This window comes from Triturus cristatus, chromosome 4_1, assembly GCF_964204655.1.
Source record: "Triturus cristatus chromosome 4_1, aTriCri1.1, whole genome shotgun sequence".
NCBI classification, from domain to species: Eukaryota; Metazoa; Chordata; class Amphibia; order Caudata; family Salamandridae; genus Triturus; species Triturus cristatus.
This window is the reverse complement of record NC_140585.1, coordinates 263,955,786-264,099,964: the sequence shown is the minus strand read 5'-3', so window position 1 is coordinate 264,099,964 and position 144,179 is coordinate 263,955,786. Positions and strand designations below refer to the sequence as shown.

The 144,179-nt window shown below is 46.0% G+C and overlaps 1 long non-coding RNA gene across 1 annotated transcript; it reads left to right on the top strand.

The window, feature by feature from the left end:
* Positions 1-81,100: 81,100 nt before the first annotated feature.
* LOC146854232 (uncharacterized) lies at positions 81,101-122,422 on the top strand. The gene is made up of 2 exons (XR_014981173.1): positions 81,101-81,353; positions 122,187-122,422. It is a non-coding gene; the product is annotated as an uncharacterized LOC146854232 (long non-coding RNA).
* Positions 122,423-144,179: the final 21,757 nt, after the last annotated feature.

Genomic DNA, 144,179 nt, shown 5'->3' with positions numbered 1-144,179 from the left:
GTCTCGCCTGAGCCAGCGCTTTAGCGCTGCTCTGGCGAGAGCTTTAGTAAATGGGGGATTTGGAAGTGCAATCTAGTGCTTGCAGGCCTCCAAATACAGTGCATGTGCGCCGGGCGCGCGCACCATTTGGCAGCCTGCGTGATCATTTCGCGGCCGCTTTGATGTTCTCAGTGAGCCGCGCGGCCACTGAGAACATCAAAGTGGCCGCGAAAGTGCTCACCATTTGCCAGCCTGCGTGCCTCTCTCCCCTACCCCCTCCCTTATCCCACTTCCTGCTTGTTTCACTCTGCTGACTGCACCGCATCGCTGCTCCCCCCCCCACTACCCGGGCGCCTCCCTAAACTTTCAGCATTAACAACAACACGGACGCCACGCTTAATATTTTGCAGGTGCACACTTTAAAAAAAAAAATTCAATTACTATTAATGTGCATTTTATTTTTTACAGTACGTAACGCCGCATGTAATCACGGCTGACCGGGAAACTAAGCCAACTATGGCGGCCGCACGGGTCGTCCAACTCTATTTCAACATCTCTGCTTCTCGAGAATTCCCTTGTTTTCGTAAATAGCTCCTCGAGTCCCCACAGTTACATCCGGAAATTGTACTACCTTCAGCGAATCGGCAGCAGGGTTGGACGGTAACACCAAATACACACTGCCCTCTACGGCGCTGGGGCACAGAGGCTGTACACACAGCATCCTTATATCACCCCCAAGTGTAATGTGCTCGTTCATACTATGCCACTTCTCCTCAGCAAGTGACGGCAGGAAGTCTTCCCGACTGGAAAGAGCTCGGACATTCACTTCATTGCCTGCATATTAGCACATCTACAAACGAAAGTGTAAATCGCCCCCATATTTAAACACAAACGTCAACCACACAACACCCTAAAATCAAACCCCCTTCTTCCATTTCACTTTCGGTGCGCAACGACGCACAAGTCCAATTGAGACTTACCCTGCCTGTGTGGAGGCGGAGCGGGGGTGTTAACAGTCACGCTGCAGCTGCATGTGGACTACGTCTGCAGAGGAAGCGAGCATCTGCACCCTTTGATGCGAAGTAAGATTGCCTACTGTCGCTTCCTGTGACTCGCCGGATGCGCTGCAGCAGGTATGAAAGCGTTGCTTGCACTCTGAAACGGGTGCCGTCATCGGTATGCAGGCTGCGTGCTTGTACAGCTGCCACCTCTTGCATGCTGGCTTTATTGGTGAAGGATGCTTGCAGGCTTTCCGGAGTGTTGCGGTGGAAGCTTGCACACTGCCGCTAGGGTGCGCAGGAAGGTATAAGACACCAAGAAAAGCCAGTTTACGGAAGTTTTAGTGAGTCGCCTCATTATCCCAACAAGCATTGGCATAGCAAATAGGTCTCGCCTTTGGGACCTTATAAGTGTTTAGCGACGCAACAGTTGCGTAACTAAATACTTATAAGGTCCCAAAAGCGAGACCTATTGGCTATGCCAATGCTTGTTACAACTAGGTCCTGGGGTAACTTCTGCTATGCAGCTTTTATTTTTTTCCTTCTTATTCTGAGGTTCTTTTAACTCTTCTCCCCTTTCTGCGGAACTGTTTTCGATTTTCCATGGCTATTTTGCCCCTTCCGTGATTTGGATTTCCCGGGCGCCATATCTTCTTTTTTCCCCTTATTTGATTTGTCCGTCTCTCTTGTACGCTGGCTTATATATATCTACTGGTGGTATTTGCTTACATCCTTTATTCTTTCTTCAATCTTTCCCTTCTGCAACCACTAGTAGTATTAACTTACGTCCTTTGTTCTTACTCCAATCTTTCCCTTTTGTAAGTCCTCCACTCCGTCTTTGGTGCTGGTGCTTCACCCTTTTACTTACGCGTGTTTTAACCTCATCTCGATGCATCACTCGGCCTCCTGTGTTCAGCTGTGCATGAGGAATGCAGTGACTGGCCATGCAGTGTGGGTGGGATGAGAATGAGCTCGCCTGGGCCTTAACTATGCTTGTCTGCGTTAACTTCTGAATCTCTACATCCTTATCAAGAGGATTTCATTTTCTGCTAAGCACAAAAACAGATCCAGGAAGGAAAAAAACGAGCGGAATTTACCTTCCTAAAGGCATCGCTGAGTTGCCCCCTTCTGTCTCCTATGGCCCCTGAAGAGCTTCCTGTTTGCTACGAGTTAAACAAGGCGGTGGTCACAACTGGGCATGAGAGACCCTCCTGCAGTAACAAAAATTCATTAATAGTGCTTACAGACTACAGAAGACGTACCGTGTAACAACCGAAGTAAAAGGGCCAGTCCTCATGGGAGGTTACAAATGAAGACAAGTCTGTACCAAGGAGAGACTAACAAGCTTAGTAATGAATCATAAGTCAGCATTTACGAAGGACAATGACACAAGCCAATGACAAATGTGGGCGGGGCTTCAAGTACATACTCCAATACTGCGTGGCTCGCAGCGCATGCGCTGCCCAGGCTCGACCTAAAAATGGAGGACCTTAGCTGGAATATGGCCCTATCTTGAAGATAAGGTAAATATAAATTGTTGTTAAATGTATGTTGTATCCATGCTTGCAGGTGAGAGTGTGTTTATGTGCACAAGAGTGTGTGAATGTGTTACTATGTGTAAGCATGTATGTGTGGGTCAAAGTAAAGGTCTAATGGCTGTGATGTCACTTCCACTACCCCAGGCATTTTGCTAAATTGATGTCTATCAGAGATACGTATGCATCACATAGCACATGGAACTTGTGTTTTCATAGAACAGAACATCATCATGCGACAGGGAAACGTGTTATCAAGACAAGCTGATAATCCCATTCCATAAGGGTAACATTGCAAGGTACAGGAAAATGTTATTGCATGAAACAGAAATATGCCATTAATGGCATCATACGTGTCAATCCGCCCACATTTGGCTGGAATTACCCTCTTTTTCTTCTGTTAACCTGTCTGACAAAAAGGCTTCTATAGGCTTCATTCGCTTGATATTTAGTTTATAAAGCGCGGTGTATGCCGGAAGGCATCTTGGCATGAGTAACTTTATACAAGGAATATCAACTGCAATTGATAAATTGCATTTCCAGGGAGAGTGGAAGCAGCCAAGTTTTGAGCTGTTTTCGAAATATCATCAGGTTGGCCTGGTTTCTCAAGTGCCCGGCCAGCGGGTTCCACAGCTTGCATGTTGAATATACAAAATGTCTGCCACCCTACGAAGCAGTGTAAATTCTCGTTAACTTGATGTTTTTGGCAGTTCCTTAACAGGATCACCATCTAAGATGGCTATAAGTGAAGAGGTTGACAGATGTGTGGCTTGGAACAGATGAACACATTCAACAGGTACAGCATGCACTCTTGCAACATTGGGAAACGTATCAGGGCAGAATGCCCTCATTTTCAAAACAAAAAACTGGGTCTGGTATCGGACAAAGAAGCACTTAGTAGGACTGTAAGTTAGCAACACCTATGTACATAGACCAGATGACAGCGCGTTCCGGTGCAGGACTATAATAATATGAATCAGCAGCAATGAGTTATCCATTGACAAAAAAACAAATATTAGACTAGCATTTTGTGCTAACCAAACAAAGAAAATGAGATGCAAATTTTGTGCCAGAGACAAGGTTGGGGTGTTAACTTATGTCTTGGGACCCTTCTGACCTGGCGTTCTCATATGACCAGCTACGTGCCGGCTCACTCTATTGCTCTGCTTTCTCTATAATTGGTCCATGGTTCACAAACTAAACCTTTTTGAAATTTTACTGTGCGCGTGCAACATTGCCATGCAGTGAGACATGTCCGATTATATATTTGGCTGTTACCTCTTCTCTCCCAGTAGCTATGCAGCAGAGAAACCATGTCTGTTATTTTTAGGTCTCATCTTGGCAGCATTTTCGCTGTCTCTTCGAGACCTGCTATATTCAGGATATGGGAATAAAGTTCCGCCCATCTTTTTAATTCGCTCCTGTCTCTGTCCTTTGTAAATTGTGGCTTTTCATTGGACAATAGGTTTCGTAGTCCCTCCTTAGCACCACCTTCTCTCTTCTTGTAACCTCTCATGAGGACACCACTGTTATATGTGTCGTTACTCCCTAGGTTTCAATTACCGCCTCAGAGCACTATTTTGTTAAAGAGCTTCAGGCAGGACACATGCTTGCTCCTAAGCAAGGCTGGCAGTGGTTACTAGCACATCCCACATTTATAAGGGACCTTCTATAAATTTCCCTTCATCAGCTCCACACAGAGTATAACCTAATCCAGAATTAATATAATAATTATTTTTTCACATTTCAAAGCTATTAATTGTATATATGGACATAGCTATTTGAATGTACTCATGGTACTGTCTTGCATGCAATGCATTATGGGTAGGGTGGATTTACCATACCTTGAACTCTGCAGGGTGCAGTAGGTTGGCAGCTAAAGTTAAATCCGGGTCCCCTGCAGACCCGCTCAGACCCGCGCAGTTCGGAGATTCGGCTGCCCTATGTTTCCCCCCTGTGCGCCAACTCATTAATCTTTCATTGTGTTCAGGGACTGTACCTACTAAGTGGAAACAAGACTATGTCACCCCTATTCTGAAGAAACCCGCCTTGGATCCCCTTAAATTTGAGAACTATCGTCCAATCTCTCTTCTCCCTTGGGCTGCCAAGGTTGCGGAGGCTTATGTTAATGGAATCCTAACTCAACATCTTCAGACCGCTAATATCTTGGATCCCTCCCAGAACGGTTTTCGAGCAGGTCACAGCACGGAGACTGCTCTCCTTGCGATGACGGAACATCTACGCACCATGCTTGATTCCGGTCAAACTACGGCACTGGTGTTACTTGACCTCAGTGCCGTGTTTGACATGGTCTCACATGTGATACTTCTGCAGCGTCTGGGTGAGGCAGGTATCTCTGGCCCGGCACTTGACTGGTTTCGGTCTTTTTTAGCTGGCCGTTCATTTAGGGTCGCCACACCTCCTTTTGAATCCAAACCCTATTTCATCGAGCAGGGAGTTCCTCAGGGGTCGGCACTCAGCCCCACGCTGTTTAACCTGTATGTGCAACCGCTGGCTGCGGTCGCCAAGCAGTGGGGCCTGACTATGGTTTCCTATGCTGACGACACGCAGTTGGCGGTTGCACTCAATGGGGACTCCGACTCTGAGGCCCCTAGGTTCAGGGAGAGCTTAACAGCAGTGGCAGGCTGGATGACGGCCAACTGCCTACAACTTAATGCCAAAAAGACGGAAGTCCTCATCATTGGGAAACAATGCAATCTCTGGGGTGATCAGTGGTGGCCCCCCGAGTTGGGCCCAGCCCCTATTCCGGTCCCCGAGGTCAAAAACCTGGGTGTCTGGTTAGATTCTGCCCTTAGTTTTTCCTGGCTGATGACGGCTGATAGCCAGAAACCGGTCCTAGGATGCTTGATTCCGATCCAGGGAAGACATGGCTTGGCAGTTCGGGCTGGACTGTTCCCATGAGGCACAGGGTCAAGACTGATTTGCATATGGCCATGTCTGAACTGGGGTGGCGTAGTGGGCAAAAGAACGATGGATTTAACCCAGATCTCTTGACTGGGGGAGAATGTCTGCATTGTCAGCATTCCGTCCATCATTTGTTTGTTGTAGCGCCTTTCGCCCTAAGTGGGATGGGTATTCCCAGACGTGGGACCCGTGCTCACTACGCCACTGGAGTCAAGCTATCCTGGCTGATGACGGCTGATAGCCAGAAACCGGTCCTAGGATGCTTGATTCCGATCCAGGGAAGACATGGCTTGGCAGTTCGGGCTGGACTGTTCCCATGAGGCACAGGGTCAAGACTGATTTGCATATGGCCATGTCTGAACTGGGGTGGCGTAGTGGGCAAAAGAACGATGGATTTAACCCAGATCTCTTGACTGGGGGAGAATGTCTGCATTGTCAGCATTCCGTCCATCATTTGTTTGTTGTAGCGCCTTAGTTTTTGCGGACACACAAAAAAAGTGGCTGCTGCTTGCTTTGGGGTCTTGCGGGGACTTAGGCCAACCCTGCAGTTTTTTGACTCCCCCACTAGGCAGTTGATTATTCAGGCTACCATACTCTCACGGCTCGATTACGCGAGTTCGCTCTTGGTGGGGGCCAATCAGGCGGAAGTTATCCGGATGCAGCGAGTTCAGAATGCGGCGGCCAGAGCCTTGGTGGGTCTACCTAGGTTCTGCTCTGCGAAGGAAACTATCCAGAAACTTCACTGGCTGCCCATGGCTCAAAGGATTGAGTTTAAGACTTTATGTCTCTCCTTCAAGATCCTTAAGCTATCCACCCCCCCGATCCTGGCGCATCTTCTTACCCTTATGTTCCCTCTCGCTGTCTGAGGTCATTGGGCCAAAATCTTGCAGTAGTTCCACGGTTCAAACGCTGCAGAGCGGGAGGGCGTTCCTTCCGCTTTTTGGCGGCTAGGCTGTGGAACTCATTACCTGCTCCTATTCGTGCCCTTGATGACCTGCTTATGTTCAGGAGGGCTATTAAAACGTATCTTTTTCCCCCTGGCTTTAATTTGACTGCATAGGTCATCATTCTCCTACCCTGCCTCTCTCTTTCTCTGTCTGCCTCTCTGTTCTATGTATTTTTTTTTTTCTTTCATTCTGCCTGTCAGAGCGCCAGGACGCCCCTTTGCTGGGGCAGCTGTGCGCTATACAAGAACGGATAACATAACATAACATAAGTGACCAAAAGAGGTCACATGTGATCTCTTTTGGCCACATATGGTACAGCATCATGCAACATGGCTCGGTATAAAACATTGGCATTTATAATGCCAATAACTCCAACTTTGCAGAGTGCAGTACAACATGGCTAGGTAAAAAAACATTTCCATTTATAATGTCAATAACTCCAATTTTGCATGGTGTGGTACTATATGTGGCCAAAAGAGGTCCCATGGGACCTCTTTTGACCACATATGGTACTGCACCGGGCAACATGGCTAGGTATAAAACATTGGCATTTGTAATGCTAATAACTCCAACAAATGCGAGACCGATTGCATTTGCAATGCAATCGATCTCGCATTTGTTTAAGTTAGAGCTGTTGTCATTGAAAATTACAATGTTTTTTACTTTTGCTTTTTATACTGTTGGCAATAGTGCTGTGCAAATATAATAACTTGACTGCAAATTTAAAAAAAAGTAAAAAACATTGTTATTTTCAACGCCAACAGCTCTAACTTTAACAAATGCGAGACTTGTTGCATTGCAAATGCGTGTTTCTGTATTATCACAAGACGAGGATTGTTGAAACTGTCACATTTTTATTTCGTTGCTCAGTTTTACCTACTACCATTGACTCAAACAGATTATCATTGGAACTATGCTGACCGCGTGGCACCTTGTGACCCGCACATACAACGTTCCCTGTGACAGAGAGATATATGCTACAGTCATGCCATGCTGCTGGATTTGAGGTTGTCAGGGGTGCTGGGCTGCCTCTTTGCTCACAGAAGAGCTCTCCTCTGGTGTCTGCTTGTGATCTGGGGGACAGAGCAGTTCTGAGCTGTCCTAACACTAGGTTAGTCTGCGCCCTGGCTGGTGGGTCAGGTGTCAATCAATCAGTCGATTTGTATAGTGCGACTAATCACCCGAGAGGGTATCCAGGCACTTGCAGGGTGAGATGGGCTTAATCGAATATCCAGGTCTTAAGTGTTCTATGGAATTCCAGTAGAGATGGGGGGTACGGAGTTGCATGGGGGGGTTGTTCGAAGCTTTCGCTGTGAGGTAGGAGAAGGAGCGTCCTCTGCTCAAGCTTCTGTTGATGTGGGGAGTGTGGGCGAGCGATAGGGAGGCGAAGCGTAGTTGATGGAAGTTCAGGCTGTGGTTGATGTAGGCCAGTCCTAGGTTGTGAAGGGCATTTTTGTTGTTGTGGGTAATAGTGGCAGCGTGTGTCAAGCTGTTTGACTACTGTATAGGTTCTTTTATAGTTGTGTGGACATGGCCATTTTAACGTTTCAAGAGCCATGCAGAGCCAGCCTTTTGGACATCAAAATCAATAAAATGTCCATGACTCCCTACAATACCGGATGGTCCAAACACATGGATTTGAGTGCGATGTGAGGCATGAAATGCGTTGGTGTAACCCACAATGCGTGGCACTTGGCAGGGCTGGAACACGATAGAGTTCTTGAAGAGCAACAGACACAAAAAACATAATTGGCACGTAATCAAGATCTCATTCAAAAGAATGAGAACTTCCCGGAGAGTAGGCGTTGAACAATCAAGATGCTCTGACTGGAAACCTACCGGATACACTGCCAGGATCCAGCATTGCACCAGCCACATGGAAAGAGAGACCCGGTATAAAACACAAGGAAAAATATATATATCTGAGAACAAAATCTGATCCGCAAGCAGATGCCTCGGACCCCATCGGACAAGTGATGGAAAGAGTCCAACTTTATTGTAAAATGCTTTTTCTCACCTGAAATTATGGCATGCAAGAATCTAAAAAGATACACAAACTAGGACGCTAGCAGACACCGCATCACTGCGTCCACGTCATGCTGACCATACCCTTTACAGCAACTGATTCTGTGAATGAGGGGGACTGGGAACATGAAGAAAACTCTGAGTGTAAAGAAAGAGCATTGTGTGGATTACTCTGATGAACAAGCCTTGGTCAAAGAGTCATCTTCAGGTGAAAAGTTTACTTATCTCTCAGTCACACAAAGGCAGTGTCCATCGTGGGGTAACCATGCGGGTAGTAGTGGTCAGAGAAGATATCTTCAGTGAAACGCTGCCCATAACTGAAAACGAAATATTATCTTTGCAAGCAAAAGCCTGTGGTAAAAAACGTTGATCTAAATATTTTAAAAAGCCAATGTGAACCAGATCACCTTTACCGAGGGAAGAGAGAAAGTAACATACGATTCCACTGGGATGAACCTACATTCAGTGGCATTTACTTCCGGTTCATGCAGTTGTACACAGCCAGGACTAGATCATTGTTGCGTAATTGGCCACTGGAAGAAAATAAATGACTAGATGCTGTTGTGAAAGAGTTGCAGCGGAGGCAGATGGTGGATTGGCGGATTGCAAATCCAGAAGTTTTGCTACGTAGATAGGATGGACTACCATGGGACAGATTGAACGATATACCACAGAATATATACCAGAACCCTATAAAAAGACGACACAAGAAATTAATAAGCAGGTAAAGCTATTGCAAGGAATTTGGCGCACCCTAGATGTCCCCGACACAGCATGTAGGCAAAGTAATACAAATATATTTGCTGAGAAGTTCTGCATGCCAGAGCATATCAGGTTTAGCACGAGGAGCTGCAACAATTGTTAAATATGTTGTTTAACTCTGAACCTTCCATTGGCTTAAAAATGATCACAAGTGACACGTAGAAAACATGGAGAAAGAAACAAACAGCAAAATCCACAGGAGTGTCCAACAACACAGACCATTTACAGACTTACACAGGGAAGACGCAACAGACGCGTGGCAGCCCTATCAGTTGCATCAGACAGAGTATTGCAACAGCCTTTTCACAGCAACACCAAAGGGGTAATTGTGTTACAAGGTCGGATTAAAGGCACCAGGATCTCAGGGAAAGGTTCCATTCCCTCAAAACAGTGACACTTCCCCTTCCACTGGATCATACCATTCCAGTGGGGGCGTTAGTGGGGAGGGAGGGAGGTTCACGGATTTCCCACTGAGGTGGGGAATGATCCCTATAGACATATGGGCTCTATCCACAAACCAGCAAAGTTATTGCATAGAAATGTAATAGGTATCTTTAGCCCATCTAACAAGAATCATAAACCAAACAGACCTTCTGCCCTTACATTGGAAGAGGTGGCATTCTTAATAGCCAAAAATGCAATTTAAGGATAAAAAGTAAAAGAGTATTTTTAATATGTAAATCAATCTTCCAAGCAAAAGACGGGTCTCTCAGACCAATTATGAACTTTCGCCTCCTAAAGTGATATGTGCAGACTGGAAGACTGGACGATGACTGCACCACAGAAGTTCATTCAGTGCTACATCGGGGAGAATCCATGACATCTTTACATCTGAAAGATGCACATTCCCATATGCCCTTAGTTTCACATTACTTGAGCTTTCCGTAAATGCAATACATTGCCAATGCAAAGTACTATCATTCGGCATAAAGTCCGCACCATGAGTGTTTCTAAAATGTTTCTGCTATGTCTTGATGTCGGCATTGCCAGACTGTTCATATTTCCTTACCAGGTGACTGGTTGGTAATCTGGGAGTCAGTTCAGAAATGCAAGCTGCATACACAACACAATATCGTTGTTGCACAGCCTAGAGTTTCCCTTTGTGTCAAAAATTTGACACCGCAGAACATACATGATTTTCTGGGATTGAGTCTCAAATTAGTGAAGACGAAAGTTTAACTGGCAGCAGAAAGGATTTGTTGCTTCAGAAATTAATTCCTCTGTACCAGACGTCACAACTTCTGAAGACGGTGATGAAATTGATGGGAAAGATATCATTTTGCATTTCATTCGTTCCAAATGTATGATTACAAATGTGACCTATACTTGAATGTTTGACTAATCAAAGTTTCAAGCAAGCAGCAGACCGATTGTTAGAAGTAAGATGGTATTAGTAAATTGTTTTATTTTATCAAAGCCAATAGAAGTGAAGCTGACCTATGTCGGATTGAGGTAATCCGTCGTCATCAGAGTCAGTAATCCCAGTAGTTTTTAATGACAAGTTCATTGATAGAGCTAACAAGGACTAAAAAAACTAAAACCAATAGTGATGTTGTTAGCAACCTATAAGATTACTACACAACTCTCATTGAGACCCTCATCCAAACAGCCTCACTAGAAGCTGAATTGATAACTAAAAAAACTTTAAACCTTGGTACAGAGACGCCTTTAGAGAAGAAAATACATCTTTGAAAAAACTTGAAAGAATATGGGGCAACGCCTATAACTATTAGGACGAATTGAGTCATATCGGAGAGATGCGTGAACTTCTATCTTGTCAGAAAAGCCAAGAAAAATGTCTATTCCAGTAAAATTCTTCAAGCCAAACACCATTCCTAGGATGTATTTAAAGTTAATCTGCCCCACTCTTTCCATGACAAAAAAACTAAGAGAAAACCTTAACATCGATTCTTCTTCCAGAATCAACAAGGTGATCAAACCGTTAGGACCTTTAGACAAAGAGATTGCCCTCCTCAGCTGCTCTCATATCTCTGCGGAGGAATGCCTAAAATTCTTTACAGCTAGCAAACCATCTTGATCTCTTCCCTTCCTCTTTCCTTAAAATCTTCTGCTCTCCTGTTGCTTGTCTGGTTTGCCAAATTATCAGTACCCGTCTTGCAGAAGGAAGAGCCTACCCTCTAAAAGGGCATTATTAGACCCAAAAACTGTACACCAATTTCCCTCCTCCTGTACATTGCTAGACTCCTACAGAGATTCCACAACACAACTCCAATCTTATGTTGAACAGGATAACATGCTGGTTACAGAACAGGTTGGATTTTGTACTGGATTTGGAACCAAATCTGTCATAACCTCCACTATCAATGATCTAAGGATGATTGCAGATAACTGATGTTCAGGAGTAGCGAGACTGATAGACTTTTGACATCACTGCTTTTAACACTATTGATAATTTGATACTCTTCCAAATTCAAGTGCTCCCACATAACAGAGAAGGTCTTTTCATAGTTAGAATCCTTCAATGCCAACAGAGCTCAAAAAGTTCAATTGATTCCTGTGCCTATGGCCTACTCAACTTGAAGACTAAACATGTCCAGTACCCATTGTGTGAAACTTGGGAGTCATGCTGGATTCAGACCTGAATCTGGAGAAACACATCTGTAACATCACCAAAACCTTTTTCCACCAGACCCATGCTCATGCCATTCTCTCCTTTGCCCACAAGATCACGGTTGCTAATACCTTTGTACGGTCATGTTTAGACTATGGCAACTCTGCCTATTTAGGCCTTCCCAAGAAACCCATAAATTGCCTATAAAAATGTAAAATGAGTTTGTAAGATCCACATTGAACCTTAAAAAATGTGACGTAATCTCCAGCCATATTCAACTACATTGGCTGCCAATTATTTTCTTCAAAAAATCCTGCATGATGTGTAGAATGTTTCACTGTACATCTTCCAAGTTGCTCATGGACAAATTTAAGACATACGTCCCTGTGAGAAATCTTAGATGGAGTATTCAAAAATAAATAAAATAAAATAAGTCATGATTTTTCCTTGCACACTTTGTAGTTATGTTTGATTCATGAGTTATGTACTTTGCAATTTTTTTAATGCCACCTCCCTCTGGCTAACATACTGGTCAGGTGTACCAAGTATGGGGTGGGCCTCGGCTATTCGGTCCATTTACTGTTGAGCGTCAATGTTGTAGTAGGAAGTGGACAATTGTGGTTGATCAAAGTATGGCCTTATGCTGGTCCCTATAGTCTTCCAGATTGAGGTGGGAGCCCCTCACAGTCAACAATATGTAGCCAGAGCAGTGGGCAATTCACACCTCTAATATTCAAACCCTTTTGGCTATGTTGAAATAGAATTTTCATGTTGGATCCCCTCAACATCTGTATGTAGTGTCTAGAGCCAGATAGATACTTCACACTGCAGATTACTCACTTTTAGAATATTTACCCGGTGCCAGTATGGGTCTGGAAGCTTTTTCAGCAATCCTCCCATGTGCCACTAGGTGGCGCCTTGTTGCTGTGTACTCACTTCGCACCGCTATGTGCAAACTTCAGTTTCTTTCTGCGACTTCCGAAGCTCAGCAGGAGCTTCGCTACCATTTTTAATTTGGGCATTACTCTAAGCCGAGCAACAAGTGCTCCCTCATGCACCTGAAGGTGATTTGGAACCAGAAGCGTAACTGTATGTCACTGTCCACAAGAAGAAGTTGCAGGCCTCATACAAGTCTTACTTCAAGTTGAGGGCGCGGACCCGCTCCAGCAAGATATTTGAGGAGTGTCTCAAGGTTTATCGATCAGACCCACCCTCTTCAATGGATACATGATCTCTCTGTTGATCATCATCCGCATACACAACATCAACATCCTCTCTTACACTGACGACATTCAACTCCTACTTTCCCACTCGAACAAGATCCCAACACAAGAAACAAGTTCACTGCCTGCATGACCAAAGTCGATAAGGCTGAAAGCCAAATGTCTTAATCTCAACACAGAAAAGAGAGAATTAATTATCTTTGTCAAGAACACCTCACCATGAGACTCCAACTGGTGGCCGGCTGAACTCGGACCCGCACCCATCACCCACACCAGGAACCTTGGAACAATCATCAACAGCAAACTAGACATGACCTCACAAGTCAACGGTTTCACTGCATCCTGCTTTCAGACCCTGAAGATGCTGAAGGAGATCTTCAAATGGCTAACAAGCAAATAAAGAACAAGTCAAGACTCAACAGATAAAGACATCTTCAAATCAGCCCTAAGATGCTCCTGCCAGCAGATATGGAACACCAAGAAAACAGCTCTTGCTGATCACATGGACTCCGGCCCTACCACAGCAAGGACATCTTTACCATCATCAAAGATTTCACCTTAACTCCTGCTGCCTCCAGCAGTATCACCCCCTTGCAACAAGGTCTCAGAATTCTGTAAAAATATCACCTCCATATATGGCAACTTTGACCCTCAAACGGACCCCTCACTGTCACAACTGAACTTCCCTTCATGGCAGAAAACTGAATCTTGACCTTGTGGCCCACCGTCACCACTACTACCATGACCATCATCCACTCAGGGGTCCCAACTGAACCATCCCTCCAAGATGCCTTCACCAAAGGACTCCTACAGAACAGCGAACGACTGACAACTGTTCTCCATCAACTCAGCAACATTCCCGGACACATTGAAACATGCCACCATCACGCACATGCTCAAGAAACAATTTACTGTCCATGACCCCAACGCAAGAAACAAGTTCACTGCCTGCATGACTGAAGTCGATAAGGATGAAAGCCAACTGTCTTAGGCTCAACACAGACAAGAGAGAAGTAATGGTCTTGGAGATACAACGTACTAGATAGTGTTATATTATAAATACATATTTTTTATAACTACATCCGCATCTCGACCAACTCCGACAAAACCTTCATCGCCGCCGAACACCTCCACTTCCAGATACACACCGACCCCAAGACCACCCTCAGAGGCACCCTCATCTACAGACCCCTGGGACCACGCACACAATTCAGCGAAGACATCGCAGACTTCATCAGCCAGCACGCCCTTCCCTCCGTTGACTACATCCTCCTAGGGGACCTCAACTTCCACCTGGAGAACAACAATGACAAACACCACCACCCTGCTGGACAACCTCGCCAACCTCGGACTCAAGCAACTGGTGAACACCCCCACCCACTACGCCGGCCACACGCTTGACCCCGTATTCTCATCCAGCGAGCACATCTCCGTCAGCCACTCCACCGGACTCCACTGGACCGACCACAGCTGCATCCACTTCAGCTTCAGAAGAACCACGACCCACCACCACCCGCAACAGGTTCCTCGCCGGAGCTGGAGCAAGATCACCGCCGAGCAGCTCACCGCCTCCCTCAGCCAGAACCCTCCCACCAGCACAACGGACCCCAACGAAGCAGCCAGCAACCTCACCAAGTGGCTGACCGCCTGCGCCGATGACCTCGCACCACTAAAGAACCCTCCCAACAGACCCGGCAGCAAGAAAACCCCCTGGTTCACTGACTAACTCAAGGACTCCAAGAAGAACTGCCGCACCCTCGAGAAAGCCTGGCGGCTCGACCAGACCACAGACAACAGGACCGCCCTCAAGCACGCCACCCGCAAACACCATCAGCTGATCCGCGCCACCAAGAAGACAGCACTCAAAGAAAGACTGGACAACAACGCCCACGACAGCAAGGAACTCTTCAGCATCGGCAAAGAGTTCTCCAACCCCAGCACCTGAAACAACGACATCACTCCCTCGCAAGACCTCTGCGACTCACTCGCCTCGTTCTTCCACCGCAAGATCGCCGACATACACAACAGCTTCGACGCACAGACCACGCACCCTACCACCGAACCAACGCCTGCCACCACCACCCTTTGCAACTGGACACCGATCAGCACCGAAGACACCACCCGCACGATGAACACCATCCACTCCGGATCCCCCCACCGACCACTGCCCCCACCACGTCTTCAACTAGGCAGACGCCATCATCGCACCCCACCTCCAGGACATCATCAACACCTCCTTCCCCACCGCCACCTTCCCGGAGAGCTGGAAGCACGCCGAGCTTAGCGCCCTCCTGAAGAAACCGATGGCAGACCCCACCGACCTCAAGAACTACCGTCCCATCTCGCTCCTTCCTTTTCCTGCCAAAGTCATTGAGAAGACCGTCAACAGACAGCTCGCCGCCTTCCTCGAGACGAACGGATCCCTCGACCCCTCGCAGTCCAGGTTTCGGGCCAACCACAGCACCGAGACCGCCCTGATCGCAGCCACCGACGACATCAGATCCCTGATCGACAACGGGGAAACAGCGGCCCTCATCCTCCTGGACCTCTCTGCTGCGTTCAACACTGTCTGCCACCGCACCCTAGTGCAGCGCCTCAGCAACATCGGAATCCAAGAGAAGGCACTGGAGTGGATCATCTCGTTCCTCGCCGGAAGAACCCAGAGAGTCTGCCTCCCCCCGTTCAGATCCGAGGCCACCGAAGTCATCTGCGGCGTACCACAAGGATCATCACTCAGCCCAACCCTCTTCAACGTCTACATGAGCCCCCTCGCAGCCATCGCACGCCAACACAACCTCAACATCATCTCCTACGCCGACGACACCCAACTGATCCTCTCCCTCACCAACGACCCCGCCACCGCCAGAGCCAGCCTACACGAAGGGATGAAAGACGTCACCGAGTGGATGAAGAACAGCCGCCTGAAACTGAACTCAGACAAGACAGAAGTCCTCATCCTGGGATCATCCCCCTCCGCCTGGGACGACTCCTGGTGGCCCCCTGCCCTGGGCACCACTCCCAAACCAACGGACCACGCGCGCAACCTGGGCTTCATCCTGGACTCCTCCCTCTCGATGACCAGACAAGTCAACGCCATCTCCTCATCATGCTTCAACACCCTGCGCATGCTCCGCAAGATCTTCAGATGGATCCCCACAGAAACTAGGAAGACCGTTACCCAGGCACTCGTCACCAGCCGACTGGACTACAGGAACACCCTCTACGCCGGAACCACAGCCAAACTTCAAAAAAGACTCCAACGCATCCAGAACGCCTCCGCACGACTCATCCTGGACATCCCCCGACAAAGCCACATCACCGGACACCTGAGACCTGCACTGGCTCCCCGTCAACAAGAGAATCACGTTCAGACTCCTCACCCACGCACACAAGGCTCTCCACGACCTGGGCCCCAAGTACCTCAACGACTGCATGACCTTCTACACGCCCACCCGCCAGCTACGATCGACCAGCCACGCCCTCGCCACCATACCACGCATCCGCAGAGCCACCGCCGGAGGAAGATCCTTCTCCTACCTGGCAGGCAAGACTTGGAACTCCCTCCCCATCCACCTTCGGCTAACCCAAGACCATCTCTCCTTCAGGAAGCAGCTCAAGACCTGGCTGTTCGAGCAGTAACGCACCCCTCCCTCCCAGCGCCTTGAGACCCTTCCGGGTGTGTAGCGCGCTATACAAATGTCGTGATTGATTGATTGATTGATTGATTGATTGACTTTGTGGTTCTCTTTTCATTTAATCTATGCTATAAGATTGCATTCTGGCAAAACAAGCTGTTTTACACTCTTTCAAGACTAAGCCTGAAGGCTGCTCTCCACAGCTACCACTTGGATAGGTTTCTAAGGTTGTTTGAAACCTCTTAAATCACCATAAGGGTTGTCTGGACTGGTGTAAGGTGCCCACTTACATTAGTGGAAAGCCTATACCAGGCCAGCCTCTTACAGTCTGGAAATCAGGCTTCAACCAGCAAGGTGAGCCCCAATTAATTCCCCGTGACTCCCCGGTTGGGGAGTCTATGAAGATGGAGGCTTTTGAAAACAAGCCTAGCACTGAGATCACTCAATGGTGCAGTTTGTTTATTGGGCCAATAAATCCATGTTCTCTGGGGCGTGGTCAGCACTCCCAGAAGAACTGTGGGCCTCAATCGCCCAAACCATTCAGGATGGTCAAGATGAGGCGAGATATGTGGTTGCCTTGATAGTACAGATTGTCTGGGAAGAGTGCTTGGTACCAGTGCAATACTCTGGCTCCATGCATGGATACACTCCACAGGATTCTTTAGCGATGTACAGGCCTCTCTCATGGATATGGCTGTCGATGGTCCAAGTGTGTTCTGCAAAAATGCCTCAACCTAGCAATTTACTCACCAGTTTAGGAAATTTCGGGGCTACTCTAGCAGGCTGGCATATAGGCAACACCATGCTCCCCAGCCTCTGCTACAATCACCCCAGTTCTTCCAAGGCTGGGGATGTGGATCTGGCAGGCAATTCACAGGCCACTAGGGGCACCAGTCTGCCCAGTCCCCTTCCCTTGTGGCAACAGCAAACATGAGCTTACAGTTGCCATTAGTGCCGCACAACCACCATATTAGAGGCATCGTCTAGCACTTTGTCCCAGGGTAGCAATCCCATCATGTACGACAGATAGGTCCTCTAAATCATTCAGCATGGCTATGCCTGACCCCTTCTTTCTACTCCATTGAACCTCTCCCCTCCTCCCTTTAGGCCCATGTTAGATCTTTGCCATCTATGGGCCTTCAATTAAACAATGCTCATTAGTCCAGATTCTGTTGGTCCTTAACCCGAGCTACTGGATGGTGCTCTTGGACCTAAAGGGTGCATATTTTCATATACCCAATCTGCATTCCTACATTACCTGCAGCAAGGCAGGAGTATTTTCAGTTTACTGTAATCCCTTTTGGCCTCTTCAATGCCCCTTTAGTGTTCCTGAAAGAGATGGCGATGGTCACTGTGCATCTTTGAAGGTCCGGGGTAGTAGTTTTCCCCTACATCAACGACTAGCTGTTGAAGGAAGGTTCACCGCAGTCAGATGTAGACCACCTACAGATGACGGCGAACCTCCTGACATTGTTGGGGTTCAATACCAATTGGCCAGAGATGCACCAGCCTTCCTTCACAGAGGCTTCCTTTCATTGGAGCTGTCTCGGATATGACTCAGTTCAGGGCCTTTTCTCCTTTGCAATCAGTCCAGAACATTCAGGCTATGATCCCAATGTTTCAGCCATGATCCTGGATCTCAGTGAGTGTATCTTTGAGGCTTCTTGGCATGTTAGCTTCCTGCTTCCTCCTTGTCAACTATGCTAGCTAGCACGTTTTGGCTCTACAATGGAATCTGTAGTTACAATGGAGCTAACACCATTCAAACCTGTCACAGGCCATTAACATATCAGAGAAACTGCACATGATCTGCAGTGGTTGCTGCTCGGCCACAGTTGGGCAATAGGCAGGCCCCTTTACCTTCCCCAACCACTGATGATGATGGTAATGGTGTGGAAATGTACCTTTTTAGGGGTACACTGGTGCAGGGTCACCCTTTTGTCCACGGGTCAAAAGACCAACAAAATAGAGATCGGCACTGGAGCTGGAATAAATAACAAGTTTATTAATCACTCATGAGTGGGACCACATCCACACAACACTCTCAAGTGCGGAGGGAGGTAGTATATTGAATTCACAAATCGTTGTCCCTTTTATACCGGTTTTCTGCACTGTAAGCATGTGAGCAGAAATAGGAAGAACAAGTTTTAGAAATAGTTATCAGCAAAGAAGGACAAATGAATAACTATGTGGTCAGCAAAGTGGGAGGGGGAGCAGGAATGCTTTTTGCAGCAGTAAATCAGTTAACATCTGAGACCAGGTGCACTGGCAGCTACAAACCCTCAGCACGTACATTGCTTTTAGCTGAGTCAGGAAGTCAACTAAAATGGATAACACAAGCAGAGTGAAAAGATGAGCAGCAGAGGATGGGAGAATTACGAAGGAAACTAAATGGACACCACAGCCAAAATGACTGTCGCTTATGCTAAGTAAAATATTACACATTTCCACAGACGACCCTTTTAGCATATGCTAAGACATTTTCTTATGCTTTAAAAGGGGTACTATAAACATGTATATCAATTAGCATCATATCGCTGACTTCTCGGTCTATTGCTAAACGGGCATTTACATTTTGGACATTCGTTTTAGATGGTAAACAAGTAGTACAAGTGGAAATACAGAGGGAACAAAGCATTGGCCCGCATTGGCTACATAAATAACAAGAGAAGAGAATTGCAATAATTATGAACAAGGCCAATAATATTTTCAAACCCCATATAGAAAATATGGTCCAGAACCATCCAGCCCAAGTCCATGTTCCTGAATCTTGATGTATCTTAGTGGCTATTTTATGCATTTTGGAAATGGCATCATAAACGGAAGGGGCGTGGTCAGGGATAAATACACAACAACTACTACCGATAATGCGACATGCTCCACCACGATCAGCTAGAATAATATTAGCAATTTCAGAGGCCCACAACAGTGCAAACCAGGCTCTACAGGAGCCATTATGCGAGAATGGCAAGGGAATGAAAGGCGTTCCTCCCTTCTTCTGATGAGCTGGCATCATTCCACATACCCAGGAGTTGGTAGTGTTCGTAGCATTATGAGTATGATGCAACATTTGTATGCAAGTGTTATTGAGATACGACATTCGGTGCTTCTTCTCATGATAGGGAAGAGTGAAATAATAATGTTCACTGGGGACAGGAGTAGTAGCAGTCAGTATGTTTCGAGCTGGAGTTACTTCCTCCGCAACTCACATTATTACAGCAATGATGACAACAGTCAAAGTTAGTCCAATAGCGAACATCATATTTTTACTACAGACTTTTGCAGCATTCGATTTCTTCTCCTCCGGCATGTTCATTTCGTCGGTTAACAACAAAACAGATGGTGCCCTAAAGGTTCTGGGCAGGCGCTGGTTTCTTCACTAACATTGAGACGAGTAGTCACTAATAGGCCACCCCCCTTTGTTGTCAGTCTTCAACCACCCAGGACAGTGGCTCAAACAGTCTCTTTCTGCAATGAAATGTCTTTCTTCCTGGATCGAAGAAGATATCTAGATGCACCAGGGATCGTGTGGTCCGAGAAGACTTCCTCAGTACTATCAGGTGACACAGCTCGTCTTTTCTTGGTGACCAGGATGTCACGGTGATCTGTTAACGCACCTGGGCTCACAAGGGCATGTGGGACTTTTCGACAAAGGGTGGCATGCACGTAATTCTTCCGGTTGGTCACTCACACTGCAGTTCTGGTAGCTAGGAGGACTTGTTCCGGTCCGTGCCAACGAGGTGCCAAGGAACTGGTCCGCTGGAAGGACTTCGTCAAGACAAAATCTCCATGCCGCAGATCATGGCCATCACCCTGCGACCTGTCTGGAAAGGCTTCCCGTACCTGCTGATAAATAGAAGACAAGCTATCAGTTAACTGGGACAAATAGTCACTCATCAACACATGGTGTACATCATGTATAGGGCGAGGCTTATGGGTTCCCCAAATATTCATGGGCCTGCCAAACACACCCTCATATGGCGTAAGGCCAGATCGTGTATGTGGTATTGATCTGATAGAAAGTAGAGCTAGGGGCAGGGCATCAGGCCATTTCAAAGACGTGGAGGCCTGTATTTTAGCCGATTTTAATTTCAGGGTGGAGTTGTAATGCTCCACCAAGCCTGCTGATTGTGAGTGAAAAGTGGCATGAAATTTCTGCTTAATCCCTAACCCTTTCGTGACATATTCGACAACTTGCCCAATTAAATGAGGTCCGTTGTCACTCTATAAGACCCGACAAATGCCGAATCGAGGAAAGACCTCTTTTAGGAGAAGTTTCGCTGTTGTGAGAGCTGTATTATCATTTGTAGCATACGCCTCCACCCATTTACTGAAGGCACAAACCACTACCAAGACATATTTTAAGTTATTGCAGCGCTCAAACTGAATGTAGTCCATTTGCAGGACTTCAAAAGGTTCAGTTGGTGTCGCAAACTCTCCTGTTGGAGTTAGCGTTCCCTTTCCAGGGTTATACTGAAGACAGACCAAACAAGACTGGACCATCTTTTTAGCAGTGCCGGCAATATCAGGATGATCCCAAACTTGCATAAGTTGTATTGCCATTGAGGATGCACCAACATGTACCGGCCCATGTACCATATGAATCATGGGGTATAAGTAGGCTGTGGGTAACTTCCATTTGGTCATATCTTTATTCCTCCAGCAGCCCTCATCATCCAGTGCTCCCTCCTTAGACCATTGGTCTAGTTCGTCAGTGGAGGCAGATTGTTGCATGTCCAGCACCTCTTGCCTAGCATCATGCCAACGTTCAGCTTGTGACTTCACTACATACATAGATGTGGTACTTCGCTGCATTGCGGTTTCACGGGCTGTGTGATCTGCAAAGGCATTACCTGCTCCTATTTTATCAGTCACTTTCTTGTGTGCACTACACTTAACAATTGCCACTTTCTTAGGATAGGTTAGAGCAGTAAGGAGATTATGTACTAATTCTCTATGCTCTATCTGTGTCCCATGTGAGGTGAGAAAGCCCCTTTCTTTCCACAAACGACCAAAATTGTGTGCCACCCCGAAAGCATACTGGCTGTCGGTAAAAATGTTAACAAGCAAATCTGTACTAAGCTCACATGCTCTCGTTAGTGCAATCAATTTGGCCGCTTGGGCCGACTTCTGTGGGATGCGAGCTGTTTCAATTACTGTCTGAAGTGTTGTAATCGCATAGGCAGCAGATGTAGTGCCATCAGGCAATTTTAGACACGAGCCGTCAACCCATAGCTCCCCATCAACACTAGGGTGAGGTGTATCTTGTAGGTCAACGCAGCCCTTTGTTTGCTCTTCAGTAAGGAATATACAATCATTTAACTCTTGTGACTGAGACTGAGTAGCTGGAAATGGCAATAGTGTAGCAGGGTTTAGGGTCAGACATCTTTTCAGCATAATATGAGAAGCCAAAAGTGTCAATTTATATCCTGTCAAGCGAGCACTGGTCAAATGCTGTGTTTTCATTTGATTTAGCAAAGCATCAACAGGATGGAGTATTAACACAAGCAGTTTATGTGACAAAACGACTCCTTCACACTGACGTATTGATACAGCTGTTGCTGCCACTGCTCGGAAACATCCAGGCAGTGCACGCGCGACTGGGTCAAGGAGAGCTGAGAAATATGCACAAGGACGTTGCTTATCACTGTGTGTCTGTGTTTAAAACTGAGAGGGCACAACCTTCCCTCTCGTGTATATAGAGTGTGAAAGTCTTAGTGTAGTGTGGAGTTCCTAATACTGTGCAGAGCGAAGAGCTTGGTGTAAGTTTTGGAAGGCATTCTGACATTCAGTAGTCCATGGGAGGGGCATCGGAGTGTCTTTTGTCAAAAGGGCCAATGAAGGTTTAATAATGTGCAGAAAACTGAGGATCCACTGCCTAAGAAAAGAAGTGAGGCCAATCAGTGCACGGACATCCTTCTGAGTACGGGGCACAGGAGTATGTAAATAGTCTGAATGCGGTCTGATGTAAGTGCACGTCCCTCCTTAGACAGGAGGTGACCTAAATAGGTAACCTGCTGTCTCCAAAATTGCAATTTCTTTGGCGAGACTTTGTGATTGTGAGAGGCAAGAAATGATAACAATAACAGTGTTCCTTCTTCACACTGCTCAGGGGTATCTGCAGCCAACAAGATATTGTCGACATATTGGATAAGGGCCACCCCTTTAGGTACAGGAAAAGAATCAAGCTGCCTTTTTAATGCCTGACTGTAAATGCTAGGACTCTCTGTATAGCCCTGTGGAGCTCTACAGAACTGAAATGATCTATTTTTCAGGGTGAACCCGAACAAATAACGGCTGTCGGGGTGAATGGGTATAAAGAAGAAAGCATTCTTCAAATCGATCACCGAAAATATAGTGGCAGTAGGAGGGAGAATAGTGAGAAGTGTAGTAATATCAGAAACTACTGGATATTAGGGCGCTACAAGTTTATTAACTTCTCGCAAATCAATAATGAATCTGTAGATTTTAGTGTCAGTGTCTTTTTTCAAAATAGGAAGGATAGGGCTATTGGAAGTATTATAGGGTACTTCTTCCACTACCCCCACTTTAATCAAATCTTGAACAATGTGTGCTAATGCTTCTTCCCCTTCCCGGGATATTTTGTATTGGGGCAGTCGAGGCAATGAAACACCCTCCTTTACTTGAATATGTACAGGTGGAATGACCATTTGACCCACATCAGTATCTGATTTTGCCCACAAAGTACTGGGTAAGGATGCCAGAGCGACATCCTCAATAATAAGACAAGTTCTCTCAACCATTGGATAATTGTCATTCAAAATAACACGTACAACTTCAGGAGAACTACGTATTGTGGCACGAAAATATTTAAGCATATCGATACCCACAATGTTGTCCAGTGTGGTAGGGGAAAGCAAAAATTGACATGCTGCAGTGAATTTATCAAGTCTGAATTCATGTGGCTGTGAAAGTGGGCTAGGTGTAGGTGTCCCATCGAATCCTATCGATGTTATCATTGTGCCGGACAGGGGAGCCCTAGGAACCAATTTTTTAAACAGAGCACTACGGGTAGCCCCTGTATCAACCAGTAACCGATCAGTAGAGCCCAAGATGTTTGCGTCAACATAGGGACCCATTTGATCTTCTGACACCTCAACCGGTTCCTTAGCCCATCCTAGGCATCCCTATGCATAATCAGAATCTGAAAGGGCATCAGCAGAATAATCAGACATTTGATATTGATTTCGTCTATCAAAAGTATTAGATTAATTTGGTCCTTGTTCAACTGCTTCAAATCTGGGGCGAGCTCCTGTACTGCCCATGCTTCCTAAATTCCCTGGGCATCCTCTCATACTTTCCCTTCCCCGCTGGTACTGCTGACCTCGCAAAAGAGGGCACTCAGAATGCCAATGCCCAGTCTCTTTACAAAAAGCACACTGATCAGGGGACAAATTTGCTCGAGGGAGAGGGGGCACCCCAGGTGTATACATTGCACGTCTGCCTCTTCCACCTCCTCTAAATGATGGACCATATACTTGAGCCAACATAACTTTTGTCTTTAATTATTTAACCTTCTTATCCTCCCTGCCTTTCGCTTCCTGTTCCTGTCGTTCATAATATTGGGCCATAGTCAAAAGGGAAGCTGGGGAAGACGTGGTCCAAGAACTCTCGCTGGCCTTTAAGCGACTAGCTATTCCCGGTGACATATTAGCGACAAATCTATCGACAAACAAATGCTTACCTGTATCATCGGCCAATGACTGACCACTAAAATCATGTAATGTTTCCTCAAACCTTGAAAAGAAATCTGATACTAACTCATCCTTTTTCTGTTTACAGGACGCTAACGTAGTCCAATCTATTTTCTTAGGGGCTATGAGAGTCTCTAACTTAGTCACAATAGCTTTAGGAAGGTCTTATATCTCCTTCTGAGGTTTCTGCGCTGGCTCCCTTTCCGCATCTATTTGTTCCAAATGTTCCCAGGTATCACCATATGCTACATTGTCATCTATTTTACGTATCGTTCTCCACATATCAGGAGGCAAAAAAAGCCCAAAGAACATATCAATATCTGGCAAGGTCATAGTGCAGGAGCTAATGGCTCCTTCCACCTCCTCATAGAAGGCGGCAGGATTTATCCAGGGGTCGGGCAAAGCAGCTTCAAGAGCCATCATGTCAACTCTACTCCAAGGAGTGTAAATCCAATTATATATAAAATATCCCTTTGCATCATCCGAAGTTTTATCATCATTGGTTCCCGCACCCTTCGGAGGAACATACAGGGGTGCAGCTTCACGCATAGGTTTCACAGTAACTATAATACTACTGGGTGCAACCTCTTCCACCGGAGCATCTACGTCCTGTGCTTGAGTTTGAACTGCTTCTATACCTCTCTGTTTTCTAGCTAATTCTTGCTCCTTTCGTAAACGTAATGTTACGTCTCGTATTTTAACCACTCGTCTAATCATATCAGATAGGTCAGAAAAAGGAAAAGTCCCCTCTGTTAATCGTTTATAATCAGTATTTATATCAGTTGGCTCTAATTCCTGAGAAATGTGTCTATAATCAAATATTACCTCACAAGCAAATTTTTCTACAAAATAAAATTGCTCTGTATTTTTCCACTGTTGAACCATAGTTACAATGAGCGATGCAGCGTGAGGCCGACGAGCCTCCTCCCTAGCAGCGGTTTTTAATGTATCTTTTTCTGCTCTAGTCGAAGTAGAGCGAGTCTGTCGCCCATCTTGCTTATCTTGTTCTTTGTCGTCTGAAGACAAGTGCTCGTCGTCAGACACCTCATCAGGGACACTTGGAGTGGGAAGTTTATACGGGGGTGGGGGGCGTTCTAATAAGATGCAATCATCCTTAGATGTATCAAGTAGGGAATAGAGAGGGTGCCTAATAGAATACTGGCCATTTACCTCTAATCGACTTTCCCTATCTTCTTTCTCTATTTTTTCCTTTTTTTTTTCTTTTTTAAACAGACTTTATTGGTATTTTCAGTTCTGTCTAGACATTCACAATACAAATCTTATTCTCATGTCCCCGGTAATAGCATTCTAGTCAAAGGTTGCTTAGCTAGGTTACATCTGTTCTATCTGCTTGTTTTATACCTTGACATCTATTTTTTCCTTCTTTTCTTTATTTTTTAATTCTAGCGCTTTTTGATATATCGTTTTTCGTTGTTCTTTTTCTGCTATAGTTTCTGCTCTCTTTGCTCTCTCTCGTACTTCTTTCTACCACATACGCACACAATCAAACATATCCTGTCTACTTTTTCTTTTAAATAAACACTGCTCTTCATATTGAACCTTTTTAGAATCAAATTACCCATTTACTGGCCATCGTAGATTGGAATCTTTCTTTGTGTATTTGTTCTATAGTGGACCGTACATTATGGAAGAAATACCATATTTGACATAGGTGTCCCTTCTGGGGGAGCTGGCTGACTTTGTTCCAAGCTTACTTTGGTACCACCAGAGCAGCAACACCACCTACGAAGTGTGCTGAGAACAGGCATGTTTTATAAATATATGTAAAATATTACTACTCCAAACAAATATTCCAAAAGGAAAAAATCTCCACATTAACTGCCTTCAAACTTTGAAAAGATTGAATAACATATCCAAACAAAAAGGCCTGGCAAAACAAATCAAGAGTGCTGCTTCAGAGACCTTACCAAACAGAAGTCTCCAACTCCCACCTGCTGATCTCCGGTCGACCTCATGGTCACTACAGAATTACTACAAAGAAAACCCCAGTGAAGACCGGCCACCACCTGGAGGGTCAAATCGGGAAAACCGGAAAAATCACGTTGTCTGCAAAGACAAAGGTCTCCTTGTGCAGTGCGCTTCCTCCGCAATATTTCGATCCTCCGTCGAGACCACACCTTCGGACGGCTGCGTCTCTGATGGGGCCCCACGTATCGGGCGCCGACTGTGGAAATGTACCTTTTTAGGGGTACACTGGTGCAGGGTCACCCTTTTGTCCATGGGTCAAAAGACCAACAAAATAGAGATCGGCACTGGAGCTGGAATAAATAACAAGTTTATTGATCACTAATGAGTGGGACCACATCCACACAACACTCTGAAGTGCTGCAGCAGGAATTCTCAAACCGTTGTCCCTTTTATACCGGTTTTCTGCAATGTAAGCATGTGAGCAGAAATAGGAAGAATTAGGAAGGAAACTAAATGGACACCACAGCCAAAATGGCTGTCGCTTATGCTAAGTAAAATATTACATATTTCCACAATGGATGTATCAATTCCTGGTTGGAAAGGTCATAGGGGAGGTGGAGATCAGCGGACTCTAGTTCCCTGCAAAAATCTAGCTTCATATCAATCTATTGGAGATTTGGGGCATGGGTCTGGCTCTGAAAGCCTTCCTGCCATCCATCAAGGGGAATCTCGTGCAGGTTCTCACAGACAGAACAACTGCCATGTGGTACTGCAACAACCAGGGCAGAGTGAGGTCCTGGGTCCTGTGCCAAGAGGTTCTGCGGCTTTGGAGTTGGCTGTAGTGTCAGATGCCCTTTCATGAAATCAATTTGCACAGGGACAGATTTTTGGCCTGTCATGGAGTCCTTTACAAGCTAGACTGTTAGATGTTTTATTGTTTATTTTGTTTTTGGCCTAGAAAGGTCTTGCAGTCGGCACTATAAAAGGTTATTTGTTGGGCCTTTCATCCTTATTTAGTTTACCAACCATCCTAGTTTAAATCATCTGTTATGATGTGGTTTGATAAAGGTTTGATACATATGTTCTCTCCTAAACAGTTTGTGATGCCACAGTGGCAACTTAACGTGGTCTTGCCGTTTCTCGTGTGTACTACCTTTGAGCTGATGTACAGCTGCTCATTGAGTCTTCTGAACTTAAAGACTGTTTTCCTCCTTGCGATCGCTTCACCTCGCTGCATGAGTCAACTTCACACTTTTGGTGCAACCGCCTCCACCACCTTTTTTCCAAACAAACTGGTGCTTCGGACGCGGGCATTCTTGCCAAAAGTTGATACTCCTTTCTATGTTGTAAACCCATCACCCTCCCAGCATTCTCTACCCAGCCTCATCCCTCGAAAGAGGCGAAGAGACTCCATTGGTTGGACAGCAAAAGTGCTTTAAGTTTTTACTTCAGTTGTACCAAGGTCCAGCAGGTGGACGATTCGTTTTTTTTTGTGGGGTTCATCCGGATGTAGAAAGGATATGCAGAAGAGAACTCTGTCGAGATGGATAGTCCTGTACAATAAGATCTGCCATAAACTAGCTAAAAAGCAGTCTCTGGAAAGATGAAAGTCTATTCCACCAGTGCTAAGGCTGCTACCATTATGTTAGCATGGGGAGTGTCTATCCTTGACATGTGCCAGGCTCCAATGTGGAAGTCTATACTAATGTTCACAACGTTCTACTGCTTTTACAACTAGGTCCAGTGGAAAAGGGATTTGGGCATTTTACCCTGTAAGGCCTTTTTGGTATGTGTCAACTGCACAGATCCTCCAGGAATCTGCAGTTAGAAGTATCTATCAGATGAACAAGTTACTTACTTCCGTAATGCTCTTTCTGGTAACTACTCTGTCTAACTGGAAATTTTTTACTGACCTCCCCATTCTGTAGAGTGGCCTCTATTTAACATCCCACGTTAGAGAACTGATGCCAACAATGGGTTAATGATCCATGTCTGAGGGTGCGAAAAGAGTCCAGCAAGAAACTGATGTCGGAGTACAGGGGTGGCGCTTACATTCGGCTCTGCTCTATCCTTTTCAGTGTGGTATGGAGCCAGTTCGGAGCCCACTGCAGCACCAAGAATATTGCTGAAAAAGCTTCTGCATCCAGTCTGGCACTTGGGGAATATTCTAAAGGTGAAGAATCTGGGGTTCGCTAGAGTATCCACCACAAAGGGCATTGCAGAAGGGAAGTAACTTGTTGTTCTGTTTTTCCATACACCAAAGGCCAGTGGAGAGGGGGAGCCAAGCTGTTTCTAGCCAGGCATAAGAGCACTCACACTAATAAATGGTCTTGGTGCCTTCCTTCAGCTATGCATCCTGACAGGGAACAGTCCCCCAAGAGTTCACCTGCAGAAAATGCAAAAAGCCCCATAAAGTCTTATTCTGGGACTGTTAGAAGACTTTGTGATGCCATTCCCTGATGCTGGCCTCTCCATTTTCTTCGGAGCTGGTCCCAGTTCTTAAGAGTCTAGATCCAGTGTTCTTGACTCCATCTGCTGTTGATGCTTCAGGCTAGGTGATTTTGGTGGCTCTGACACTGTTCCCACTTGACTCCTCACTCGAACAGGCTCAGGCCTCCGCGCCAATCCCAAGGAAGCCACTGCCTTTGAAAACAACAGCCTGATTATTCTTGCTGCTGATTCAGATGTCATTACTGATGATGGAGCAGTTTTCAGTACCAACTTGGCTCTGGAAGTCTTTAGAAATTATTTGTGTGGTTGTGAAAAAGGTAAAAGCTTCCTTTGATTACCACCCTTTTGCTGAGCCTTTCTCCAGAGCTCAGAGATTTTCTTGAATGGAAGAAATGTCCTGCTTAGATAAAGATGCACTGGATATGTCTCACCTAGAATTTAGGCACATGAAAGAAGATGATTCAAAGTATGTTAATTATCTCCCTCCTTATCAACCAGATGCTGGCTGGGAGGAAATGTGGTTTATTAAATGGTGTGGTTGTGAGACCTCAGTGTAATTAACTCACAACTCTGTCTTTGTTTGTCAAACTTTAGCTCAACCCTGGGTAGCTGTGGTTTCAAGCAGTCAGTCTTCAACAAAGAAACAAGTGTTAAAGCATTTAAATGGTGGCAAAACAATTGAAAAAGAAAGAACTAAACTCCAAAAGTCTGAGACCAGTTTATAAAAATAGACTATATTTTTATGAATGTATGGACACCAAAATGAAAAAGATCCACCAGACGATTCCGGAGATACAAACACTTGAAGAAACTGTAAATCACAACTTTTGATTTAACCACGAACAAACATTGGCAAATTGAACAAATTTGACACAGAATGTTTTGAAGAAAACTTTTGTCAACATTTAATGCTGCCACTTCAAGTTGCTATTGGCAACCAACTCCAATAGGGAGCAGGTCAGTGGGACTAAAAAAGTCCCAAAGATTAGTTACCTCCAAGAAGAAGCAGTCAATCAAGTAGTATTTGTATAGCACAACTCATCACCTCAGGGGGTGCCCAGGCTCTCTGCTGCAGGTATCAGTTGAAGAGCCAGGTCTTGAGTCACTTCCTGAAATGGTTCAGCAAGGGTGAAGTGTGGAGGTGGAGGGGAGAGTGTCCCAGGTTTTGGTGGCGAGGTGAGAGAACGAGCATCCTCCGTTGCGACTGTGGCAGATAAGTGGTGTCTGAGCGAGGGCGAGGTCTGCGAAGTGGAGGTTTCTGGTTGGTTGGTGGAAGGTCAGGTGGTGGTTCATGTAGTGTGGTCATTGGTTGAGGAGGGCTATATAGGCGTGGGTCAGGAGCTTGTAGTGGTATCTCTTCTGGAAGGGGAGCAAATAAAGGTCTTTCAGGTGCTGGCTGATGTGTGTCCTCTTGGGCAGGTTCAGGCTCAGTCTGGCTGCTGTGTTCTGGATTGTCTGAAGTCTTTGCATGAGTTTCCCAGGATCCACCTTCACATCCCAGCTACAAACCCCAACACAGTTCGCGGGGTGTAAAGATAACAGAGCTCCTTGCTACAGTACATTACTGTCTATAGTTTCCCGGGCAGCATTGCTGGCCATTTCTGGGACGCTGACTGGCGCAGACGGGCTTACCTTAAACGCGCCTTCATTACGTCAGCGGCGCACCAGCTGCGCATCCGCGCAGAATGTGTTTGTATGCCCTTACCCCCCTTGATTACTAGAGCCCGCATGAACTAAAGATGGCGTCTCTAGTCGTCCCAACCAGGAAGAATGTCTGTGGCCCAGGCAGGGCTTGCTCGCTCCATGTACACCCCAAGCGCAGCACGTTCAAATTCAAACTTATTCATAGAGCAAATTTCGGAGGCAGTGAAAAAGAAGGAGGGCAGCGAAAGTATAAAAACACCCACTGCAGCACTACCCGTATACAAAGATAAGCAGGTGAGACAACAATGAAACTACGAACAACAGGCGTTAATTAAAACAGTAAGTAAAAGGCAGAATTAAAAGAAGGCATTAAAAGCAGTTTGTCAAACCACGCAAGGCGAGCGCGCCGCGCAGCGTGTGATTTTATGCCCATACCCCCCTTGACGACTAGAGCATGCATGAACTAAAGATGGCGTCTCTGGTCGTCCCATTTGGGAAGAATGCTTGCGCGCTCCCAGTACACCCCATGCCCAGCACGTTCAAATTCAAACAAATTCACATTATAACATACATAATATAATATATAAATAATTATTTTGCCTACTGGTATCAGTGACCTGCGACTACTACACCTTGTAATCCTCATTATTTTATGTAAAATTTCACATAGACTGGTCTACACGTATGATTCATTGGCTCTGTATAATTGAGGTGTGAGTGATGTAATGTGCTCTGATACCCTACACTGGTATGAGTTGCGCTATAAAACAAAGTGAATGCATGTGAGAGAAGGGCAATGGAGGTATGCGGGGCACTGGCGGAGCGTGGTAGTGAGGGAATGTGTGGAGAAAGAGGTTTTTGAGAGGTGGGAACACCAATAAAGATTGTGGCACTGGCCACCGCCCGCGCTAAAGCTGCCCTCTTTCGATCTCGATGCAGTGTTTCAGGAATCCAGGTGTAGCACTTATCCTACATACATTTAAAGTACATATTGCAAATTCTTCACCGTGTAGCGTTCATAAATTCACATTCTTGTTGTATTCTGCCATCTTGTGGTTGAATGAAGAACAATTTAAACAAGCATTTTTAATGCAATGATTTGCGAGCGTTTAAGCTATTGTCATCCTAAATGCCAATGCCTTTTATTCATGTGTTTTTAAAAGCAACACATATATAAAAGGCATTGTTATTTTTAATGCCAAGAGCTCAAACTCTCGTAATTGTGAGAGCACTGTAATGGTGGCCACACCCCTTTTTTAGATGCTGCTCGCATATTCAGGTTACAGTGAGCAGCGTCTAAACAAAGGGATTTGGTCAACAAAGTGAAAGCGCCTATGGTGCTTTCACTCTGAGTGGAAAAAAAAAATATTTTCAAAAGCTTCTGTAGCATGGCCGCCACAGTGAAAGCTGCCCACTGATAATTAAATAAACACTGCCGCTTAAGTGAAAGCGGACCATGCCGTATATTAATTAATTAAGTAAGCACGGCCGCTAAAGTGAAAGTGCACTGCGCCGTATATTAAATAATTAAATAAGCTGTAGTTAAAGCGGACCGCACTGTAATTTAAATAAAAACATTACATTAAAACAAAAGCGCGCGGGTGCTGCGATGTCGTGGGTGGAATAGGGGAAGAGCATTAAAGAAAAAAGTGGCACCAACTTATAAAGCAGACCATGTAACAACACCAGTAAAAGGTCCAGTCGTTATGGAAGGTAGCAAATGCAGACAATGCTAGGTACCAAGACTGACTAACAAGCCTAATAACGACTCGGAAGCCAGCCTTTACAAAGAACACTGACACAAGCCAATTAAAAATATGGGCAGAAAGTGGGCGGGCTTCAAAGGCATACTACACTACTGCATGCCTCGCAGCAGCCCATGCGCTGCCCAGGCTTGACCTAAAAACATGTTATTAAGAGTGATGAGGTACACCATGTACAAAGAGGAAAAATAATGATAGCAAGGAGATAAGAAGAGCAAGATAACATGATCTTGAAGAAGGAGCAATACAATCGCGAAAGAGGATGGGAATATTAGAAAAAAGGAAAAGAGGAGGGTGTGAAAAAGGCAAGAGCAATCAGAAGAAAACTAAGCACGGCTGGTAGTGGAGAGCAGAATAAAAATGGTGCCGAAGGCGGAGAAAAATGGAGGATGATAGGAGAGGTTTATGGGGGAAGGAAAAAGAAAAATAGTGGAGAAATTTATCAACTATAATTTATGGTCCTCCATCTTAAAAATACCTTTCCCCGTTGCATATTTCGTAACCTTTTTACTTAATTAAAATAAGAGCAACATCTGGTTGTCTTTTTTCAATATCTCAAGATGGAACCATGCATGCCATTACAAAGCATGCCTTAACAATGTGGTCATTGCAACAACCGGGTCTTTACAACGCATGCCTTTACCGTGGATGCCTTTACAACAAAAAATTAAGTATTTAGCAGATCAGTATAAAGCCTTTTTTATATGAATGTGTGTATATATGTTTAAATATATATATGTGCAAAACATAATTATTGTTATATATACATATATTCATATGTAAAAAAAATTGTATACATATATATTTTGGCCTTAACAACCCTCAACCTTTAATCCCATGCCCACCCCATAAAAACCCTTACCACCCAAAACCCATACCCACCCTAAATCCTAAAAAAATCCCTTACCAGCCAAAAATCCGTACCCAGCCAAAACCCATACCCAACCTAAACCCTAAAAATTCCCTTGCCATCCAAAAACACATACCCACCCTAAACCCTAAAAAAATCCCTTACCACTCAAAAACCCATTCCCACCCTAAATAATCATTTACCACCCTAAAACCCTTACCCACCCTAAACCCCCTTACCCACCTTAAGCAATACCTTACCACCATAAAACCCTAAAACAATCCCTTACCACTCAAAAACCCATTTCCACCCTAAATAATCATTTACCACCTTTACCCACCCTAAACCCCTTACCCACCTTAAACAATACCTTAAAACCCTAAACAAATCCCTTACTACCCATAAACTCATACCCTCCCTAAACCCTAAAATTCACATTTCAACAAAAAACAAACACCCACCCTAAACTGTAAAAAACATATATATTTATACACACCTACATACACTTACCTTTACACTTACATTTTTTCGTGGTAATGGCATGCTTTGCAAAGGCAGGTAGTGGTAAAAATCTGCATGGTCAGGGCTTGCATGCGTTGTAACTCTTGCGTTGTAATGGCATGCATGGTAAAGATCGCGCTGTAATTGCTGTTTCCCATTGTTAGACCTGTCAGCCCTTTGGGTGGTCCCTCCTCATCATTATTTATTTTGTCCCACTTTTGCCTCCAACCCCGTTAGTATTTTTCCTTTTTGGGAACCACCAGACTTTTTAGTGTTGATGCAGGGTCAGGGAGCCATTTTCCCTACCCCTGGAACTTCTGTCTGAGGGCCTGAAACACAAAATGGTGGCCACCCATTGTCACCTGTGACATCACTGGAACCTACTAGTACCTTCCAGAACATTCTAGAACCCTGTGACAGTGTGAGGCAGGTTTAGAATGTTGGGAAGCCAGCTCAGAGTTGGCAGTTGGCACCTGACTGGTGAAGGGAGAGCAGCACAACACTGAAGGAGGAAGGAGTGAGGCAGCAGGGGTGGAAACTTGTGCCTGGAGTGGGGTCTGGAAACCCACCCTTGATACTAGTCCCTACTGACTGAGCCCAGCCTAGAGCCCTGTGTGGGATAAAGTCAAGAAGAACCAACTCAAGGACCTGAACAGCCGGAACAGGCCTTGAAAGTAAAGAACAGCAAGTTCCTGACCTGTCTATTGGTATCTTCCTGGAGTCCGACGCCGAGAAGCCTAGAGACCTGGGGCCGGAGGTGAAGAAGCGGCGCTGACTGGAAAGCAGACGTCGTACCCGGAGCCGCCAGAGGTCGAGAGAGGGCGCCGACGGAGGTCGTGGAGACACCAGAGGTCGAGGAGGAAGTCACCTGAGGTCGAGTGTGCGGCGTCGACGGGGGAGTGAAGTCCGCCCTCCGGAGTCGCCGGAGACCAAGGTGAATCGTGCCGGAGGTCGGGAGTGGAGATCGCACTCCGGAGTCGCCGGAACCTGAGGAAAGGAGCACCGGAGGTCGGGAGTGGAGATCGCACTCCGGAGTCGCCGGAACCTGAAGGGAAGAGCACCGGAGGTCGGGAGTGGAAGTCGCACTCCGGAGACACCCGGAAGTAGGGAGATCGTGTCCCTGTGACACCGGAGACCGACATCGAATCGAGGCTGCCCAGCGACATCGAGCCGAGGCCGCCCGCCGACATCGATCCGGAACCACCTCACGGCGTCGACAGGAACTGACATCGAGCCGAGGCCGTCCGCCGACATCGGTCCGGAACCGCCTCACGGCGTCGACAAGAACTGACATCGAGCCGAGGCCGGCTAGCGACATCGAACCGGAACCGCCTCACGGCGTCGACACGACTCCGGCGGAGTCGGAAGTTCATAAAGAGGGCAGTAAGTGGAATAGAGGGCGCCTAAGGCACTGTGGGGCCCTAAGAGACCATCCTAGGGGCTAGAGAGGTGTTAGGACCAGCCTGGGAGTGCCAGGGGTGGACTGAGACTGATACAGTGACCTGTGTGAGGGACTGTGTAGTTGGAAGAATCAGAACCTTAGGTTTCCCTCATTCTACCTCAGCTTAAGCCTCAGCCTCATCCAAGCTAGGTGAGACACCCTCAGGCCATCCACATAACCACAAGCTGTGATTGGGCCAAGTCAACCCATAGTACCTCACAAATGTGACCTGATTTGAAAGTGTACTGATGGCTTATATTTATTGAGAGTATTGTATTCTTTGTATTTATCCTATTTATTGTCTCACAGTATTTATTGTCTCACAGTATTTATTGTCTCACAGTATTTATTCCCTCACAGTATTTATTTGCCTATGTATTTCATGCACATCTATTTATTCATTGATTATTTATGATCTGAGCTTATTTATTTGACCTACCCTTTTTACAGAAGAAGCTTTGTGTACTGTAAGTGTGTTATTATTTATTTAACCTGCAACTAAGAGAAAACAAGATAAACACAGAGATATTTTCATAAATTTTTACGGTGTAGAGTCGTTTTTGGAACGGATGAACGCATGGTTATTGTGAGGGTGTGACGTACGCTTAACACGGTGCCTGACCCCCGACCGCTCGAGCCAAGCTACCCCTTGTGTGTTGGGAAACCCCCGGGTGACAGCTAAAACCCCGGTTGCCCGGGATTTTCTAACATAATTGGTGTTCAGCGGTGGGATAGAGCTGTGCTTGCGTCCACTCGACAATAACTGTGGGTAGTCCATAGGCCTACACCGGGAGTTTTCTCAAAGCGGACTTCCTAATTCTGAGTTTTGTTTTTTCCAAATTTACTCTGGTGGTGGGAGGAGGTATTACAAAAGGTACCCCCCTGCATAGCTTCTGTAAACACCTGTCTTCTATTCTGAGTGGGCAAAATGGAGTTTGTGTTGGAAGACCTGGAAACTTATACTGTGGCCCAACTCAGAGAGTTTTGTCAGAGAGAGGGGGTGTATTGTCCCCAAGGTGCCAAGAAGGGTGAACTCCAGACCAGCTTGAGGGCTTGGGGGGAGGCACGACGAGAAAGTAAGGCTGAGCAGGAGGCCAGGGATGGAGAGCCTGTTAGCGAGGGGGCTGGATTGTACCAACCTGAGGTGGGGAACCTGTTAGCGGGGCCCAGAACACTTTCCAGGAAGGGCAGCACTGTCTCTAGCGGTGGCTTATCAGAAGTAGAATTAACTGACCGGAGGGAGAAAAGACAGCTCACATGGAAGTTGGCGGAGCTGGAGAAAGAGAAGGAGGAACGGAGGATGGCTCACGAGTTGAGGCTCAAGGAGATGGATCTCCAGATCCTACGAGTCGGGGCACAAACTGTTCCTAATGGTGGCAGCAAAGACAAAGAAATCACCAGGGAACCCAAACCCTAGCTGCCAAAAGACATAGTAGCTAGCTATAGTGCAGGGGATGACATTGCCAAGTGGCTAGCGGCCTATGAGGTCTCTTTAAGGGCCCATGGGGTGCCAGAGAAGTACTGGGGAGGGGGATTGTACAAATACATGCCTCCAGCTGGTAGGGATACATTATTGGCCCTAGAGCAGGAGGAGCAGACCCACTACCCCACCATGAAAGTGGCGCTCGTAAGAAAGTTTGGACTAACACCCGAGAAATACAGACAGAAGTTCCGGGGTAGCCACAAACTGGGCACACAGAATTGGGTGGATTTCCTGGACTATGCAAAGAAGGCATTAGAGGGTTGGATTCAAGGCAGTGAGGTGAGGGACTACGAGGGGTTGTTTGATTTAATGTTGAAGGAACACCTGCTCGAAAAATGTTTCCCTGAACTGCGTCAACACCTGGTGGATAGCAAGCTGACCAATCCCCGGAAGCTTGCTGAGGAGGCGGACATTTGGGCTAGTACCCGGGTGTCCACAAGGGGGACTGGAGGGGATACTCAAAAGGCCGGACAGGGCGCCCCCCAGAAGAAAGAGGGAGGGGAAAAGAAAAAAGAGTTCTCTAAAGGCCCCCAAAATAATTTCCAAGGAAAGGGAACAGGATTCACCCCTAGGGCTAACCCACCCAGAAACCCTAATCCTGGCCAGAGTCAGCAGCCAAGGGTTGTCCATTGCTACGAGTGCGGTGGCGTCGGACACTATAAGGGAGATGCAAAGTGCCCGAAAAGACCACCCCCTCCAATTGGAGGAAAGGCCCCCGGAGTAGCTAGTGTAGTGCTCGGGGAGGAGATGCCCTTAACTAAGGGAAGGGAGTGGGCGGGTGTCACTTTAGTGTCCCTGGGAGAACGGGAGATGGTTCCTAAGATCCAGGTGCCCGCAAATACTATAAAGTATGGGCAGTGGGTCACCATCAATGGCCAAAGAGGGGAGGCTCTGAGAGACACAGGAGCCAGTATGACTATGGTACGTAGCCAACTGGTGTCTCCAGAGCAGGTAATTCCCGATGTACTCCACCCAGCCGCGATGGCTGACGGCAGAACCGGCCACTATCCGGTGGCCGAGGTTCCCTTTGAATGGGAAGGGGTTGCAGGTTCACTTCGAGTTGCCGTAAGCCCTGCCGTGCCAGTCGATTGTCTGCTGGGGAATGATATGGAGCACAACGCTTGGAAGGAGGTGGAATACCGGACTCATGCTGAGATGCTGGGTACACCTGACTGGGCCTGTGTTAGCACAGGGTCCGCGACTACCCGGAGAGGGAGTCTGTTTCGACTGGAGCCTGGAACAAAGGCACAGCCGGCTGCCGACCAAGGGAAGAACCGAGGACAGGAGGAGCCTGCCTCGGCATCCGCGCCCCGTGTGACGGATAGGCCACCGGAGGTGGTGGACCAGGAGTCCGCGGTGGGGGATGTTGCCAAACTGGAGGACCTACCCATCCCGGCCGAGTGGCACGTGGAGGGAGGGCCGACCAGGGAGGAATTCTGCAAGGGCCAGAGGGAGTGCCCTACCCTTGAGGGACTGAGGCGACAGGCCGAAGCCCAGGCAGCATGGAACGTTGAGGGGAACTACAACCTTTACTGGGAGGATGGCCTCCTCTACAGTGAACCAAGGCACCCCTACATGGATCGTCACGAGCCTTAGTAGTCCCTCAACGTTACCGAGCCTTCCTACTGGAATTGGCTCACGAGATCCCCTTGGCAGGACACCTGGGGCAAGACAAGACCTTCGCCCGTCTTGTCCCACACTTTTATTGGCCTCAAATGAAAGTGTCGTCCGACACCTACTGCCGGACATGTGTGTCTTGCCAAGCCAGTGGGAAAACAGGGGTGAAGCTGAAAGCTCCCCTGGAACCACTTCCTGTCGTTAGCACCCCCTTTGAAAGGGTGGGCATCGACATTGTGGGTCCCTTAGATCCGCCTACTACAGCTGGTCACAGGTTTATCCTGGTTCTGGTGGATCATGCCACACGGTACCCAGAGGCTATACCTCTAAGGACCATTACAGCACCTGTTGTGGCTAGGGCCCTGATGGGAATCTTTACCCGAGTGGGTTTTCCCAAGGAAGTTGTGTCCGACAGGGGGACCAACTTCATGTCAGCATACATGCGGGCCATGTGGAAGGAGTGTGAAGTGACCTACCGGTTCACAACTCCTTACCACCCCCAGACCAATGGTCTGGTGGAGAGGTTTAACAAAACCTTGAAAGGCATGATTAGAAGTCTGCCTGAAAGCCTGCGGAGGAAATGGGACGTCCTCCTACCCTGTCTATTGTTTTCCTAAAGGGAAGTGCCACAGAAGGGAGTGGGCTTCAGCCCCTTCGAGCTTTTGTATGGGCACCCTGTGCGTGGATCTCTCAGCCTGGTGAGAGACGGATGGGAAAGAACTCCCAGGAAGCTTCCCCAGGACGTGGTGAGCTACATGCTGGCCTTTCGGAGCCAAATGGCTAAGTTGTGGAAGCAAGCTTCTGACAACTTGGAGGCCAGCCAAGCAGTAATGAAGGCGTGGTATGACCACAACGCTCACCCGGTGGAATTGGAGCCTGGCCAGAAGGTGTGGGTGATCGAACCAGGAGAGCTTAGCGCCCTCCAGGATCGCTGGTCAGGACCCTTTGAGGTATTGGAGAAGAAGGGTAAGGCTACCTACTTGGTGGATCTTAAGACCCCTCGTCAGCCCCTACGGGTGCTGCATGCCAACCGCCTCAAACCCCACCACGAGAGGCCCAAAGTCATTTTGATGATGGTGACTGACGGAGCAGAGGACGTGGAAAGCGAGCCTCTCCCCGATTTGTTTGCGTCTCAAGAGAAGGATGGGTCGGTGGAGGGAGTGATTCTCTCCCCATCTCTAACTCCTGAACAGCAGGAGGACTGCCGCCAGGTCCTGGGACAGTACTCTTCGTTGTTCTCCCTTGTTCCGGGTAGGACTCACCTGTGCGTCCATGATGTGGACACAGGAGACAGCCCACCTGTGAAGTCCAAGATCTACCGGATGTCAGACAAGGTGAAGGCCAGCATTCACAGTGAAGTCACTAAGATGCTGGAGCTAGGAGTGATCGAACCTTCCAGCAGCCCCTGGTCCAGTCCGGTGGTGCTAGTACCAAAAGCCCCACCACCGGGTGCCCAACCGGAACTGAGGTTCTGTGTGGACTACCGGGGACTGAACTCAGTAACTAAGACTGATGCTCATCCGATCCCAAGGGCGGATGAATTGATTGACCGGCTGGGAGCTGCCCAATATCTAAGTACCTTTGACCTTACTTCTGGGTACTGGCAGATCTCTCTGACTGACGGAGCTAGGGAAAGGTCAGCCTTCTCCACGCCCAAAGGCCACTACCAGTTCTGTGTGATGCCCTTTGGGCTCAAGAACGCACCTGCCACGTTTCAGCGTCTGGTGAACCAGATCCTCACTGGAATGGAGAGTTTATCTGCTGCTTATCTGGATGACATAGCCGTCTTCAGTAACAGCTGGGAGGATCACTTGCGTCACCTGCAAGCTGTTCTCCAGGCCCTGAGACAAGCTGGTTTAACGATCAAGGCCAGCAAGTGCCAGATCGGGCAGGGGTCGGTAGTGTACCTTGGACACTTGGTGGGTAGGGGAGCGGTGCAACCCCTCCAGGCGAAGATCGAGGCCATCATGGCCTGGGAACCCCCCAAGACTCAGACTGAGGTCCGAGCTTTTCTGGGCCTCACAGGATACTACCGCCGCTTCGTGAAGGGGTATGGGACCATTGTGGCCCCCCTCACGGAGCTTACGTCCAAGAAACAACCTCGACGGGTAGTCTGGACGGAGGCTTGTCAGCAGGCCTTTGTAAAGCTGAAGCAAGCCATGTGCGAGGCCCCGGTCCTACGGGCCCCAGACTTTTCCAAGGAGTTCATTGTCCAGACGGATGCATCGGAACATGGCATTGGGGCAGTGTTATCGCAACTCAATGAAGAGGGTCTGGATCAACCCGTGGTCTTCCTATCCCGGAGACTACTTCCCAGGGAACAGAAATGGAGTGCAATAGAGCGTGAAGCCTTTGCAGTGGTATGGGCTCTGAAGAAGTTGCGGCCCTACCTGTTTGGCTCGCACTTCCTAGTTCAGACCGACCATAGACCCCTTTGTTGGCTGATGCAGATGAAGGGGGAGAATCCCAAGTTGCTAAGGTGGTCTATCTCCCTACAGGGAATGGACTTTCAGGTGGAACATCGGCCTGGAGTGGACCACGCCAATGCAGACGGTCTCTCAAGGTATTTCCGCCTTAGTGATGAGAACTCCCAAGGGGTTGGGTAGCTCTCCCCACTTTCAGCTGGGGGGGACGCGTGTTAGACCTGTCAGCCCTTTGGGTGGTCCCTCCTCATCATTATTTATTTTGTCCCACTTTTGCCTCCAACCCCGTTAGTATTTTTCCTTTTTGGGAACCACCAGACTTTTTAGTGTTGATGCAGGGTCAGGGAGCCATTTTCCCTACCCCTGGAACTTCTGTCTGAGGGCCTGAAACACAAAATGGTGGCCACCCATTGTCACCTGTGACATCACTGGAACCTACTAGTACCTTCCAGAACATTCTAGAACCCTGTGACAGTGTGAGGCAGGTTTAGAATGTTGGGAAGCCAGCTCAGAGTTGGCAGTTGGCACCTGACTGGTGAAGGGAGAGCAGCACAACACTGAAGGAGGAAGGAGTGAGGCAGCAGGGGTGGAAACTTGTGCCTGGAGTGGGGTCTGGAAACCCACCCTTGATACTAGTCCCTACTGACTGAGCCCAGCCTAGAGCCCTGTGTGGGATAAAGTCAAGAAGAACCAACTCAAGGACCTGAACAGCCGGAACAGGCCTTGAAAGTAAAGAACAGCAAGTTCCTGACCTGTCTATTGGTATCTTCCTGGAGTCCGACGCCGAGAAGCCTAGAGACCTGGGGCCGGAGGTGAAGAAGCGGCGCTGACTGGAAAGCAGACGTCGTACCCCGAGCCGCCAGAGGTCGAGAGAGGGCACCGACGGAGGTCGTGGAGACACCAGAGGTCGAGGAGGAAGTCACCTGAGGTCGAGTGTGTGGCGTCGACGGGGGAGTGAAGTCCGCCCTCCGGAGTCGCCGGAGACCGAGGTGAATCGTGCCGGAGGTCGGGAGTGGAGATCGCACTCCGGAGTCGCCGGAACCTGAGGAAAGGAGCACCGGAGGTCGGGAGTGGAGATCGCACTCCGGAGTCGCCGGAACCTGAAGGGAAAAGCACCGGAGGTCGGGAGTGGAGGTCGCACTCCGGAGACACCCGGAAGTAGGGAGATCGTGTCCCTGTGACACCGGAGACCGACATCGAATCGAGGCTGCCCAGCGACATCGAGCCGAGGCCGCCCGCCGACATCGATCCGGAACCACCTCACGGCGTCGACAGGAACTGACATCGAGCCGAGGCCGTCCGCCGACATCGGTCCGGAACCGCCTCACGGCGTCGACAAGAACTGACATCGAGCCGAGGCCGGCTAGCGACATCGAACCGGAAACGCCTCACGGCGTCGACACGACTCCGGCGGAGTCGGAAGTTCATAAAGAGGGCAGTAAGTGGAATAGAGGGCGCCTAAGGCCCTGTGGAGCCCTAAGAGACCATCCTAGGGGCTAGAGAGGTGTTAGGACCAGCCTGGGAGTGCCAGGGGTGGACTGAGACTGATACAGTGACCTGTGTGAGGGACTGTGTAGTTGGAAGAATCAGAACCTTAGATTTCCCTCATTCTACCTCAGCTTAAGCCTCAGCCTCATCCAAGCTAGGTGAGACACCCTCAGGCCATCCACATAACCACAAGCTGTGATTGGGCCAAGTCAACCCATAGTACCTCACAAATGTGACCTGATTTGAAAGTGTACTGATGGCTTATATTTATTGAGAGTATTGTATTCTTTGTATTTATCCTATTTATTGTCTCACAGTATTTATTGTCTCACAGTATTTATTGTCTCACAGTATTTATTCCCTCACAGTATTTATTTGCCTATGTATTTTATGCACATCTATTTATTCATTGATTATTTATGATCTGAGCTTATTTATTTGACCTACCCTTTTTACAGAAGAAGCTTTGTGTACTGTAAGTGTGTTATTATTTATTTAACCTGCAACTAAGAGAAAACAAGATAAACACAGAGATATTTTCATAAATTTTTACGGTGTAGAGTCGTTTTTGGAACGGATGAACGCATGGTTATTGTGAGGGTGTGACGTACGCTTAACACGGTGCCTGACCCCCGACCGCTCGAGCCAAGCTACCCCTTGTGTGTTGGGAAACCCCCGGGTGACTGCTAAAACCCCGGTTGCCCGGGGTTTTCTAACACCCATGTATATATAGTCTTAACAGCTAGCTGTTTAAAATAGTCCAATATTAGCATCAAGACATTCCCATGAAATCATAAACCGCAAGGCTGAAGGTAAATGCCGCAACTTCTATATGGCAATATTTGACCACTTTACACTTTACCAGTTCCATATTTTTTATATTGAATGTTTTTTATACCATAAGTGAAATACTAGACTACAATGTTCTGTCTGGAGAAGGGAAAGACTGTTGGAACTGTCCTCTGCAGGGTGCAGTTAACAGTCAAAAAGAAAGAGCTACCCTTAAACCCGAAAGCACAGCCAGTGGAGCATCAATGCAACATGTGAGGACTGGAGGCGCTGCCTGTCCGCAGTCCCTGCGCCAGAGTTACCGCTACTTCACAGTGGCCACCGTCGAGCGTGATTGCCTTTAGTATGCAGGGTTCATTGAGGGCCTACCACCTGCCTCACAGCATCGTGGGCAGTTGCATGCATTGGCATTTTCATGTTGCTGCACCCTGAATAGGACACAAGTAAAATAAAATAAGCCAGCATGTGTATAAGAACGAGGGCACTACTTTTAGGTCTCGCCTACCTTACATTGAAAGCTGTCTGGTTGCAAAATGTCTATTGGGGGCTCACTAAGAACTTACAGAGTGGTTTGAGCCAGTCTTATTTGATGGCATTTTTATTTTAGTCAGGCGCGATTACTTAAAACCAATATACGATAAAACATGCGAACCTTGAGTTGCAAACGCTAGTACACTAACAGACTGTTCTAAAAGGAATAGCTAAAAATCTGAATAATTTAAATAGAAAATTAGGAACGAAAGAAAAAAAAAAAGGCAACGTATCTTAGTGCGACGACGTAGGTTCATACAAAATGTCAGCTAGAGGAGATAATATTATGTGCATTGTGTATTTTATATTTTATAGTAGTTTGTATGTCCCAATCAGTTCAGATTGAAAAAGTGCTCGTGCGCGACAGTGCAGCTAACTAGGATACAGGGATAGATGATTGTTCACTAGAATGGAACTAGGACACCTCAACTAATATGAACGAGCTATTGATGTGCAAAATTTGCTTGTCAGTGGCCAGTTGACATTCTGTCCATTGGGGCTTTTTGTCGGAAGATTCAGTACCGAACATGAGATACCAATGAACAGCGTATCTTATGATGACGAACCGAAATACTACAAGATTTCATGACTGGAAAAGGCGGCATTATGTACATGATGTGCATTGCATTTTATCGGTGCAGCAACTCGGTGTAAAATGGCGACCTGAAATAGGACAGGATTTCGTGTATGCATTACATATGAACAGTGCAGCGACTCTGTTAAAAATAGATACAAGAGGCCAGTGTATAATTGCTTTTGTTTTTTTTGCAAAAACATTTTTATTGCATATTTTCAATTACAAACATCTTGCAGTAATTACCCTCGTGCTGATGAACATATCCGATTGCCAGAAATCAATGCGGTACACAATCCTATTCGCTGTCATCCAGAGAATCTGTACCCATCAGCGCTCTTATATGCATAAACGCCCTCCCCACCCCATGTCAGAGTATAATTGCTTTTGTATCCTGAACAACCCAGATTGAATGTGCCAGGAAGGGATGAGGAAGTAGATGAGTATTCGTTGGAGAGCGCTCTTCACGGATTGGCTACTGGACGAGCACACAAGTTCTTTCCTCGCCTTCCGTTGCCCACGAGGGATTTAAGTCTGGTATTGGTAGGACAAGGAATCGCAGGTTTAAGGTTGCTGCGGGCGTGAGTGTCTATTGCTTGGAACAGGTAGGGCTGAGTAAGAGTGGTCAAGTGATTTTGTGATCGTACGGCTACGTAAGTTGCACAAGTCTTGCTCTAACGAGATCTTTTTTTTACTTTTGCGTTCACTCTTTTTTCCAGGTCTAGAATGGAACGCTGGAGGCTGCTAGCTTCAATTTGTACGTTTTTGATTGCTTGAGCGAGATAATCATGCCACAGGTTGTTGGTCGCAGCAAATTCTGCTTTACGCCAGGCCTTGAGGGAGTTCTCTGGTGCATGTATGATCCTGATGTAATATTTCAGGATAGCTCCTTGGCGTTCTGATTCGGCGTAACTTTAGTCCGAGCTTTGCCCTTCGCACGTGCCGAGGTACGTGCAGGATTTTCTTAAATGCTGCACATTGGATGGAGTCCAGCAGTGGGGACAGCGCACCTGGACAGGCTTGGTGGCCGTTGTTTTTTGATGGTATCAATTTGGCTCTTGGAACTATTTTATGTTTTTTATTGCAGATTTTTGCCAAAAATGATGACTTTTGTTTTGTCTTGATTTACTTGTAGTTTATTGTCACCATTATACTTAAGCAGTGCATTGGGTGCTCTCTGTAGGCCTGCTGTGTGTGGTCCATCTCCACAATGTCATCTGCCTACTGCAGGATGGAAAGTCTTGTTCCCAGCCTCCGTGGGATTAGGCTGGCACTTTCTAGGGCTTTTCCCAGGTCACCTGTCTACATTTTAAAGAGCAGGGGGGCCAACACACACCTATTTTAAGCCTCTGTTAGTTGGAACTTTAACAGTGCTGGGATCAGTTTTTATGTGAACCCAAGTCCCCTGATATTAGGATGTTATTACCTTTAAAAGCAGAGGGGGCCCCAATGCCTAGAGTTTCCTCTACAGCGTCCCTCGGTCCACCCTGTCAAATGCAGAGCTGCAATCTGTGAAGCAGCGAAACAGTGGCCGCTGTTTTTTCCCAGTGTCGCGGTGTGTCAAATAGGCAAGCGCTGTGATATTATCGGAGGTGGAGGCTGCTGCCCTGAACTCTTATTGAAACCAGCACTGGCATAGCCAATAGGTCTCGCCTTTGGGACCGCATAAGTGTTTAGTCGTGCAGCACATTATAGAGACAGTAGCGGGATGAGATCTGCGATGGTGCACGTTGGAAGGCCTGATAGAGAGCACTGTTGATATATACATAATAATAAAACACCACACACCTCTGTCATTCTTACACCTCTTCCCCGTTCTATCTGAACTACGCTGCCACTTGCCCCAGCAGGCGGGTAGTGAAGTACTCTAGTGTGCCCAGAATCATATCACTAGAAGCGGGAAAATATGTTTTGTGAATAAGGTAACGGTTTCATGCCCTCAGTTCAGTCTGTTTAAGAAAGTGAGCACGTTTTAAATAGGCCTTTATTGCTTTTCAACAAATAGATTTAAACAATGTACATAGGGGGTCATTATTTAGGGTATCTTGTACAGACATCATCAGTACACGGGAGGTGGGGGGGTAAAGACGGCACGGACAACGGGAGGGGGGCAGGAGACAACGAGATGGGGGCGAGATTATAGACAGCATGGACAACAGGAAGGGGGGCGGGAAGCAATATAACACAACAACAGGAGGGGCTGGTGCAGAACCAGGTGAGGCTGGAACACCAAATGGCTTCCATGACACTATTCAGGATAAAAGGAGAACAGCCTGCCCTGAAGTAACCATCCATACAAGTAAACTAACTAGCTTTTCAGAGCATAGGAGTGAATAAGGTATAAGCATTTCTAATGTCAAACAAGCATTGGCATAGCTAATAGGTCTCGCTTTTGAGACCTTATAAGTATTTAGTTATGCAGTACAATATCCTTGGTGCAACAACATTAACTGTTGCATGGTTAAACACTTATAAGGTCCCAAAGGCGAGACCTATTGGCTATGCCAATGCTTGTTGGAGTTGTGTGCAGTGAAGACGGCAAAAAGAAACGCGCAGACCCCTTGTGCTTTGGCACAGAGAACTGAGTCATGATAGCGGCCCCACTGACAGAGAGGCAGTGGACCAGTGGGCCACTGGTGATAACCACATTAGTGGAAGGAAAGTAGGCCGCAGTTTCATCTACAAGCCAATGCCATTCATTAGCTGAACACTAGATGCCGCTATTTCCCCTATCGCTGCTTGGTTTCACTTAAAATACCCCTTTGCCATCGAGGAGTGGAGCTAATTCTAAGACACCAATGTTAGTGTAAAAGTTTTCTTTTTGTTTGTTTTTAACAGAGCTAAAGCCATTGTCTGTTCACACAATGTGAAAACAGGCAGTGGTATGACTCAATACTGCCGTGCTCGGTCTGGTGAGATTCATGCGTGTGACCAACAAGTAACACGCACAGTTATGAAGTAAACACATTAATCCACTGAGCTGTGTTCGTACATCGGCTGGGCAGGATCATCAAAGCAACCACAGAGCCATTCTATTTTGAAAAGGGAAGGGATTTGGAGCGGGCAGGGTCCAAGGTGAGTCCAAGCCGGTGTTTGCTTGGCACGTCTGATTGTTTGAATTTGGATTTTCCGCCAAGGGCTCCTTGAGGAACCAACGTGGCGTGTAGCCAAGAAGGTGCAGCTGGCACGTCATAGCCACAACTCTTGAATATGAGTGATTAACGTTTTGTCCCCTTTCTTTTTTTTTAAGTTTAAAGAAAGTTTATTGGAGATAAGTATAAGATACAACAGTAATACAATACAGTATATAGTAATAATAAAAAATAGAAAATATGCTGTGTACAATAAGGAAAGAAGAAATAAGAAGGAAAAAGAAATAAGGAGAAAAAAGGGGAGGGGGAGGGAAAGGAAAAAGATATAGATATCCTATAATAATACAACTGAAAATATTGTTCACAAATATAACCTGTATATCATATTGATCTCACTACTACAAACTTAATTCTATATTGAGAATAAGCACAGAATATGACAATATTTAATTAACTATAATCTAAGGAGGTTTGGAGACTTCTTCTATGGCTGGAATATGAGATGGCAGTGATTGAGCAGACATATCTAGAAAGTTGGTGACTGGTAGCCATAATAAGTCACGTTTAATGGCCTGTGTAATCGGGTGAACATAAGCTCTATCTAATCGATGGTTATAACAAACACCATACCACCAGGCCTGAAAAGAAAAGATTGAGGCATTTTTCCATGATTTAGTGATTTGCTGAAAAGCAACAGCTATAAGTAAATCAATAATGAAAGTATTAAGGGAGGTGGAGGAGGACCAAACTTCTGCAACACTACCTAGAAAAATATGAGAAAAAGAAAAAGGGATATGAGTGTGAAATATTTTGTTAATTTGCCGCCAAACCCTAGTCCAAAATTGATGAATAACTGGGCATGTAAATAACATATGCTTAAGATCTGCAACAGGGGCTGGACATGACCAACAGGTAGAGGGAAAGAGATGGTTAATCTGATGTAGTTTGGCAGGAGTGAATAAAAGTCTATTATATATGAAAAATAGTGTTTGTGTGGTATTTGCTGCCCTAGAAGATTTCCTTAATTTAGTCCAAATTTTATCCCATATTGAAGTGGAAAAGGAAGCGCTTAAATCAGATTCCCAGCTAGATTCAACTGCAGATTTAATCCGTGGCTGATCAATGTGTCTCAATTTATTATAAATTTGAGAAGCTGACGTGTTCACTGTTAAGAACGAAATTTGAACCGGAAAAGGAGTAGTCTGCGTGGAAGAAGTCATAAGTTTATCGTAAGAACTTTGAGCAGCTAGGGTCAGTAATATATATTGAGGATGATATGAAGAGGGAAGGGAATAACGCATTTGTAATATAGAGAAGGGTATGCAGGTATCACCTAGAAAGAGCTGATGAGTCCATTTAAGACCAAGATTGAACCAATCGCTCCAAAAAAGAGTCCGATTTTTAATCTTAATGCGATTGTTATACCAAATCGGAGATTGCAAGAAACGGTTTCGGTCATCTAAACCACCTAACATAAAAGGATGAAGAATTTTACGAGCATGCTTAAGAATGGGAAGAGAACATTTTTGGGGGGTATTAGATAAGGATAAAAATTCATCAAAAGAGAAAGGATAAATGAAGTGAGATTCAATTTCTACCCACAAAGGTAAAGACAACAAATCAGTCGCATTTTGAGATAATAATGAAGAAGAATTCTTAAGAAAGAAGGAAGTATGATAAGATGCAAAATCTGGGAAGTTAACTCTACCTAAGTGTTTAGGTTGTTTAAGTTTGGAAAAGGACATCCTAGATTTTTTGTTCTGCCACAGAAATTGTGATAGAATAGTATATATTTTTTTGTACCAGGATTTAGGAATGTTAACAGGAAGATTAGATAAGAAAAATAAAATTATAGGGACCAACATCATTTTTACAGAGTCTAGTCTACCCCACCAAGATAAAAACAAGGGGTGCCATCGCGCTGTGGAATCGGCTAACGTTGACTGGAGATTCTTAAGATTGAGTGATATAGTATCCTTAATAGAAGGAGTGAACCATAGACCTAAGTATTTAATCTTAGTAGGACTCCAGTGAAAAGAAGAAGATACAAAATCAGCATGGAAACAGTATTTATTTAACGGAAGAATTTCGCATTTGTCTACATTGAGTTTGTATCCTGAAACTGAGGAAAAAGTAGAGACTTCTGAAAGAAAAGCTGGTAAAGAGGACTGAGGATTAGATATAAATAAAAGAATATCATCGGCATATGCCGAGATTTTTAAATGTTTATCGCCGTAAGGAAAACCAGTAATAGTTTTGTTCATCCGGATTTTAGATAAGAAGGGCTCTAAAGTCAAAATAAATAAAAGGGGAGAAAGAGGACAACCTTGCCAGACACCTCTGAGCAGTGGGAAAGAAGAAGAAACAAGTCCATTAGGTAAAATAAATGATCTTGGAAAAGAGTAAAGCAGCGAAACATAGGATAGAAATTTAGGGCCAAAACCAAACCAAGTAAGAGTCGAAAAGATAAACTGCCAATTAACCCTGTCAAAAGCTTTCTCAGCATCCAAAGCCACGGCTGCTAACGAAGATTTATGGGAGTGAGACTTACTAAGTACATTGAAAAAGAGACAGGTGTTGTCAGAGAGGTGGCGACCTTTAATGAAACCACATTGTTCTTTACCTATTAAGTGAGGTAGAATATTATCCAGACGAAGCGCAAGAATCTTCGCAAAAATGTTATAGTCCAAATTAATTAAAGAAATAGGTCTGTAATGTTTACATAATGAATGATCTTTACCTTCTTTAGGAAGAAGACAAATCAAAGCCTCTTCAAATGAACCTTCAGAACTCCGGGAAGTAATAAAAAACAGGAATAATCTAAGTAGTTTGGGAATAAGTAAATTGGAAAAGTGAGTGTAAAACTCTATCGTAAAGCCATCCGGACCCGGAGCTTTCCCCTTTTAAAGTGACTGAATAGCGTTGAGAATATCTTTAGTGTGTATATCAGACTCTAGAGAAAAGAAATCTACATCTAAAGAAGAAGGAGGAGGAGGGATGGAGGCTAAATATTGATCAATATCAGATAAGAGGGGTGGAGATTCTGGAGTGTATAGTGATTTGTGAAAATTGGAGAATTCCAAAAGAATGTCTTCGTCTTTATGGAGCACGGTATTAGATGAAGATGTGATAGACTCAATTTTAGTACGTTCTTTTTTAACTTTGAGATATTTAGCAAGGAGATTACCAGATTTGTTTTGTGCACTATAGTATTTAGCGCTAGATTTAAGTAAATATAGATTTGCAGAATCAGTAGAAACTTTATTGAAAGAAAGTTTGGCGCTAATGAGTTCCTTTAAGGTAGACTGGCTTTTTGACAAGTGATAAAGGTGTTCCAGCTTTTTAATTTGTAAATTAAGTGCTTGAGACGAGAGAGAAGCTACACGTCGCTTTTGGGCAACAAAGGATATGATAAAATCCCTAGAGGCAGCTTTAAAGGAATCCCATACAAGTTGAGGAGATAACTGACGGGATTCATTCTCTTCGAAAAATAAGGAGGCAAACTTGAGAAAGGCTGGCGTGAACTTAGGATCTAATAAAAGAGAATTATTAAATCTCCAGCGTCTAGTCCCTTTAATGGGAGGAAGTAGGTCCAAACTCAAGGAAACCGGGGCATGATAAGAAATTAGTTTAGAGCCTATGTCTGAATGAGAAATGTGTTGAAGTAGAGCCTTGGAAATAAAGAGGTAGTCTATTCGGGATTGCGAAGAATGAGCAGGTGAATAATAAGTATATTCTTGTAGTGTGGGATGACAGAGTCTACAAGAGCTCTTTGAGAAATAGTGGAAGTGAATTGAGAATGTGTAAAAGAGGGGACAAATCTGGAGCTGGAGTGCCTGTCAATAAAGGGATCTACAACCATATTACAATCTCCAACAAAAATCAAATGCTCATCAGTACATTGCATTAAAAGTGAAAGAATGTGGGGCCAAAACAATTTATCTTGCGTAGTGGGAGCATAAACATTAAAAATAGTGAGAGGAATCTTGTTAATCAGTAAGGAAATCACAACCCATCTACCATCAGAATCATTATCCTGTCTTATGAGCTGGACATCTAAGCGTTTATGACAGAGAATAGCAACGCCATTGCGTTTTCCTGAGCCCGGTGATGCAAAAACATGGCCTACCCAGTTCCGTCGTAATTTAGTTATTTCAGTATCCTGTATATGAATTTCCTGTAGAAGAGCAATATCTCCCTTTAAATTTGCAATATGTGACAAAACTCGTTGACGTTTGATAGGAGAACCCAAACCTTTAACATTCCAAGATATAATATTTAACGACATTTAAATCTTATATAAACTTAGTCAAAACAATTCGTAAAAGAATTCGCCATGCATGCAAGCAAAAAACAATGTGAAGAATGCAGCAAAATACGAAAAAAGATCATTATTATAAAGAGATAGCTGTGAGAAATACAGAAGATCATGTGACAGCAGAAAAAATGAGGATAAGGAAAGAGATGAGTTAAATGAGAAGCATAAAAGATAAGCTGAAAATATAGATGAAACCGAGGGAATAGGAGAAAAAGAGGGAAAGAGTGAAGATAACAGGAAACAAAAAGACAAAACAAGATTAATAACAATTGAGAAGACATTACGATAATAGAAAAACATATCACAAAAGCACAATCATGGTGGGGTAGGTGGAGCCACATGGAGAAGGCCAGACGCCGGACGAGAAATCGCAGGACGAGAAGCACACGCAGATCATCATCCAGGCAAAACGAAAAAACGAAAAAGTAAGGGAACACAGAGACTGCAACCTGTTAAAAGGAAACATAAGAATAATAATTAACATGGAAAGTGATAATAACACCAATGCTTACACATATGACAAACAAAAGAGAATCACAATTGAGGGCAAATAAGTAACAAACAGTGAACATTTGGAGCTAAGGCATTCATGTCAAATTATGACTTAGAAGTATCCATAGAGACTCCTCTACAAGAGTTCAAAAATTTTTGAAGCACATCAGGGTCTTCATAGTTGGTTGTTCTGTTGTTATAAGTTACTTTGAAAAGACAGGGATGAAATAAGCCATAAAGCGCGTTCATGCTGCGAAGTGTTGGCCTCATATCTAAAAACTTCTTGCGACGGTCAGCAGTAACCTTGGCATAGTCTTGAGCAAAAAAGAGATTAGAACCATTCCAAGAAATCTTTCCCCTCTGCTTGGCAGCATGTAAAACTTTAAGGAGATCCGTATATTCTAGGAAGTACAAAATTGCCCCTCTAGGCTTCGTTGAGGAAGATGAAGAATGGGGGCTCTGACCCAAACGGTGTGCATGTTGAATATTTAATGGCGGAGATGCTGGAAAACCAAGAAGAGTTGGAAGAAAAGATTGAAAATAGGATATTGGGTCAGAACCTTCAAGTCCTTCAGCCAGGCCATAAATGCGCAGATTATTACGCCTATTGCGATTTTCTAACTGCTCAACTTGTTGTTTGAGATGGTCGACTTCTTTGTGAATATGAGGAACTTGAGCAGCGAAATTCTGAACAGAATCAACACGCTTCTCCAGAACATCAACCCTTTGTTCGGTACGAGACCAATTATCTTCCAAACTCAGCAGACGAGTGTTAGTTTCTTCCATATATGGTTTGAGGGCGCGAATCTCCTCAAGGATAAGTTCCAATGAAAGAGGCGAAGAAGAGTTGGTGGGAGAGGGCGGATTCGCTTTTCCTCTTTTTTTAGGCGTGAAGGAAGCCGAAGACTGTATTTTGGATCCTTGTTTGGAGCCTAGTCGAGTCGTAGAGGAAGAGGAGCCCTTCGTAGGAGCAGAGTCACTAGGAGTATCATCCGGGCCCTCTTGCAGGATGTTAAAAGGATTGAAATCCTCTAAAGAAGCATCATTGGATTGCAGAGCATCCTTACGGTTAGTCCGAGATACTGCCATGTCTAAATTGAGGGAAGGTATTCCTCAACAAAATTCCGGTGAGAAAAGTACAGTAGTATAAAGTCACTGAAAGCAGAGTAACACACAATGCCACTGCATGGGTTATATATGCAAAAAAGAAACGCCGATAATAGCTCCAAGCTTCTTGTTCAGAAAGTGTTATCACCCAAAATGAGCGGACAGCAGCAGAGAGCGAAAGAATAACATGTCTGCCATTTCAAACCCCATTTCTGAGGAAACCAGTCATTCTCCAGATGCAAAAAAGCAGCAAGCATGAGAGGAGCCAAATGACAAAAATTGCATCAGTCAAGGCAGATAAAAAGACAATAGATGAGCTCCAATAAATCGCCTTAGACTCTTCTTTATATAAACAGCCCATTGAAAGTCTGCATTATTTGTGGAAAAGCGGCGGTAAACGTGAGGAGCTCATTGTGAAAGAAAACAAAATGGCGGCAGCGAGTAAATCGCATCCGTTATGGAGCCGAAAAGTGTCTTCACGCTCACCATATGCCAGGAATTTGAACTTGGGGACTGGAGCAGCACTTCGAATGATGCCTGAAGCAGTTTCTGCGCTCCGACAGCGAGCGGAAATAGCCTGGAACAGCTGCGCCGCCTCACGCCACTGCGGAGCTCTCCGTAGCGGCAGCCATTTCCTAAGGCGCCGAAGCCACGCCCCCCCCGTTTTGTCCCCTTTATAAACTACCTTTGCCTTGCCTGGTCGAGCTTTTGTGTCCCTCTAGCAGGCAAGAGGTCTGGGGGTTGGTGATCTACTACACACATGTCCAAGTCACAGATTCGGATCACAAGTGGGTCATCTCAATATTTCAGCCTTTCTTCTGCAGTGAAAACGGTGTTACTGGTTCGATTCTAATATCATGTATGATTTAATAGTCAATTCATGTTGCAATATGTTTCTCGTCAAATATGTTTATTGTGCAAAGTTAGTTAAAACTATGACAATTAAAAAAGCATTAAATATAAAGAGATATGAACTAAGAGGAAAGCTGACAGTCCACATATTTAAATGTGTACATAATATTTCAAGAAAGAAAGTATTTCGCGCTGTGTATCCTTTATAAATGCCCATAAAGTTTTCCGTTGAAGGTGGATCAGCAGAACCCCGTGTAATGGAAGGCAGTGTGCACAAGGTCACACAGAAATTCAGACAGAGGAACAAGCAGGAAGTGGGATAAGGGAGGGGGTAGCGGAGAGAGGCACGCAGGCTGCAAATGGTGAGCACTTTCGCGGCCGCTTTGATGTTCTCAGTTGGCGCGCGGCTCACTGAGAACATCAAAGCGGCCGCGAAATGTACACGCAGGCTGCCAAATGGTGCGCGCGCCTGGCGCACATGCACTTTAGTTGGCGGCCTGAAAGCACTAGTTTGCAGTTCCAAAACCCCCATTTACAAAAGCTCTCGCGAAAGCAGCGCTAAAGCGCTGGCTCAGGCGAGACCTAAAAGTCAGAGCCACCGTGAGACTCCAAAGATAGAGACCTCTGTAAATTGACTCCGGTGACGTCAACAGATTCGCCATAATTTGCATCACTTCACTTTTACCATGAGTTGTGCCTGCTCTTGCAAACTACGATGGAAACAACCTGAACTGCGCTATTATTAGTCAATGACTTTTACATTCGTTTTTTTATTTATTGTTTGCTGATTTCCACTGAGATTTCCACATACTGTGGATTTTAAGTTACTTCTAAATGGTTTGACTTCGGGGTATTCGGCATACCCAAGACCTTTGCTCCGTCTCCAGCACCTATGAAGAGGGATGATCATGGTAATACTGCAGCATGAATCTATTATTCACACCTCGAGCAGTAAGTGTTCTGTTATTTAGTGTTAAGATGCAGAACTGCAGTTGTATTTCACACCGTTGAATATGGGGTGTGGCAGTTAGGGTGTCTCTGTAATCAGAAGCCCCTGCAACGCTGACTGGGAACCTGGAATGTGCCCCAGGCCTCGGCGCCATCTTCATATATTTCATATATTTTGTCTGCCTTTGTGTTTATCCTAAACTAAACAGTACACCAAGCATAGGATCTTGAACTACATTTTAACAGCATTGGAGAGGCCCAAACACATGACACATTCGGGGCCAGGTTTATCATTCTTTCATACAACGCACCGGGGGGGGCATATCAACAAGGGGTGGCGATAATATTATCGCCGCTTTAGAGCCTGGTTTCGGGCGAAAAGCGGAGATGATATTATCGCATTATCAACAAGGACACGCCAGCGCGTGTTTCCTTGCAATAGCGCCCCTTGTCAGCAAGCCTCCCATCCCATCGCTAATGAGATGCAAGGGAGGCGTGCCTTACAAGACTCCCTTGGGAAAATATCCCTAACCCAGCTTTGTCATATTGACAACGAGAGTTAGCGATATTTAAAATCACGTTAAGTATGCCTTAACACAGGAATTTAACGTCTGTTAAATTCCTGACTAAGGCATACCTAACATGGGGGGTGGATTGTGTGGCTAAGACCACAGGCCCTATCATCTAGGATATCGCCGTTTTCCACCATGGAAAACGGCGATATAACCACTATCTCTGGAATATTTATCGCCTCGGCGATGCGCGTTGTTCATAACGCGCTAACCGGGCGATAAATTCCAGAGATAGCCGGCGATAAATATGCAAGCGCTAAGCGCGCTTTGCGATATTTATCGCTGGCCCTTGATCATATGCCCCCACAACACCATGCTGCGCTGCGTGAAAGAGAGAGGGCAGCAATGCGCCATATCTATCAACATATGGTACATTCATGCTCTTTGCCTGCTGCCTAGCGCCAATGCAGGTAGGATTATAAAGGGCACCTTCCGGCACAAAAACAATCCGCTGGCTTTTTGCTTTTTCTAAATGTGCTGCAGAATGCAGCACACTTACAAAGAGGAAGGAACAAGGAAAAATGATATCCTTGCTGTGCCTCCCCGGGAAGGCATAGCCTTTTGACACATTTCCAGGTTGACCACTATTGGTAAATTCGTGAATGTGCCAAAAAATAAAGGTGGATGCATGGAAACACCAATCCCCCACCCATGGAACGCCGTCCCATGGCAGAGTAACGCAAGGCAGCATCATGCGCTGCCTTGCGCTGCTTCAGATTTACCAAGCAGCGCAGCGCCACCCAAGGTGAACTTGTGTTTCTTTGTAAATCTAACTTAGGCATTGTGTTGCCCTTGTGAAACCGTGTGTGACGCAAGGGTAATGCCATACCAAGATACTCAGTGTCTGATCTGTTTTCCTTTGGATTACAACAAGGCGATATGTGATGCTTGTGGGAGACTGTATAAAACACAGGCTGTATCCAAAGTAGCTTTGGCCCTGGGGTTGAAAAATAATTTTTAGCTTTTTGGATTTAGAATAGAAAATAAGATGTGTGAGAGAGCGAAGTGACATCAGAAGTTTTACCTTGTTAGTGTCCTAGTTCAAAGGAGGAAAAACAAAAAAGTGATGGCTGGAATATTTAAATTAATTTCAGCAAATGGCAATTACTCAAGCCACATTCCAATCCACCGTTTTTTGGGCCTCTGTGCCCTTCTAATGCTATTTGCAAATCAGTCTTACTTCTTCTCCAATAGGAACTGGTCCACCATGAGACGGGAACTCAAGCAACCACTACTGAAGGCCAGAACCCCTGTTCTCTGGTGAAACCAGTGGCCGAAGTGGGGGGGATCGGCAGGGCACGGCATGCCCCTACTTCTTCAATTCAATAGATTCTGTTCCCTTACTTTTTTATTTTAAACATGCATCCCAGGATGGCAGAAATAGTCTAGGCCTATAGACGAGGCTCGGCGTTCCTGGCTGTTTGGGGATGGGCGGGTGGCCAGAGAAGGAATAGGACTGTCTTTCCTTGTTGTCCAGAGTCCTAACTTGACTACTCCTAAACTGAGAAGAATCCTAACTTTAAGACTTTCGGTATTCACAGAAGGCATTCAGGAGTCCTAAAGTTAGGACTCCTAACTTCTGTGAATACCGAAATGAGTAAGTGTTTTCTGTGAATACCAAAATGGTAGTAAGTTCAGGATTTTGTCTTACGTTAGTTCTGTGAATCGGGCCCTGAGCAATTAACTGCCATCTAAGAGCTGCATGCAAATTGCAAGGTATATATTAGAGTAGTATGTTTTTCCCCCAGTCTTTGATTATCCTAATGTTGCAAAAAGTGTTCATTTGGATAGAAATCAATTCGGATTATTAAAGAGAACTCCTAACCATGGTATTATGTATGAAATTCCGAGTTTGTGATCAATCACTATTAAACTATGCTGCCTACTAGTATGGTTGTTATGTGACTCCTAAACCTTATAGTTCTTTGTCTTATGTAACATTTCCTATACCATGATTTACACATATATTATTAATTGTCTGTGTAATGTGTGTGATGTAAAGTGCTCTGACACCCTACACTGGTATGAGTGGCACTGTAAATCAAATTAAATGCATCTGAGAGAGAGTGTGGTTATGGAGACATAAGGGGCACTGTTAAGGGGTGGTAGTGAGGGGAATTTGTGGCGGAGGTGGCCATTGGGGGGCACCGACCAACATTGCTGCACAGGGGTGCCACCAGTGCTAAAGCCTTGCCCTTGAGGCCAGTCTGCCTCACTCATTGGTACCTCGATTGGCCTTGTTTCAGTAGAAGTAGCTGCAACTCACCAGGGATCGGCAATGCAGGATTTGCATGTACACCAAACTAATGTCGCAAACTTCACAGTCTCTCTGCTTCATGCACAAGCACCTTTAACATGTGCTGACTGCTTTGAGGCCACTGGAATTATGCAGCAAAGGAGGACAAAATTATGCTGCAGTGTTGACTAAATTATTCAGAAGAAAAGGGTGCAGCGTAATGCAGTATATTTTCTGATACTTTATTATTTTGATATTTTTACACATGCTAACAGTCTCTGGAAAGATTTTGCCTTATTAGTACCAGTGTAACATACAAATACAGCAGTGAGAAAGGTGATCAGTCAACCTTTGCAAAAGGCCGTCCACTTCGCACCAACACGTCACATTTTTTAGTAACTTTTGATCCGATTGAGCTACAAACAATTTATTAGTTAGAATTGTCAGATTATGCAGCAGATGTTGTATTAGGTGGCAAATATGTCAGAGCCCTAATTATATCGAAAGCATTTGCAAACTAGGATATTTTGCCATTCATGTTTCAACTACTCTTGTGGAAAAAGGGAGGAGAAGTGCTGATGACAGAAACTCCATGGCTCGGAGTTAAATGGCGTACGCTCCCAATTTTAAGAGTATTTGGGACATTCTGTAAATGGAAACATATCCCACTTTGTGAATGTATTTTAATGTCTATAACTCATAACCTTAAATAATCATGAGTATCCATTGGTTGAATTAAATTACATAATAAGCTGTAGCTTGTCAGTGAAATGCCAAACAAATACTAAAAATTGTAATGTTTTGTGCATTATGGCAACACCTCTGACTCTGCCCACTGATCTCATCCTTGGGCTATTCCCGCCCTCTGATTCCTCGCCCACAGTTCCCCTACTTTTTTTTCCCCACTTCGACCATTGGGTGAAACCCTCCATCCACCTCAACCAGGAGCAACAGCACTGCTGAAACCATTTCAAAGCAGTTAGTTCTGAAAATGTCCACACATTTCTGAACCTTGGGTAGTCAAGCAGCATAAATATCGACTTCCATATTCCAGGTTATTGACACTGTGAAGATCACAGACAGAAGCAGCCCTCATTGATCTCTCAGCGACCTTCAAGGTCAATACCTTTCCCAGGGGCGTAGCCACCACTCAAATATACTCAATGGGTCACTTTTTTCCTAAGTGAAAGACACAATAATGAGAAGGACTCTTCCAATTCATCCAAACTTTTAATAGCCTGTGGTGTCCCCCGAAGCTCCATGCTTAGCCCAGTGATATGCAATCTCTACATGGAACATCTGTGGCCGTATTATACAAACCGCGCATTTTCATTGATTGCGCCGTGCACACTTTTAAAAATGTGTTAAAATGTGCTGTATTAATGTGACTGCGTTGCCCTGGGGGCAGCACATTCACATGAAAAACAGAGCGGGTGCTTTGAAGCTGCTCCGTGATTTCACTGTGCAGGCGGTAACCCTCCTGCCCTTTTAAAGGGGAGTAGAGATCCTCTTGCAGGCGGGTGCAGTGAGGGACTACGTCTGCCTGCAAGGGGATGTCTGGGGGGTCCATGGGACCCTTTTTGCCCTGCCAGAGGGCTGCAATCAGCAGCGCACTGTCTGTGCGCCTCCTGAGAGCTTCTCTGCCTCTGCGCCTACGTCTGTAATATGGCACTGGTGCAGAGGCAAAGTAAGCATGGCACTGTATGTGCACCAGCACTTTCGGTATTACAAAGGGGTCGTTCAAGCGTCTGCAGCCCCTTCTATAATACCAAAGTGCCCCGGGGCACTCAAAGCATGCGCAAACACCCTTTGCGCCCCCCAGAGCACTTCTATTTTATGGCCCCCGGAGTTCCTACTCATAAAACTGGACGTCACCATTCATTAATACATTGATGACACACAGTTCTAGCAGAAAATGTTGTCAGCACCTAACATACACAATCTAGGATGCTGCCCGGGCGTTATTCAATCCTGAATGTCATTCTATTTCAGAGCTGATACAACAAAATCTCAGCTCATCCTCATAAACAGTGGCAAACTCCAACCCTACACCAGCAAACCAACCTGCACAGATGGTAAACTCTCTGTCTAGCTTCATCCTGGCCACATACAGCACAAACCTTATGAAATAGAAGATCCCAAGACAAAGAAAAGAAGCAAGCATTCTCCTTCTATGCCCCATCAACTGGCATGAACTTGCTCCATACACAAGTCTTTCAGTAAATGACAAATAACATCTTCTCTTGACAAATACCATCACTACAGGTACAACTTACCACTAGCCAATATTATTGAAGGACATGCACAGCTCACACGCCAATGAAAGCCTGCGCTACAGCCCTAGAGACGATACTTACTACTTGAAATACCTCTTTCATAACTTGGGAGGGGGACCTAACAAAATGCCTGCTGAGGCTGTTGCCGATGTACCAGATTTTTTCCACACCCTTTAATGGACGTCGGCAGTTCAAATGCTATTTACAGTGGTTTTCAGCTCGTTTTCCTTGCCACCGTGTGATATTGACCATGTGATGGGAGTCAATATCGTGTGTCACACATTGGCACGGCGTGCATTGGCAGGTATGCACTTTCAAACATCCCTATATGTCAACTAGCTCACAAGGATGTGCCCGCTGATAGCTACCCACTCTTCTGTAAGATGTAAAATGTAGCAGATAGTGTTGTACAGTGGCGGCTACAGTAAATAAAAAATGGTGAGGCGCGAAGGTGTGTGAGTAAATTCAGTAGCACGACTGCTGCAGGAATCCTGAGCAGGCATACCCTGCCCAAAACAGAGGGACACCATTAGTCACGCCATGGGCAGGAGCCTGCGGTGGTTTCTCATCTTGCGACAGGTGGGACGTCATTTAGGGGCGCCGAAGCAAGCTGTAGGACCTTTAAGAAGGAGTTGGTCCTAGAGTGCTCCCTCTTTGCCTCATGGCCACACGGCTGTCAACATCTCTGGAAGCTCTGGACCTGCTGCGGGAGCCACATCATAAGCCACACCCACCCACACAGGTGGTGGATAAGGAGGAAATGTGAGCAGAAAAGAACGATTATACCCTAGAAATTGGACTGATTGGATGACATTAACGCCTGGGGGGGGTGATCTTGTTGGGTACTGGGCTGGCTGGAGGGGGGACTGATGTGCTGGTGGTCCATGGGTTGCCTGGAGTGGTTTATGAATGGGGGCTTCGCTCGGAGGCCTGTCAGGTACCATCCCTGCCACAGGTTCCCCGGCAGGGACGCTCCGTTAAGCGGTGCCCTGGATTTGTATGCATTAATTGCCCCAAGAACCCCTGGTGGGGAATGAGAATTGTGGGCACCCGGTGCCTGCCCCTGCTGGGGAGGAAGATGGAAAGAAGCTGCTAGCTGCAATACATTTATGAACTGTTTATCACTGGATTGAGGAATCTGGGATAATGTAAAATGTATTTTGGTTTAATTATTTCAAGTGAATTGCTGTATCAATAAGTGTGGTCCTACTTTTTTTCCTTGAGTTTATATCTAGAATTTTATGACTGCCACTTCATTTGCTAATGTTATTTTCTTTGATTTAAACACCTACGTCATGGAGATACCAGACAATTTGAGTATGTCTCTCTCTCATCTTTGCGATTGGATGGCTATTTGTGTGGCGAAGGTCGGCGACTTGCATGTTGTGCACGCACCATCCTAGATTTCCACAAGTAGGAAGGAAAAGGAAGGACTTCCTTCCTGCTTGTGAAACGCATCTCCAACCAACCCTGGAGCTGCTTTTATGCTGTGAATGCAGCTCCAGGACTGGTGGAAGGAGGATCACCCAGCGCTCATTTTGAAGCTGGGGTCTGTGCCAACAATCCCCAGGCTGTTTCACAGCCTTTGGATTGCTGGGTCTACAGTGTGCATGTCGGGCTGGCCGCTGCAAGCTGGCCGGCCAATCCGACATGCGTACTTTAGACCAAAGCTGCCATCCTGCATTGGCAGGATTCAGCCACACCCCCTCCATCTCGCTGTGCACAGCATGAGCCAGTGCGATGGCAAATAAATGAAATGGCATTGAAATGCTATTTGATTTATTTGTATTTGCCTGCTGCAATCGTAGCAAGCGAGGCGACGCTCCTCCTCCGAGGAGCCACTCCCAGTGTTGTACAATTGTGAAGAAAACGTTGTTCACTGTACTCACGAATCTTGCATTCACTACTATTACACAATTGAGATCAGAATAGCATAGTACTAAGACTGCTGATATAATTTAACTTTTTGTAACAATCATAATTGTGCCAAGCACATGCCCATCTTTGTAGACCAATTACAACAAGTAAAGTGTTACTAGATACCAGAACACATATAGCAACAGTGGCACTGGCATTAGTTGCAGTAGTACAATTAAAGTAGTAATTGATCAATGCATTGATCACTACTGCATGATGTTCAACCATGGTTCCAAGGCGTGATGCACTACATAAGATTCAGGTGATAAAAGAAAGAATTGATGACGGATTATAAAATAAGAGTTAGGGTGGAGATCAACATCCCAAAGGAGTCAAAAACATGCCTCTGCTCCAAAAAAGTAAGACAAGACTGAATTTTAGTCACAATGTTTTCAGGTCCTGGGGGTAGGAGGACATCTGCCTTCTATTTCATGTCGATGTTTTTTGCTCATCCAGGACTCAACTGAAGATACACCTCCCGAGATGGTGGAATATTGGTCTGCCTGTCCTGAGACACAGGCAATCACTTGTCATCAGTATAGGGATGCTGATTTGATGTCCCAGACCAGGTCCAAAGAGGGATAACATACACTGTTAAAGATCAGGCAAGGGTGGTGAACGAAATTCATCAGACATTCTGCAGGAAATAATAATTGAACTCAGTCCAAGTCCTAACAAAAATGGAAAAAAGACATAGTGGCAGGGTATGGATACCCTACACCCCTAGGCTTGGTGGTGTGGTTCAATAGGGACCCTGCCTGGGGTAAAAAATGTTTTGTTTTTTTTCTGAAAATTTGCGGAGGATCCATTGTAATTTTCAATAAAAAAGTGGGCTCCTAACGTTTTCCATATTTGCCTGAGGTGGCCAACGGTCCGGGGGGTTGGCAGTGTATATGTTGGGGGAGGGGACATATGGCCCCCCTCCGCAAGCCTCTAAGAGACCCAGGTAACCTCATCCCTCTAAGGCCAATAGCTTATTGAATTCGAGGGGGTGCACGCATCCCGCCCTACCCGAGCCTATAAAGGACCCGGGGACCCCCTTCCCAGAGCCATGTTATGTCCGGAGACTCCATTCCCAAGGGACGGCTCATGGATGGTGTCCCCAATCCCCTGAAAACTGTCTGTTTCCCCGGCCGTGAATGTTGGCAGGGAAAAGTAATGCTCTCTCACCGGGCGGAAGTACAAAGCTGCTTCCGTCTGGTGGAAAACAAACTATTTTCCCTTCCTGCAACCGCGTGCTGGGAAAATAATGTCAATTTGGGAGGGAGGGGGGCAAACCAACACTGAGACCCATTTTTGTGTGTGAAAAAGGCCGCTTTATTGAAGACAGGTACATAACACAAAGTCCAAACTAGGCCAATGACTTACAAACTAAAACCTCACTATACATAAAATAGCTGATCCTCCATTTCCCCCAACCCACCCCTACGATCCCCACACAAAATCGCCCACCCTGCCGATAACATAACATTCCATAACAATCCCATTCCACAATATTGCAGTTCCAAACTCCTGCCATCTAATAAAAACCAACCACCGTATCTGTCTTTCTGCAACTGTAACTACCTAACCTCTATTCTAAACCTGTCCTACCTGCCTAACCTTTCCCTGGCCCTGCCCACAAAACTTCCAACATGTAACTAAAAACTTCTTCGTTCAATGTGGCCAACTTTTTAACAACCCCGCTGCACCTGCTTCAAGCGACCGCATACAAAAAATCACCAGAACCCTATTCACCCTTCGCCAACAAAACGGCCAAACCTTAAATAATCCTCTCCGAAACACACCTACTGAAACCCCTAAGTAAAGGGTGGGCGGGTGGGAAAAAGCTAAATCCTACTACACTCCCAGCCACCAGGTCACCAAAACCTAACATGGTGGCTAGGAGAGGGAGATCCAGCCCCTTATAGCCCTTTGGGCTATCAAAATGAGTTGGGCTACGTTTGGGCTATTCCCCACGTAGCCCAAACAACATTACAAAAATGGCCGCTGTCGTCCCTCCTCCCCCTCCCAAATTGCCCGAGGGGCAGACCTCCCGGGGCTCTGCTGCCCCCCAAACCCTCCTTGGGAGGGAGGGGGGCAAGCCAACACTGAGATCCATTTTTGTGTGTGAAAAAGGCCGCTTTATTGAAGCCAGGTGCATATCACAAAGTCCAAACTAGGCCAATGCCTTACAAACTAAAACCTCACTATACATAAAATAGCTGATCTTCCATTTCCCCCACCCCTACGATCCCCACATAAAATCCCCCACCCTGCCGATAACATAACATTACATTCCATAACAATCCCATTCCACAATATTGCAGTTCCAAACTCCTGCCTTCTAATAAAAACCTACCACCATATCTGTCCTTCTGCAACTGTAACTACCTAACCTCTATTCTAAACGTATCCTACCTGCCTAACCTTTCCCTGGCCCTGCCCACAAAACTTCCAACATTTAACTAAAAACTTCTGCCAATCTGGCCAACTTTTTAACAACCCGGCCACCCAGGAAAAAGCGGGAGCATAGGCGGCGACGCCGCCTCCCCTTTTTTCTGCCCCCACTGACTAGGCATTCGACCTCCTATCCTGCACTAACTAATTATCTTAATACACTACCTTAATCCTCTTCATACACTACCTTACCCTCCAGCAGATACAAGTCCATAACTTAACCGGACAAATGTACTCCCCTGCCACTAAACAATTCCGCCATGTCCAACTTAATCGCACTCTGCGCCAACCTGGAAAAAACCCAATCCTCTGCATTACGCCCTCACTCTGTATTTCAGTTTTCTCCTGGACCTGCCCACCTCCCTAGGAATGAGAGCCCCACTCCACCCTACGCGGGATAAGCTCCGTCCAAATGACAGAGCACCCGGACCACTGCGGCTTCCACAGGGGCAGGTCTCGCTTCCCTATTTTCGTAAGGACCAAAACACTCCTCTCTAACCATGTCATGTTCCCCCAAGTGAATCAGCAAAATGTCGGGGCACCCACCAGCCACCAATCTACCATTCCTTAAACGCAAAAGTTCCTTCCACAGCATGCCCCCCTCCCTTTCCCCAAAACCTTAAATACATCTTTATTAACATCCAAATTTCTTCAAAAAATACTGGGCCCACGCCTGGACCTGGGCCCACTTCACGAAAGAATGTCCCACTATCCATATGGTCATCTCCCTGATGAGGGGGCCCCCAACCGAACCTGAAATAGAAAACTGCGTGAATAGAGGAAAACACATAATCGCGCGCATTCCCTCTTGGAACGCCATGAGCACATCCCTGGTAACAGTCCGAAACCCATCCCTTCAACCCTCTCAGTTGTCCACCTCCCCACCCCCTGTTCCTTGCATCCAGACGCTGCCCCTGATGTAAAAGTCTGTCCTGCCAGTGCCCTACCCAGTCGTCTGCAAAATCCTCCCTATTCCTACCCCCGCAAGCAAAATTTAAGGAGTCCCACCGTCGCCTGCATCTCATGAACTGTGCCTTTGTCTCTGGCCATCCTTGTCTCAAGGAGCCCCAGCACCTGCTGTTCTTTAACCATCCGCCACCGAGCCTCCCTCAAGTGGGCATCCAGCTCCAAGCCCCAAAAAAGAAAAGAGACGTACTGGGCCACATCATTGTATCCCATGCCAAGGCGTTCCAAGTTCCCTCATGATCTCTTTGTAGCTGTCCAGTGCTGCCTGGCACTCCGTGGAGTCTGAGGTGCAGACAAAGAAATAAGTCATCCAGATAGTGCTTGCCAACTGGTGACCCGTGTGCCTGTAACACAACCCCTGGAGGAGTGTACTGAAATCTTCAAATGCGCCAAACATAGAGCAGCTCATTGGTAATGCTTTGCCAACGTCCCATTCCATTGAAATGAATGCACAAGAAGTCCCAAACCCCCTGGTGTACTAATAGCACTCAGAAAGCTGACCATCTGTCGCATTATGCTCTTTCCGCTGTTGCGCCCGTGGTCACTTACCAGGGACATGGCCACGTCAACCGACTTATGCTCAGTCCGCCTTTGTGCCCGTGGTCACTTACCAGTGACATGGCCACGTCAACCGACTTATGCTCTTCCCGCTGTTGCACCCATGGTCACTTAACAGTGACATGGTCACGTCAACCGATTAAGAAGACACAGTATCCTCTGATCACAAACCGCATTGCCCTCCAGCCGTAAAAATGCTGAATTTACCTCAATTCCCCTTGTGTCGCATGAACCGCCAACTATAGAGACCACCAAATTATCCCATGGCACCCTGCAAGTGGGCCCGCCATGCGAGCTTCACGCACTTCTTTATCCTATTTGCCTTGCACCACCTCCGGGTGCTCCCTTACTGACTGTGTATTGTCCTCTCCTCGCCTACCCCTGGGGCCCTTGTAACCTAAACGAAAACCGTCTGTAAACCCGTCCCGTCCGTTTTCGCAGCCTTCTGGTTGCTCTAACCCGGCAAGGCTGCCACTAATCAGTCCACCTTAACTGGTGTATGAGCCCTTTGGCCCAGCCCCTCTAGCCCCCTGAAATGCTGCTGCTGCTGTCCCCCCCCCTTGGTGCTCCTGCTGGCCTCCCGACTGCGGCCCCCCCAAGCAATTAACCACGATGTGTCTGCCTCCACATATCGAGCAGTCGTGCCTGAATCTACAAAAATCCCTGAAGCGCGTTCCCCTATTGAAATCCCAGCAGGCCCCCCCAGAGTCTGTCTGCCCCCGGCCTGTACCACCCACCCCTCCCCAGGTTGGCTGCCCCTGAGAGGGGTGATAAACGAGCAGTAGTCCGCTGGCTGTAAATATCGTCTTCCCTGCCCTAGAGGACCCCATCGTGTGCTGTCACAGATCCGTATCTAACTCCCCCCATTTAGCTTCTGTGTCCCATGTCATACGAGCCCTAAACTCCTTGTCGTATTAGGCCCAAGTGTATCCCTCCCCCGTGATTTGCGCCTTCCTAATGATGTCCATATACTTAAAGAGGGCCACACACCGCTCCGGGTATTTCTCGCAATACATGCTGGCATGTATGACAAAAGCTGCCGTCCAGTTTTCAACAGTGAGGGGCAACGTGGGCCGCTTTGCCAACTCCTATTCCTCCTCCTTTGACCCTTCCTTTGCGCGCACCTCCCTGTGCAGTAGCTTGAGCATTTCCCCTTTCCATATGCGCTCTTTCGTGGCCAACATCAAATGTGCTCCCAATGGCTTTGTGACCCCCATATATGGCAACTTCTTGATTTTCAATTCCTTGCTCTCTAGTTTCATGTCCGACTCTACCGTCCCTGATGCCCCTGCGACGCCCTCCACTTTTGACTTGGCATCGTCCCCCACACTTACCGCCTCTCTTGCCTGAGTCATCTGTGCCCACACCCACATCCGACACATATCTACCTCTGATTAACCTCTCGACCTCCTCTTCCACCCCTTCCCCCCCCTCCGATCCCCACCAACACCATCACAGGTTTCACCCTTCCGTCCCTTGTTTTACCGCGGTCCAAGGAGGGTGCCCGTCTTGCTGCAGTCCGCCTTGCCACAGGAACCGTTGCGTCCGCTAACCCAGTTGACCGATCTGTGGGCTCCGTCGGGCATCGTGACCTCTGCAATGTACTAGAACAGACATTATTCGGCCCCCTGCCCCACCCTCCTCGCTTTCCCTCAATTCACCCTGCTCAAGACTATCCTCCTCATTGCCCAAATCAAAGGTCTCCCACTGCCCCCAACACCTGTCTGGCGGAGGCGCCGACTGCACCCTCCCTTGACCCACAACAGTATCGCAATACCTAGTCCTGTGTGCACGATGTCCCGTGCCCCGTTGAGGGCCATCGGGTGTTGGGGCCAGCAAAACCGTCCTGGGCCTACTTGCGCCGCCCGTGCCAGGCTCACACGCCGGTATTAGGCACGCTGCGCGAGGCTCCACCCTCCCTTCACCTTGGCACCTATGGGCCGCTCCCAGCTTTGCCAAGTCTGGCTCCCGCCGCTGTCCCACCGCCTGCAACAAAAAGGTATGGTCCGGTGTGCTGAGCCTAATCTCCCTATCACCCCCTTCCCAATTCCTCTTCCTACCTACTCCCAGAGTACTAGCCGCCCAATGGCACCCTACTCTGCTGAGATCACTGGCTACCCCCCAACCCTGTCCCCCTCCTCGTGGTCGTAACATTCCAGTCTCCCCAGGTTCCCCAACCTGCCCAGCCCTGCCGCTGTCGAGCTGAAACCCAAACCTCCACCAGATCCCCCTCCCACACCTGACCCTTCGCGCCCCCTGCCTAGCCCCCAGACCCAGGGAGCCACCGTGCGCCATGTAAGCATCAATCTGCTCCCTCCTTGATAAGCACCGTACCTCCTCATGCCGTGAGGTAAAGATGTCCAGGCCCTCCCCCCCTCCGACCCAAGCTCCTCCGGGATATAATCCTCCTCCCCCTCCAAAGACCAGTCTCCCTGCCCCCTTGCCCCCCAGCTGCTCCAGAACACCCCCACCTCTCCCCAACCCACCCCTCCCTCCAGCACATCATGCTTGAACCCGACCGGCGCCTGCATCAAGCTCTGCTGCCAAACCTCCCCGTACCCCCCTGCACGCGGCCCCAAAAGCCTCCTCTGCCCTCCTCCCATTGGCAGGCTCTCCTCCAGATGGGCAGTCATGCCGGTTGGCCCCCACGTCTGCTTCCCCCCCCTTCCCGAGTGCCACAACTGGGCCTTTGCCCAGCGCCCCTTTGTCCCCCTCCCTGCTAATACTACAAAAAAGCTAAATCCTACTACACTCCCAGCCACCAGGTCACCAAAACCTAAAATGGTGTCTGGGAGAGGGAGAGCCAGCCCCTTATAGCCATTTGGGCTATCAAAATGAGTTGGGCTACGTTTGGGCTATTCCCCATGTAGCCCAGACAAAAATGGCCGCTGTCGTCCTGCCCCTCCCCCTTCGCCTCCCAAATTGCCCGGGGGGCAGACCCCTTCCCCCACCCTGTGGGAGCAAAGTAAAAACTGTTCCTGTAGGGTGGGAGCAAGGCCAGCTCCTGCTGCACCCATGATGGTTGCAAGAAGGGATGCTGGTGGGGTTGCGGAGGCCCTGGACCTCCCCCTGTTGCCCACAGCATGGGACTGGGGCACACCACTTTTAAACTTTTTTAACAAAAAAATAACAATGCCAGCTCCTGCAGGAGCAGGGAGCCAGCTGGGTTGCGGGTGCCCTGGGGCTCCCCGCACCCATCAAAAAGAATAATGGTTTGGGGTGCCCCTGGGTGGGCACCAGGGCACCCCATAAATTAAAAGAAAATGTTTGCTCCTGTGCGGCCCCATAGGGCCACTTGCAGGGAGCCAGTGGGCCGTGGGGTACCTAGGTTCCTCCCGAAACCCCTATACAAAAACACTGGCTTTCCCAGGTGGGACATGGACCCACAGAAAAATGTAATAAATAGCAAACAAATGAATAATAAATGAGTGGCCGCAGCCGCTCATTTATTATTCACTGTTCCTTCAAGGAGCGCTCAATAATGCCCTGTTAGAACTATATACATATATTTTGTTTTTAGTGATGTTCCTAGAAGGGGCAGGGATATCACCAAATAGTTTGTTTTTTATGTTGTGGGGGGGCTGCAGGAAATTCTGCAGCTCCCCAGTAACACTAGAAAAAAACAGTAGGAGGTATATTTACAAGAACTGGGGCAATGTTGTTTTGTCGCTGCGGTGTGCCAAAAAACATACTGCAGCAGTACAACAGATTTTCACACCATGTTAACATGGTATTTACAATACAGCGCTCCATGGGGTTAGGAAGAGGCCGGCATCATAAAAACTGACACTTGTGTGCACCCCGTTGTTAACAAATTTCATGCTAATGCTACAAAAGTGACATTTGGCCAATTAGCGTCTAGAAAATAGACGCTAGCCGTCCTAGCATCACTTTTGTGCACCTAGCAGGAAGAAAAAAAATGCTACATGTGAAAAAAAAGTTACACTTACCTGAAAGCAGCAATGGAGAAGCTTAGAGTGAGTACAGCCCAGGACAACAATCCCAGCAACCCCAGTATCAGCCAGGATGATCACCCATAGTCCCAGGGAAAGAGGCAGTGCAAGTTCAGTCAGGAGGTGAATGAGATCTTGATCACGGAGGTGACGGAGGACCAACAACAGCTCTTAGTCAGCTCCTAAGTGTCATTGGGGTGGAAAAAGACTATATGCCAGATCATAGTGGACAAGGTGAACAGTGTTGCTGAAGTTAAGAGGAGAGTGAGTGACTGTAAAAAGCACTGGCATGATTGCAAGCGCAGGACAAAGGAGAAACTGGCAACCAATCCCAAAGCAACATTGCAGACCGGAGGTGGTAGTCCAGCGCCCAGGAGGAGCTTGATCTCTTGGAGGAGCAGGTGTCTGCTGTCATCTCTGAGGAGTCGGTGGTTGGAGTTGCGGGGCAGGTCACTGCTGGCTATGATGAACTACAACAGGGTAAGTTGCAACAAGGGGTAATGTGCGTAACTACGTAATGTTGTGCCTTGAAGGCAGGTATGTCCCGGCTCTCTGCGCCACTGTCTGCAGGCCAAAAGGTAGTATGCAGGTTCATCTATGGTTAAATATGACATCAATGGAAGGCTCATGGGCATTTGGATACTATGTTGGCATAGGGCACTGCCACCAGCCTTCTAGCTGTGCTATTCTACATCAAAAGAAAAGGGCAGAAATGCACCATATCTACAAGATATGACACATTACTGTCCTTTCTGCCGGCGCACAAACAGCGGAGAACCTCCAAAGTAGGCACCCTTGAACCATGGAGCAAGGGTACCTGCATTGGTGCTAGCCAGCTGATTGTGCACCAGCATAGAGGAAAGCAAAGGGATGTGTTGTATTGTTGTAACCACAGTGCAATCCCGCACTTTCCCAATCACACAGCTTGGCGCAGCAAAATGGTTTGTGGCGCTGTGCTGCACCACATGTCTATGAAATATGCCCCTCTGTCGCACCTGGGCCCAAGCACATTAACCTAGCCTGCAAATGCATAGCATGGAAGTGGTTTCTCAGAGGAGAAACAACACACCTGAGTGGTGGGAGATATGTGGGCAAAGGGTAGTACCTACAAATAGGGACATTTCAAGAGCCACGTCCATAGTAGCCTAGATTAAACTATATTATACGCAGCTGTCCTGGCATGCAGGCTCAGAGCACACAAGTGTCAGCTGCCATGGTAGGGACCACCTGAACTCCTTTCATCTACTAAATATGACTGGGTGAGGGGTGAATGCAAGTGCTGTACACCAGAGGACTGTGGGGCATATTTACACTGAAATGCCATAGTGCAACGATGCAAACGAATATGCTGCACCGAACTACGTCATTTAAAAAATACAGGGTTGGGCGTATTGCAGGAATATGTGCCACCCCTGTGCTCACCTCTACGCCAGTGCAAAATGAACAGCTGTGCACCAACGCAGGCACCTTTGCTCCGTTGTGCAGGTGCCTATAATGGTGCTAGGCTGTTGTTTTTTGCACCGGCATCGGGGTGAACACATGGGTGTCGCGTATTCCTGTAAATACAACCCATTCCTGCATGTACATAAACAATCAACAGTGGTGTTTTGCTCCTTCTATGTGTGCTGCAGAACACATAGAGCGAAAAACGAGGAAGGAAAAAAGATTGATCTTTGTTGGCCCACTCTAAAGCCTCAGTCAGCGTTTGGTGCTACATCAGATTTATGTTTACTTGGAAATCTGGGGCAGTGCCAAACAGCAATGGGTGTTGTGTGGGAACCCATACACCAACACACATTGCCCAAAATTGTCTCACTGTGCCACATGTAGAGGATGTCATACAGGGAACTATCAAGGGATAGGGAGAACTACTTAGTCACCACAAAGGACACACAAGCCCAAGAAGGTCAGAGGCTGAAGTGGATGGGCCCAGTTGTCTTAGAAAACTGGGGGGGCATATGTAGAAGGTAATTGTGCCATCGAAGTGTCACTTTTTAGGATGGTCCGGTGGCACAACCCCTGCTCCACACTTACAAAGTAGCATTACGCCACTTTACGTGGCTGAACGCCACTTTGTAAATATCATACCCTTTCATGCACGTATCTGCGTGAAAGGGGTGTGCAGTGGGTATTGCTGTGGGTGTTCCACACCCAATGCTTTTTGACACTGCCCCAGATTTGTGAGGAACTGTTAATCTGATGCAGCGCCAAAAACTAACGCAACTGAAAAGCAATCCGGAGAAAGACTTTGATTTCTCCTCCAGTTTGCTCTGTCTATGCATTTTGCAGCACACATAGAAAGAGCTAAATGCAACACAGACACCCTTGCACCATAACGCAAGGGTGTCTGTGTTGGCTCTCGGCAGTTCTTTTCAGTGCCCGCGTGAGGAAAAACACAGGGGTGCACTGTATTCTTGTGAATATGATGCATCCCTGTGTTTTTTTTAAATGATGCTGCCTAGTGCTGCTAAATTGCTGGCAGAGCCGTGTTGTGCCATTTCTATGTGAATATACCCCTCGATATGTACATGTCACCATTCCCAGCACTACTAGCATGTGAGGTGCTGCCTGACACATATCACTATAACAGTCTCCCATGTCAGTCAATTGGATATGGTCATGCATAATGTAGGTGTCGTAGGCACATGAGAGTCAATGGATGATCAGGGTGCCATCACTGTGTGGCAGTAAGTCGGTTGCCAGGACCAAATTGGGAACAGCCAGAGGAGGCATGTACACATACAAGTGTATGGGTCTGTTTAAAACGATGCGTGACACCCTGCAGATAACCAACTCTGGTCCCGATGAAATGAGTTAAGTGTTAGTAATCTGACTAGTATGATAGGGCCCATCCACTCAGAGTAGGCACACAGTGGTAGTGAGAACAATGCTGAGATCCAGTCATCTGAACGGGAAATACAGTGCTATTTGCAATTTATACCATTGGTTAGCCGGTGCCCTACCCATCAGTGAGGAACTGGAAGTAAAATGCATTGCTCCTTGATTGTTGGATTACTCATGTCAACATCTAAGAGAGACCATCAATAGCATTTCCCCATCTCATTTCAGAGGATGATCCCTCACCTCCTGGCTAGCACGCTGTCTTGGACTTCAGCGATGGTGGGGATGATGACAACCTGTAAACCATTGACCAGGACACCCTCCAAGAATTCCTGGAGTCCATCAGGACACCATCTTCGGACACAGGGAGGGTCAACAGCATTGTGGGGTCCCCACATCCCCCTCCTACCAAGCAACAGGCACCACCTGCCACCCCACCCAGACGCCTGGACTCCCAAGACCCACAAATTACCTTCCAACGTACTGTGGTTGGAGTCTAGCGGGAGTTGGTAGAGCAGGTGCTGGCGGGGATGGGTCCATTACAGCCACCCTAGAGGGAGTCCGTGGGTGCCTCTGTTCCAATAGGGACAAAACTGCTGCCATCAGAGGCACCTACTCTCCACTCCGTGACCTCCAGCAGTCCCTAGCTGACAACGCTTGTGCTATGAGGCAGAGACTAGAACAATTGCCCTGCCAAGATGGCATCAGCGAGGTAGTCAACCAGTTGGGGGCAATCAGAACCATTTTGGAGTCCATGGAGTAGAAGCGGGACTTTCACTTTGCTGCCATGGCTGTTTACCACTGCGACGTAGCTGCTGTGTTGCAAAACCAGCAGATCCTCCTCACTGCTGTGCTGCCTCATGTGTTGGCACAGTAGAATGCTGCTGCAGGCACGGGATCCACATCTTCCGCCTATGTTGTGTGTGCCTCCCTCGGCTGCCACAACGATCAACAGCCACCTCATGGGAAACACCACACACATAAGAGGAGGAAGAAGTAGATGGCACCTCTTTCCTATGAAAAAGTGTCCGGTAGCATTCATCTGTGCCGCATACCCAGTTTCTCCTTTGCCCTGTGCTTATGAACATGCCAGGGTAAATCAGCTGCCACTGTCCTCATTTTGATATCGCCCTGTTCACCTTGACGATTTGTAGACTGTCAATGTGGCCTATCCTCCCTAATGACAATGTGGTCATCCTCCTCACTGAAGCACTGCTCTCCTCCACATGTCCCATGACTTGTTCTCCAGATGGACTCTGTCTGGACATCCACCGGCTCAAAAAATCTTTTGGCAATGTTGTCCAATGAACTTTACCGGTGAGCCGCTTCCTCATTTGCACATGTAAATAAATGCACTTAGTACTGCCTGTATGTTGTCTGTCTGTTGGAGTCAGGACCAAGTTCACCATTGGGCATTCTGTGAGGAAAATTGACCAAGTACTTGCCAAAGAGACATGTGTTTTTGGGAGTTAGGTACACTGCTAGGCAGTGAGAGTGTATCATATTTGGTGAAGTCTATGTATGTGTTGACTAGCAAGTGGGTACTCAAGGTTGCAAGCATGAAGTTCAACTTGTGTCATGCAGTCAATGTCAATGGTGAATTAAGTCACCCCACAAGTGCTGGGTCTACCCAAGGATACTAGCAAGCAAACAAAATTGGGCTGACAAACGCTGCAAGGGTACGGGGCAGCCATGAGTGTGTGAGTCCAAAAACTTCTAGTTTGGGCAAATGTTTTGACCACAACATCCCTCCAAAGCATGTTGTATGATGTACCCATACAGATATATCGTATGTGAACACATGGGTTGCACTGTGTACCATTTCCATCATGATTGCAATGTGCAATGCTCAGCAATGTCTGTAGATAGATAATGTAAAGCCATGGCCAACCTGACAGATCCCGGTCCATAGGCAAGACACCTACTCACACATGTTGCCAAACACTGCTAGCAAAGACAAATGCATGTACATAACATTACCCAAGCACACATGCTAACTTCCAGACAGTAAATCATGAGGTAGACCTGTATGTAGCAAACAATGACATTTAATGTCAATAGAAAACTTAAAATACATAACTACACTAAGTATCTAATCTAAACTAACCTACAATATCTTATCCTACATACTATTCAAAACTACCTTAACTTAACCTACCTTACTCAACACATTTAGCACAACATGATAAGCAACAAGTCCCCACCCCCTTAAGACACGTCTTCACCCAAGCACAACAGAAACTACACCTAAACATCAACTAACTACACATAGAACCCTAAACAATCATATATTTTTTTGTATTTTCTTTCTAAACATATAAAACACATCAACCCCCCCACCTCAACAAAACCCGAAAAATTGCAGATTTACGAGGACTGGCGCATCCCTGCATTTTAGCAGGAATGCGCCAGTAAAGATGTGACACGCAGGAATACCCTTGCGCCACCACTGATGCGTCGCATTTACAATGCAATGCATCATGACGCAAGGATAGTCAGATGCGTGTCGCATCTTCTGGCGTAAGGGCAGAGCATTGCTGGAGTAGTGTTGCAAGCTCGACGCAACTCCATCAATGCTCAGGGGCGCCCTATACCGAAAAAAATGCTGCGTCAATCCTTACGCCTGCTTCAAGCAGGCATAAGGTTTTGACGCAGCATGGATGTAAAAGTGAATCGATTTCACTGCGTTACTTTTACGGGGCTTCCTTGTGACAGAATGCCCACCCTGCATACATTATACCTGACGCAGGTATAATGTAGCACGGTGCTTTACAACGTGACGCATCTCACTAGATGCATCACATTGGAAATCTGTTGAATGGTGGTGCATTGCTTACGACGCTGCTGCGTCACAGAAGTGACGTAACGTGTCGTAAACATGTTGCAAGGGGCTTGTAAATATGCCCCAAAGTACCCCTACCCACTAAAATTGTAACCCACCCATACAAAATCCCTAAACCCACTACCCCTACACTCTCAATGCACTAACTAACCTAAACTAAGCTATAAAAACATTATCACCAGCATTAAAACATTCGACAGGGAGACGGGCAGTAACGTTCCCTGTGGCCACTGTGGCTTTGGTCTTTCCACTGCCTGCGTCAGTTCATGGAGGAGTGTCAGAGCCTGCTCCATTGTATTGTCTAACACAGCCACCCATAACTTTAAGCCAGAAAGGTCCTTCTTTATGTCAAGCTCAAAATAGCTAGGCCATCCTATGGCCTGAGGTGTGGGGCCAGGTGGTTGGGATGGTCTGCTGGTGGAGGTGCTGGGTAGTGTTGCCTTGGAGGTACTTGGCCTAAATGTCCATTTCTGCCTGAACTCCTCTTGGCCATTGTTGATGGTCCTAGAGGAATGTTTGTCCACTTGCCCAGAGCCTTCTCCTCTTCATAAAGCTTCCTCATGGCCCTGTGTGCCTTAGCGACTCTTCTAAGGTGGAAGTACCGCTCCTTTCTGAGGTTATGCTTCCTCCGCCGCTCTGGGGTCATGTTATCTGTTTAGGCAATAAGGATGGATAACTGTCAGTCAAAGTGTGACTAGGAACAGGTACAAAGATCATGAAACAATATTATTTTTACAACATCTAAAGTAGCCGCCCCTACAGCCTTAATGCATCTTGCAGCTTAGAGTGAGCATACACATGACTATTATCTATCATATCAGATTTACTAAGACCAAATTATGAAGGCAGAGCAATTAATGCACAATGGAATGGCAATACCTTGGCAAATTTAGGTATGACCATGTCAGAACTTAGTTTATGCTTGGGAACAATGCTGTTTGGTACGCATGGAATGGTACAGATGTCATCTTTACTGAACATTAATGTGCCTTCTGCATCCTGCAATGGCCTTTTTTGCCATAGACATTTGCCACAGTAAGATGTGCAATGTCTGAAAAAAACACACGTATTGTCTTACAAAGAAGTGCAACTGTTGGCAAGAACCCATACCAGGACACATTGCTAACTATACTGAACACTTGGTGGGTATTACGTATAACAATGGACACTGGATACGTACCTCACATCACACAGAGGCAAATGAAACCTCTCCTATCTGAACTATTGTAAGTCTATGGTGGATCATGCCACCGATCATTTCATGCTCCCAATATCATAGCATGTGCCACTGACATGCATTCCGAATACTTTGCACCCATGTTGAGCTGTGTATCCACTGTCACATACATTCACATAGTCTGCCAGTGTGTTCATGGCTCCCATGTTAAGCCTCTATCATGTGGTCCATGCCAGATTGGCAATGTATTCTCCTTGACAGTAGTCAGAGGCTGATAGATATGCGACACTTAACATCCACTTTTCCTGACCTATTAATCATCATACTATTGTTTATTTGTGATAGGGATGCACATTGAATCTGGCAAGTCACACAGCATCTGACATCACACTTAATCTTCAATGGCACAGTGCCAGCCAGCAGATCAGTAATGTGAGAGTTCTAGTTTTGTTTAGAACTTCCACCTGGAGCTGGCTTGTGCCAGAATCAAAGGTACACAAATATTTAAAGGGAAAGGGCCAAGGGAAAAACATCTACAGATATAGTACCCTTGGATACAGTACCATGTGAGTGTGCTCCCATCTTACTTACATTGGACCTCTCACACAAGAGGCATGTACAATGGGAGTCTCATATGTAAGGATAGCTCCAGTGGCTCTGGCCTCAAAAACACTTCCATGAGGCCATGCAAAGGCAGCATGAGGGACCTGCTATGCATTCAGAGGTATGTAGTCAGGCAAGCCAGTGCAAAGCACAGTATAGCCATAGTGGACATCAAGGAGCCACACCATTAACACAGGAAATGCTGTTCAATGCCAGTGATATGTGTTTTACTACATTCACAGGTTAGTCAAGCAGTGTAAGCCATGGCAGGCCTTATTAATGCATGACTACCCAGGGGAGGAATGCCAAGGCGGATCCTCTGTACATCCCTATGGGGGTTATTTACAAGGCCCTTGCGCTGCCGGTGCGTTACTACTTTTAATGGGGATTCATTTGTTTCATCTACAGGAACACTAACACTTGTGTGGCCCCGTCAGTGTCACAGATGGCACTGGTACACAGATCGTAGCAGCGCTATTGCCACAGCATTTCTATCTTTTGCATGGGGGAGTGACTATTTTGAGCCAAATGTCATGTGAGCCAAACTTAATTTTACCACAGATCATCAATGGGTACATGAGGCATATTGAAAAGCACAAAGATCATGTGTACTTACCAACTGCTCCACCTACTTTGATGCCAACATAGTTGAGGAGATTGGACTCCCTGCCACCCACATCGGCTCAGCGATGTTTCAACTGATGCATGTTGCAGTCCACTCCAAACAGCCTCTGGAGGCGTACACTCTCCCACCATTGCTTCTGCACCTTCACGGGGTAGCCCTGGACCACATGTCCCCCACAGGCTACCATGGCAGGCAGGTAATTTGTGACCAGCCACAGCAAGTTGCTAAACTCCTGGTCACTCATGGGGCGAGCCCTACTCTTCCTAGGCATGATCCCACCCAAACATGACAACCCAAACAAAACTTAACACCCCAAAAACACACTACTACCCCATCACAAAAATACCCCAGAAGACAGACACCTGCCAGCACACAGGACAATACACAACTTAACAGCACAAAAAGGACTTGAGGGACACAACATGCACAGCAGACATGACGAACCAGCTCCAAACACACAAACACTCTCCAGCACAGCCAAAACACAACCACTCCCAAGCTCAGGCAATAAAACTGTGACTTAAAGTGAAAATGAAAGTAACTTCTCAGATCCTGGTTTGCAACATGGAGGATCCATGACCTCACTTTCCTTTATCCAAAATATCTTTTTTTTTTTTTACACTACCAGGCAATGTGTTGATGCCAGAAAAGGCCTGGCAAGGCACCATGAAATGTTTTGACATGTCGACTGGGAAACGCCATTTTTGGCTGACGCGGTGGCTGTAAAAATCACTCTTTAGGCTCATGTATCTGTTTTGTTGATGCAATAGGGCAAATGTGTGTTTTGTGGTGTATTGGGATGTGCAATGCATGTAATAGTGTACAGGGATTGCAGTGTTGGGTGTGAATTGTGGAGTTGGACTCTTTACTGTCTTTGCATGTATTTACTATGTGTGTTGCAGTGTACATATGTGTGAGTTAATGCTGTTCAGAGATCACTCTATGCATAGTGCCCAGACACTATGGTAGCACAAGGGCGCACCTTACAAGAGGTGTCCCATGTGCTAAATTAGTCTTAGCACCCGTTGACATTGCATTAGCTTCCTCCAGGGATGCAACAAACTCGCACTGCCATAAGGTCAGTGCACCCACAACAACAGCGCAGCCTACTGCCAATCTGCACCATGTACCACAGTGGAGGCATCAGGCTGTGGGTAAACATGGGGGGGCTACATTTTCCCCTACAGGCAAGTGCAGCGATTGGCTGCACCCACCTGGAAGGGGAGGTATGGATGGCGCCATATACTGTTTGAGTATTGGCCATTCATATTTAAGGGTCATGCCCCAAAGGAAAGTGACAATGTCATCATGTGTTGCCAACCAATTTGCACTCCTGCTGATGGAGGTATGCTATATCATCATGTATGCCTCGGCTTGACCTCCTACATATCGCTGACAGTAAGGCTGCATAAATCACACCATAACTACACTCTGCATCAAGGCCGTATTGATTGTGTATAGCAGTGGGTGTTCACATACAACATGGTTGCACTGGCAAAGTATAGTATGCAGCATTTGTATGTGTAATGAGATCTAATGGATACTGTGTTTGATGTAGCATATGTAGATTGTAAGTTTGGGACAGTGTTTGATGTTTACTGAGACTGTGCAATCAAAATGTGTACACAGTGGTAGTGCTCATACATTTATTTACAAATATGTACACAGTTATATTGGTCATCATTTTGTGATGTCATGTACATTACTCGTGCTTCTGTGAACGAATTGTTGATGATATGGTCCCTCCGCCGTGTTGTGGCTACTGATGGTAATGTTAGATGAAGGTCCTCATCGTCATCATCCGGAGTTTCCCGCGCCTCACTGCCATCAGCCCATGCTGCTTTTGTCCTTACACAAATATTTTGCAATATGCAGCACACAAATATGATTTTGCACACCATTGGTGGGGAGTACAACAATCGGCCCCCTGACATGGCTAAGCTCCTGAAGCAGGATTTTAGCACACCGACTGTCCACTCGACTATGGACCAGGTCCTGCGTAGGGCATGATTGTACCTTCACTGGGGTTCCATCTGGGGTTGTTAAGAGGAGTCATGACCCATGTCTGCAGAGCGTATCCTTGGTCAGCAGCAAAGAAACGAGGGGTACAATTAGTTAAGAGTTCATTCTGTTATGTGTCCTGAATGACTTGTACACCTCGCTTACTGTAAGAGACGTGCTATGACATTGTGTGGCATACATTCACGTAGGAATTGGAAATGATTGACTGCTCCACATAGAGGTGTGCTGTCCTCTGTGATTCACTCACTATTTGCCATACTTGTGAGTGCCAAGACCATTCAGGTGATGATTTTTTTAACAGTAAAGGGAGTCAATTTGCCACAGACTAGATACATGGGTCTCACATTCAACTATTGTGTCTGTTATGGGCCCCAATTGACATGCCTGTACTGATACATTTCAGATTTTACAACATGTAGCTGGAGCAGGTCATGTGGCGTATTTCAGCCACACAATCTGGCAGTTGGAGTCAATGTTGTTCATTGTGTTCTGCCTTGGGAAGGATAGTAAGTGGATATCAAGGTGGGACATGATAGTGTATACATGGCAGTGCAGAGTGTCCACAATGTTTTTTTAGTAGTGTTTTTTTTATATTTCTTTTTATTAAACATAAGGAATTCGACATTTCAGATTACATTAGGAGGAATTTGTGCAAAGATACATTCATAGTCATAGTTTTACAATTCTACAGATAATGCATCGAGGGGTAAAACTTTCAGTGTGGATGGCTCATCAATTAAGGGGACAGTCGGAGGGATACATATATTTCCACGGTAGGCATTCCATTTGCTCCATACAGAGGACCATTTTTTGGGGCATCCCCGTGTTATGTACACTGTTTTTCCCTGAACATACACCAGTCCATGTCTGCCTTCCAAGCCCCGATTTTGGGCGATACCACCGCTCCCCACAATTGTGCAATGTTTCGTTTTGCCACCATTAGGCCCAGAGTGGCCCATATTTTGTCTTTGCTATTTAGATCAGTTGGCTCCCATACATTCAGAAGGCATCGTTTAGCTTCAGGGTGAATTACAACTTCCAGTACCTCACTCATAGTGTCATGTATCCAGAGCTTAATTTGTGCCGGGGCTTGCCGGTGCTTAGCACCGGCACTTACCTGACAGGGCCGGGTCTACAGTCTACACGCATCTGCTGTGCTGCGCACCAGGCGCACATCACATTTTTTGTAGCTGCAGCGTGTTTTTCGCATCTCACCGAGTGAGTCACAGCGCTGCGCCGGTGGTTAAAAGTGTTGCTGTGGGACTTACACTTAGCCTGCCCTGAGCCCCAGAGGAGATTCAGTATTCAAATAAATTTAAATATAACTGTATTGATTTGATGGCGGCACCGGACTGCTCGCCGCGGCGGCCGTAGCCACTTGCCTGTGGGCGGGCTGGAGCCTGATTTGGGCTGGAGTTTGGTTATATTGGAGTAGGGGCTGTGCGGCAACGTGCGCAGATTTTTGTTCACATTGCCACGCCCCAGCCTAACCACCGCAGCAGGCAGCAGCTCAACACGAGTCTTCGCGTTCAAGTTGGCCCGACCCGACGACCGTGGTGTTGAGGGAACTGGAACCGTCGATCAGCCAGTAGTAGTACTGTGTATGTACCGTAGTAGTAAGCAGCACTAGGCCTAATCAGTTATTAAAGAAAGGCCGTGCAGTCAGTGTGTGTCCCGAGTCCCTGCCCGCCTGCCGACCGCGACCACACAGGTAACGGTAAGTTAAGTACTAACTTACTTAGTAGTACTGTACTAGTAGCTGTAGTGCTAAACCAACTAGCGATGCCAATCTATGCCATAATCAGACATGCCAACACTCCCGATTCAGGCGGGAGACTACCGATTTCATGGCTAGTCTCCCGCTTCCCGAAACACAGCTGACAGGGCTTGGTATTGTGTAAGTGCTAATGCTTCCATCAATAGTCAGAGTGGCGACGCAGGAGGTCTAGAAGAGGTGAAAAACCAACAAAGCGAATGGTCTGTGAAGTACTGGGAGGTGGGGGGGGGCAGCGGCTGTGTGTGTGCCCAAAGCTGTTTCAGCCCGGGCTGACGGGGGAGGGGGGGTGGGGTGTATGCACTGACCGCAACCTGCCAGGCCAGTTCAAACTCTTGCATCCCCCTCTTTCTCTGCCTGCCATTGCGCTCCATGCTTCCGAAAGGTGATTAAAAAAACACGTGGATTTGCTTTCAAATGTCCCATCCTGCAGCAGCACACTTCCAAAGTCCATACATGACAGAAACCCGATTGAAGGCCCCAGTCTCCTGATTTATTTTTTTTAAATCTCCCGCTTTGCTTTTCTGAAATGTTGGCATGTATGCATAATTGCCTTGCTAAAAAAAAAAAACAACGCTGCTTTTTATTTTATCTAGGAACAAGAATGGGTGTTTTTTATTTTATAGCGTGGTGGGGGTGGCGTTACGGTAAGTCGTCAGATCACCGTGGTGGTAGGGGGCAGGCCCGCCGGCTGTTGTTACACTTACACACACTTCACTTTTGTCTTTAACCTAACCAATCGTGATTTTTCGATAGGGCCAGCGGCCTGCTGCAGTACAGGCCTGCCGGGGTTAAAACTTAGTACTGTTCTAGTAAGTTAGAAAAAAAGCCAAGGCCCAGCCCGGCGTCGGTGTGTCCGCACAGCTGCTGTGTTGTATTGCAAACATGGCGCGCAGCCGCGTTCGCGCACAAATTAGGTTTTCAATTGACTCATCACTTCCCGTTCCCCCCACAAAACGCAGTTTGGTTACTCTTAGGTGGTCTCACTCAACAAATGGCTGGGTACCGGCGCCGAGCATGCTCTGACGTAACTCTGTCTTGCCTAAAATGCAAGCGGCACATTCCCTACCCTCTTCCTTCCAAGTCGGAAGTCCAACAGGGTCAGTTGTTCAGTTTATATGTATGCGAGTTACTCGCTCACACATAAAATCCAGTACTGATGCTGGATGGGTCGGGGATGGGGTCTGACTCCGGTAAAATAACACTCTGTGTCCGTCCGAATTTCTGAGGGCGGCCACGGCGTCACAAATCTTGACTGGAATCAATAAAAATAATTTTATTCCGATTCTGTGCCTGCCGCCTGGCTTCTTGGCACTCACTCGCCCAAATGCTTGGTGGCATCCTGCTATGGGTGCCAGTGTGGATTTTAGTTTTTAGCCAACATATTTGCATCCTGGGGTTTGTAGGCCAACGTCTTTTCCAACGATGGGGCAACATTCTGAAAATGTAGACAAGTGGTGACAAGGGCTTGGCCATCAAGCTACCATGTGTTTCTCTAATGTAATATTCAAATGTGGTAAGATGATCACATTCTACTCAGACTTGGTTGGCTCATTAACACCAGCCAGAAGCAAGCCAGCGTCATCTACACTATTGCAAAAGCCCAATCCGATGCAGGCTGAGGGCATAATAGCCCATTATCATTGCAACACCGGGAGTGACACGCATGTCGCGCAGGCAGCTTGAGCAGTCACCTTTCTGCCGTCCGACCCCAGCCCCACACTTGCCAGACATGGAGCTGGAAGCCCAACCTGTATCCCAGAGCATTTACTCATTCATTGTGCAAGAGCGTAGGAGTTTCAATGTATTATGTACTCAACTCACTACGATTCAAGGGGCACCAAGGTGTACTCAGAATGTGGTTTTCCTGACCGTGTAGGTCTCACTCTGTTTGGCTCACAATCAGTTATTGCAGTTATTGTATGACTTCTTGACCATCCATGTGAGTATAGATTAAGTTCCAGGAGTGAAATCATGCCAGAATTAAATAGCGGCATTACCGCTGAATTTAAGTTAATTGTGTCTTCTGTGAAGCTGCTCTTGGGCACGTGCATCTATTTCCTCATATGAGCCTCCGTCAGTCTCCAATTGATATTCATTTGGTTACCAATGCTACCATACTGATGACATGCTACTGAGTACCAGATACAAAGACTGATCAATTTGTTATGCCTTCAGTCCACAAAGGTGTGACGCCAAACTGTGTGCAACTGGCTCCATATACATTTTCATTTGTATGTAGGATTTGGGGTGGCCATATTGGATATACTGAGCATCAGAATGATATTTTCCTGGCTACGTGCTTGTTTTAAAGTTGCTCCTCTGCCTTTGGTCTTACAGCAGGGGCAAAAGTTTGAGGAGTCTAGAAGTATTTCAATAGACTGGAAGTCCGTCACCTATCAGTGTCACAGACAAATAATGTGCCTCATGTATCCTTACACTAGCAGCTTCCCGGCCAAAGAATCATGAGAACAAGCAAGGGAGGATGTGGGCCCGGCCCCAAAGGAGACCCGGGTCCGAATGCCATGGCTGATGCCACGTAACCTGAAGGTGTGATTTCTCCATACTTGCAGACCGGATAGGACTCCAAACTCAATATAATGAGACCTCCACCTAACTTCATATAATCCGCAACTCCAAGATTACACAAAAAGCCTCAGAGTCCATTCCGCAATGTATTCGCATCGTACGTCACTTGTTGTGAGCCCCCCAAGTAACTATGTGAACCAAGACACCACTTTTGTCTAAAACACCATTTTACTACAAAATACCTACTCACATTGGTCAGACACTCTCTTTCATCGTCACAATGAGCAACCCTCCTAAATAGACTGATACACCTCCTGTCACCTGTGAGACATCCACCTCACTCACTTGACTGATACTAGCATGCCACTAACCTTAAATGCCTGCCTTTATAATGGTCGAACACCTCTTCACTCAGCTGCACTCTTGTTTCACTGGTCTCTTAAACTTCTTTCTGTTAGCCTGAGAGACCCTCAAATGAATGGGCCGAAACTTTCCCCTCACTGGACTGAGAGACCCTCCACCTCAGAAGATTGATACCCTACCTCACTTGACTGACACTGCTATGGAGGCAGCACATTAGTGAAAAACCTTGACCAGCTGACTAAAGTAGCTGTTCCACTTTTCACAATGTAATGGCAACATGGCCTGTTGTTACTGCACCTGCCTGGAGAAGGATGTCTGGGGCATCCACGGTACCTCTTTTTCTCCCCTTTCAAGGGATGCCACAATCAGTGCGCCAACTCATATGAGGCACACAGTGTGGCCCCTGCCTGCTCCTTTGCCCTGCACTGATATCTCCATGCGGTTGCGTAGAGAGGCTGCACAGAGAAAAAAGGTTTTCCTCATTTGCATGGAGGCATTTCTTTAGGTTTCTGTAGATAGCAGGGTCCTGGGGGCTTTAGCAGGTGAGTGTAGTTTGACATCAATTTTTTCTCTGCATTTACCTATGCATGCCTGGGGCCCATACCATAGACCGACGGATTGAGGTGCCTGCTTGCACTGCCTTGGAAGACTTTTAGCTCCAGTTTAAAATATCATATTACCATTGGGCAAAATGCTAACAGCTTTATTAACCTTCTGTGCATGTATGTCAATACCACTTATTAAAGGGTCGCACTTTATCCCATATAGGCCTTTGAGTTAGGCCCTTAACTCGGGTAGGGGGCCTTTAACAGCAAGTATAGACATTGGTAGCAGGATACAATGTCTGGTGCAGGAAGCAGCTTGGTTCCCTCGCAGACAGAGGCTGGGTGAGTAAATGGGGAACAGCCAGGCCTGGAAGGAAGTGTTCTTCTCTTGGCAGCAGGGCTCACAGTGGAGAGTTTCATTTGCCAGGTAGTGAAGTCCTTCTGCTCTCGTTGCAGTGCAGTGCACCCTTCACCCAGTGACACTGACACCCGCCGCATAGCTGCCAAGGTTTCAGATTGCTTTGAGTGCCATTTTCATAATTTCATTCAATTCAGTGTAATTATGACTGACATTTCAATGACGATGAATGACACTTCCTAGTGAGCAAAATCAAGCAATGAAGATGAGAGATTAGAAACATATATATATTAGACATTGCACCCATTTGTGCATCGAGATTGTCTAAATCATACGTTTTGAGCTGAATTCTCACCCTTTATTATAGCATCCACAACATTATGCTCCCAAACAGGGCGTTAAACGTCTGTGATTGTTCAACACCTTTGAGCAATGCTTGTAATTTGTAGGCCAAGGTTATGGTGAAAATGTACTCTATTTTGCTCCGTAGAAAAAATATTCCTTTAGTGTGATCAAAACCTTAATATGACGAAGGCTCCCTAGCTGAAATTCAGATCGCGTATTACATCTGACTTTTAGGAGTGCCAGTTGAGGATGTGGGTGGAGCTAATAGAGTAAGTGGGTGGAGCCAGTGGAGGAAGTGGGTGGAGCTGGAGAAAAGAAGGCGTGGCCTCTGACAAACATTTGAGTACCTGCACTTCATATTTTACAAACTAAGCACTGCATGTATCTTTTTCCAGTATCGCTGAATGCACCCACATTCCCATATTATATGCATAAATGTGCCTACATGACCACATTGTCTTCTGCACTCTCCTCCATCAACTCTTCCCATTCGAACCAGACTGGGCCCCGAGATGTACACTCTATGCAGTATTTTAAGTTGAACGAGTCGCAGTCTAGCAGAGATTGTCAACTCTCGTGGGGAGGCCACCGCCTCCTGCCACTCCTCGTCATCGAGCTCCAGCCCATCTCTCTCCCAGCTCTCTTGTCTGCCTGAGGGGTTCGGAGGTATTATTAATCAGCTTTTTGTAGGTCAGCGACATTGCTTTCTTTGGCAAGTATCCGTCAAGCAGCCTATCTTCTAATGGCAAGGATTCAGGGGGAGAGGAGCCTTTCTGTACGCATGACTCGAGCGCGTGCCGGACTTGCAAATATCTAAAATACTTTGTGTCTGTTAGTTTGTACTCCTGCTGCAGCGATGCAAATGTTATCATCTCGTCCTTCACCCAGAGGTCTCCAATCTTTGAAATCCCAATTAAATCCCATTTTTCAAACCCCTTCGAGGTCCTCAGGGTGCCCAACTGTTCCGCATCCCACAAGGGAGTCGCCAACGTAAGTTTCTGGTCCCACCCCAGGCTTCTGTTCGCTGTATGCCAAATCTGGACTGAGCGTTTATCCGGCCCTGTTAAAGGGAATCGACGGGGTCTAGAGTAAAGAGCCCTGTTGTAGTCTCCACCCGGCAGTAGCCATTTATCCATTGCGTGCCCTGGGTCATCCCTGTGGCAATAAGTAAAGTGGTTGATCGCGGCTAGGTGTGTGGCCCAATAATATTTTTTGACGTCCGGAAGACCGATCTGCCCGTCATACCTATGTAGAGCACGTTTATTCAAAGCTATACGGGGCCTGCCGTCCCACAGCAATTCCCTCTGCATGCCCCCTATCCCCTTGAAGTACCTCGCAGGGACCAAATCCGGGGAGTTCTGCAAAACGTAGAGGAAATGCGGTAACAACATCATTTTGAAAAGCGCTGCCCTGCCCAACAACGAAAGTGGGAGCCGCCTCAAACACGAGACGTCTCGCCTCAGTCTCTGCAGGGTGGGAGCAGGTTGCGCTTGAATCGGATTTTAGGGTCTGTGGTGATAAAGATGCCCAGATATTGGAAGCCCACTCTAGCTATCTGTGTAGGACAACCCCTGGGCGGGAGAGGAGGATCTCCTCTAAGGACCTACATTAGGGACTTACTCCAATTGACCATGTATCCCGAATATTTACCAAAGGTTGTGAAGATGTTGAGCACTCTCTGGAGCGACGCTTTCGAGGAGGCAAGATACAGGAGGATGTAGTCCGCATACAGAGAAATGCGGTCCTCCCATTCTGCTGACCCTCTCAGCCCTCATATTACTGAATCTCTGCAAATCCATGCCGCCAATGGCTCCAGGGAGAGGGCAAAGAGCAGGTGTGACAGTGGACAGCCCTGGCGGGTCCCACGACCCAGTACAAATACCTCTGATTTCTTGTTGTTAACCACGACTTGAGCCAGGGGTTCCGAGTAAAGGAGCCGGACCCACTCGACAAAGCCAGGCCCAAAGCCCATTTTCGCTAGGACTGCGAAGAGATACGGCCATTCGATAGTGTCAAACGCCATGGTGGCATCTAAGGAAACAACAACAGCTGCCTCCTGAATCGTGGCCACTCTTGCCAGCACACCATGCACTCTGTGTAGGTTTAGTGCAGTATTACGATTGGGCATGAAGCCCGATTGGTCAGGGTGCACCAACTTACTTATTACTTGGGGCGAGACGACTCACCAGCAATTTGGCTAGTACTTTGGGTTCCGCATTGAGTAAGGAAATGGGCCTGTAGGATGAGCATTTACCCTTTGGCTTACCCTCTTTGTATATGGTAACCAGAGTTGCGACCCTCTGGTCTAGCAGGAGCGTACCCAACTTCCGCTCTCCTCAAACATGGCCCGTATGTGTGGGGCTATTTTATCTGGTTTTAGCTTGTATAGCTCAATGGGTAGACCGTTGGGGCCCAAGGCCTTGCCGGATTGGAGACTCCTAATCGCCTATGCTATTTCATCATTGGTGAAATCACTATCTAGAGTGCTCTTTTCTTCTGCTGACAGGGGGCAGCTGTATATCTAGGAGGGGAGCCCGAGAATCATCTTCTGATAAGGCTGTACTTGCTCGGTAAACAGCGCTATAGTGAGCAGCGAATTTGTTAGCAATTGCTTGGGGATCAGTAATTTTCCCACCCGATTTATCTGTCAACTCTGACACTAGTCTGCTTGCCATTTCTTTTCTGTCCAGCCAGGCAATCAACTTCCCAGCCATGTCTCCCAAATCATGCACTCTGCCGTCTCTGTCCTTTCCCAGTATTTTGGCCATGTCAGTAGCTATGGATTTATATTCATCCCTTTTAAGTTTCAGGGCATGTAGTTTCTCCTGCGAGACCTCCTCCCCAAGATCCTCCTCCAGCCAGAGGACTTCGTTCTCCACCTGAAGTAGATCCTTCAGATTCTCTTTACGCGCTCCAGCTATCAGGAAGAGTGCCTGTCCCCTATTACTGTTTTAAATGCTTCCCATAGAGTTTGGGAAGACCCTACCAACCCCTCGTTTTACAGGATGTAATTATCCAATGCTTGTATGAGCACTTTTTTAACCACGGGGTTACGAAGGTACCATGGGTTGTTAGGCGCGATCTTTCCCACCCTTTTCTCACCCAGGACAAGTTGAGCCCACACCGGAGAGTGGTCGGATATGCCTCGTGCCATGTGTCTGATGTCCTGGATGTTTGCTATCTGAGATGCTGGTACAAGGAGATAATCTATCTGGAATAGACTATTGTGTATCCGGGTGGTACGCCCTTCACACTTCCGCTAGGCCTAAGGCGATCAAAAAATCCGGTAGCCATCGATATGAGGAGCCAATGTCGCGGGGGATGGCGATCGAGAGATCCCGATACCACTGAATTAAAGTCTCCTCCCACAATTAGATGAACCTCGGGGAGCGAAAGCAGGATTGTACCTAAGTCTTTGAAGGTGTGGCCCTGACGACCGGGTGGGACATAGCCTGCCATTAATGTAAGTGTTTTCCCCTCCCACTGTCCCGAGATGGCAGTGTATCTGCCCAATTCGTCCGTAAAGGTGTGTTGTATGGAAAGGGGGAAGGAATTTTTGAACATGATGCCAGCTCCCCTGGAGCCAGTGGTGAAGTCAGAGTGTGTCACGAGCCTATAACCCCATCTAGTCCGTGCTTTACAGGAGTTGCTTACCAGGTGGGATTCTTGAAGTAGTACGCCGTCTGGGGAGTGTCATTTGATGTATTGTAAAACTATGCAACGTTTTAATTTGTCCCCAAGCCCGTTGACGTTCCAACTCAGGAGTCTAAAGCTTTTGTACCAGTGTGCGCTCATTAAAGCATGTATGATTTGTGCATTCCTCTTCTAGTAAGCAGATAATCTGTGTCCAACCCAACTACCCCCCTCCCTGCTCCCCTGCACTCTGTGCTTTAAACTGCCCATTGAACCAACTATGCCTGTCGCCCAAACTTAAACTAAAGGTAGTCTAATGCGGGGGTGAGTAGCTCTGCCACTCCGCCCCCTCCCTTGTATGATGCTCTAATGTGGCTCCCCGAGTGGGGCCAGTCAACGATAACAGAACATCGTAGGGAAAATAATACATATGACCAAGCTACTTTCCTCGAGTGAACTCTGCATACCTCTAACACGTGCAGGGATTTTGCATACTTAGAAGGTTAGAATATGTCTAGGGGACCTCTTGATCAGAATAGAGTCTTAGTCGTGGATCCAGACGGGTCAGACATTCAACGAGCATTGTGTTCTTTAGCCACTCGACAGTCCACCAGCCAGTCAGCAGCCGCCTCAGGATTTTCGAAAGACCAGACTTTTCCATCTGCCTCCACCCGAAGTCGGGCCGGAAACAGCATTGCGTACTTTACTCCTTTGTCTCTAAGTTTTTTCTTCACAGTAAGAAACGATTGTCGCTGTTTCTGCACAGCCAGGGTAAAGTCTGGGAAGAAAGAGATCGCTGTGTTCTCGTAGCGAAGAGGTGGGGCCATACTGGTATTTTCTAATATGGTGTCTCGGTCTCGAAAATAAAGCAAACTAGCCAGTATAGGGTGAGGAGGAGCTCCAGGCTTCGGTTGCCCCACACGGACTCTATGGGCCCTTTCGACCACGAAGAATTTTGACAGGCCCTTAGGTTGAAGGTGAGTAAGTATAAGGTCCCCTATGAATAGGTCGGTCGCTTGCCCCTCTACCTTTTCCGGCCCCTAATAATTTGCACGTTGTTGCGTCTGGTGCGCCCCTCATAGTCATCTAACTTGCCCTCTGCACATTTTCTGACGGCCTGTAGTTCTTGGATTTCGTGCTGGAGTTGCGAGGTATCGTCGACTAGGCTGGAGGTGGTGATCTCCATTTGCTTTACTTTCTCGCCAATTTTGGTGAGGTCTGCCCTGATGAGCATCACCTCCAATGTAATTGCCTCCATTCTTTGCTCCAGAGACGATCTGACCCCCGAGATTGCCTCTATGACGTCTTTTAGCGTGAGGTCAGGGAGATCTCCCTCTGGTCCCACCGCCGTCTTGTCCCTGGTATGATGCTGGGGGATTACCACCTTCGGTAGAGTATACCTGTCCAACTTGTTCTGTTGGGTCACTTTGGGGCTCCTCGAACCCGACATCTTCTTTCAGCACTGTCGTGCCCGCCTCACTCAACCTTGCAAGGCGGTATGTTCTTGTGGTAGGTGTAGCTCGTTACTCCACTTCTGGCAGGGGATCTGTCCACACCCAAGCTTTATCAGAGCAGGGGGGAGGCCCATCCCTCGTGCGCCCCACGGTGTTGAGTGGAGGTTGGATGTGGGTTGCTTGGTAGTGCAGCTCTTCACCACCACCCCGCTCCGACAAGCGGCCCTCCTAAGTCGGCGCACCGAGCGCTCTCTTCACCTTTGCTTCAGAGGGCAGGATGGTCACTCTCTGTGGGGCAGCGTGTTCGTCGTGTGCTTTGCGCAGACCATTGGACAGTGTAGGCCATATCTTCCACATGATACTGTGTCCAGGATTTTGTGCCTGTACTTGCAGAAACTGTGCCGCATTTCTCCAAGACGGGCACGTTATTCCCAAGTAGAGTGTGTTGTTGGCTGTCATGGGAGATGTAGTTTGTGCTTGAGGCTGTACCTTGCTGCACAGTCTGGAGCCTTGGAGGACTGATAGTGGTTTGTGCGCTACAAAACTGTGTGCACATGGGATGTGATGTGTGTATATGATGAGTGATGTAATGTAGCATGACAGACATGATCTTGAAAGATTAATATATGACTACATTTCTCAGTTTCACAGGTCTGGGATACATTACATGATTCATGATCATGAGATTTACATGTGTACACACTGACTATAGACAGGGAATCCCTTCCTGCAACAGGGTGTTTGGATGTAGCGTTTCACGTGCTGTTGCATTAGTGAGGCTCTTTGACACTAGTGAATACACACACAGGGCTTCATTTAGCAGTTGTTACCACTGGGCAACAACTGGATGCCATCTGGCTGCACTGACCTGCATCCAAAGTGAAGATGTGGAATGTGCCATATACCTAACATACAGCACAATCATGCTTCATCCGAATACGCACCATCATGTGACAATGACTAGTGCCACTAACCCCCTTGCACCCTGTTGAACTTGTGTCAGCTTAGTGTCCTCAAATAAAGTAATGCTTTAAGGGACACATTCCTGCACCATAAGCTAACATTCAATGCTATTTCCTCCTTCGTTGTATCCTTCAGAAGGCAGAACACAGAGTAATTGGACATAAAAAAGACATGTAAATATATATCCTCATTTCACCTACCCTTGGGAGGCACACTATTAGCACACTTACTGCATACCTATGAAGCCATGCATGGCATGCAGACAGACTTTGCATTGCCTCATTGAGATGAGTTGGAGATCTGCTCCACCAGAGCATCATGACAAGTGATGCTCCATCAGCACAGTTCATTTGTACATGTGGCCCACAGTGGCATAGGCGGTCTCGACATGTATGACTGGTAGAAATGTGCAGCGCCTATGCCATGTAGTATGGCACAAGTATGAAGGCCCACACCAACTATGTATGCACTGCCTCATTCAGCCCAAGATTAATATGTCAACGTATTCCAACATCATTGACTGTTGTGATCTGTCATGTGCCTGAGAAGTACTTACCAACCAGTAGGCCATTCCCATATGTCCCATTCTGGAAGCTTTCATTGATGGTGGAATCATGAGCACTGCCCGGGTGCTTTGCAAGCTCATTACTGAATGCTATACGATTGTCTGCATGTTCAAAGAATAGGTGTTCTTCCAATTGCTGTACAGGTGTGATGTAGCCACTGGAGGCACAAGTTGCACATCTGTACAGTCTATTGCCCCCAAAACATGTGGAAATACTGCGATGGCAAAAAAGCCTTGCTCGTTCTCCTGTTGTTGCTGTGTTGTGTTGGGGAAGAAAAGGTACTGGGGTTTGAGGCTTATGACGCCATCCAGGATGGAGGGCAGGAACCTTGACAAAGGTGCCTGGGATACTCCAGCCCCTCTGGCTGTGGTGGGCTGGAAAGTTCCAGACGCCAACATGTGTAGGTCAGCCAGTAGCTTGGCTTGTGGAGGGATGTTGGTGCAGCACTGCGATGTTGTCTGCAGCCTTTGTGCAATCTAGTGCAGGAGGCGGTCAATAGACTCCCCCCTGAGACTGTAGTGGGCAATGACCTCCTCCTCTCTGAGTTCAATGAGGGTAATCCTCTGGTGGTATGTTTGCTCCCTTAGATTTCTCTGCCTCCGAGGTGATAGTGGTGATGGTGGTGGTGATGATGATGATGATGGTGGTGGTGGTGGTGGTGGTCTTCTTGGTGCTCCGAACAGCAGTAGGAGTAGATCCATGGTGCAGTAGAGCTTGCCAGAGTGATTAGGGTATGTTCTACTTTTATACCGTGGCCATGCATCATTTTAACTCCTGCTTTACCTTACCTTAGCGGTAAAAGTCTGCCGCTATTGGGACTGTGTGGCTGTTTTTCCAAACTAGCGTTGTTTCCCAAAATTGTTGTTATATGGCTTCGTCAGTTTTGCAATACTTTTTCAGGGGGAATGCCTACTTTGCATATAATTAGCAAAACTGCCACTACCAGATCTGGCGCTCAACAAATAGGCACTGGGGGTGAAAAAGTGATGATGAAGTCCTCTAGCGTCACTTTGCAAATATGGCGCCAAAAAAAGCCCGCACAGCGTCATAAAATTGACGCTGCGACAGGGATAGCTCCTTGTAAATAAGCCCCTAGGTCTCCTTGGTCATTGAAACGATGACCCCAAGAGAATGTACTAGATTTTTTTTTAAGCATTTCCCAGGCTGGAACTTTTGCTCTACAGCTGGGACTGCAGTGCCACCTAGGGGCTAGTTATATGGTTGCATTTTATGTGGTCTGATGATACATAACATAAAATACAAGTCCCTTTTGCGGTTGTTTTAATGATTGCATTTTATGGGTTGAAAAAAATGTTAATGAGTCTATACTCAAACATGTTTGTTCTTAAAGAAAAAATAATATATAACTGACTATTTATTTTATTTCATTTTTCACCCTCAAAATGTAATATTAAAAACTATGTAAAAGGAGATTCACTCACATGTAGTTTAAGAACATTTAATAAATATTATATATGCTAAAGTACCTTGGTTGATGTAATAAATTATGTCATTTGAAATGTCATCAATGCGGTCATAGAACATGTCATGAGTGATGGCAAGGATGCAAGTTATAATTAGCAGTAATAACTATAACTGAAGAATTGCTGTGTTTTTGGGGTCCAAAACAAAAACGTTGCTGCTGAAATTCTCGTATAACTATAATTTTACTTTATTATTTGTTTTGTCAAAGTGGCTATATAAATACATGTATAACAGAGTGGCGGAAGCTACTCTGTAGTTAGAGTTAGTACTCCCAGAGATAGGAATTCCTTGGAATTTTAATTGGTAATAACGTTTCCACCATTTGATAAATCTCCAACAAACTCTGCAGACCGATTGCTTTTACTGCATTGGCTGCTGGTGCAATGTTTTGTGATAACTATTTAATGGGGTGCAAGGAAAAAAGTGGTCCTAAAAAATATTTTTTCACCAATGCATTTTGATGAAATTTCACAGTAACATAGATTATGGTGTAGAAATGGTCCGTTTGGTGTAAATTTGTTCAGCAGTTTTTAAGTAAAAAGGGCCAAAAACATAGTGATATATTGGGACATGGTATACAGCGGTACATAGTGATGACAAAACACTAAATGATGAAGCTACAGGCCGTGAGCCATTATAGGGCCATAGAACTCTGGGGTAATTTGCAATATCCTCATTAACGTAAAGATTAGGGGTATTTTTCTTTTTTTTATAATATGCGGGTCTTTCAATTTAGAATGACCCTTTTACACTACCGTACATTCATTTTTTCATAGGGTTTCATACTGCTCTTCTGCATTTTCCCAGTACTGTAAATAACAATTGTTACTTTTATCCTATTTTTACCTTGTCTTTCCCCTTCTTTTTTTAATGTAATACCTTTCAACCTTCACTGTCTGCAATAGTGTAGCAGTGGTGCCTTGACCCCTAATGCAAGCAAGTAAAAATGGCACCTAGAATTATTGGTTCCGTAGTAAAACACTTCAATTATTAGAGTGCTATGTCATGTCAAATTTGGCCATGTTATGTTATGTGTATTTGTAAAGCACACATCTTACCCAGAAGAGTAGCCAGGCACTAGAAAGAAGGGCCTAATGGAAGAGCCAGATTTCAGTTTCTTGCAAATTTTGAGACCTGAGCCAGTGGCTCTGAGATGCAGGGGGAGGTTGTTCCAGGCTCTGGTTCTTTGGTACCGGGGGATGTGGACAAGCAAGCGGCAGGCTGAGCAGAGGCTTCTGGTCAGGGTGTGGAAACTGATGCAGATGTTATGTGGGTCCTAGACTGTGTAGATGGTGTAGATCTTGTATGTAAGTGTGTCAAGAACTTGAATAGTGCATTTTTGTGCAAAAGGAGCCAATGGAGTTCAATGAGATTTGCGTACGGGGGAGCGAGTCTGGCTGCCCTGTTTTGAATGACGAGGAGCCTGCTGGTAAGCTGAGTGGTGATATTCACATAGACTGTATTGCAGTAGTTTAGTTTGCTGTGATGAGAGCCTGAGATCTGCGGGTACTGAATGGGAGCCATTTAAAGTTTTCTGAGAATCTTGGGGTTGTTGAAGCAGGAGAAGGTGACTGTGTTGATTTGGTCCATCATCAAGAGCTGGTTATCCACCACTGTTCCCAGCTTGATTGACCAGAATGGGTGCTGGTCGGATTTCAGCTGGCTACCAAGCTGAGGAACATAGTGAGGTGTATTTTCAAAGAGTCCCACTTGTGTCTTGCTAAGTTGAGCTTCAGACAGCTGGTCTTCATTTACCTGGAGACGTCAGACATGCAGGTGGTGAACTTGGTCTGGATGTTGGGAGTTTCACTAGAGAGGGAGGATGAGGTAGGTGTCTTCATTATATGAGATGATGCTGATTCTATGGGGCTGAATGAGGATCCTTGAGGGTCTTCACACATCCGGTTGACTGCAGCAGAGGTGTATGGGAGGAGGTCCAGCCCTTTAGGTATCTCTCCAGGGGTTCAACAGCAGGAGCAGTTCTTTTCTTTCTGAAGTCCTGTCTTGGTCCAGCAGGTGCAACAGGTGCAGTCTTCCTTGACACAGCCTCTCTTTCTGGGGTCCACAGGTTCGGCAGCAGCAGTCCTTCTGTTTTTTCCGTGTCCAGCAGTGTTTTGAGGGTGGAAACCAGGGGTGCCATTTTTATGCCACGTTCAGATTCTCTCTAGCAATGGGGCCACAATTCCCATGGGGCAACTATACCCACTTTTACATCATCTCCTGGTGGGTTGGCACTATACAATCCCATAGTGCATCTCTCTGCTCGAATTCAAGATGACGGGACCCTTCCTTCCTAGGACAGAGCCATGGGCACACCCCTGAGGTGTGTCCAGGATAATGAGCCACTGCTCCTGAAAAATCAGTTCTGCAACGGGCTTTCCACCTCTGGAGGAGATACCAGCCTGAATACCTACACAAAGGGCAAGCCAAGGTGTGACTCACGTTTGCCTCTTAGAGGTGGTAGCCTTTTTGAAGCGGAGCTATCTGTGACCATCGCCCTTGGGCTATCCTGGCAGGAGGAGGTCACACCTCCTCCTACCAGCTGACCCATTTGTTCCTCGTCCTGGGAGTGCTTCACACCTCTTAGCAGCATGGCAGCATGCTGTCTCAAGAGACAACTGCTGCATTAATCGGAAGCAGCTACTAGAAGTCTGGAACAAGAAAGTGGTAACTTTCTAAAGATACCTTTCTATTAAAAGTTACCATAAATCCAACTTAAGCATTAAGCCAGGTTTAATGCAATGATTCATTTTATACCTTGGAGTACTAGCTTTGGCGGTCCCCAAACAAATTAGCACTTAGCTTGCGGGCAAGTGAAACTCCATGTTAGATAATGGGGCCACCTGCCTTGCTACAGTAAAATTGACAATTTTGAGTTTTCGCTGTCAGCACATATAGGGTCAGATTTACACGAAACTGGCACATCTATACAGATGCGTCAGTTTCCCTGCACCTTCATGTGAAACCCTTGCGCCACCATAGATGTGCTGTATTTATAATACAGTGCACCATGGCGTACGGATTGACAGATGCGTCAAAAAGTCTGACGAATCTGTTGCCGCAAAAGTCACGTATTGCTGGAGTTGTGTCGTAAGCATGACGCAACTCCAGCAATGCACGCGAAGGCCTATTCTCAATACACTGCGTCACTCCTTACGCCTGCTCTAAGCAGTCGTAGGGTTTTGAAGCAGTGGCATCCTAGAAGTGGCGCAGTGAAATCTTGTCGATTTCACTGCGTCACTTCTACAAGGCGTTCCTGCGTGGGAATGCCCACCCTGTATACAGTATACCTGACGCAGGTATAATGTGGCCCAGGGCTTTACAAGGTGACACATCTCCCTAAATGCGTCACGTTGTAAATGGGCTGCAAAGTGACCCATTGTTGAAGCCAAATCTGCTTAAACACAAAGTGAAGCAGAGGCGGCGCAAAAGTGTCGCAAGGGACTTGTAAATCTGCCCCATAAAGTTTAAATTCAACATGCTCTTGTTTTTAACATCTGGCTCCCTGCCTTATGGGCCACGAAGGCCTGCCTGAAGGGTGACTTATAAATATTAACAAGCATTGGCATAGCCAATAGTTCTTGCCTTTGGGACCTTATAAGTGTATAATCATGCAGCACATTATCAGCCAGTGTCCGCACAGGGTGAGCTATGGTGCACTACCACAGGTAGTCACTAGAGGTTCCTAGATAGAAATATACAGTGCTGGGTGCACTATGTTGCACAACCACATGTCGTTACTATAGGTCCTTAGAGAGCCTGACTTCAGCTCTTTGGGCTGCACTACTACAGACTGAAGGAGAAAATGGAGCCCAGAGTGCTTGCTGCAAGATTGACTGAACCCAGTGTGTTCCAAGGCTCCTCCCACGATTGTCTTACACCTCCGCACACCCTCCAGCCATGTAAACTGTATAACAGCAATTGAAATATTTCACATCAAGGCAAAATCTATTCACTTACAAAAGTTATATAATTGGCCTCGTTATCAATCGAAACTTAAAAACATATTCAATCAAATTTGCAACACTCAGCACTAATAACTTGATCTACATTACATATAGGTGAGGAGAAATGAGAAAAATATTTTTTGAAAGCCCATCCAACATATAACAGACGGTGAGTGAGCAGTGGCCATTCAATAGGTTTAAGATTGTTCATCCCTTTTCAAAAGTCCATTTTATAGAAAAAGGCATGTTATAATATTAGAAGCACAGCTTGAAGCGACGGGATACCCGAATGAGTGATAAAGAATGGATTTGACTAGGAATTGCAAATAATATCAGATTCCCCTGAAATTACCAATAAGCAATAAATCCTCGTTAATTTGTCAATTTCAAAGAATGGAAGTATCCATTTCATAGCAAGTTTCAGCATAAGAGACTATTCTCCAATAACCTTTGCATATCTCTGCTGAGCATGAAAAAAAAGATATTACCTCTTAATTATTTATACGAGAATGCAAGAAACCTTCCACGCATGATGTAGGAGAGTAGGGTCTGCTATCCTATGGTCACCCCAAATTTTTGCTTTTTGCTTCACTGGTTTTTGACATATTGAGGCTGTGGGCCTGCTATTCAGACCCCCAGCCTGCTGTGCTCTCTAACTAAATTGACACTATGCACCCTAGGTGCATAACCAATTGGAAGTGGATCACCCTGTGAGCCCCTGTACCAGTGTACACTAGGTACCCAGGGCATTGGTGTATCTAAGGCCTGCCCAGGGCTGAAGCATGTATTATGCCACCCCAGGCTTGACCTAACAAATTTGACACAACTGGCTGATCACTCAGCTGGGGTAAGTTGGTGTAACCACCTCTTACTTAGGTGTAGTATACCTATACCTAACCTTAAATGGGACACATGTTAACCTATAAGTCACTCCTATGGCAGGCCTTAACAATCCTGAAGGCAGAGTGCTTGGTTCCATGTGAGATGGTGCTCTGGCATGAGCTGAGCCTGTCTGCAGTGGTCGGAACAACTTCCTTCTACCGTTTCCAGATATCGTCATACCATATACTCTTAAGTGCATTATGAACCTCGCGGTTAAATGATATCTTTGGTTTGGCTTTATCAAAACATGTCGAGTAAGGTGTCATACGAATTGGAATACTAACCCCTCGCCAATTCTGGCAACGGGGTTAGCATTCCACCCTTCTAGAGGGACACGACATGTACAGTACCTGAAACCCGGGTAAAATCAGACATAGCCTCAGCTCCACAAAATGGATGCTGCCACCACAGACACAAGTCTGCCCTCCTGCTGCTGGGAGTCCTTCCAGCTTGGGAGACGTGGACAAAGGGTTTCCTGCCAGGGGAAGTGCGAGCACCACCCCAGACAGGATTTTGTGTATTGGTCAGGTAGGGCTTGAAAGGAATCAGACATGCTTGAGGCTCACAAGGAGCCTCGGTGCATATGCCAGTTCAAACCGGTCCTGGGGAACACCAGCCCCGAACCTGGGGCGAGCTGGACAAAGGATTGGGGGTGTAACCACCCCCCTTCCTGGTCCCACCCTTAGGGAGGGATCTAGCAGGTAGTCCGGCCCCTAGAATCTGCTTAAAGGTAGGAGCTGTGTCCTAAGACTTCAGACATCCTGGAATCAACTTACTACAAAGAAGAAGACGGGAACTTCGACGCTCTGCTGCACAGAGGACTGAAGGAAATCTCCCCTATGGTCAGGGAGTGACCATCTTGCTAACGCAAGCACCAACCAGCTATTGAACGTCTGCTTTGCCGCCGCCTCCTGCCGGAGCCCAAGCCCAGAGCCCAACAGGACCTGGACCTCCAGACCTCTCACCGCCCGATCCACAGTCCCTGAGAAGAAGGAACCCGTGGAGGCACTGAGACACGTGGAGCCAGCCATCTTGGAAGACCGACGACAAGCTGCAAGCGCAACGACAGAGGCTCCCTCCAAGTTGTGCTTTGGGTCCTGAGAAGCCCAACCACCGAGCAGCATCTGCACCAAAGGTGAGGCCTCCAGCATCTCCACGATCTGCGTGGGGCCCCTCTGCACTTCGCATTTTGACGCGCCTGCCCGGTCCCTGGCCCGTTGCTAGTGGCCATTTTGGCGACCTATTTTAAAAACAACGACACTAGTCTGGTTGCTCCAGACTGGCCCTAGCTGCTCTACAAAAGAGCAGCCCCTCTGACCTTGCTGTTCAGAACAATCAGCTTTCTTGAACTTCCACGACTCCTGCCTTTGCCAAGGCTTGTTTGCCTCTTTCGAGTTGCCGACACCGCCGACAGCGAGAGCCTGCGTGGGACAGCTCGTGACTTGACGCCTGGACGTCGTCAACCTTCAGGGACCACGTGGCTGTGGAGACAAGCTACACCTAACCACCTGTTTGCACCCGACATCGCCTGGTACCTACCTGGTGCCACGCCGGTCACTGGCTAGTGACTGTGAACACTGTCCCCTCTGCTTTCAGGTCTTCTACAACTCCGATCCACCCTTGGATCCAACGCAGCTCTTCTGGACCGACCGCCTGCAGCATCTTTGTCATCAGGCTCCATTGAATCGATAGAAGAAACCCGACGCACTTCGAGACCTATGCACCCGCTTCCTGTGGGTGAGGTAGAGCTGGCACTCCGGTGCCCAAGTGTAGAGAAACATCTCTAGTGTCTGTGTTTTGAATCTTGAGATCGTAGTCCATCCAGAAGATCCTTTCTGCAGTAACTTTTTAACTTTTACGCACCCATTGAGAACCTATGGGAGCCCGCGTGTAACTTTCCTCACTGCACACGCGACCCGTGGACCTCCTGGTCACTAACTGAAGTTAGCTCCTTGTAGGCCCAGCGATTCTAGAGGCCCTAGGCCTTTTCCCTTTCCTGTTCGTGGTACTTATACCACTATTTTAGTATATGGTTTGAGTGGCCACCAGGGCCCATCCATATAAAGTGCAACTTCTGTATACTATAACGTTGTCTTGTTTAACAATTGGTGCTCCTGTGCTCATAAAGAGTCTAGGGGATACTTTGAGAAATAAATACATATATATTTTGAATATATATCTGTGTGGTGTCCTTTCATTGGTATAAAGAGGGGTTACATTTGAAACAGCCTGCTTAACACGCTTTAACGAGTTTAGCCTCAAAGACTGCTTAGCCTACGCTACCACTAGGGCAGCTAGTCCGAAAAGGTTGACTTACAACCACACCATAAGGGTTGCTTGGCATGGTACAAGGTGGTCACTTTAACTAGTGAACATCATATACCAGGCCAACTTCTCACACATGACTAGCCCTTAAACTGATTTTTTTAAAATTTGAGAATAATTAGGATGTATCTGTGCAACAAATTATAAACATAGGGGGCCCGATTCACAGAACTAATCTGAGACAAAATCCTAAACTTACTACTTTTGGTATTCACAGAAGGCATTGAGTAGTAGCAAAGTTAGGATTTTGTCTTAAGTCTGTCTTAAGTTTGTCTTAAGTCAAACTTAAGACAAAATCCTAACTTTACTACTACTAAATGCCTTCTGTGAATACCAAAAGTAGTAAGTTTAGGATTTTGTCTCGGATTAGTTCTGTGAATCGGGCCCAGGTTTTCTAAACATCACTATTGGTATGAAAATAAAAAGCAGGAAATTGAACACCACACACAGGACCTATCTTCATTAATGTCTTTGTGGCTCAACATTTATAGGGGATGCTGTTCGCAAGTTTATTCACAGATATTTGTAACGTGGCAGAGTCTAAAAGTTAAACATTTCGCCAATACTTTGCAGACAATGGCCAGTAGATGGAGCTCAAGTACAGTACAAGAACATTTCACTGAATAGTTTGAGCAGGGTTATGAAAATGCTAAACATTGAACAGTACAATGAATTACTCTTTCATGTCATGGTAGTTTGGGAAACCTTGTGGCTGAAATATACTTTTAATACTGTAAAGTGAAAGCGGAACTGCTCCAGGTATAGTAGCATAGTCAAAGCAGTAGATAATATTGCATTGGCAAGGGCTGTTACAAAGAGCGAAATCATGACATTGCTGTTTAGTGACAATTTTAAGAGTCCATTGTGGAAATGAGAGAAGCTGTGGGCGAAATCCCTCACTACCTCTTCTGGCATGCACGAGTTTCTAAAAAGTGCACATGCGTGCTGCCTAGGCGAGACCTAAAAAGGAAGGTGTGGACTTGCCAAAAAGGTTATTTTGCCATGTTTATTTGGCAGTTTAAAATCTGCCTGACTAGGGTTCAATGGCATACCAAGAGCCATGTTTTCACAGTGACACAGCAGTAGGGGTGCCATGCGTGCTGTAGTGCAATGATGACATCTAATTTACCACTCTGTGTGCACTTTGTACCATATATTAGGGACTTGTAGGTTAGTTGAATGCAGCAGCAGCCTGTGCAGGTAAAAGTGGTGGAGCCGGGTGAGTGGGAATTTCGACAAAGGACGACGAGGTAAAATTAATTATTTATTTAATTTTCCCTTGTGGTCCTCTGTCGAATCCCCCCAACCCGGCCTCACCACTCTTACCTGCACGGGCCCCAACTGGTTAACTGTGCCAATCAGGGATTAGCTAAGTACGTGTATAGATCTAAGAAGTAAGGGCACATGCACTGTGGTCTGTTCAGCAGGCCCTAGTGCACTTCATAGTCAAAATGCCAGCAGCATCAGTCCAAAACGTTAATGGGTGATCAAACAAAAAGATGCACTTTCCTACAAGTCCAGTCTTTTGGTGAAGATGAAGTGTCGACAAGGATCCAAAGGGGATCCTGAGTGAATGGAGCATATGGTTGAAACATTTTTCATTACGTATTTGGTGGGCCAGCAGGTTATTGCAGATTTTCTGGTGCTTGGCTTGTCATTGTAGAAGGCAATAAGGGTTGATGGGTCCAGTTGGAGAGAAAAGTTGTTGTAGATGTTGATTTTGTTGCTGAAGTAGTGGGAGAGTTGGGTGCAGAAGTCATGTGGTGGAGCGACAGTTGTGGAGCTGGTGGTGGGGGAGGTCAAGTCCTCTACTATGGCAAACTTTTTTTTATCATTGTTATAGTCGTTCTCTATGTGTTTGGTCAGAGCTGCTCAATTGGTGAGTCTGAATTGCTAGCGATAGAATCAGAGGGCTGATTTGTAGATGGTTTTGTCATTTTCGTCGTGAGTGGGCCCCCATCAGCATTCGAGTTGCTTGCAGTGGCTCTTAGTGAGTTTCTATTCTTCTGTGTACCAGCTCACTTGTGGTCTGGTCCTTGAGGCTTTGATGGTCTTGAGCAGGTTCAGGGAGTCTGTGCAGGAGGTGATCCAGGCATTCAAGTTGATGATGGATCTTGAGAGTTTGCCATGATGCCACTGACAGAGGGATTGGAACTCTGTGATCCATGTTTCTTCAGGGATCTAGTTTCAAATGCATCAAGCAGCTTTGAGGTGTGTGGCTCTACGTTGGTTGGGGGTGAGCAGGTTGAGGAGGATGAAGAATTGGTCAGTCCAGATTTGGGCGGGTGGACTTATCCTTCGTGAAGTTGGCAAAAGTAAGGTTGAGGAGATGTCCGGCAGTGTGGGTTGGTTCCTTGACTTTTTTGGTGAGTGCGTGTTTAGTTCCTCCAAGAAGTTGATGGTGTTAGGGTCTGTGTGGTCTTTCAGATGGAGTTGAGGTCGCTGAGCAGAATGAAGAAGCTGTAGTCAAGCACCAGTGCCCACTCTACACTCCGACGGCCTCGAAGCAGTAGAGTAGGCATTACTCAGAGAACCGAAAATCAACATCCAAAACACTTTCTTGGTTGAATTACTGGAGTTTTGTCTTCACCTCAGCTATTTTTAATGGAACCAACAGTATTTCTTGCAACTTAGCGGAACATCAATGGGTTTTCCCAGAGCACCAGCCTATGCCAACACCTTCATGGCTAAGTTTGAACATGGGATAATGTGGAGTCAGCGCACCCCTATTAATTGTCTAGATCATCTAAATAATCAGCTCAACAAAAGATTGCGTGCAACCCAGAAACAAGGTAGCCAACCTAGTCACTAGAACAAAATTCTGGTGGAAAACCACCAGGATACTTGATGCACAGCGTGAGTAAATGTATTAACATTTCAACTCATTAATCAAAAAATCACCAATACTAATCAAATTCATTTAAATCTTACATTTATCTGAAACTACTTGTTCCAGCATCAAAAAGTATTATTTTTGTTGTTCATTAAAACCGAAAATATCTACATGTGCAAAATAACATCAATTACATATTACTGATTGCTGAACAAAATCAAAACATCAACAAATTATATGACTTCAGCGATGTTCCAAAGTTACATAATCATGCCCAATGCATTCCGGGATTAATTCAAATCCCTTCTTCAGGGGCCACTGTGAAAATAAAGAAACATACATAAAAATGCCATATATGAAATGCTGATATCATTTAAATTATTAAAGATACATCGTCTCACATGTCCAGAAGTGCCAACATAGTCCCTATATGCATTTGACCCAAGGCAATTGAGGAAAAATAGAGCAGTGAGTTTGTGTACCATTCCCGAATTTGTGATAGAAACGGTGAACATGCTCTCTATATAAAACACTGTGAACACATGACTTGTGAACCGATGAAACTGCCGTGCGAACCTGCACAAAACCTACGTGCCCTGCGCTTTACAACTTACTTAAGAACTGTAACTAGGAACTGTAACTGACGGTGAAACTCAGGTCAGAAAATTGCAGATACAACTCCAGAATACAGTGAAGCTGTGAAAAGAAATGATATGTTCCATAAGTGTCAGCCAGTAGGTAACATGATGCAGTTGTGAAGTAGAGAAGCCTGAACAAATAACTTACGAGTAAGCAGTGACGACAGTGAAGAACTGCTGAAAAAATCTCAACGTAACAACCAACTTCTAAACTGTGAACAGAAAAAGACATGAGTATCAGCGGTGTGTGGGTTTAGAAAATACACAAAATACCTTCCATATCATGCTCAAAAATTAGAGAATCGCAAACTGAGAATGCAATTTCAAGGGTGCCAGGGTGTCAAAAGGACACCCTGTTGCACCCCTGAAATCTGCATATGAGTACATCTTGCACACACACATGCCCCAAGGGCATGTGAGTGTGTAAAATGGAACTTTGAAAAATGCACTTTAGTGCATTTTTTAAAGTTTTTGCACATTACCATGAAGTTCAACTTCATGATAACTTGCTCCCCCTATTAGCGAAATCGCATTTTTTTTTTACTTTAATGCATTGCATTTAAGGATTCTCAATTTGAGATTCCTTAAATGCAATCGCAATTTAAGTAATCGCAATTTAGGGATTACTTAAATTGCGATTTTTGCATTTGGTATGATGCATCCCAAATGCAAAAATACCGGTCGCAAAGGGGCAGATTCTGAGAATCTGCCCGTTTGCGACCGGTTTTTGCTTTGATGCATGTGGGCCTGAATACTCTAATTCCGCAAGGTCTTAATGACAAATTCTAAATGGCATGCTTCTTATGATAGTGGAATAACTTTATCAGTCACTTGTAAACAAAGATCTTCTTAAACATATAGTTTTAAATCAGCAGATATATGACACACATATACAGTAACAAGATATGAGTACATACTCCACACTATACAAATAGGCTATTGTCACAATTTCGATATAAAGTTTGTGAAACTTATACAAGCAACAATGTTCAGTAACCTCAATATAGTCTATTGATGCATCATATTTGCAAGACTTCTCACATAACTTGGAGAGTGTAAATTGTTCTATCAATTTGTATGTCATTTGTGAGAGATTGTTATTATGCGATTTAATCATGTCACCATTTTTCAGAGCTTATCGCAGAACAATTAATGTAGATGGCTTCGCCACAGTTGAGGCACACCATGAGTTTATGGGGATTAATGTGTAGCACAGCAAACGGGAAGCGAGACCGTTGTTGATATTAGTCCAAGTATGCCATATTGTGGATTGTAATAAATATTAGGGACTTAGGCGGTGGCTGACTTTGGATACCTGTATAGTTACCCACTATTCTTCATGTTGTTTATCTCTTCTAATATGGTGCCCATTCGGTGGGTCGCTAGGTGGTTCTTTGTTACCCATGGTACTCCGTTCCATTGTGGTGGCCATGTGGCTAGGCACAAGTGATTTCGAGATTGTGCTTGTAGTCCTGCATATACGTGTATTTATTGCCCATAACGGCATCATTGGAAGGGCTTTACATAACAATGTACAGCCAGCAATTAGGTTGGCTGCTCACGTTAATTGTCAGACTTGGTGTTTTTCACCACTAGAACATGGCGCCTATCCTGGAAGATGCAAGAGATCGCGAGATAACGGGATCTTTAAGCACTCCGTGAGCGTCAGTGTGATTTTTAAAAAAAAATATTTGTGCATTTTTATAAAGCGCGGACATTACCCGAAGGTGCCAGAGCACTGTACAATAGAGCCAGTTACATTACAAAAGAACCGTGGAACACAATAAACCATTGCAAAGAAAAACAGTAGTGCTGCACAATAGAGCCAGTTACGTTACAAAAGAACAGTGGAACAAAATAAAACATTACAAAGAAAAACAGGAGACTAAAGATGAAGGTTACATAGACACAAATTCCGATAAAGCACGCAGGAGAGAGGAATGTACAGGAAAAAATAAACATTTTTACAATAAGGGGTGAACTTCCAAGAGGGGCCTGAGAATGAAAGTATTAGTTCTCAAAGGGGCATATCAACAACAACCGGCGATAATTATCGCTCAGCGCTCTTAGCGTGAGGATAATTATCGCCGGCTAGCGTGAATTTTTATCGCTGAGATAGCGTGCTATTAGCAACGCTTATCTCAATAGCGATAAAAATCTACACGCTAACAGGCTAACGTGAGATTATCGCTGGAAACCCAGCGATAATCTCACGTTACCTTGTTGATAGGGACAGGCAAACTTAGCCATGATATCCTCCTTCCATAGGATATCATGGCTAAGTCTGAAAATTAGCAGACGTAAAAAAGCAGCGTTAACCGCGGTTAGCGCTGCTTTTTTTGTCTCTAACAGGGTTAGCGACATTCTTGATAATAGGAGAAATGTCACTTAGTGACATTTCTCCTATTATTTTACTCTGGAACGCCCCCTTTGCATCTCATTAGAGATGCAAGGGGAAGCGTAGAGTAAAAGGGTGCTAACATGCAAATTTGCGTGTTAGCACCCTGTTGTTGATAGGGTGCTAGTTTTATCTCTGCTTTTTTGGCTTTTAAAGCCAAAAAAGTAGAGATAAAGCCCTTGTTGATATGCCCCAAAGTGTCTTTGGAAGAGGAGAGATTTGAGATCAGCTTTGAAGATCCGGGTAGAGGAGGTGGCACGGAGCAATGGGGGAAGTGAGTTCCAGATTCTCACCGCATTGCCTGAGAAGGATTGGGCCATCGATCTTTTACATTTGAAGATGGGGGGCTCAAGCAGAAGCTTTTCCGCAAGGCGAGAGGGTCGAGAGCCTCCGGACAATTTCAATTTGTTTGCCAGGTAACGAGGGGAGGACGTGTGTAAGGCTTTATGCGTGATGCAGGCATTTTTGTAAATGGATCTTGCCTCAATCGGAAGCCATCGAAGAGCGGACAGGATAGGGGTGACCTGGTCACTTCGTTTAGACCCTGAAATGAAGCGAGCTGCTGAATGGAGGATGGATTTGAGAGGGGAGAGGTGGGATTTAGGTAGGCCGTCAGGAGAGAATTGCAATAATCCAGTCTTGAGAGAACCTGCTATTGTACCAAGGTTTTTAAGTCTTTCTCCTGGAAGTACCGAAGGATCTCCCACAGGAAACGCAACTGGTATTGTGTGTTCTTGGCAATAGAGTTGATGTGGGAGATTAGGTTGAGTCTTTTGTCGAGAATGACACCTAGGGATTTAGCGCTCTCGACAATGATGGGTTTGCTGTTTAGCAAGTTCAGCTGATCCATCCACGATTGAACGGGAGAAGGTGAGAGAGAGGAAGAAAGGAGGAGGAATTCAGTTTTGGCGGGATTTAGAATGAGTTGGTGACCTAACATCCAGTTGTAAATGGAGTTGAGAGTAGAATTGAGTAGTGAGAGATCATGTGCGGAAGACACCTTGAGGTAGATTTGAGTGTCATCCGCATATAGATGGTAATGGATCCCAGATTTGCTTAGGAGGTTCCCTAATGGTTCCAGGTAGAGATTAAACAAGGTGGGTGCCAGGACAGAACCTTTAGGGACACCTTGACCTACAGCCAATGGGGATGAAAGACTGTTCGCTATCTTAGTTATTTGGGATCTGTCAGAGAGGAAAGAGGCAAACCATTTAAGCACTGTGCCATCCAATCCCATTCTCTGTTGAAGAGTGTTCAGGAAGGTAATATGATTAACAGTGTCAAAGGCTGCAGAGAGGTCTAGAAGAATCAGAAGGCACGATTCCCCAGAGTCAAGTATATGCAGCGCATCATCAATCACTTGCAGCAGGGTTGTTTCAGTGCTGCAATTTAGGATGAAGCCAGATTGGAAAACGTCGGAGATTATTGTCCATAATATGTAGGGCCAATTGTTTCGCAACCCATTTTTCTGTGATTTTCGACAGAAAAGGGAGGTTGGTGATAGGGCGGAAGTTGTTGAGGTCGTTCGCATCAGCCAAGGGTTTTTTTTAGAAGAGGGGTAACCTGTCCTGATTTAAGGGTGACAGGGAGGGAGCCTTGACTGAGGAAGAGATTAACAAGCCTGGTCCAGTAAGAGAGAGTATGGGTGTAGAAATCGATGGCGATGCCGCTAGGGATGGGGTCAGAAGAAGGGTTGGATGGTTTGGTTTCGAGGATGCATTTGAGGAGTTCATCTTCCGAGATGACTTCAAAGTGTTGCCTGGTGACTAAGGATTTTTGCTCCTCAAAGGGGGTGGGCGACCTGATTCACCAGTGCTTTGACCTTTTCATCAAAGAAAATAGCATAATCGGCTGCTTTCTTTGTGGAGTCCTCAGGCTTAGTAGTTAGGGGAGAACAGTTTGGGTTTTTGATGAGGTCAAAAAGTTTTTGGGGTCTGTTTTTGGCTGAGTCGAGGAGGGATCTGAAATGTGATGCTTTTTCATGGAAGAAGTGGTTGTGGTATTTGGATTTTGATGAATTTAAATGAGAGAGATTAGAGGTGGAAGGAGATTATCTCCAATGTTTCTCCAGGGTTCTAAGGTTTTTCCTTTCATCGTAAAGGGCTTTATTGAACCACGGTGCTGAGGGGGTGGGTCTTTTCCTTTTGCTTTGGAGTGGAGCTACATTGTCAATTTCGACTGCTAGGACTGAGAGGCACTGAGAGGAGAGAACGTTGACATCCATGTTGGGGTCAAGTCTAGGAAGTGACCGCATAGCAGAGTCACAAAAAGTGACAAGATCAATGTTTTTAGTGTTGCGGAACCAGGTAGTAGCTCTTTGAGGTTGACTGAGCGTTATAACGTGCGAAAGGTGAAAACGGAAGGGAACAAGGAAGTGGTCAGACCAGTCTACATGGATAGGGGGAGCAGTATTCAGCAGGTCTGCTTTGGATATGACAAGATCCAGAATTGAACCCTTGGAATGAGTGGTTTCCGAGCAATGTTGGAATAGATCATTGGCTGAGAGAAAGGTGGCAAGCTTGTTGGCAGCCGAGTCTTCCAGAGAGCCCCAATGGAGAATAAAATCACCCAGAAAGATCTGCCTGTCATTTTGGGAAAATTGGTCACTGATGAAGTCAGTGAGTTCCTCCACAAAGGCAGAGCAGTTACCAGGCGGGTGGTAGATGGCATGGAATCTAAAGGGTGAGCCATGATGTATTTGAAGTTCTAGGGATAGGCATTCGAATGTACGGAAAGGGATGGTAGGGAAGGCTTTCATTTGAAGGGAATTCCTGAAGATGATAGCAACACCGCCCGAAATTTTGTCTGGTCTGTCATTTCTGAGGATAGAGTAGTCGGTGGGTACCAGAAGATCAAACAAAGTATGAGAGGAGTCATTAAACCAGGTCTCAGTGAGGAAGAACATGTCAAGATTCTGGAGGGTGATGATGTCAGAGATTTCCAATTTGTTTGATTGCAGATCTGCAGTTGTGGAGCAAGCAGTGCAGCTCTGACGCAACTGATTTGGTGACAGGGGTGTTAGGGCTATTAACCCCTTCTGTGCCCATGACGAGATGGTATCGTCATGGAGCACAGTCACGCTGTGCCCATGACGAGACCAACTCGTCATGACACCCACCCACGGGGGAAGCGCTGGCGCTCCCCCCGTGAGTGGTCGATCTTTTTTTTTTTACTGGGAGGGCAGGGGAAGACCTTCCCCTGCCTCCCCCACCCCCCCGCGTCATCAATGACATCAGCGCACGAGCCGCACTGACGTCATTGGAGGTTTCCCTTTGCTCTCCGAGGCGCAGGAAGCCATATGCTTCCCTCGCCACGGAGAGTAAAGGTGAGTTTTGGGGCTGGGGAGGGGGGTTTCTTGCATCGGTGGGTTTGGGTTAGGGTGGGGGGACTTGGGTATGCTAAGGCATGCCACGAGGCTCGGCTTCGTTCGTGTGTGCCTGTTGTTGCTTCCCTGTAAATTGTTTCCGAAGTTGAAAAACGCTCGTCTTTCTAGTTGCTGCCCTGTGAAATGGATCCAAAAATGCCGAGAAATGCCCTTCTTCGTAATTTTTCAAATCCAAAGTGCAGCAGCATGATTTTTGCATCGGTGGGTTTGGGTTAGGGTGGGGGCACTTTGGTATGCCCAGGCATGCCACGAGGCTCGGCTTCGTTCGTGTGTGCCTGTTGTTGCTTACCTGTGAAATGGATCCAAATTTGAAAAACGCTCGTCTTTCTAGTTGCTTCCCTGTGAAATGGATCCGAGAAATGCCCTTCTTTTTAGTTTTTCAAATCCAAAGTGCAGCAGCATGTAGAGAAATAGAATTTCTTATATGATACCTAACTAATAGCAAGACAGAGGGGTTGCAAAGTGGCCAGATTGTTTTTTTTTACATCCAAATACACCAGCATCACTTTACAGAGTTTGCAAGTGAAGTGCTAGTTTCATTTTCTCGTCTTTCTTTGCAGAGCATTGTCATTTCCTGGTTGGGAGAGTGTACCATTCCTGGAGGTACTGCAATACCTGGTTGATGGGTGGATTGGAAAACACAATGTGTACCATGGCTCTGTGTTTATGGATGTGGTCTTTTTATACCATACTGCTTACGTTTTGTAAGGATGTAAGCAATGGACAGTGAAACAGTTCCCTTCAGGGCCCTCTAGTCATGTCCATAACTTTTCAGGTGAAACCACTCGCTGATTTCTGAATAGTTAGTGAGAGATCGTTTAGGTAACCATGTTGTTTCTGCTTACATTTCACATGCTTTGCATTCCCTATGAGTGGTTGCTTTTTTTTAATTATTTTTTTAGGCGGCATATTACTGTTATCAAGTGCATAATTTGAATTGAGCCACATCCAAGTGTTTATAGCGGGCACAATTAGGTTACAGCTGAAGGCAGTGCGAGTTTCAGTGGGCAAGTATGGTGTTCAGTGGGGATGTGGCACTATGGCCAGAGCTGTGGAATTTGGAACTGGGGAACCGGGTGCCGCATTCATGACCAGTCCACCACACCACTGTACTGAGGGAGCACATTCCCATGCTAGACCGTAGAAGTCCCCACTAGACCTTAGAAGGCTTGATGTCTTAGCACAAGCAGGTGTACCCTAGTGGTGTCAATTGTGGGTTAACCTTGAAGGCCTGTCCACCACAATCCATACTGAAGTCCATGTCAAATTTCCCACCTCCCAGCGTTCCCCTGGGTCTCCTGGTAAAAATGGTGCCTCACTTGTGTGGGAGGCCCAAGTACCCGCGACAGACAAGGGCCCAAAACGTAGTGAGGTGACATCAAAATTGCCTATCTCAAAACCACCTGGTTTTGCAAGGGGGGGGTCACCTGGGTTTTTGGCCCGGTGCTCGGCGGCCATCTAGGGAAACCTACCAAACCCATACATTTCAGAAAACTAGACACCCGGGGGCTTCCAGGGAGGTATGGCTTGCATGGATCCCCCAACGTTTCCTTACCCAGAATCCCCTGCAAACCTCAATTTTAGCTGAAAAAATCACTTTTTTCATACACTTTTGTGTGGGAAAGTTGTGGCATCACCGGGCTCCCTCAAATTTCCCACCTCCCAGCGTTCCCCTGGGTCTCCCGGTAAAAATGGTGCCTCACTTGTGTGGGAGGCCCAAGTACCCGCGACAGGCAAAGACCCAAAACGTAGTGAGGTGACATCAAAATTGCCTATCTCAAAACGACCTGGTTTTGCAAGGGGGGTCACTTGGGTTTTTGGCCCGGTGCTCGGCGGCCACCTAGGGAAACCTACCAAACCCACACATTTCTGAAAACTAGACACCCGGGGGATTCCAGGGAGGTATGGCTTGCGTGGATCCCCCAACGTTTCCTTACCCAGAATGCCCTGCAAACCTCAAATTTAGCTGAAAAAATCACCTTTTTCACACATTTTTGTGTGGGAAAGTTGTGCATCACCGGGCTGACACAAATTTCCTACCACCCAGCGTTCCCCCGGGTCTCCCGATAAAAACGGTGCCTCACTCGTGTGGGTGGCCTAAGGACCCGCCATGGGCAAGGGTCCAAAACGTAGTGAGGCGCACTACGTTTAGGACCCTTGCCTGTTGAGGCGCACTACGTTTTGGAACCTTGCCTGTCGCGGGTACTTGGGCCTCCCACACGAGTTTTAGATTAGGGTCTACATCTACCAGTCATACGGTCAATCCACCCCGTCAACAGTTACCAGTTGTTGACACAACCTTGCTTAACATCGTTGTTTCAAATGATATAGTTGCAGATCAAGACACTACCTCACCAAATTTGCCCTTGCATCCCCCACAGCCATTGATTACTGATACGACTATCCCTATCTTTAATCTGTCTCATCATTCTCTATCCTTAGATGAGGTTTCCCTATTGAGCAAAGGTTTGTCATTTGTTCCTACTGCACGTAGTGGCTTTTTCAGACTCCAAGAAGATCTGCTCTTGTTTTTTAGACGAATTCGTCTAAAACAATTTTTCTCTGACAAACCTGAGACTAACAGACCATATGAGCACCAATTTAAACCTGTATCAACTTTTTTACCACCAACCTCAATGATGCCACATGAGATTCTAACATTTGAAAAACTTGTTCTGTTGGAGGTAAATGAGCTGCAACGACAACCTGAATTTGTACCATACAATTTACCCCTAACAGAAAAACTGGCCATTGACAATCTCAGCAATAATCACCACTTAGTCATAAAACCGGCTGACAAGGGCGGTGGGATTGTGGTAATGGACCATGAGGATTATGATATAGAAATCTTGCGCCAACTTGACACTACCATGCATTATCGCAAATTGAGTTCGGACCCTCTTGGTATTATTCAAAATAAGATCACTGTGGTTACATCTGAGGCCCTCTCAGAGGGCATCATTAGTAAAAAAGAATATGATTTTCTTAATAACTCACACCCCAGAACACCGGTAATGTACACCTTACCCAAGATCCATAAAAATTCTTCCTCTCCCCCTGGTCGTCCCATAGTGTCTGGGTGTGGTTCTATTTTGGAACCCCTAGGTAAATATATTGATTCCATCCTTAAGGTATTTGTTCCATTAACGGACACGTATGTTAAGGATAGTACACATCTAATCAATATTGTAGATGACCTCCCCTTTAACCTGGATATGGACCTTATGGCCAGTCTGGATATCGAGTCCCTATATACAAATATTCCCCAGACGGATGGACTCGTGGTCATGGAACATCTATTGAACACACGACCAAGGCCTACACGCATCCCTACAGAATTTGTAATTCAACTTTTACACATTGCTTTGACCAATAATTATTTTTTGTATAAGGATACGTATTATTTACAAATAAAAGGAGTATCGATGGGCGCTTGTTTTGCGCCAAATTTTGCGGTTCTTTATGTTCATCATCTTGAATCCACCCTTTTTTTAAATGAAAAAAACCCTTTTTTGACCGATATCACACTGTGGCGCAGGTATATAGACGATATCCTGCTGTTGTGGCATGGCACCCGGGAAAATCTGATGTCCCTTATGGATTGGTTGAACTCCATCCAACCTCTCCTTAAGTTTACTTCTGACATTCACCAAAATGATCTTCCATTTTTGGATCTTACCTTACATGTGGAAGATGGACTCATTGGCACATCCCTATACCGTAAGCCCACGGAACGAAACACCCTTCTATCCTATTCAAGCTACCACCCCCGTGGCTTAAGGGATGGTTTGCCATATGGACAGTTTCTCCGTATTCGGCGTAATTGCAAAGGGCGAAAAGATTATTTTCGCGAGGCGGCTATCCTTTCTGCTAAATTGGTCGACAGAGGTTACCCAAAACATTTGGTTAAAAGAGCTCTTAAAAGGGCTTGGTATAACCATAGAGAAATTATTTTGGCACCTTCCACTAGACGCGTTAATACACGTATCCCTTTTGTCTCGACCTATAGCCCCTGTAGCAATAAGGTTAGCCAAATAATCAAAAGAAACTGGAAATTGTTACGTACTTTCCCACAATTTTTGGACCCTCCCCTGTTATCATACAAAAGGGGCGCCAACTTATCGGATAAACTTGTCCATGCAATTACATGGCCCATCAAAGATAAACAGGATCATTCTGTTAACACCTTGTGGGGTCTCCCCCCTGTAATAGGACATTTTAAGTGCCAAAACTGTAATGTATGTGATCTAACTCTTAATACAAAAGTTTTTGTAACAGCCTCACATACTTACCAATTGAAACATTTTTCTAATTGTCGCACTACTCATGTCATCTATGCGATTCGCTGCCCATGTAACTTAATTTACATAGGCCAGACAACGCAGATGATTAAACAACGCATCTCACAACACAAAAGTCGCATTAGATGCAATGTTACCACGGCACCACTAGTACTCCATTACAAAGAACATAACCATCTGGAAACAGAGATGACCTGGCAGGTCATAGATCGCCCACAACTATCTATCCGTGGGGGCAATCTTCAAGCTCTATTGAATAAATCTGAATGCCGGTGGATTACACGCTGTAACTCTTTGACACAAGGCCTGAATTCCTTTGATGAATGGAATACAGTCATCACTAGCGCTTAGTTTTCTCCTTGGAGATGATCCAGTGGCTACAATTAGGTCCTGATCACCTGTGTAAATCTGGCCCCTTGTTAATGGACCTTATGTTGCATTATAGTAATGCATTGTGCCATGTTATATTGTTGCCTTATTGGTTTAGTATAGCAGAGTTATTTACATCTCCTTTTTTTAACACGGTTTTTATTATCACTGAGTCTGTAAATGAAAAAACTGCACGGATGCTGTAAATTTCCTATGGATGATATTTCCCCCTTTTCCCCTTATGAATATGTACCCGTATTCAACTTTTGGAGTCTGTAGATCATTATGGATTCGGGTTATGTATTATGCTGTAAAATTCACGTAATGTGCTAAACCATATGCACTCTGTAATATTTCAATTTTTTGTTTTGTTTCTAATTACTGAAAATGCTGTATACATATTAACTTCTTCTTCCTTTATGTATTGGTATGGTCCAATGCGCTGCTGTATTTATAACACACTGGGCATTGTGGCCCGTTTTCCTGGTGCAACCTTTCTTCTCCTTGGGTACACGTGTTCTATTCTATCGGCTCCAGTCCTCTTTCTTTGTCTTCCTTTCACTGTTAGAGTGAGTCACGTGATCAGACTGACTCTACTTCCTGGTTGACCGGGCAGCGTTTCCCAGGCGCTTTGTTCGTTTGTTAGAAGCATTGCTCGTTTGGATTGATTCTACGTGCAAATATTCGGACTGATCCCGTTTAGCATCACATTTTTCAAGTAAGCTACCGCCCTTTCTTGTTTGTATTCATTTTAGTAAGTTTAGTGTCCTTGGTGCAGTTAGTGTTGATTCCGGCCCTGTAAAGCACCTTACTTATTGGTTTTAATTTCCCGTAGACTCGACTTAAACTGCGAAACGCAAGCAATTTTGGATGCCTTGATGCACCTTGACAATCCAATTAGTCCTTACTCTGGGTAAGTGACCCTGCAATCACGCTGTAATTCCTTGTCCTTGGTAAACATTCAAGTTGTCCTTTATGTCCATGTAGCTTGAGTTATTTAGTTCTCCCTTCCTTTACAGACCACGTCACCCCTCCTGAGATGCTACTGCTTCCAGGCTGCATTGGGGTGACATTTGAATAATTCTTTAGTCTTCACTCGTGGTAAGCTGGATTATGCCCCATCCCATTTAATTGTGGTTTTACCCTTGTCCACAGCTTTCCAATTGTTCTTTTCTCTTTAGATTAGATCTCCAACGTACCCAAGTTTCTCATCGTCCTGTCACTTCCCTGCTATTAAGAAATCATCCCCATTCTTTCTGTGAAACAGGTAATTTTTCTTTCCCTTTATCTTTCCTTTTTCACTACTTTTAATTCAATTCTATGGGTCCTATAAATCCTTCTTTCTTCTCCCTTTTTGCACAGAGGTATATATTTTTTAAAACCTTCGTAGCCATAGTCCTGATGATGACCTCAACGAAAGGAGGTTGAAACGCCGTCGACCTGCCAACGCTAATTGCGGCTTTTCAAAGGGCCAATCAAGACCGGATTAATAGTGTTATAAGTGCAAATCTTTATGTGACTTCTGTTTGACCCTTTTGATTGGATTCAATTGTGCTCTCGCCGTTCCGCGTTGTCATTTTAAACACTTATGTCACTGCGCCGTTCACTTTTTCACTTCACTACCAGTGCACATATGATTGTTATGGTTACTGTAAATTGGACATACCTACTGTGCCTCTAATTAAAAATAACAATTTTTCATATTTCTTTGGTCTCCCTTGTCCCTTTTTGTTGTTTTTGATTAATTCCTATGTTTAATAGTCCCTTTACATGATGTTCTAGTTGAGACATTGTTTTTTGATATCATATCTACCCGGTCTCAACTGGGTTAACGTGTTTGCTCCTGTTTTTTTCTTTCTCCCACACGAGTGAGGCACCGTTTTTATCGGGAGACCCGGGGGAACGCTGGGTGGTAGGAAATTTGTGTCAGCCCGGTGATGCCACAACTTTCCCACACAAAAATGTGTGAAAAAGGTGACTTTTTCAGCTAAATTTGAGGTTTGCGGGGCATTCTGGGTAAGGAAACGTTGGGAGATCCACGCAAGCCATACCTCCCTGGAATCCCCCGGGTGTCTAGCTTTCAGAAATGTGTGGGTTTGGTAGGTTTCCCTAGGTGGCCGCCGAGCACCGGGCCAAAACCCCAAGTGACCCCCCTTGAAAAACCAGGTCGTTTGGAGATAGGCAACCTTCATGTCGCCTCACTACGTTTTGGGCCCTTGCCTGTCGCGGGTACTTGGGCCTCCCACACGAGTGAGGCACCGTTTTTATTGGGAGACCCGGGGGAACGCTGGGTGGTAGGAAATTTGTGTCAGCCCGGTGATGCCACAACTTTCCCACACAAAAATGTGTGAAAAATGTGATTTTTTTTTCAGCTAAATTTGAGGTTTGCAGGGCATTCTGGGTAAGGAAACGTTGGGGGATCCACGCAAGCCATACCTCCCTGGAATCCCCCGGGTGTCTAGTTTTCAGAAATGTGTGGGTTTGGTAGGTTTCCCTAGGTGGCCGCCGAGCACCGGGCCAAAAACCCAAGTGACCCCCCCCTTGCAAAACCAGGTCGTTTGGAGATAGGCAATTTTCATGTCGCCTCACTACGTTTTGGGCCCTTGCCTGTCGCGGGTACTTGGGCCTCCCACACGAGTGAGGCACCATTTTTATTGGGAGACCCGGGGGAACGCTGGGTGGTAGGAAATTTGTGTCAGCCCGGTGATGCCACAACTTTCCCACACAAAAATGTGTGAAAAAGGTGATTTTGTCAGCTAAATTTGAGGTTTGCAGGGCATTCTGGGTAAGGAAACGTTGGGGGATCCAGCAAAGCCATACCTCCCTGGAATCCCCCGGGTGTCTAGTTTTCAGAAATGTGTGGGTTTGGTAGGTTTCCCTAGATAGCCGCCAAGCCCGGGGCCAAAAACTCATGGGACCCCCTTTGCAAAACCAGGTTGTTTTGTGATAGGTAATTTTGATGTCTCCTCAATTGGTTTTGGGCCCTTGCCTGACGCGGACACTAGGCCTACCCACGCAAGTGAGGTACCAATTTTCTCGTAAGACTTTGGGGAACGCGGGGTGGGTGGAAATTTGTGGATCCACGCAGATTCTGGAACTTTCCACCACAGAAATGTGGGGAAAATGTGTTTTTTTTTACAATTCTTTAAGTTTGCAAGGGATTCTGGGTAACAAACCCTGGTGGGAGGCAGTCAAGTCACCCCATCCTGGATTCCCCTCGGTGTCTAGTTTTCAAAAATGTATAGGTTTGCTAGGTTTCCCAAGGTGCCCGCAGAGCTAGGGTTCAAAAACTACAGCTAGACATTTTGCCAAAAAAGGGTCATTTTTCACTGCGAAATTGAGGTGTGACCACGTTGCGTTTTGCGCCGTTTCCTGTCGCGGGCACTAGGCCGACCCACACAAGTGAGGTACCGTTTTTCTCGTAAGACTTTGGGGAACGAGGGGTGGGTGGAAATTTGTGGATCCACGCTGATTTCGGAACTTTCCACCACAGAAATGTGGGGAAAATGTGTTTTTTTAGACAATTTTTTAGGTTTTCAAGGGATTCTGGGTAACAGACCCTGGTGGGAGGCAGTCAAGTCACCCCATCCTGGATTCCCCTGGGTGTCTAGTTTTCAAAAATGTATAGGTTTGCTAGGTTTCCCAAGGTGCCCGCAGAGCTAGGGTTCAAAAACTACAGCTAGACATTTGAGGTTTGCAGGGCATTCTGGGTAAGGAAACGTTGGGGGATCCAGCAAAGCCATACCTCCCTGGAATCCCCCGGGTGTCTAGTTTTCAGAAATGTGTGGGTTTGGTAGGTTTCCCTAGATAGCCGCCAAGCCCGGGGCGAAAAACTCATGGGACCCCCTTTGCAAAACCAGGTTGTTTTGTGATAGGTAATTTTGATGTCTCCTCAATTGGTTTTGGGCCCTTGCCTGACGCGGACACTAGGCCTACCCACGCAAGTGAGGTACCAATTTTCTCGTAAGACTTTGGGGAACGCGGGGTGGGTGGAAATTTGTGGATCCACGCAGATTCTGGAACTTTCCACCACAGAAATGTGGGGAAAATGTGTTTTTTTTTTACAATTCTTTAAGTTTGCAAGGGATTCTGGGTAACAAACCCTGGTGGGAGGCAGTCAAGTCACCCCATCCTGGATTCCCCTCGGTGTCTAGTTTTCAAAAATGTATAGGTTTGCTAGGTTTCCCAAGGTGCCCGCAGAGCTAGGGTTCAAAAACTACAGCTAGACATTTTGCCAAAAAAGGGTCATTTTTCACTGCGAAATTGAGGTGTGACCACGTTGCGTTTTGCGCCGTTTCCTGTCGCGGGCACTAGGCCGACCCACACAAGTGAGGTACCGTTTTTCTCGTAAGACTTTGGGGAACGAGGGGTGGGTGGAAATTTGTGGATCCACGCTGATTTCGGAACTTTCCACCACAGAAATGTGGGGAAAATGTGTTTTTTTAGACAATTTTTTAGGTTTGCAAGGGATTCTGGGTAACAGACCCTGGTGGGAGGCAGTCAAGTCACCCCATCCTGGATTCCCCTGGGTGTCTAGTTTTCAAAAATGTATAGGTTTGCTAGGTTTCCCAAGGTGCCCGCAGAGCTAGGGTTCAAAAACTACAGCTAGACATTTTGCCAAAAAAGGGTCATTTTTCACTGCGAAATTGAGGTGTGACCACGTTGCGTTTTGCGCCGTTTCCTGTCGCGGGCACTAGGCCGACCCACACAAGTGAGGTACCGTTTTTCTCGTAAGACTTTGGGGAACGCGGGGTGGGTGGAAATTTGTGGATCCACGCAGATTCCGGAACTTTCCACCACAGAAATGTGGGGAAAATGTGTTTTTTTGGACAATTTTTTAGGTTTTCAAGGGATTCTGGGTAACAGACCCTGGTGGGAGGCAGTCAAGTCACCCCATCCTGGATTCCCCTGGGTATCTAGTTTTCAAAAATGTATAGGTTTGCTAGGTTTCCCAAGGTGCCCGCAGAGCTAGGGTTCAAAAACTACAGCTAGACATTTTGCCAAAAAAGGGTCATTTTTCACTGCGAAATTGAGGTGTGACCACGTTGCGTTTTGCGCCGTTTCCTGTCGCGGGCAGTAGGCCGACCCACACAAGTGAGGTACCGTTTTTCTCGTAAGACTTTGGGGAACGCGGGGTGGGTGGAAATTTGTGAATCCACGCAGATTACGGAACTTTCCACCACAGAAATGTGGGGAAAATTTGTTTTTTTTGACAATTTTTTATGTTTGCAAGGGATTCTGGGTAACAGACCCTGATGGGAGGCAGTCAAGTCACCCCATTCTGGATTCCCCTGGGTGTCTAGTTTTCAAAAATGTATAGGTGTGCTAGGTTTCCCAAGGTGCCCGCAGAGCTAGGGTTCAAAAACTAGAGCTAGGCACTTTGCCAAAAAAGGGTAAATTTTCACTGCGATATTGAGTTGTGACCACGTTGCGTTTTGCGCCGTTTCCTGTCGCGGGCACTATGCCTACCCACACAAGTGAGGTACCATTTTTATCGGGAGACTTAGGGTAATTCAGATTTGTAAAGGAACTGTTATTATCTATTGACTTTCGATGCATTTCTGCCTTCCAAATGAAAGATATTGTGTAAAAAAGAAGTCATTCTAAAAAATGACTGATAATTCTCATGCTAGTATGAGTATTCCCAATTTCAGAAATGTGCAAATATCTATTGTTTCTAAACTCTATATTTTGTTCCCATTTCAGAAATACATAGGTGTCTTTCATACCGATTTTTCCATGTACACATTTTTACAGAATAATTACTATATACCCGGTACATAATAAAAAACCATTGCAAGTTGCTGCTCAGTTTTTGGCTCTGGGTTCGTCGGGTTCTTGGTGAACCTACAAGTCCTATATATCCCCACAACCAGTAATGTCCAGCAGATGTAATGGTATATTGCTTTCAAAGAGCTGTCATAATTAGACGAAGTTACAGGTGAAAACGTTGACACAAAATGCTGTTTTTTTCAACTAATTTTCAATTTATCCTATATTTAACTGTCAGTTTCTATAAGAAAACCTTGATGGATCTACACAAATGACCCCTTGCTGAATTCAGAATTTTGTCTTCTTTTTGGAAATGTATAGTTCTCCAGGATCCGTTATTGCTTTTGTACCCATTTCTGCCATTAACTGGAAGGAGGTCAAAAGCACAAAAAATAGCAAAAATAGGCTATGTCCCAGAAAAATGCCAAAACTGTGTAAAAAATGGTGGGTTTCTGACAAAAGTCTGGTATCCCCGAAAAGCTGGGAAAATGGTGAATTCAACCCCACAAACCCTTTTTTGATAACATTTGCAGGGAAAACCCAGGTGCTTTCATTTGCAGCCCGATTTTCCCATTTTTCCGAAAAAAAACAAAATTTTGCTGTATTTTGGCTCATTTCTGTAACCCCTCTAGGAGAATCCACAAACCCGGAGTACCTTTAGAATCCCCATGATGTTGGAAGAAAAGGACGCAAATTTGGCGTGGATACCTAATGTGGTCAAAAAGTTACAGGGGCCTAAGCGCGCACTACCCCAAATAGCCAAAAAAAGGCTTGGCACAGGAGGGGGAAAAGGCCTGGCAGCGAAATGGTTAAGGGAGATAGGGAAGAGATTCTTGAATGAGGGTGTCCGGTAAGAAGGAGGCTGGTAGGTTCTGACAGAGGAGATAGTCTGAATAGGGAACTGCATAGAATTCTTTGGAGAGGATGGTGGAGGGGGGGTGATACTGGTGGATACAAAGACGCGTAAAGTCGCTAGAGAGTGTTGCTGAGGAGGTAAGCTCCACGTACAACTGAATAGATAGCTCATACGCTTCTGATGTGGTACATTAGGGGAATTTCGATGGCATGTTGTTTCCATTTGTTTTTAAGAATACAGTGGAGCGGTTGTCCTTTTTATTTAAGAATGCAGCTGAGGAGTTGATTGTAAGCTCCCGGGCGATTTAAAAGAGGTATGAGCACTACTGGGGTGTTTTCAATTAAAACAGGGTTGCTAGTGGGATTTTCATGGCATGTTGTTTCCTTTGTTTTAAGAACTCAGTGGAGCGGTTGGACTTTACTTTCAGAACACAGTGGAGTAGTTGATTGGAAGCCCAGGGCTATCGAGAAGAAGTACAAGCATGACTTATGTGTTTACAATTACAATAGGGTTGTGTGGGATGAGGTTACCACCATTCGTGTTCTTGTAGGTTTCTGCTGATTTTGGCGCATGGTGGCAAGTTTTGTAAGGAGTCCTATGATTGTAAGTAGAGGTGTTAAATACACACATCTTTGATTATATTGGTGGCATGAGCACTCAGTCTCTAAAACACCAGAGGGTGATCATGTAGCAGGGGTGGCATGCACAAAAATGGTCACAGAAGGTTTATTTTCACCATAGACAATTATATTATGAGAAGAGAGTGTACATGCTGACATTTATTGAACCACTAATGTACATTAGTTGATTAATGTTTGTTCTTTAACAGGTCCGCCCCTGGCGAAGGGACAGTCATCCCGAAAGGCATTGGGTGATGATTTTTGAATGCTTTCATCAATAATTGATGTTAATTTACAGTGTTAATGTTGTTATGGAATTTCAAACTATGGTATATCTATATGTTGTGTATATATTGTTATGAACATACAATGAACGACACATAAAAACAAGAAAAAGAAAAATAAATTCCAAAATATAAAAGGAAATAAATTTGTTTTAAATGAAGTAATTTTGTGACGAATGATCTTTCAACCCAGCCACATCCTCCACCACTCCTACTCTAGGAACGTGGCTGTTACACTACAACAAGGCTGCCTGAAACTTAGCAAAAGTCATCGTTGACTCAGGACAACAATCCTTAAATACAACAAAAGCATTAAAGTTTGACAAGTGGAAAATATGGATAGCCAACTTCTTATACCAAATGTAAGCCTTACGAAGAGCAGTGTAAGGTTCCAACCTCTGATCTACTCTATCTACACCACCCATGTGCCTATTATAGTCTAAAATGTACACAGAATTGCACACTTCAGCAACCTGACCCCAAACAGTCCCAAGTGAAGTGCTTTCATCATGGATGGTAGTCAGCATGTATACATCTCTCCTGTCTGCAAACTTCACAGCTAGAAGTTCCTCGCTACGCAACGCACTGAACAGTCCCCACACAAGCTTTTGAGAAACAAGTTCTTCTGAGAATCCTTTACGGTTAGAGCAGATTGTGCCACAAGCAACAGTGTGCACTTCGGCCAATTCCCTGAACAACAGCACACCAGTGTAGAAGTTATCCACATATAAATGGGGACCTTTGTTAAAAAGTCCTCTACCAAGTACCCACACAATTTTCTCAGTCACTCCAAAAGTGGATGGACAACAAGGGTGGGTCAATCCTGGAATCCCTACCGGTGTAGATCCTGAAATTAGAGACATATCCAGTCCTACAGTCACACAGCATATACATCTTAAATCCATAGCATGCCCTCTTGCTAGGAATATATTGCTTAAAAACCAAGCAGCCCGTGAACAAGACCAAAGACTCATCTACAGCTATTTCTTTCCCTGGAGCATAGATCTCAGAAAATCAATATACAAAGTGATCAATGACAGGCTGAATCTTAAAAAGACGGTCACAGTCAGGGTGATCTCGTGGCAAAGCTAAACCATTATTGACAAAATGTAGCATCAAAAGCAAAAGCAAATACCGATCACGACGGCTGGAAATATAGCCGTTGCCATCAAGAGACTCGTAGACCAATATGAAGACATTGATGGCTTCCTCAGCAAACCCATCAAAAAAAGTTCAACCCAAGAACTTCTTCATCTCATCTAGATTTGTGGGAGTCCACCGGGTAGCTCTAAAGTGGGGCCTAAGGCTGGCACTGTTGTCCGTCAAATACTGTTCAGAATACACATTAGTCTGCTCAACAATCTCTGCCAAAAATACATCATCCATAAACAACTGAAAAAAAAGTATAGGCAACAAGTTTTCAATATCCACTCTGCACCCTGGAACATCAGTAAAGTCTGTCAATGTTGGCTGCACCAAGCACTTCCAATGGGAGGCCTTGCAGCCCCAGGCTGCAACCCAGATGCCTCTTGCTACACTATGGGCACATCAATGTTCTCCTCTAAGACAGACACTTCATCTGCACTGAGAGTGGCTTCATCATCTGATGACTCCTCGTGGACAGAAAACTCACCTCCAGAATCTTCTACTGCCCCCTCTGCCTCAGATGCAGAGTCATTCTCTGAACCATGGTCAGAGGAAGACTCAAAGCATATCATCAACCTGCTGAGCAGTAATCCTGCGGCTAGCCATAGTCCTTACAAAGAAAGGAGACTCCACAAACAAGTCAACAACAACCAACACTTTGCAAAATAAGTAATAAACAAATACTCAAAAACAATATGACTCACTTGCCAAAGATAGCTACACTCGCCAGCACCTACTCTGCAGGGACATAGCAAAAGCAGCTATATCCCACTAGAAAGAAAAAACAAAACCAATTACTCACAAGACAACAAAATAAACATCGAGCACTAATGCAAAAAGATTTTGACACTCAAAAAACAGAAGCCAAACATACTGCTATTTTTACACCATTTGCAAATAAAAACACATTCTTGCAGGGAAAGGAAAGTCATTTAGAGTAAATAGTACAAAAAATGTATTTTACCAAACAAATGCAACTACACAAACTACACAACCACCAGTAGCGAAACCGCAACCTGGAACATCAGTCTAAAGAGCAAAAACCTTGAACTAGAATAAAAAGGAGAAATAAAACGTTACAATTGCAATTCACAAGAAATATAACAATTAACATTATAACACGCTATGTCACTACCCAAATGGTCAATCTGCCAGATGGGCCTTCAAATAGGGCCGACAAAAAATTATCTTGCCCAAGGGCTCTGGTGGGGGTTTCTGCCAGGCCGGTCTGTCCCCAGGTGGGGCAGAAAACAGAAGGCAGAAATGTGCCCCCTTGCAAAAGAAATAGATCCCTGGTGCCTAGTAGGGTTTTCTGCCGCCCCTCTCACCTGGGGGCAGAAAGACCCAAAAAAGGGCAGCTCTGTCCCCGCGGGGGTGGGTGGGGGGGGGGGGGCAGAAAATACATAAACATAATTTAAGCCCCTTGGAAGCAACCCTTGGCCAAGGTGTCACTTCCATCTATAATAAAAGGAAATCCCTGGTGCCTAGTGGCGTTTTATGCCTCCCCTGGGGGCAGAAAGGCCAAAAAAGGACCAATCTGCCCTTGGGGGGGGGGTGGGGGGGGCAGAAAAATCATGCCGTTAATTTCACCCCTTGGAAGTGACCCTTGCCCAAGGGGTCGCTTCCATACAGCAACAAACAAAATCCGTGGTGCTTAGTGGGGTTTTCTTCTGCCTCCCCGGGGGCAGAATGGGCCTATCTGCCCCCGGGGAGGCAGAAGAAACATGAAGCCAATTTGTCCCCCTAGGAAGCGACCCTTGCCCAAAGGGTCGTCATGGGATATCCCCGGGGTGGGGGGGTGGGGGTGGTTCTGAGTGTCTGCGGAAACTCTTCCACTGCCATGCCCCTTTGTGGGGACTAGATGTGCTGCCCCTTGGGGGGAGCGCCAGCGCTTACCCCATGGGTGGGTGCCATGACAGAGCAGTTCCGTCATGAGCACACGCCCACCGTCAAAACTGCCGAAATTTAACAAGGGAAATATGTATGGTTTTTACAGTACCATTAAAATTTTGGTTAGTTAAACACCAAAATCAGAATATTATTCCCTGAAAACTCATAATAAGGGCTATTTATCACACCAGATAAATAACGTATACTGGGTTATTAGTATTTATGAGGTATCATAAATAGTACCTTCACTCGTAATCGGAACAGAAGTGTTACAGGAGGTTTTGAGTAACATACATAAGGGTTGGCTCAAGGAACATTTTCTGAACATTTTAGTGAAACCATTTTGGGAAGTGCGATCTGAATTAAATGATGATGATAATGTCATTTTGAGGAGTGCGAGAGTGATTCAACAAAGAACCAAATGCTGGATCATCATTAAATTATGCATGATGGCCACTTTATTTTTTTAAATTTATTTTGAAGGTTTTATGTAGAGCGAACATGACCCTTGCGGGTATCGGAGCGCTTTACAGGTGGAAACATAGAGCAAAGTATGATGTATGCCATTATTGTCTCCTGCTATTGATAGTTACAAAGGTGTATGCACAGAGACATAAAACAGAAAGACATCGAAAACAATGGAGGACAACATCCGTTATGTGGGTCAGTTCGTGGTTCATGTAAATTTATTCATGAGTAGAGACTTTACTTCTTACTTGAAAGAGGCAGTAGAGGGATTCAGTCTGGTTTCTGGGGGCAATGCGTTCCACATACTTGGGGCGATTCCAGAGAAGGCTCGGTTGTATGTTTTCTTTTTGGCAAATCTTTGTGGTTTCAGAAGAAGAGCACTGGAACTTCTGGAGGATCTATCGCCACATTAGAGCACCACTTTCTGGGTCTGATATCTCGGGGTTTTGTGGTGAAGGGCTTTGTGAGTCATGCAAGCGATTTTTAGTTGAATTCTTGCTTCGAATGGGAGCCAATTGAGAGCTTTAAGGTCGGGGGAGATGTGACAGTTTATTTTAGAACCCGTGATGAGCCTGGCAGCCAAATTGAGGGAGGTTCTTAGAGGGGCCTGGGAAGTCCGCAAAGAGTGGCACTCCCATAATCTAGTCTGGGGATTACTAGAACTTGTACTGCCAATTTAAAGTCATTAGCAGGAAGGAAAGGTTTTAATTTTCTAAGAATGTTCATCTGTATGTTTGCTCCTTTTGTTGCGGCACTGATATTTTTATGCATATTTAGATTCCTGTCGAGTGTTATTACCAGCGATCTCGCTGAGTCGATAACTTTAGGCTGACAGTTGAGCGCTGTAAGTTGTTTGAGCCATTCCTCTATGATGGTTGTTTGATTGGGGGGAGCGGTAAGGAGGAATTCAGTCTTGAGAGTGTTTAGTTTCAGGTGGTTTTCAGCAAGCCAAAGCTGTGTTTTTTGTAGAGTTAAATTAAGAGATCTGATGTCCTCCAGAGAAGAGACCTTTTGGTACAGTTGTGTATCATCCACGTACATGTGATAATGAATGTTGGAGGAGCTAAGAAATTCAGAAAGAGGTTCCATGAATAGGTTAAAGAGTGGGTGAAAAGGAGGAGCCCTGCAGGACCCCTAATGTGACTGGGAGGGACTTTGATAGAGATTGATTGACCTCGAATCTTTGGGATCTATTTTGGAGAAAGGAGGTGAACCAATTTAGGATGGATCCTGATAGGCCCATTCTATGTTTCAGAAGGTCTAGGAGATTGTCGTGTTTGATGGTGTTGAATGTCAAAGATAGGTCGAGCAGGATTAAAAGACAAGCTTCGTTTTGGTCTAAGATTTTAGTGCATCATCCACTATGTGTATCAGAACCGATTAGTGCTGTGCCCTGCGCAGACACCGGATTAGTATTGGTTTAACAGGTTGAATTGTTCAATGTGGTTGCAAAGTTGGATGTGTACACATTTTTCCAGGAGTTTAGCCAGAGTTGGAATGTTAGACATCGAACGGTAATTATTTAACTCTGTGTGGTCCACAGTCGTTTTTTTTAGGATGGGGGACATCTGTCCTGATTTAAGGTTTTCTGGTAAAATGCCTTGAAGCAGAGAGGCATTGAGAATCTTGGTCCATAGTGGCAGTATCCAAGGTTTGAACACATTTAAGTAGTTAGTGGGTAGAGGATCGACGAAGTGGTTAGAGGGTTTCAATGATGTGAGCACTCTTAAGATTTCACCTTCATTAAAAGTTTTGAAGGAGTACCATGCAGCATTATTTTTGAGGTCGAGCATTGGTGTGCATGTGTTAAAGGTTGATAGAGAGGGTGCGAGGGTGTCTTTGGGGATGTAAGAATGAAGCGATAAGGCCTTATGCAGGTCCATCTTCATGTTTTTGGTCTTCTCAATGAAGAAGGAGGCAAATTCTTCGCAACTGGGTAATGAGCTCGGTCCAGCTTGGGGGGGAGGGGGTGGTAGGCAATTTGATTGTGCTTTGACTAATACAAATTGTTTTTTGGGTCGATTTTTGGCTTGGTCTAGCTGGTTCCTAAAAACGTTTTCTTTAGACCTTTTGATATTTTTGTAGTAGGAGTTTCTGGTAACTCTTAGAAGCTTAAGGTGGTCAAGGGAAGGGATGCTCTCCATTGATGTTCAATTAGTCTTAAGGTACGTCTGTCCACATTGAGAGATGTGTTTTAACCTGTATTGTATTTATCTGGTTACTTTCTCTCTAGCTGCTCAGTCAGTGTGAATGTGATGCATGGAATGTTGGTGTGAGAGTCTTGAATAGAATGTTTTGGTGCCTGGATGCTTGAGTGTGTCACTTAGAGTATCAGCTGAGCAGCAGGCAGACTGCTCCTGGTGGTGCTGCATCTCTACAACTCAACTACCTGTAACTTAACTTAATAAATCTACCTGAAACTACACACTGGCTGTGGACCTGGTCACTACAGATTTTTGGCAACGATTCTTGAAACGAAACTCTGCGTGCTTTAAAAAGAACTCTGAAACAAGAAATCTCTAAAGGAAAAGCCTATTTTGAAGTACAAGGCGTGCCAGCCCCACCAGTGTCTCTTTCATCAGACAGCCCCTATCTGCTTGTACTTCATTGTGTTATACAGTTGGAATATCTGCTACTGTGACTTCCTGTGTGATCCTGAGCTCTCCACAAGTGTCCTTCACACCAGGCGGCACCAGCCCAAGCGGGCTCTACAAAATGCAGATTGCCTCAACACTTTTGGCATGATGGGTGTTCACATGTTAATGCTGCGCTCATGGACATGTTATCTGCTTGGCAAACCACACCAGCTTGGCGTAAACTCACTGGCACATACTGGGTCCTGTTTTACTCAGCTAACCTGTCCAATATTGGATGAAAGTGCTTCCATCAAAGGTTTGGGTCAATGTTTCTTTGTGTACTCTTTTTGTGTCTTCTTACCGTTTTATTGACTCTTTCAATGTGGTTTCAGTGCATCCTACGGCAACAAGCAATGTTTTACACTTGTCTGGATTTCTTTCCAGTTACCGGCGCACGGAGCGAGACTTTGATGGTGAGACAACTTTTAATCTTTTATTTGTTATTTCTTTCATTGACTTTGTCTCATGGCAGTTTAACCGCTGAGTTGCGTATTAAAAATAGTGGCACGATCTATCCTGAGCGCGCCCAGGCTTACCTGCTTTACCAGTTCGCGTGGATGTGCTCGACGGCATTCTGGTACGAGTCCCATGCATTCTTCTGCTCTGTACACGTTTCTAACCTTGTGGTACAAAAAGGGGTGGTGATGGACGGGGCATCAGAACCAATCAAACACTCACACCCAGTCAACAGATCTGGGTTTGATCCATCACCGTTCTTTAGCCCACTCTGACACCCCAGTTCAGACATGGCCATATGCAAATCAGTCTGACCCTGTGCCTCATGGGAACAGTACAGCCCGAACTGCCAAGCCATGCCTTCCCTGGACCGGAAACAAGCTTCTTAGGACCGGTTTCTGGCATTTCAGCCGTCTTCAGCCATGCTTGCTTGAATCCAGTGGCAAAGTGAGCAAGGGACTCACGTCTGAGCATACCCTGCCAACTTATGGCGAACAAAGTGGTACAAAAAGGGGTGGTGATGGACGGGGCATCAGAACCAATCAAACACTCACACCCAGTCAACAGATCTGGGTTTGATCCATCACCGTTCTTTAGCCCACTCTGACACCCCAGTTCAGACATGGCCATATGCAAATCAGTCTGACCCTGTGCCTCATGGGAACAGTACAGCCCGAACTGCCAAGCCATGCCTTCCCTGGACCGGAAACAAGCTTCTTAGGACCGGTTTCTGGCATTTCAGCCGTCTTCAGCCAGGCTTGCTTGAATCCAGTGGCAAAGTGAGCAAGGGACTCACGTCTGAGCATACCCTGCCAACTTATGGCGAACAAAGTGGTACAAAAAGGGGTGGTGATGGACGGGGCATCAGAACCAATCAAACACTCACACCCAGTCAACAGATCTGGGTTTGATCCATCACCGTTCTTTAGCCCACTCTGACACCCCAGTTCAGACATGGCCATATGCAAATCAGTCTGACCCTGTGCCTCATGGGAACAGTACAGCCCGAACTGCCAAGCCATGCCTTCCCTGGACCGGAAACAAGCTTCTTAGGACCGGTTTCTGGCATTTCAGCCGTCTTCAGCCAGGCTTGCTTGAATCCAGTGGCAAAGTGAGCAAGGGACTCACGTCTGAGCATACCCTGCCAACTTATGGCGAACAAAGTGGTACAAAAAGGGGTGGTGATGGACGGGGCATCAGAACCAATCAAACACTCACACCCAGTCAACAGATCTGGGTTTGATCCATCACCGTTCTTTAGCCCACTCTGACACCCCAGTTCAGACATGGCCATATGCAAATCAGTCTGACCCTGTGCCTCATGGGAACAGTACAGCCCGAACTGCCAAGCCATGCCTTCCCTGGACCGGAAACAAGCTTCTTAGGACCGGTTTCTGGCATTTCAGCCGTCTTCAGCCAGGCTTGCTTGAATCCAGTGGCAAAGTGAGCAAGGGACTCACGTCTGAGCATACCCTGCCAACTTATGGCGAACAAAGTGGTACAAAAAGGGGTGGTGATGGACGGGGCATCAGAACCAATCAAACACTCACACCCAGTCAACAGATCTGGGTTTGATCCATCACCGTTCTTTAGCCCACTCTGACACCCCAGTTCAGACATGGCCATATGCAAATCAGTCTGACCCTGTGCCTCATGGGAACAGTACAGCCCGAACTGCCAAGCCATGCCTTCCTTGGACCGGAAACAAGCTTCTTAGGACCGGTTTCTGGCATTTCAGCCGTCTTCAGCCAGGCTTGCTTGAATCCAGTGGCAAAGTGAGCAAGGGACTCACGTCTGAGCATACCCTGCCAACTTATGGCGAACAAAGTGGTACAAAAAGGGGTGGTGATGGACGGGGCATCAGAACCAATCAAACACTCACACCCAGTCAACAGATCTGGGTTTGATCCATCACCGTTCTTTAGCCCACTCTGACACCCCAGTTCAGACATGGCCATATGCAAATCAGTCTGACCCTGTGCCTCATGGGAACAGTACAGCCCGAACTGCCAAGCCATGCCTTCCCTGGACCGGAAACAAGCTTCTTAGGACCGGTTTCTGGCATTTCAGCCGTCTTCAGCCAGGCTTGCTTGAATCCAGTGGCAAAGTGAGCAAGGGACTCACGTCTGAGCATACCCTGCCAACTTATGGCGAACAAAGTGGTACAAAAAGGGGTGGTGATGGACGGGGCATCAGAACCAATCAAACACTCACACCCAGTCAACAGATCTGGGTTTGATCCATCACCGTTCTTTAGCCCACTCTGACACCCCAGTTCAGACATGGCCATATGCAAATCAGTCTGACCCTGTGCCTCATGGGAACAGTACAGCCCGAACTGCCAAGCCATGCCTTCCCTGGACCGGAAACAAGCTTCTTAGGACCGGTTTCTGGCATTTCAGCCGTCTTCAGCCAGGCTTGCTTGAATCCAGTGGCAAAGTGAGCAAGGGACTCACGTCTGAGCATACCCTGCCAACTTATGGCGAACAAAGTGGTACAAAAAGGGGTGGTGATGGACGGGGCATCAGAACCAATCAAACACTCACACCCAGTCAACAGATCTGGGTTTGATCCATCACCGTTCTTTAGCCCACTCTGACACCCCAGTTCAGACATGGCCATATGCAAATCAGTCTGACCCTGTGCCTCATGGGAACAGTACAGCCCGAACTGCCAAGCCATGCCTTCCCTGGACCGGAAACAAGCTTCTTAGGACCGGTTTCTGGCATTTCAGCCGTCTTCAGCCAGGCTTGCTTGAATCCAGTGGCAAAGTGAGCAAGGGACTCACGTCTGAGCATACCCTGCCAACTTATGGCGAACAAAGTGGTACAAAAAGGGGTGGTGATGGACGGGGCATCAGAACCAATCAAACACTCACACCCAGTCAACAGATCTGGGTTTGATCCATCACCGTTCTTTAGCCCACTCTGACACCCCAGTTCAGACATGGCCATATGCAAATCAGTCTGACCCTGTGCCTCATGGGAACAGTACAGCCCGAACTGCCAAGCCATGCCTTCCCTGGACCGGAAACAAGCTTCTTAGGACCGGTTTCTGGCATTTCAGCCGTCTTCAGCCAGGCTTGCTTGAATCCAGTGGCAAAGTGAGCAAGGGACTCACGTCTGAGCATACCCTGCCAACTTATGGCGAACAAAGTGGTACAAAAAGGGGTGGTGATGGACGGGGCATCAGAACCAATCAAACACTCACACCCAGTCAACAGATCTGGGTTTGATCCATCACCGTTCTTTAGCCCACTCTGACACCCCAGTTCAGACATGGCCATATGCAAATCAGTCTGACCCTGTGCCTCATGGGAACAGTACAGCCCGAACTGCCAAGCCATGCCTTCCCTGGACCGGAAACAAGCTTCTTAGGACCGGTTTCTGGCATTTCAGCCGTCTTCAGCCAGGCTTGCTTGAATCCAGTGGCAAAGTGAGCAAGGGACTCACGTCTGAGCATACCCTGCCAACTTATGGCGAACAAAGTGGTACAAAAAGGGGTGGTGATGGACGGGGCATCAGAACCAATCAAACACTCACACCCAGTCAACAGATCTGGGTTTGATCCATCACCGTTCTTTAGCCCACTCTGACACCCCAGTTCAGACATGGCCATATGCAAATCAGTCTGACCCTGTGCCTCATGGGAACAGTACAGCCCGAACTGCCAAGCCATGCCTTCCCTGGACCGGAAACAAGCTTCTTAGGACCGGTTTCTGGCATTTCAGCTGTCTTCAGCCAGGCTTGCTTGAATCCAGTGGCAAAGTGAGCAAGGGACTCACGTCTGAGCATACCCTGCCAACTTATGGCGAACAAAGTGGTACAAAAAGGGGTGGTGATGGACGGGGCATCAGAACCAATCAAACACTCACACCCAGTCAACAGATCTGGGTTTGATCCATCACCGTTCTTTAGCCCACTCTGACACCCCAGTTCAGACATGGCCATATGCAAATCAGTCTGACCCTGTGCCTCATGGGAACAGTACAGCCCGAACTGCCAAGCCATGCCTTCCCTGGACCGGAAACAAGCTTCTTAGGACCGGTTTCTGGCATTTCAGCCGTCTTCAGCCAGGCTTGCTTGAATCCAGTGGCAAAGTGAGCAAGGGACTCACGTCTGAGCATACCCTGCCAACTTATGGCGAACAAAGTGGTACAAAAAGGGGTGGTGATGGACGGGGCATCAGAACCAATCAAACACTCACACCCAGTCAACAGATCTGGGTTTGATCCATCACCGTTCTTTAGCCCACTCTGACACCCCAGTTCAGACATGGCCATATGCAAATCAGTCTGACCCTGTGCCTCATGGGAACAGTACAGCCCGAACTGCCAAGCCATGCCTCAATGAGAAGGTTGCACTTTCTAACCTTCTCATTGAGGTTCTAATGGGTACGAGTCCCATGTGTTCTTTTGTTCTATTCATGTTTCTAACCTTTGCAAAGAGTTTCTAAGGGGTACACCCCTTGTGTTCTGCTGTCTGTTCATACTACTAATCTTTAGATAGGTGTTCTAATGGGTACTAGTCCCATGTGTATCATTGTTTGTGCGCACTATTGTGCACACTCGTGGTTGTCTGCCCCTAGGCCTCTGTGGCTGTATGGCTGGCAGTCAACGTTCTTTTCTTTCTTTCCCCTTAACTATCTTCTTCGTTTGATGTTGAGTGTAGATGTTCCATGTTTCTGGTCGATTTATTCACCTGTCGTTTGGGGAAAGTCAGTTCGGGTGTCCGTCAACCATTTCTAATGTTTCTCTGAAAAAATGTATACGAGGATGATGGGTGGGTGATATATTTATTATGTATATTTGTCTATGCATTTCCTCTACATTGTGTATTCTTCTTACATGTACTTCTTGTACATCTCTTGTATATTTTCTCAGAATTTTCTTTCTGTTTCTCTTGCACTTCTGTCTTAACCTTCTATATGATATCCTCTTGCACTTGCTCTTGCATTTCTCCGGTGTATTTTCTTCCTTGCTCACGCTTGATTTTCTTGGTATCTTTGCTACGATTCCTTCAAGTTTGGGTTGACTTTCTTCTTGCATTTTCTCTACTTTTCCATTTATTTATTTCTCTTGAAGTTCTCCTTGTTTGAACCTTTGCTTTTTTACGGTTTTTATTATGTTTTGTGGAAGAAGGGAAGGTATGTTGTAACCTGTATTGTATTTATCTGGTTACTTTCTCCCTAGCTGCTTAGCCAGTGTGAATGTGATGCATGGAATGTTGGTGTGAGAGTCTTAAATGGAATGTTTGGATGCCTGGATGCTTGAGTGTGTCAGTTAGAGTATGGGCTGAGCAGCAGGCAGACTGCCCCTGGTGGTGCTGCATCTCTACAACTCAACTACCTGTAACTGAACGTAATAAATCTACCTGAAACTACACTCTGGCTTTGAACCTCGTCACTACAAGATGGTTAGAGAGATGGTTAGTATTTGTTTTGGCAGCGATGACAGGGGTGGTGCAAGCTGCAGTGGCCTCCTGGTCAGGGCCCTGGCACTTATTATTTTACAAATTGAGCACTGGCTTTAGGGTGTTTCTCACTTTGCATGTGTGCTGTAGAATGCAGCTCACATGCAAATTGGAAACAAGAAGAGAAATGAAAAAATGTATCCTCTTTCCTCCTGTCTCAAGGAGATGCAGGATTTTGGCGCAAATCCTGTCTACAATTCTTTTTAGATTTGCCTCAATACCCACTGGGGCATATTCTCAAGGACCTATCTCCGAGTTAGCGGCACTTTATCTCAGCCAAAGTCGCGACAAAATTATTGTCCTATTCACAAGCTGGTGCTAACATCCCATATTTCCCTGCGAGAGCAGCAGCAAAAAATATCGCCACAGATGGCACCGGCAACTATCGCTAATTTAGATGCAGAGTAGGCCTTCCTGTGCAAAAATCCGATACAACACCACTTCGCAACATTCACAACGACCAGCCAGATCGGTGATAAGATCACAAAACAGACAATAAGGTGCGTTAGCAGCAGGAATTTAACACCTGCTCTTACCTGGTGTAAAGTTGGACGACAACCTGCACCATAAAAGGGAGCCCAGCCAAGAGCCACACTTGAAGAACAACAGATGCCATGGAGCTACTAGCCCCAAGAGTGCCACAACACCCACCTCCACCACCCCCAGGCCCGCCACCCCCACCGGACCCCCCCGGACTACCACAGAGACAGCGCAGACAAAGACAGCGAACCTTCTGAAAACGCACCAGCCTCACAGACTTAACACCAGAGGACGTCATTTCCCACTACAGGTTCAAAAGGACAACGATCCTCTGCATCCTGAACATCATTGCCTACAGGCTGATGGTACCAACACAGCGGACAACCAACATCCCACCTCAGACAAAGCTGCTGGCTGTGCTGCACTTGTTGGCCTCTGGTACCTTCCAACCAACAACCGCCAGAGTCGGAGGAGTCTCACAGCCAGCCCTATCAAAGTCCATCACAACTGTCTTGGATGTCATCATCAGCTTGGTACCCCAGCACCTTCACTTCCCCCACACTGTGCAGGAACAGCTGGAGACCAAGCAAGGCTTCTACACCATAGCAGGCTTCCTGCATGTGTTGGGGGCAATTGACTGCACACATGTCCTACTTGTGCCCCCTGCCGACACTGCACACAATTACCGCATCAGAAAGCACACGCATTCCATCAATTTGCAGGCAATCGTGGACCACTGGGGACTCTTCACCAATGTCGTCGCCAACTACCCAGTCAGTGTGCATGATTCCTACATCTTCCGACAGTCCATCATCAACCAGCGCTTCCAGGATGGCACCTATGTTAATGCACTGCTTGTTGGTAAGTACCAAATGAACACACCACACACCAACACCACAAACATGCAACTCACAACTATGGGGGTGCACACGTTACAAACTCACATACAACATGCCAAACAACATGCCCACCTACCAGACACGACAGCACAACTTACTGTGGTAACCTGGGCTAGCCATGTACATAAGCCATCAATGACATGGCACCTCAGCCACACAATAGCAGAATGTGGGGAGAGGTGGGAACCAGGTGTGTGCGAAGGAGGCAAGTGACCCATGAATGAGAATGTACACAATGCCAAGTGTGGCGTGGATGTGCTGGACAGACTGCAGTATGCAGACCACAGACATATCCATGTCGACATACACTGCTGGTGTTTGGAGTGTTGTGGACAGTGGACGCAACCATGTTACCTCATCCAGTAGGGAAGATCGTGGAAAAGTAGCTTGTTACGTCCCCCCCCTGTAAGCGTGAGCGGAGTAGGCTGGCCCGGTGTACGCCAGGCTAGCGTAGGGGTGTGAATAAAAAGCACTTAGCTCTGGGTGTGGTTCTCTTCTGGAATGGCCAACGTGTCTGCCAGGGTGGCGCCTCTCATCCCGCCATGAGGCCCACGCCGTGAGTGGTGTTGCCGGTGCTCCTGTGCACCTGCTGCACCTCAGACCCGTCTTGCCCGCCCCTGCGCACCCAGGCCTCACTGCTCACCTTCCGACACTAGTGTGTGTCAAAGAGGGCCCACCACGTGCCGATGCAAGCTCCAAGCCTGAGGCCCGCAACCTTGGCAGCCTCCTCAGACCATCATGGCCTCCGCAACACAGGCCCGCAGTACTCCTTTCCCGTTGACGTACTCCACCGCTGCCTTCGGCCTACACTGCGGTGGAGTAGGTCACACATTTGGAACTGAGCCTTGATATTGATGGAGCAGGTAGAGCAAAATTTTGTATACCTCCTCTATTTTACATGAAAGTACTAATTGAATAACCTACTTATTATAATTTACTAATTGTGTTTGGTGATATATTAGTCTAACCATTTGCATACACAAATTACACATGGGAACTTGCTATTTGCATGGCAAAATAACTCTAATAACTAAAATGTGTACGCATATTAATAGTAGTATATGTGGTAATTAGATATCGCATGAAATATGTTGCTTTTGTGACGTTTGCATCTTCGTGGAGGACCGTAAAGGTAAATATATTGCTTTAAATGTCGCTATATGCTAGGAAAATACTAATACATAAAGGGATTAGTAAGGGTATAACATTAGAAGCATTATTTATTTGTATTAATTATTCTTTTGTGTTTGTTTCGCTTAAATTGACATTTGGGCCTATCGCAAAATGGCGGCAGAAACCGAGTTCAGAAGTGGCCACCGTCTCGTGAGCTCGAAGTCTACTGCGCAGACTCGGATGGCTTCGTGAACTTCCTAACAACCTTTGCACACCCTGTCCTAGTCAAGGATAGGATATTGGTGGACAGCCAAGACCCCGGACACTAGAAACTGGTATAAATAAACAATAGTCATACAAGTAAAAATCGAAACTTTGCAACATCAAGATTAAGTCATCTCCGGAAAATGAATCGGCAAAATCCATGTGAACCCGGACTGACTAAAAATCGGACGTTTGCCACTAGCCAATCAAAATCATTCTCCGCCCAAAAATGTTTCATGTTATCCCGAAATTTATTATAAAAATAGTAGTGGAATAGGGAGGGGTTTACCCTTTTCGATGACTTTCGGCAGTTATTATGACTGCACACCCTCTTTGACCCCACAGGTGTGATGGATGCTGGCACGACTTCTGGTCCTTTGGCGATCTTTGGGACTGTAACGTGCTGAGCAAAGGACTTTCGGACTATGAGCTTTGGCCTGCTTATTTGGACAATTTAACGCCTAATTCGATCATGCAGAGCCAAAAGAAATAGAGAAAATACAGATAGCCAGAATAGGTAAATATAATGACCTAGGATTTGAAATTATTTGATCTAAAATTCTAAACTTTGATGAAACAAATGCTTATATTAAATTGCAACTAAAACTTGATAAACAAATATTTATTAACAGAAATTATGAGTTTGTGGTTATTAGAGAATAAAAGATTCTGAGTCTTAATGTGTTTTAGCTGGTTCTAAATCACCATCAACCAATCCAACTAATTGGTCCATCGACCAAGTGGGCGGAGTGCCTTGATGTTTGGGATTAGGAATCTATAGGTGGCGAATGTTAATGTATATCATGTAAGATAACTTTTCTTTCCCTATAGGTTATAAGGTACCCCCACCCACATGTCCAGCGCATTGTCCCCCCTCCTGTGTGCAGACCTGTGAAAGAGAACGTGCGAGTGTTGGTGTTATGGGCCCCACCAATGAATGCCTGTGCGAATGAGTTAGTGTGATGGCGGGTCTGCGACGCAGGGAGGATAGTTGTAAAAAAAAATTTGCTCTTTCTTTTCCCCCTGGCTTTTGCGCTGGATCAGTTTTTCTGGTAGCAGAGGTATGGTTTTATTGCATTGGTTTGGTGATTATTGCTTATAGATTACTTATCGCTTATTGATTTAGAATATTGATTATTGATTGTGGATGTTGGATAAGTATTGGTTTATGTATTAACACTCTATGTCGAGTCGCGTTGCGTTCCATGTTGTTTGACGACTTCTGGGATGTAGGAAGTCAGAAGTTTGTAACGATTCTGTAGTAGAGCATAGTTAAGCGCTGCTCTCGGGGAAAGACAGAATTGTTGTTGCCCTGTAGGTACACGGGGAAAACGTGTGATGATTGAAGTTGCACGATGCATTGTCTGGGTTCGATTTGGTAACATCGTCGTGTGTTGCCATTAGGGACATGTTCTGTATGAGAGAAGTGTATGGTAGCGAAGGTCAAATGTGAAATTTTGGTCTTAAGTACCAGGAGTCCAAAAGGCACTCTGATTACGTTTATCACTGGAAAGGTAATAGGTGTTCTCTAAGCTTGAAAGAAGGGTAAAGTAGAGGGATGTGCTACTTTATTAACAAATGAAATAATTCTGTAGTAGGGCAGAGGTAGGCGCTGCTCTCGGGAAAGACAGGATTCTGTGTGAATGAACTACATTTTTCCGTATGAATGTGTGTAAATGAAATAGCATTCAGGTTAATTGTGAAACTCTGATTTTAATTCTCAGGAGCATTGGGTCTCCAACAGGTGTTTTATTTCTAGAGAAACGGTTAGCTAATGCTCGCTAGAAGGGTGAAGTAGAGGGAAGTGCTACTTTATCAACGGATGTAACGATTGCGTAGTAGGGCAGAGGTAAGCGCTGCTCTCGGGGAAAGACGGAATTCTTGTGAAAAAGGACACGACTATCCTTTGTTAGCGAAACAGACAATGGTGGCGTTTTTATGTCGTTATTAACAGAATTTTAGTAAAAAGTGAATGTAAAAAGTTTGCCGATAAATTTTGTAAAGGAGGGGTCAGCAGGAGCAGGAGTAGCATGAAAAGCTGATGTCAGAAAGACCGCGCTGGGATTGGACAGTCCGTGAGAGACGTAGACGCTCCGGATTGGTGCGTTAGTGTGCGCTGCGCTAGGAGTGGAGAATTACAGGGTGACGTAGACGCTTCGGATTGGTGTGTTAGTGAAAGTCGCGCTGGGATTGAGGAATTGTAAAAGTGACATGGACGCTCAGGATTGGTGCGTTGGTGTGAGTCGCGCTACGATTGGATAGATCAAACAAAATAGTCGTAGAAGAAAACTAGCGATGCAGAAAAGAGAAAATAATGTATTATGATCCACCAGAGAAGGAGAAAGTCCTGATTCGGTAAAATCAAGAACTTATTTAAAAAGGAGAAACCAATTGTGTCTAGAGAGGGACAGTTGTTTCCTCCAGCGAAATCACCTGCATCTTTTATGATTACAAAATATGGTTATCATACATGTATTTGGTTAGACAATTGGGCAAAGTATACAGAAGATGATGGAGTTTTGACATTTCCAGAACATGGTTCATTTAATTTAGCGGTTTTAAGAAATTTGAGAGAAAGAAGGATGAAATTAGAACCGAGACCTAGACCTACACAGTTTGAAGCATTGACAGAATGGGAAGATGAGATGTATGACAGAGAACGGCAACGAAGTGGCGGAAGGTATAGATATATGTTTGGTAGATCATATGGACAAGATAATCATGATCATAGAATGAAGACATGGCAAAGTGCAAATATGACGGATGGGTTGTTTCCTATGAGAAATGTTGAAGAAATCACTAGTAGAAAATGTACAGTAAAGAGAAATAATACAGGATCAGAAAGTTATAAGTATGGTGTGCATGAGTCGGAGGATGATGTGCTTGAAGACATGTTTTATAAAAATCCACCCCCGTATCAACCAAATTCCACATTGACACCGAGTGCCCCAGTAAAAGAATTGCCACAGAATATAACATTTGTAACAGTACCACATGAGCTAGGAAGAAATAATCCTTTCACAGAAACAGAAAATACTTAAGCTAGTAAAATGGCAAATGAAAATTCAGCTGAATTAGCTAGAACCACTATAGAATTAACTGAGAAGATTAGAGAATTAATAAAAATATGGAAGCTGTAACTGTTCCTGTAACAATAGGACCTGGAATGCCGATTTTTGATAAACAAAAGGATAGTGAGCATTGTCTGACGATTCCTTATAATGGGAACAGAGAAAATGAAATACAAAGAAGAAATACAAGAGAAAATACGTGGGGACAAGCGGTAGGAATTTCCGAACAAAGTACTCCTAAAAATTTGACAGTAAATCAGAGTTTAGTAAATAGAGCAATAATGACAACAGAGTCAGTACCAGGATCACCAAAAGGATTAGAACAGACACGCAATGAAATTATTCCTGTAGGTCCTACTTCTGATGAATTAAGTGAATGGCTAAGAAGTTTACAACAAAAAGATGCTGAGCCTAGACCTTTAGATGTGTCCAAATTAAAAATAGTATTGGAGGAATTAATAGTAGGGACTATTCCTACGGAAAATGTTTAAAACTATCAGGATGAAGAATTAATGTTTCTATGCAAAAGTATAACATGGAGAGCCAGAAATTTACATGAAAGACTAGAAGAAGTGGCAAATGAAATGGGAATTGATTTTGATAATGTAAAGTCATTACAAAAACCGTATAGAGTAGATTTTTCTGAAAAGGACATTGAAAATTTAAATACGACAGAACGAACAACTCAGATTAAAGATTTAATCATATTACTGAGAAAATGGGCCGATGTAGACCAATGGAAAAGTAGATAGTTTCGCAAATGAGACGATGCAACAGATAAAACGTTTGCAGTTTACCCAGTAAGAGAAAAAGAAAAAGTAGTAACTGAATGTCCTATGAGAGAGATTCCAGGTGGAGGCTATGTACATGTTCTCTGGACTAGACAAGATATTTTATAATTTATCAATGATTTTCCCCGACTACGCGAAAAGCCAGTCGAGTGGTATAGGCAGGTAGACAGGTTCGTAAAATTATCAAACGTTCTATGGATTGATTTGAATAGTCTTTTTGACATAATAGTACCTGCAGATTTATGGACAGAATGTAAGGTAATGATTAGCTGGCCTACACAAGAATACCCTAGAGATCCAAAAACAGGTGCCCCTGATCCAGAAGTAATGAGAAAATATGAACAAGTAATTACCTTTCTGAAAAATAAATTACGTCCTAAAGAAACTGATTGGGGAAAAATTGATAGAACTCATCAAGAAGCGAAACAATCAGTACAGGCTTACTATGATAGGTTGATCCTTGCCTTTAAACAGGATAGTGGTGATGAAAACTTGAGTGAAAAAGATTTGAGTAATTTTGTATATCAATTTGTGTATGGGTTGCGACCTGAAGTAAGTGAAATGATTAAACAGCATACAGTAGATTGGCAAAATAAAAAGATAGATGAAGTCCTAAGACATGCAAAATATTCTAGTGATGAAATTGAAGCAAAACAGCGTAAATTAAAAGAAAAAGCCATGTGGGCTCAGGTAAAAGTGGCAGAAAGACAGGAAGCTCAATTGATTGAACAGGCAAATGGTACAAGTATGAAACCAAAATTTAATATTGGAAAAGGGAAAGGACAATTTAATATAGATGAAGCCAAAAAGAAATGGCCATGTCATAATTGCGGAAGAATAGGGCATTGGAAATCTGAGTGTAAATTTCCCACAAGTGCTAATGGTGATAATGCACCATTGAATTCACAGGTGCAGAAAGAGGTGAGTTGTCAACCGCAGCAACAGCAGCAGGTTGTTCCCCAACAGAATCAGGCGCCAAAACCGCCTTTTCCACAGAGCGTAAATCATCAGAAATACAGTAATGAGACAGGATTCTACAACGAAGAACAGGTAACTAAGCTGCCGCGCTCTAGTGCTGTTTCGCAGTATTGGCTACGACGCGATGAGAGTGAGTCAGAAGAAGTTTATTGACGGTGCCGAGGGGAGGAAGAAGAGTGCGTACTTGGCGCAACTCTAGAAGTAGACCAGACAGGCCCATTCGTGGATGGAAAGGTAAATGACAAACATTACTTTCCTAGTAGATACTGGTGCTACTCGTTCAACTGTTAGGTTAGCTGATGTTAAAAATCTTCCTCTCTCGGATGAAACAATGCAAGTAGTTGGAGTATCCAACAGACAGATAAAAACGTATCTCACCGATCCAGTTAAAGTTAACATAGAGAAATTTTCTGAAATGCACTGTTTTGTCGTGTGCGATTCAAGCCCTGTAAATTTGTTAGGGAGAGATTTGCTGTGCAAAATGAATTGCACCATATTTTGTACTCCAGATGGTATAGCATTTGAGACTCCAGATGAAGATGTACTGTATAAAATGACTATGGCTAATATGGAACCTGAGATTACCGAGGCATTTGCTGTATTTAACCCCGAAGAGCTGCCTCAAGAGTTGAAAAAGACAGTAAAAACGGAGGTATGGGATTTCACAGGAGAAGATGTGGGATTAATAAAAAATGTAGATCCCGTAAAAGTTGCTGTTAAAGAAGGAGTAAGTTACCCAAATATTCCACAGTACAAATTGACACCCGAGATAATTGCAGGAGTTACTCCTATAATGGACAGAATGATTAAGCAGGGTATTCTGAGAGAAATAATAAGCAGAGCTGCCTCAAGAGTTGAAAAAGACAGTAAAAACGGAGGTATGGGATTTCACAGGAGAAGATGTGGGATTAATGAAAAATGTAGATCCCGTAAAAGTTGCTGTTAAAGAAGGAGTAAGTTACCCAAATATTCCACAGTACAAATTGACACCCGAAATAATTGCAGGAGTTACTCCTATAATGGACAGAATGATTGAGCAGGGTATTCTGAGAGAAATAATAAGCAGTCCATGTAATTCACCAATTATGGGCCTGAAAAAGCCTAATGGAACATTTAGAATAGTGCAAGACCTGAGAAAAATAAATAACATCGTTGTGTCATGCTGTCCCATTGTACCAAATCCATCTGTGATTTTGTATCAGATTCCTCACAATGCAGAATGGTACACAGTAATTGATCTGTGTCATGCTTTCTTTTCTATTCCACTACATCCTGACAGTCAACAGATTTTTGCGTTCCGGTTTGGCGAACGTATTTTGGCATGGTGACGAATTCCATAGGGGTACACAGAGTCCCTCAATATTCAATCAGATATTGAAAAAGTCTCTAGAAAATTTAAAAATGCTTGAAAGTTCAGTTCTGGTCCAATACATAGACAACCTGCTTGTGGCATCAAGTCCTCGAGAAGCTTGTGTAGTGGATACCATTGCATTGCTGAATCATTTGGCAGATGGAGGACTTGAAGTATCCCCATCGAAATTGCAATTCTGTCAGAAAGAAGTACAATATTTAGGCCACAAAATTGAAAAGTGACTGAGAAAAGTAACTGCAGATAGAATCAAGATCATAAAAGGAGGAGGAGCCTAGCGCGCAACCAAGATGGCCGCGTAGGTGCGAGGCTCCCGAGGACATCCGCGACCTCCTATCACTATCCTGAACATATCCTGTCTCAGATGAGGGGACTGTGTTGGTGAGCCCGAGCTGAGGTGGCGCCCGTTTTCCGCTTCCAAATCGGACCTCGGGCACCGACTTTACCACCGATCAAGGTTTGCGGCCTTCTCCTAGCCGAACCCCGGATTTGCGTTGTGGGGCGATCCAGTGACGAAGTGAATAACAGCGGCGGGCAGGGCTTGGTGGCTCGCGGAACCCGCACTTTCACTTTCGCTTTCGTACCCTCCTGGCTGTCTCTGCGAGGTTGGGTCACGGGGCTTCGTGTGTTGGTGTGGCACCTCTGGGGGACCCCGCCTGCCTGCCGGCTGTGATCCGCCCTGCAGACCTGGGGTGGCACCCCCCCGGAGCCCGTGGACCGGCTTGCCTGCCCTTCACGACGTGGCTGGTGCGATCGGGGGACTGGGATCATGGCCACGAAACAAGATGGCGATCGGGCAAAGGTAAAATCGACCCGGCGTGGCCCAGCCCAACAGGCCAATAGCATGGATCGCTATACCCTCCAGAAGGGATCTCCTGAGGTGCCC